The 143,706-nt window shown below is 45.6% G+C and overlaps 4 protein-coding genes across 21 annotated transcripts in view; 1 reads left to right on the top strand and 3 right to left on the bottom strand.

Annotated features, from left to right (window-relative positions):
* Positions 1 to 50,925: 50,925 nt before the first annotated feature.
* Positions 50,926 to 56,386, bottom strand: FASLG (Fas ligand). Its single transcript, XM_042029803.1, has 4 exons — positions 55,917 to 56,386; positions 55,530 to 55,575; positions 54,583 to 54,636; positions 50,926 to 54,181 (listed from the first exon to the last, which is right to left on the bottom strand). Exons 1-4 carry the CDS (start codon positions 56,304 to 56,306, stop codon positions 53,787 to 53,789), a joined length of 885 nt encoding a protein of 294 aa, XP_041885737.1. The 5' UTR covers positions 56,307 to 56,386; the 3' UTR covers positions 50,926 to 53,786.
* Positions 56,387 to 62,825: 6,439 nt separating this feature from the next.
* Positions 62,826 to 103,089, bottom strand: SUCO (SUN domain containing ossification factor). Of its 6 annotated transcripts, XM_042029780.1 has the most exons (25): positions 102,864 to 103,088; positions 100,336 to 100,694; positions 91,239 to 91,347; positions 88,874 to 88,975; positions 87,438 to 87,583; positions 84,097 to 84,237; positions 83,775 to 83,925; positions 82,719 to 82,839; positions 82,363 to 82,487; positions 81,819 to 81,886; positions 81,079 to 81,186; positions 79,994 to 80,099; positions 78,022 to 78,042; positions 77,732 to 77,787; positions 76,705 to 76,796; positions 76,184 to 76,249; positions 73,832 to 73,906; positions 73,241 to 73,337; positions 71,150 to 72,304; positions 70,233 to 70,320; positions 67,586 to 67,690; positions 66,490 to 66,644; positions 66,053 to 66,144; positions 64,912 to 64,967; positions 62,826 to 64,754 (listed from the first exon to the last, which is right to left on the bottom strand). In XM_042029780.1, exons 2-25 carry the CDS (start codon positions 100,374 to 100,376, stop codon positions 64,308 to 64,310), a joined length of 3,723 nt encoding a protein of 1,240 aa, XP_041885714.1. In that variant the 5' UTR covers positions 100,377 to 100,694; positions 102,864 to 103,088; the 3' UTR covers positions 62,826 to 64,307. The 6 variants fall into 6 exon arrangements, with proteins under 6 accessions (XP_041885714.1, XP_041885711.1, XP_041885710.1 ...); XM_042029777.1 differs by lacking the exon at positions 100,336 to 100,694 and having other exon boundaries at positions 66,062 to 66,144; positions 102,864 to 103,089; XM_042029776.1 differs by lacking the exon at positions 100,336 to 100,694 and having other exon boundaries at positions 73,241 to 73,334; positions 102,864 to 103,089.
* Positions 103,090 to 113,847: 10,758 nt separating this feature from the next.
* PIGC (phosphatidylinositol glycan anchor biosynthesis class C) lies at positions 113,848 to 114,925 on the top strand. Its single transcript, XM_042029804.1, has one exon. The coding sequence runs from the start codon at positions 113,936 to 113,938 to the stop codon at positions 114,812 to 114,814; it is 879 nt and encodes a 292-aa protein (XP_041885738.1). The 5' UTR covers positions 113,848 to 113,935; the 3' UTR covers positions 114,815 to 114,925.
* A 4,568-nt stretch (positions 114,926 to 119,493) lies between these two features.
* DNM3 (dynamin 3) overlaps positions 119,494 to 143,706 on the bottom strand; it is a 173,066-nt gene continuing 148,853 nt past the window's right edge. For 6 of the 13 annotated variants that reach the window (XM_042029782.1, XM_042029783.1, XM_042029784.1 and 3 more), the window contains 3 exons: positions 139,355 to 139,581; positions 138,527 to 138,760; positions 132,895 to 133,614 (listed from right to left, as the gene is read on the bottom strand). In XM_042029782.1, coding sequence (XP_041885716.1) covers positions 133,488 to 133,614; positions 138,527 to 138,760; positions 139,355 to 139,581 — 588 coding nt within the window. In that variant the 3' untranslated portion in view covers positions 132,895 to 133,487. Of the gene's footprint in view, positions 119,687 to 120,978; positions 125,410 to 131,265; positions 132,091 to 132,894; positions 133,615 to 138,526; positions 138,761 to 139,354; positions 139,582 to 143,706 lie in introns of those variants that run through there. The other 7 variants (XM_042029789.1, XM_042029790.1, XM_042029791.1 and 4 more) reach the window with 3 other exon arrangements.

The raw sequence follows: 143,706 nt of genomic DNA, 5'->3' as shown, positions 1-143,706 counted from the left end.
CTTGTTTTACAGAGCAACACTTCACCTACTAGAGGAATTATACAACAACTAGGCTTCAGGAGGCCTGAAAGAAAATTAAGTCCAGATAACTGTATGGCTCAATAGTTAGCACTTTTACAAGAAGGTGGAAACAGGAATAGAGAAATGACAGCACAGAAACAGATTGTGCAATGGTTATGTCAGCCCTCTGCTTCCAAATCTTACCCATCTGACCTTACCCATCTTTAACTTTCAAAGCAGAAATTTTGGAGTATTTACAAGGAAGCAGTGTCTCTTTCTGCCCATAAATGCTGTCTGGCCGGTTGGACTCATAACACACGCTCAAATCAACTTTTCTTTGCTCCTGCAGGCACACACCCAGGAATTCCTGCTCTCCCCAGACGTATTCAACATAAACAACCCACTTCTGCCTCAGCTATGCAGGCCTCACCCAGAGAAGCATGGTGGTCCTCCTTAGTCCATGGAGGAGGTGGGCTCAGTTTATATAAGGCTTTTCATTAACAAAATCTTACACAAGGCATCTGCCATGGTTTACTCTTCTGGGGAACTGGGTCATAAGCTCCAGTGCCCCTCACTGGTGTGACCTTCTCAGGCTCCCAATCAAAGGATTCCAAAGGTTAACCAGTTAGTCCCTCTCCAACCGTCCTAGAGAGGATCTCCTACAGCCACAGGCAAGCTATTTAAGCTGCCACAGGATTAGAATCCTTGTTTTCACCACTCATACCATCACAAGGTCATTCACATCCCTCCAGCAACATCTGTTGTCCAACAATAGTCAATAAAGCCCATTTCAACTAGACCACTTCCAAACAACAGAGAAATAAGAGGGATGGAATAAGTCCAAGGCCTACAGCTAGTTTCCCTTGGGATAATCCAAGACTGCTGCACTACCTCCTCTTCCTTTGTGCAGGGACATGTGGAGAAATAAGAGCGTACTTTTGGCAATATGAGTCAGCCCAGTAAAGTTCCTGCTGCCATTATGCTGTAGTTAAACTCCAAACCTCATATTTAAATGTGACCACAACAATGTCACACCATTCCTCCCAGCCCCTTCTTCCTGTAAAGTGAGAGCAGAGCTCAGGCCACCAGGGCCCTGTACTCCCCCATCCCTTAGGCTTCCCAGGGAAGCTCTCTCCCTGGACCAGGACAACAACAGGGCAGTATTGGCTGATCCTTCACAACTGGACAATGATCCCAGCTTTGACTGCTTATTATTTTTACCGCACAGGATCTGAAGGCTCTGGCCCAGACATCACAGAGACACAGATTTACAAGTCCTGTGCAGGATCACCTCCTAACAGAGGTTTGTTCACAGAGCATTAGGTTATAAAAGTCCACCACAGCTCTTTCCCATAAACCATGGGATCTATCACCCTGAGCAGCATTCCTCCCTTCCTCCAAGAGCCTGGGATCAGCTGTGAGCATGCTAAACTGCTTACAAAGGATTCCCATCTTGAGCTAAAATAGCCACAATTACCTCCAGAAGGACTGGTTTTACACTGCCTGAACCGTGCAGTTGAATTCTTCAGTCTAGTTCAAGGCTTATTTTTTTTCCCTCGCAGACTTATACATATTTGCTCCTGTCTACTTTAAGACATAGCTGCAGGCTGTGCCAGTAGATCCTCCGTGATGACAGTAGGGCACAAGCTGTTAGCATTAATCTTTGAACTGAAAATGCTCAACACTGACTGGGACAAGTTTTCAGTATTTGACTCCAGAGCTTCTGCTCACCTACTTGATCAGGCCACCAAATCAACAAACATTTGCAAAGTGGAGTCACTTCAGCAGGTATTTCTAGGTTGTTTACTGTTCCAAGAGGGGATCGTTCTTACCACACATCTGGTGGTTTCCTTTGATCCTGATACGTGATAGCCCTTTGGGAGCAACCCGGAATTGTCCTCCAACTTAATTCAGAACCTGATATGATCAAATGACACAAGACAATTCAAGCATTCAGATCCAAAAGAGGTTTGCCTCAGGCCTTTGGCTACAGCTGTAGAAGTGGCCATTTTATAGGATGATACCACATGGTCAACAGCCCTTTCTTTCTTGAGCATTGATTTTTGCAATGGCTGTAACCAACTGTTCTTCAGGTTAAGCAAAGGTGAGCCCCAAGGTCTATGCAATTACTTCCCTGCTCATTGTGTGCTCCTGAGAGTGGCCTCTGCTCTCCAATATTTAGGGCTAAAGCTTGGATACAAAGATACAGTGCAATGAATCTATTCTGCAAATGAATTGAGCTTGCAAAAAGGAAGATGTGCAAGCAAACCTTCACTTTTCCCTCAGCTCAGACTTTAGTCTTTTACTGTCAGCTTCAAAATTACTTCGACAACTGACAAAGAAGAGCTTTGCCCCAGACTTTGTCTCCACATTTGTGATTTTAGAATGAGGTTTGGATTAAGATATTTCAGTGTTCACTCCTACATACCCTTAGAATTTAATTGCAGAAGTATTTGCCTGATCCTCAGGGGACCAGTGTACTTTGCAATATGAGGGTTTCAGAATGAGGAGGGTGTCCTTTCGCCAACAACGAAGACAGACCAATCTGACATATTATTTCTCATTACAGATTTGCTTTGCCCAGATCATAGTTGTTTGTCTCAAAACATGACTTAGAAGCATTCAATCCAACTGACACATCTCAACTGAAATGCATCCTGACTTACTACATAAACCAGACTGAACCTATTTACTGCACTGACTTGAAGAGATAAGGTCTTACTGGCACTTCGTCAGATCCCCTGGGTGAACCCCCATTCCACCCTGCCAGCTCCACTGCCCCCTCTCAACCGGTCTGCACTGGGGACACAGAGAAGAGTGAGCAAAGAGTGACCTTCTGGACGCAACAGTGGTGCCTATTTTCCCCCTTCATCAAAGGCAACATTTGCCAAGGGACCTAGGACATCAGAGACACTCAGGAGAATTAACCAAGTGAGTGGTGGACTAGAAGTAACAAGACCACACAAGGTTTCATTGTGACCTCAGCACCAGCTCAGCTCAAAGTCATTTTGAAACTGCCCTATACCACAGTGGGAAACTCCTCAGGGTTGGCAGAGCAGCCTGGCCTGCCCTATTTGAGCAAGGCACTGCATTGCTTATATCTTAGGATCCAATGGTTTGAGAATCACCAGTGCATGTCAATCTTGCTTTTATCTCTTAGCTTTCCCCTCAGAACATAAATATGACAGGAAGATTGGGTGTGGGGTACAGCCAGTAACAGTGAAACTCAGATGCATGAAAGCAAACACTGTCGTGGTTCTGAGAGCTTTTCCTGAAAGGACAGCAGGGAAGACTGAAGGAGAGGCTGCTAAGGGGACCAAAAGCAGCATTGGGTACTCAGTCCAGGATGGATAGACACTGATAGGAAGAGGCTCACTTTGAAAGGCCAAGTCCTTGGTCTGCCCTGGCATTTTCATCACTGTGGTGGCTGGGCAGAAAGGGGTACTTTAAGCTACAACAAAGTGTACTTATAAACCTATTTTTATTTAGAATGTGCTCAGTTGCAAGTCAACTCCCATTGCTGTTTTGCCTGCTGAACATCACACCAGAGAAAGGATTTCCTCTCCCCTGCTCTCTGCCCTGCTTGCCCTGTAGCCGAGAAAAGTGACAGGTGAGGACATCTCTTTCATCTTTCCTTTTAGCCAAAGGGCAGAAGCAACGAGAAGTGCTGCTACCAGCAGTAAGGCACAGATTCCATGTCACCAATGTCAGTCTATAGGAAGAGACAGCAGCAGGTCAAACACAGTGAGGTACCAGCACAAAACCAGCAAGTTACAAAGACACCGGTGTTTGCCCCAGAGATATTGCCACACAAATGACAGGAAATGCATGCACTAAGGAAAGAGTGGGATAAGTAGGAGGAAGCAATAACTTGGAATGAAAAATCAGAAGTACATAACTCCTACACAGAAGTGGTTTGTGTCAAGCTAAAGTGAGGTTTTAAAGAGGGTATGTATAAACTACGAAGCTGGAGAAATAAGGGAAGTGAAGACAAAAAATCATTTTGCTCTTCCCATTAAGAGATTGTCTCCTTTTCTAGAAGTTTGACAGGGCAACAGAATGAAGGCAGTTTTTTCATGATCTTGGGGTTGGTTTCAAGAATAAGTATTTGCTCATTTAGAGTAGCTCTGCAAACCTCAGGCAGTATCACAGTGTGACTCTCAGGTGGAGAGTTTCATTAGTTCACAGAACTGGTACAGGTCCTGAGTGGGAGAAGAAAGGTTCAGTAATGGGAGTTTCCAAGGTTGGGGGATTTTTTTTCCTCTTCTGAGAATATATCTGAAGAGAAAGAGCTGTGGCCAGGGATGAAGGACTCCCACTCCTAAACCATACTAACCACATGTAACAACATGCAATTAATAGCTCATAAACAGAGAGGTGGGGCTGTCAATCTGCTCAAAGCATTCTCTTGCTTTCAAGGAAGAGGAAGGAAGATCAGCCATTTATCACCTGATACAGGAAAGGGAGGAAGGGTTTCCATCTGCATCCCTGTCTGCCACATTCCCTAGAGCTGTCTCCTCCCTCATCCTCACTGACACCTACCAGCAGTAAGAACATCCCAGATGAGAAAGCTTGGTAGCACCAGTAACCATGAAGCCTTCCCTGAAATCTAAAGCCACAACAGTATTCTGCTTTGCAGTCATGTGGCCATGTAAGAGTTGTCAGGTTCATCAGAGATAAAAAAGATGACCTCTCTGCAGGTTATGAAGTAAAACCAAATGTTGTTGTTCAGGGAAGGGAGGGATTGGTTATAAAACAGCCTGTACCTGATGCCATGACAATGGCCTTGATTTTACCTTTTCTTTTTATGTACCTTTTTATGTATTCTCAGCATTTTTAGCATACATACTTGTAATTCCTTAAGCCTGATATCTTAACACAGTCCTGTTATTATGCTAGGCCAGAAGACCAAACATCCTAAAAGCCTCACAGCTGGAGGCTGGAAAGCCTTACACTATCTTGAGAAACCAAGGTTCTCTCTAGAACATATTCTGTAAACTAGGATTAAACCCATCTGGAATACTTTAGAACAGGGAGATGTCACACCATTCATTTAAGCTTCTCATTGAGGAATCTTTGTCAAATAGACTAGTGTCAAATAGACTTTGTCAAACAAATTTGCTAATTAGCAAAGTCTATAAAATTGTATATGTGATATACCGTGTGTGTACATTTTGGCATATTCCACCTTGATGAATTGTTGCACCATAAAGATCCTTATTAAATACCGAGGTAAAAATCCTTTTATCCCTTGATTATGTCTGACTCTTAATTCTAGGACCAGACAAAAAGACATCAGAAAAAGACATCATAGCCATTTGGATGATGTGTCACCAGCTGAGAGTCCATGCAGATTTATAGTGCAGCAGTCACACATCCAACTTCAAAACAAACCATCAGATGGGGTAAAAGCACCACTGCCTCTCAACCTCTGTAGAAGGGACTTATCAATTCTTCTGGGATTTCCCTTGGAATCACCTTTGACTACAGCAAATGCTCTCACAGCATTTTCAAAAGTCATTGGTACTTATGAATATTTCAATTTTCACTTGTCTTGCTGAAGACTCCACAGTGAATCTGATTTTCTGAAGGTCCACCACTCAGCGAGCTCCATTTCAAGTCTTCTCACCTGAGCACTCATCATCAGGTATGGCTAAAAAGCCCTTCCTCTATCACTGCCATAAAGATGAGGTAATAGCACAGGCCCAGGGAAGACCAAGGCATGAGAAGGACAGCCCTAAACACTCACTAAATTCAGAGGCAACTTTTGCACATTTGCAGTTAAGCACAGATTAGCTGTCTCATTAAACTGGTGTGTTATCATCCAGTGCAATAAGAAATGTGCCCAAAAATGATCATGTCTTAGTCTTGCATTCTGCTTAACACAGCCACAATTTCTCCTCCTGTTGACTACCAATTTCATCTCATCTGAATTTTAATGCAGACAACAATACCAGCATTAAGAAGAGAAAATACTATGCTCTTTCCATCCCTCTGCAAGATAAAAAATACAGACAAGTGAAATTCCTTTGCTTAGCGGTGAAAACACTTCAATGAAGATTTGCCACACAGGGTAAAGCTCCTGCTATGCCATCAGCTGGACTGCATCGAGGCAGGAACCAGAACATCAGGTAGGTGCAGTGCCAAAGGAAGGTATTAGGAGCATGCTTTTCCTTTCTGTAGCTCATGGATTAGACCCATGGACATCACACGTATCTGTAGCATCCTCAGTGTGCTGGGGCTGGAGCTGGCCCCTTACCTAAACTGCAGACAGGAAAAGGAATGACTCAGCATCCGCTGCACAGGCAGAGTCATGGAAGGCCAGAAAATAACCACTGCACCTCTTTCAGAGCTGTGCATGAGAGCCCTGAGCCTCAGTGAACCCCAACCAACCCCAAAGAGAAAAATACTACAGCTTCCAAAACAAAGGAAGCTTGCCAGGAAAACTTAAGCACATCAGAATAAACCACAATCCCTCACTGTGATTCCCCCAGTCCAGATCCAGAGTAAGTTCTTTCTGCCCCAGGTTCACCACCACCAAAGAGTCCTCTGCTGCTGGAAAGGGGCACAGTATCACCAGTGACTATGCTGTAAAGGTTAAGCATGCAGTAAAACACTCATATTCCTCTTGCTAGGCTGCCCCAAAGTTCCCAGCTGTTTGCTACCTGTTAATAGTTACCAGCAATGAAGACTAACTCCAGGCTAAGAACAACAATAAGCGATCTCCCTGCAGAACAACTCAGCAGCTTCCCCAGTTTCCTTCCCTTTTCTCTACGGCAATTTGTGGTGGTCACTGACGAAAACGGTAATCTGGGGTAGATTAACCATGTGCTTGATTCACTCCAGGGACACATCTTGGTAACACACACAGAACTTTCTTCAACTGCTTCTTCTGCTCTCACAGTGAGCAATTGCCAAAATATTTCCCGTTGCCTTTTCATCTTCCAGCCAATGATCTAAAAATGCATTACAAGTTTTTAATAAGCCCCACAGCCCTGTCTGGTAGAATAAACAATTTTAACCCCCTAGAAACTGAAACAGAGGGAGGAAAAAAATCACTTGGACCAGACCTACTGCCAAAACTACAGGGAAACAGGCAGTAAGCAGAGCTTCATTTGTTTTAAGTCAGCAGCTTAACATGATCAGACTAACAGGCAGCACACACAGCCTCACCCACAGCTGCTGGCTTTGACCTGATACTCTCCTGTAGTGCAGAAACCACACAATTCCCTGCAGGTAAGAGGTGGGAACATTTCCATTTCCCAGTGCTGAAGCCTGCACTGCACACAGCATTCAACCCCCACAAGCTGCAAAGCCCGCTTCCCAGAGCTGTATAGGTATTTCCCTCAGGGACCCGGCACTACCTGTAGTTCAGTTACCAGATACTGCAGGCTGCCACACACACTGCAACTCTCATGGGCATGCTTGTCTGTCAATAAAAGGGTGGGTGATGATGACCTCTTTATACTACAACAAAATGTGAAGGGGGAAGAAGTGAAATATCTCCCTGATTCCAGCACTTGAAAACCTGTTGTCACTGGTTTCACTGTCAGGTGATGCTGTTCCCCGAAAAGGCTGCAAACCCAAGGTATGCTTTGCATTACCAGATGGGTCATGCTGCAGAGCTGATGCAGCTGCACTGATTCTCCTGCTGAATCACAGTATCCCACATCACAGCAGGAGAAATCCCCGCTGTTGGAGCAGGACACATAAGTCTGTTTGTCACAGAGGCAGCTGAAGGATGAGTGTTACAACCTGGGGCATAAATGGGGATTTCACACAGCCCTAAAGAAGAGAGTTCAGTAAGCAAATGGTTCAATTAGAAAGATTGCCCTGACAAAGGTCAAACATTACTGCCTCATATTTTTCTCCACTCCTTCCCTGTCCCTTTTTCCTCTCTCCCCACTTCATTCCTCTCCCATGTAACACCTCAGCTAACACAAGTCTAGCTAATGGGCAGATTAAAAACCATATTTGTTGCTATTTGCATTAGTAGATGGCAGTGACAGATTCTGGGTCAAATTGTAGCTGTTAAAACTGAAGGAAGAACTGGTCCAAGGTATAAGTAAGGATGCCCAAAAATAATGCCAAAATAATATGCAAAGTCAAAAGAAGGTAGTAGTTCTAAGTTGAGGAGTTTGTAGTTTAGGTAATACATTGCTACAGAAAAGATTCCTAACTATGTCTGTTTCAGTGTGTTAGGTTTGGCCAATCTGGACACGAGAAGAAGCTCTCACCTTGCTTAGATCAAATCCAGGACCAAATCAACCAAGTCTGCCCAGTGGCTCAGGGCAATGGAGACTCCCTGTCAATTGTAGCTGCCACATAACTGCTCTTACAATTTACCAGACTTGTTCATTCTTGACTGTGTGCAATGCCCTGCTGTTATAAGGAAATAAAGAGAAGGACAAGGATAAAAACTGACCATGGAGAAGAGGAAGGAGTCTGATGGAATGCTATCGGACACAGAACTTTTAAAGTTTTCTCTTTCCTATCGCCACATTAAAACCAAGTGCTGTGGTCACTACTGAAAACTGTAGAACAGCTGCTGTTAACAGTTCTGTTAATGTTTCACCAGTTTTGATAGCAGCTTCTGGGAAATCCTTGTGCTGATCCAAGGAACCACAAATACTGTGGCAAAGGCAGGGAATTCTGAAATGCAAACACTTGCTATTCAGCATTCACTCAGCCAGATGCATCTGTCCCCCATGTGCAGATCGGCAGGCTCCCCACACGCCACAGTAGGTGATCCATGAAAAACCCGCTTGTGACATTTGTAGGAATTTGAAATCTATCTCCTAAACACTGACTGCTAAACCAGAAGAAAGTCTGCCTATTTCTGGGTGCCCTGCTTGCTGTGGCTTCAGTTTGAAATTCACTCATAAATCATCTCACAAGGAAACACAAGACAACATATACTCCACTCAAGGCAAATGACAGATCATCTACCCCATAACTGAGCTTCAAGACAACATGAAGAATTGTCTTCTTGCTTAAGAGAGGAGAAAGTACCCAGTTTTCAGAATGACTGTAGATCATGTTCAGGCTGCCAGCATGGCCCCTGCCAAGTGCAAACCACAGCACTCAAAGGCATTGTGGTGAGGGATTCAAACAAGCAAGAGCTGCTCTGGTACTGCGCTGAGTGAGTGGCATCTGAAATGCACACAAAAAAACAAGAGGCCAAAACACACAGGCAGTGGGAATGCACAGATATGTGATGCTCCCAAACCATTAAGGCTGGTTGCTTGTGTGTTATTAGAAGAATTCTTTTAATTTACCATCAGATGAATTTGAAGCCATAACCTCAATTTACTTTGTATAACCACAGACTAATTAAGCCATAAAACTAGAGCTTAATGGAACAATTAACCAAAGCTTTTCCTCTAGAAAATATATTAAAATCACAACAAAGCTCATGTCTACTAATGAGGCTACTTGCCCTCATTATTAGCTGCTCTCTAATAAAACAATGTCTCCCAATCTCTTTTTCAAGCTATTTTTTTCTTAGATATTTTGATATTTAAGCTACTAAATTATTTTCTGAAAGAATGATAAAAGTTAAAAATCTGCATCTGGGAAAGGGTGCAAGAATTGGAAAAAGCTCATCCGACTGAGACCACGTTCTTTGGAGCTTTGCTGAACAAATGCATTCTGGATATTTTCTTTTTTCCTTTTCCCCCCACCCACTGTAATTCTCTGTCCAAACCAGGTGTCAAAACACCACAAAGGAGCAGTATTTGAGGCCTCCTCATATTTTTCATGAATCACCACTTCTCACCTAGTTTTTCCCTCCACCATGGTGAATATGGAGGTTCACTGATTTAATCACAGAATGAATTCTCCTCCTTAGAGCTACTACTCCAAGTATATGCTGGCAGCTCTAAAAATGTGAGAGAAACCTATTTCTACTAACAAATCATAGAAGCTAAATCAAAAGTAGGTAAAAGAAGGTTTACACATGATGGGGCAGGTTTGCTTCCAACTATTTTAAAATTTCTATTGGTCAGGCCAGAAGGGAATAAAGAATGATTTTCCGTTTGTTTGCTGACAAAAGACCAACATGAAGCCAAACCCCATAAAACTTTTAGATTTCAGGAAAGGCTCAGTTCCATAGGCAATTTATTTTTCATTTAATCCAAAGTAAATAATTCATGCCTGCTTTATTAAAATAGTCTCACCCCTGTAACCTTATCATAAGAAAGCTATTAGCAAATATTTGGGTTTATATTTAGAATACAACATATTTAGAAGATGACATTTGTGAAATGCCCTGGTACCAAAAAATATTGCAACATAGGTCTGCAATAATTTCCAAATACATCATAGCCAACATATTTTGTCTAAGATATGTCAAGCAGCATTAAGCAGAAATGACCAAAATGAGCAGTGATCATCATCACCATCCTTTCCAAATAAATTTTAAAAGTTCTTATCAATCCTGTATCAGAGAAAATTGTCTGGCTGTTGTGGGTGTCAGGGTTTCTCAACTCCTAAAAGTGGTGAAGTGGGGTGATCTTCTCCTAAAGCACAACAGGAAACATTTACTCTTATCTAGGCTAACTTGCAAAGCAGTTTTTCATTCTTTACATAAAATATGCAGAATAAGAGACACTTCCCATGAATGCACAACCCTTGGACAAGGATTGCTGCTCTCTGTGTGGAAAAGGACTAACTCAGGTGGGGGAAAAGTGTAAAATGTGTATAAATGGCAGAATAGATGCTACTTCTGCAGGCATCACAGAAAGCCAGAGAAAGTGGCAACCCCAGAATTATCAAATACAAGTAGGGAAAAGAGATTGCTTGATGGATAGAGGGAACTTCCATAAAGGATTCTCCTGTTTGTCAAAACTGCTCATTCAAGCAGCAGCACTTTGCACAGATTCAGGCAGGACAGGCTGAGCACTGGCCCAAGATGAAAAGCTCCTCATCTCTCAGCTGGGGGAATTCTGTGCTGCTGGGCAGAAGGAAGCACAGAGGTGATGTGAAAATCTGGAGGTAGGAGAAGGAAGATAGTTGGATATCGTGTCTAAGCCAGCTCCTAAAATCCTCTTTTTCTTTGGCATTCACATCAGGAAGAGCCTCATTTCAGAACCATGATCCTTACTTAGAAACTCTACTGCTTTGCTAATAAACTGGATAAAATAATAAAACACAGGGACTATTCTTGCCACTGGAACGCATTTCTCACAAGGTTACCTTTTTTAAAAAAATAAGAAAGACGTAAGTAGTTAGTTCCACTTAGGAAGTGAACAACAATAAGACTACATTAGAAAATTATTATTAGCAATACAAGATTCAGGAAATACCTAAATTAAGTTTGTCTTTGTCCCTTCAGTTTGGCTTTCCTTCACACACTCGTTGTATAACATCCAATTACCCGTAAAAATAGTGTTTTTCCCTAAGCATCATCATACACAGAACAGCCAAAAGATAATTTGCTGAGTGTTAGTTGTCATTTGTCACCTCCTCATTTTTCAATATACAACCCTGATCTTATTTAAACCCACTGACAACTTCCACTAATTTAAAACTATTTAAAACTTCTACTAAAAAGGAGTAATTATTCCTCTCTTCAGACAACTGGCTATAATTGTCACTATACAACAGCAGAGAACTTTGCAAGCACTGTGAGCTGTGGACAGACGTAAGAACAGGACAGAGCAGATGTGGCACAGCACTGACACAGGTGGTTTGCCCAAAAAAAGCCAGAGCATGATTTTCTGGGAAAGTCCTGACAGGAACAAGGATTAGGCTGCAGGAAGCTCCTGCCCAGCCGACCTCAAGGCAACGCAACCCCAAACAACCCTGTCACAATGCAAGAATTCAGGAACCCCCTGGCTGTGATCCCATCCCACAGCTCTGTCCTTCCTCTTAGCCTTTGAACAGGTCTGCTTTGGCACCTGCTATCCATAAAATCCAGGTAGGTCTGGACACAACTTCTTTGGTCTCAGTTTCCTGGGAAAGTGCTGCCTCAGGACAACTTACAGTATTAAGTTGTAGCACAGATAGTTGAGATGGTCCAAAGTTTTAAAAAACTGAAAACTTAAGTTTTCCAGGCTGAGCCCTCAGCTGTTTCATTAAAAAGAAACCATCTGCACCTCTACCTCTTTCCAAGAAGTCAAACCACTGGGGAAAAAACCCAGTGTCATTCCTACTTTCACCAAGAATTGACTCAAAACAAATGAGGATGGACACACCTCAGATTTGAAGCAATTCTCCTGCACTGTAGAATACTTCCCTCCTTCATGTTTCCTTCACAGAACCTGACAAAGATGCACAGTTTAAGCCCTGCCAGACATTTGACACAGAATCAGCTGATGATTTGTAAAATGAGTCAGCTGTGGAGAAAAAGCAATTTCTTCTTATCCTCTATCTCACAGCAAACACTATCTTCCCACAATCAACCCAGTATGGGAAGCAGGAGCTGTCAGAGAGATTATTCATTCCCCATTGCTACTAATTCCAAAAGACATTCCAAAGTCCTGACGAAGTCTTACACTCTTCCCTTGCCTTCAAGCTGATACACAGGCATCAAAACATACACAAAAATTAAATCAAGTAGTTCTCTGCACTCTGATGAAGAAAATGGATTTTCTTAATTAATCTCTGAGTGCCTGAGTAGTTTGTATCTGAACTTCAGCGCCCAGACAAGAGGATAGCTACAAAGATGCTACTACTACTGCTGACTTCCCACCTTTTAGGGCCCTATGATTCCCTCTTGGCAGTGTGAGGTCAGCAGCTGGACTCGATCTCAAAGATTTTTTCCGACCTAAATAATTCTGTGATCCCAAGAGATTCAGCTGCCCTGAGGATTGACCACTGATACCCTTTAGGGCTAAGCTAGCTATGCTTTCACTCTAAGTAAGCATCATCCAGGGTAGTTTTCAGAACCTAAAAACTGCTCAGTGATTTTAATTATCATCCCAAAGGCAGAAAGCATATATGCTTCATGACAAAAGTTAAACCACATTTATGCTGATTGAAAGCCACCGAAGGCAAATGGAACTTTATCAAAAAAAAATCTGCAATAGTTCACATGCACTGAAACCACCTCCACCTAGAAAACCAAGGCTCCCATCTGCAGAAATATTCTTTAATGATTCTGGCATACAGAATTCAGCCAGGGATCTCAGAGACAGATTCTGATCAAAAAGCTTGTTGAGAAGTCAATGAGCAGCAGCAAAAGCCACAAAAAGGTAGGTACAATTCTGCTGGACTATCACACTCAAAAAAACCCCCCCGAACTGTTTTCCCCACTTGATTCCATTTATTAGAGCAGAAAATTATTCCTATTAACACTCTTACAGCTATGACCGTTCAAGGACATCTTTACTGCCCCTGTCCCCTGAACTCCTTCCCACTCTCATTACTGCCCAGGGAACTGTAAGAGTAAGCACTGGGAAGCAGGATGACTGGGGAAGAACCCAGCGCCTGTTTGAGAGGACACTAGGGAACTTTTCCACAGCCTTTCAAGAAGTGTTTTGACCTTCCTGCTGAGGTATTCTAGCCCAGGGAGAAAGGGGAAGCTTAGTTTTCAAGTGCCTGTATCCTAACAGCCCACAGTATCATCATCCAACAACATCACACATTTTCAAGGCCCACATGTGGGTCTTTTAAACAAAGGCATTGACAAGAAGGACGCCCTGTGCAGCTGAGTAAATCCAGAGCTGTGCTGCAGAGGTCTCAGGTAAATCCCTCCAGCAGAATTTTTGATCTCAGCATCACCCACTTCATAGCCCAGATGAATTCTGCACACCCACAGGCTGTGGCATCACCCTGTGGGGAGGAGGCCTTCCTTTTACCCTGCCAGGGCTCCCTCACCCTCTGAACAAAGTGCACAGGGGAGTTCCAGTCTCCAAGACCCACGGTGAGCTCAGGCCCATAACGCATAGTGCAGTCCCAGCTGTGGTCCTCGGCTGCCAGCTCCAGAAACCCTGCTTGTCATACTCTGCAGATTACTCAGCAGCACATCACTGACACTCTTCTCAGGCACAGATCATACAACCATGGAAACAGAGCCAGGCCACAGCACGGGGGAAGGATGTTTTCCTCAATTCCCATCTCCTACTCCTCCATACAAATCAACAAATGGTCATGAAGTGCGTGAGAGGTGGGACAAGGTCTTTGATACAGACTGAAGATATTGACGCTCCTTGGAAGGGAACACACGTTTATTTCCCACAGGGTCCCTCCTTTCTTGTTACCACCATGATGTTGCTCAGTCCATGGTCTCCTAGAAGACACATACCTTGTCTTCAGGATGAGATTAAACAAGGCATGACTTCTAAATGCTTCAACAAAAAATCTCACACACAATACAAAACAGAGCTGACCCCAGCTGATGGATGCCAGCTTACACTGTGGCTGACTTCATCCTTCGGTGGAAGCCAAGATCTACAACTGCATCAACAAAAGAGAGGATTGGGCACAGATAGAAGTAGGATAAGCACGTGGTTCTCAGGTGTTACTGAGCAGGGAAAGGAGTCTGCCATCAGCTGGACCTCCACAAGCTCCTGGCTTACAACAAAATCTAAATTATAAGTCCCTGAAAAAATAAAGAATTATTTGAACTTATCACTATGACCCTAGGGCTGGTAGACATCTTCCTGCTCAGATGGGCTTGACTTCCTAAAACTCTAGCTCTAACCATTCCAAAGCAAACTTCCAACATTATCCTGGAGTGATGAGCTGTTCTGTCAATACACCCAGAGAGCTCCAATCCTGCTGTTCATCCTCAGAGCCTTCAACCAGCAGATTCCTCCTTCCACCTAAAGACAGACAAAGGTTTGTAGATACAAAAATGCTGCTAGCAAGGATTTTCTTGCTATTTTCTGAGTCCATGAGAGACTTTTCTCTCTCACAGAAGAGGCAGCAGAGTTCTGTAAACAATGAAATACCTGCAGCCTTGAAAAGTCTTGTTTATAGTACAGTAGAATAATATTTTGACAATGGAGGTTTCAGGATTGTAACGGGTTGGGTTTGTAACCGGGCAGAAACACCAACTTAATGTAGTGGTTTGGTCCAAAATACTCATTACTGCTTATCTTCTGTGAAATAAGAATTAGGAGAAACGCAAAGCAGGCGCCAAACTTGAAAGAATATAAAGAAGTTTATTAACAGACCTAAAAGAAGGAAAAAAAAAATTATACTATACCTTCAGAACTCTCCTCCTCCCCCCACCTTCCTCCCTTCTCCCACTGACAATGTAAAAAGACAACCCTTGAGATGTTCAGTTTATCACTTCCATAATAACCTTGTTCAGTCCATTTAGGAAGACGAGTCTCTCTTGTCCATGCTATGAAAACATTATCACAACGAGACAGCCGCCCAGGTTGGTTCTCTGCTCGCATGTGAGTCCCTTCCCATGACTTGCAGCTTTTCCTGCAACTGCTTTCGAGGGTCCACTCATGAAATTTTTGGGGTACAATTTTAAGGTTGAGTCATTCAGAAACAAAAACAGAGGCCCTTCTCCTTCTCTGGGAGCAAAGGGTCTTCCTCATCTTCATCTTTAGGACTATCTCTGGGAGCATCTCTAGGAACTGAGGTTTCTCCTTTCCCATTTGGAGCCAAAGTCCTCATCTGGCCCATCTCTCCCTGTCCAAACTTGTCATTAAATTACAGCTGCGTCAGCATCTGCCTATCTCAGCACAGGTGCTTTTGCTTACGAGTTGAACACTCCACCCCCCATGTCTTCATGAAATTACAACGGGTACTCTGATATAGCTTCACAACATAATTTCAGCTTTAAGCATCTCCTCTCTCTCTTCCCTCAGGTTTTCAGCTCTTCACAGCAATAAAAGGGTTAATCTCACCTTGGCCTTGCAGCTTTGCAGCTGGAATGTTGAATGTTTCTTATCGAAGTGGAGAGGGGGGAGAGCCAAGCCACAGCAAAGCAGTGGGGGGAGTTCCATGGCTGGAACAGGCCCATGGCTTCAGGAGGGCCTGGGCTGGGCCCACTGGCTCCCACACGGGCCCCGCAGCCACCTGTCCCAGCGCCGGAAACGGGAGAGAGAGCTTGAGGGGGAGCTTGTCTATTCTTAAGTGTGTATCACAGAGGCGGTCACAACTTTAAGTGGCTTAAAGAATTGTCCATATTCAAACTGGCCAGCTGATAGGTTCTATCAGGTCCCAGAGGAAGCTGTAAGCACCCCTTAGCAAGGACATCCCTTCCGGGACTGTGCTTGCTAACCTATGACAAGGATTTTAGCCAGTCACTCCAAGGGGTGGCTGATCCTTGTCCAATTAGACTATGATGAAAAAAGTCTATAAAAGAGTTTGTAAAATAATTAAATAAATCAATCTTGCTGCACAATTCCTGCCAGCTGGATCTTCTCTCCTCCTCCTCCCTATGGCTGTGGGACAGAGTGATATATCCTAGGGCCCAGGCCTGCGGTAATAAGGGTTTTTTGTTTCCCTACCATCTGTTGACCAGAGTCAGTGCAGACCACCCAGATAGTTCACGGAGAGGCTTTCAGCCACCCAGACTTTCTGTCAGGATCCAAGGAACTGGACAATATTATTCTATAAAAACATACCCCTCACAGGTTCTCTCTTCTAATTCTCTCATGATTAATGCAGGTTTAGGCCTGGAAAAATTCTCTCAGGGAACATTTTTCTTCAGGAAAAGCATAAAATGCTCAATTTTCCCTAGAAAAATCGCCAAATTTTTTTGCCTCATAATTTTTATTCTAGAAAGCCCAAGTGACACACTTCTGGTCAGGTTTTCCAAAACAGAAAAGTAACAGTTCCTTGAAGTGCTTTTATTCTAGGTCAATTTTCCATCCAGATACATCAACTGGACAGGCCTGGATGAAACACCAGGGCTGTCATCCAAGAGTTTCACTTGTTCATTTTTATGAGCAGAACAATGCTCCCACAATGCACCCCAGCCTCCTCTTCCGTAGCACTGATGTGAGACTTTACAGGAATTTCTCCAGAATGCAAATTCCCCCACACCACATTCTCTGGCATATACTGAAGCAAATTATGACAAAAAATTCCAGCTGGGAGATAACAACATAACATTTTTCTTGAGGATGAGGCAATTTTCAAGTAACCGTTGATATCCCACTTTCATAAATCATCCTGAGATTGTTTATCCTTAGTACAGGACAAAAATGGGTATCTTTAAACATGCACATTTTCCGTGGGAAGAGGGGAGATTTTTTTTTTCCCAATGTAACCTCTGCAGTACCCTCTGCCTCTGCAGTGTGATTCATACCCTCGTTCAGGGACAGACTGCATTCTCTGCTAAGCTGGAGGCACCAGCTGGTCCATCCTGTGAGGAAGCACAGTTTATCAACCCAATGCCTGTTCTTATGAATACAGTTATTAAAGAAGGCATTAATTTACCTTGGATGAGGAAAACAACAGAAGTGATCCATGCCTAGGAGACCAGAGCATCTCCCTTTATTTGAGCTTTGCCATCTCACCTGCTTTGCAAAAGGACTGTGCTTTTCTGTGACAAAACTTATTTGAAATTCAAAAATTATGAAAAGAAAATAAAATAGATCCTACTGTTCCAACGTTCTGCTTACATAAACTGTTCTGAAATGCTCCACCAGAAATTCAGGTAGCAGAGGAACGTGCCAAAAGTACCAACAGGCATCACACCTCAGCAGTGGAAGGATGACACACCAGAACTAAGGATAAAACTTCTTTTCAATGCCCACATTTAATAAAAGACTAGAAATATAAGACAGGAAAAGAGGAGAAATGAAGACAGAAATTACTCTTAAAGAACAACATCTGCATGTGCAGCAATAGACTATTGTAAATATTTGTGCTCGGCAACACTGATGAGAAGAACAAACTCATGAGAAATAACTGTTAGTACCTCCCTCCAGTCAGTAAGAGGCAATGCTTCTGAAATAGAAAATAAAACTGCAAAGATGTCAAGGTAGAGAAGAATCAGGCCACAAGGTGACAATGGGCAGAAGGGCACAAGTTTTGGCTGGCAGCTCTAGGATAATAACTCATGGTTTAACTTGATCTCAGCCACACTACTCCTCTCTCCAAGATAAACACATTCGAGAAAGTGATTTCAGAGGTGGCTGTTGCACCAGGAAATTGATCCTGAGGTAGGTAGAGCACATTGATCACACACTGATAAGGGCTTAGGCTTGTGTTTACTTCACAAGAGCTTCAAGGCCAATTTAATCTAAATTCTTTCATTCCTGAGATACTTCTCTCAGTATTTCATGGCTTCCAGTGGACATGCCCCTCATTCACATCAGAGCAAAAAGAACAATCAGGCTCACATAGTTTCTCTCAAGTTACCTTACTTTTCCCCCTCCTCTGGTCTAATGCCATCCATTTGCTCCCCAATACACACTGTGCCAACATGCATTTCCTACTTTAGACCAGAAACGTTTATACATACTACTCCTAAAGGCCATTTTGAATATGTGTTTACCCAACAGTCAGAGCAAAACAGTGACAATCATCATATTTCTCTAAAGCCAAGCTTAGGAGGATGAGGGACACTCCAGTCTTGAACAATTGCACAGAAAATGACCTCGTATGTGAGAGCAGTGCCAAAAGACAATCACTGATCACACAAAAAGCTGAGCTGGTGGCAGCACGCGAGTCCCATAAATAAACATTCTCATACATATAAAGGATGAAGATTTCTCAGCTCAATTCCTTAATTCAGCCCCACAAACTCCATTTGATAGCACTTTTATAGTGGAAGTGGGAAACAGAAGTCATCATGCAAGCATCCGAGTCAGCTGTTTTTTTACACAAAGTGTAAAAGTGTGTTTTGTGTGGTTTTTACACAGAATAATACCCAACTACAGAGTCAAAACATGAGAAAACCACTAATAAAAGGTCAGAGTCCCTCTGGAGTTAGTGAGCACACTGCTATGTCCTTCCAGAGAGACTTTATCACCAGCTTTCTTACTTGTAACTTGACAGCTACAGGTATACTAGTTTGGGTGGGAATGCTAGGTAACAAACTGAAGAGCAAAGATGATAAAATAGAAGCCTTTTTTCCCATATTGCAAATATCCAGTGTAGGGAAACTGGAAAGGACAGAAACAACACCTCAGCTCCCCAGATTTCAGTAGACAGGTGAGATGAACAAGGCAAGTCCTCATTCTGCCTTCTTCAATGTCATTGCAAAAATTATTTGTATGGCAAGAAGTAGATCTGTGCAAGCCACATCCATGAGCCACTTTCAGGGCTCTTGTTCAGATTTAGGAGGCAACATATCTTCTGCTAGCAAAGTCACACAATCCTCTGAAGAGTGTATAAAGCTACACAAAGCCCTCTACCCACTGTGTGATCATTTGGCTAAAGCCTAAGCAGCTTTCCTTCCCAACTATATTTTCTAGCCCTTGCAATTTAGAGATTTCAGCTTGGAATAAAACTTTTCATATCATGTGGAGCTTTCTTATCTTGCTCTGCTGCTCCATCCAGCTCTGTGAAAGCCAGAGACCCTGTAATGTGTGAGCAGTTTGTTGGTTGGAAGAACACACCCACTTTCACTATGGTTCCATTAGTCCAAGTGACACAAATCCATGTTGAGGGTGAAGAACTCCCAGAAACTACCTTCAAACCAGGCAGTGGAGTCAAACATCAAACACAAGTGAAGGACTGACTGAAGCACTCCTCTCGGGGTCCCTCCCCCGCCGTGTAGCCCTGGGAGAGGGGCCCTGAGGGCACAGACACGGGGTTTCCCTGCCCCTGCTCAGCCTCGTTCCCGTTGGTTGGTTTGTGTTCCCTGCGCGGGCAGGGACCCTCAGCCCGGACTGTGAGGGTTCCTCGGCAGAGCCCCGGCCGTGCGGCTGGGGAAATAAACATCTCTGAAACATCTACCAAGAATCTGTCCTTATATACTTCTTTCTACGGGCCTCCTGGTTTGATACATTGTGTTACAGAATCCCCGCTGTTACACACCCCAGCTTGGCATGCAAAACCCCAGCTGGGAATGGCAGATCCAAGCATCTCTCCCTGCACACCTGCTTTGCTGCATTGGAGACCTACGCTGTTGTCTCAGCCATCTCTCAGGTAGAGCATTCAGCTTCCTGCAGGACAGTCCCCTGGCAGGAAGGGGAGAGAAAGTGTATTTGCGAGCAGATCTTCACTGATGACCACTGTGTGTCTTTACATCCGTGCACAGGATCAGACAGTAAAGAGCAGTTGGAATGAGAAATCTCATTTACCTCATCTGCCTCTAGCAGCAGGAACCACCAAGTGCTTTAAATTATATCAGGATCCATTTCTTCGTGTTGTACAACACTGAAGAAATTAAATCCCCAGGTTAACCACAGATTCCTGAGACATCTTCAGCCCTTTCTTAGGAACCTCATGCAAGAAAATGACCATACTCTCCATAAGTCATAAGTATATGAAAATTACCAGAACACTGGATCTGTCTTCTGTGAGCAGCTGCAAATTCACAGCATAGGTCTGAGGGGAAAGGTCACAGGACCAAGGAACATCTACCACACCCAAAAAGGGCAGCTATTACCCCAAAGAGAGGAGGATATCATACAAACAGGGGAAATCTGGCTTCTCTTGTGGGTGAAACCACAAAAAACTATGTGAAGCTTTTCCTTCCTTCCTCTTCCTCTCATTCTGCCCACACACATCCTATGCAATCCAAGCATGACAGCAACAAACAAAACAACTGAGCATTACAAGGGGTCATCTCAGAAGAAATCTCTGCAAAACATTAGACATTAAGAAAGTTGCAGGCTGATTAGCAGGTAATTCCTATTAGCAGACAGCAGCTGATAACTGGTTTATTCTGAACACATGCTCAGCTTCCCTCAGTTGCTCTCCTACAAGATCCTCTGCGCTTCTGGATCTCAGGGTTCATGCTCCATGCTTGATGTCATCAAGGAGAATGGGGAGCAGGTTGGGACACCCAATTCCTTTTCCCTGAAGTCCTCAGTCTGTTAATGCACGTGCAAGACTGTTGGCTTGATTTTTCACTAAGATTTATAGGTAGAGCTTGTGTAACCCTTGCTAATGTTTCCCTGCTCACAGTACAAAGTGCCTGCAGAGGAAAAGAGGTACCAGCATATTGTGATTAAACACCTCCCAAGAAACCTAGACATCCCTTCAAAGCTGTCCACACAATGTCACTGACCAACACAGTGCTCTCAGTTTACACATGAACACACTCAGTGGCCCTCATCCAGGGTAGCTGGTCTGTCTAACCCAATAGCCTCTTTCTGATAGTGCTAAAAAGGGGTTTCCAGAAAGTATAAAAGGTGATGTTTGCACATATGGGATCCTGCTTTTTCTGCCCCAGCAAGCAAAATTTCCTGACTTCGTAGGATGAGAAATTTAAGTCAGTCACAGACCTACTTCCCACAAATGTCACTAACCCCCATGACCAGGTACATCTCTGGCCTCAAATATCCTGTAACAATTCACTGCATTTGGATTGGGTGTTATGAAAACACCACTTCCTCTGGCTTACCTGCAGCTGAATCATTTCACCGTGTGCCCCCCCCACTTGTGTTTCACTCACAATTGCTTGCAGCACATTTCAATTCTTTTTGGATAAATGCACCTCTCCTCAAAACTGCCTCTTTCTAAAGAAAGAAGCTTTGTGTGGTCACTTTGCATATGAAAGCTCACCACCCTAGCTGTCCATCTCTGCATTTCCTACCCCTCTGTGCTACAGTTTCTCAGGCTGGAACTGCCATCAGCATTGCAGATGTGGGCAATATGGATTTATGTTTCACTTTGCTCTAAATTCTCCCTGTTTGCCTTTTCTCCTCCCACTGAGAGCTGCAGTGAGGTTTTCAGCAAGACATACAATTCCAACAGCCTTCCAGAGAGGAAAGAACTAATTGCAATGTCAATTTACATGTGCCTATAGCAAGCCCTTATTTCCCACACACATTGCTTTGCAGTGATTGGTCATAAACTTCATTTGCCATATTCTCATCCAGTCACATGGATTTTGTCAAATCCTCTAGCACCCTCACTGTTAATGGGCAGACTGATGCAACTGCCTTTGTTTTGCAAATATTTGCGGGGTTTTGTGTTTTGTTACTCATTTCCAAGGAAAGTGTTTTGCTAGGAAAAACCCACATTTGTTAGTAGATAGCAGTGGTGGTAAATACTTTAAATAGTCTAAATCCTCACAAACTTATTTCATAACTGCACTATTACCAAATTCCTTTTCATTCCTATTTTCACATACCCTAAAGAGAAGCAAACAGTATCAACAGCTAATGAAGAAACGAACAATGAAACTATAATGAATAGTTACGAACCAAACCACAGCCCAGAGCTAACTCTAAAAGATTTCCACCTTCCCCTGAACTGCAAGGATGGGCCTGGGAAAAGCTTTCCACTGTTCCCCTGAGGTGTGGCACCTGTGTTCTTCTAGCCAGATTCCCAGGATTTTAAGCATCACACTCTGAAGGTTACTCCATGGCAAAACATCAGCCATGAGAACTGCAAAGTTTAATAACCACGCTCAGGAATCCAAGGACTCCACCAGCACCCAAAAAACCATGACAGGAAAGAGCTGGCCCAAGATACAGGCCACCAGCTTCCAACTATTCCTGATTAGAGAATACAACTTCCCTTTCCAGTGGTCTGACAGCAGATACAGCTTCTTGAGCCACATCTGGAAAGAGTCTCCCACCCCCAAGAATGGAAATAGTAGGGATACCATACTCTTTGCAATATCCCTGGGAGAAACAAGGTCTAAGCCTGCCCCAGCCAGAACCTCCTGGCATTCCAGCATACTGCATTTTTGCATTCCCCCACTGGTGTTCATGAGCTTCTGCTGTTAAGAAAGTCAAGGAGCAGCATATTAGGCACTGAGTTCACCCTCCTGCTTGTACCATGGTGGCAGCTGAAGCATCCTTTATCAGCTTCTGTGCAACTGGGGATCCCTGTTCCTAGAAAACCAGATATTCCTGGCTCATTTGTGAAGCTTCCTGCTCACAGATAAGCCACATTGATAAATACTGACTGTAGCCATCATCCTAAGCCTGGCAGGCTCCCTTGTGTGCTCCAAGTGAATCTGCAGCTGAATTGTAGTGTCTCGGTCAGCCTGGTGGGGTGGGGGACAGCACCGGCAGCATGTGGTGTCCCTTATCACAAGCAGCCAGGGACCAGGAAAGCTCACAATCCTGTTGGGGTCTGCTTTTTCACATGGCAGTGCCAGCACCATCCTCCCAAGGTCTCTGCAAATTGTTTGGATTCCAAATAAAAAGTGGAATCAGAAAGACCCTGGGGGTTTTCTCACCCACACAAAGTATTTCTGCACTGAGATGCCATGGGAAGAAATCCAAGCAGATAGAACCAGCAATGTGCAGGACTCTGAAATAACTCTGACACTGAGTCCAGGCATCTATTTCCCCATCACTGGTGAGCACAAGGCAGCAGGCTAGGCAAACAGCAAAGTTCACGTGTGCATGTTTAGGATGGGGGACAACTGGCAAGTCCAGAGCCTCAGTACAGCACTGTTGCAGTAGAACTTATCTGCAGGGTACTGGCAAATTAAAACAACAACAAGACAACTTTCTTCCGTGAGGAATTGCACATGGAAAGCAAATGCAACATCCGAGTTGTTAAAAAAAAAAAAAAGCATTCCTTTCCTGCCGAATCAGGAATTAGTTGGGAAATGCTACATAAACAGCAACGTGATCATCACAGTTATTTTTGGTATCAGCAAGAAATCAAGAGGATTGCAACTGTACAGAGGAAGATTAACGTGTTGCAGAAGGAAGTTAAAGTATAAATATTTAAACAGAGGCAGTAAATCTGTAAGGAGCTTCCTGCTTTGAAAGTAATTTGGCTCATCAGCTGAATTTGATTTAAAGGTGATGTGTGCTGGTTTTGGCAAAGGCATCAATGCTTTGCTTGTACTTACTATGATATTTCAAGACACTGCTTCTGGCTCAGTTCTGCCTGACTCGCAGCCCCAGATGGCCTTGAGGAACAGCAGCATAGTCAAGCACAACCACAATGGCAGCCCCGGCATTTCTGCTGGGCTGCCACAGAACAGATCACTGCAGGCAATATTTGTTCTTGCTACACAGGACATTGAAACCAAACTGCCTTAAGAGCCTAAGGTCCCTGTATCCTGAACCACCCCACCACTGCTAATCACAGAGGGGAAGTGCTGCCTACACAGAGCACAGGCTGGGGACAGGAAGATTGTCTCTGAGTGATCTGCAAAACTCAAGAGTTACACACACGCAAAAAATGAAGCAACTGGAAAACTCTGAGCCGTGCTGGAAACCCTGTGAGCAGAGCCAGAATGGTCCCTGCAGCTCCAAGCACCGTTCTCTGCTCAGCAGTTTTCAGGAGGAGCTGAAGCAGGGCAGCAGGGGGAGGCAGCCACAGCTGTGCTGTATGGGATGGAGGATCTGCCCCAAAGCCACCCAGGCAGGTGGCTGGGATGCATCCAGGCTGTGTCTGAGCCCAGCTCGAGAGGAGGAAGAGCGATAAAACAGCCTCTCACTGGAGTGGCACTAGCACCAGCCTGCCCTTCTGCTGGCAGCTTGATGGGGCCGTAGGTCTATGTCTGCAAAGGACACGAACAGCCTCTTGGCATTTACAGATAAATACAAGGAAGTAAAGATAATATCTCTATAGACAGAATATTTAATTTAATTTACAAACATAGAGTTAAAAATACAGATATATTGAAATAGCAGGTGGAGCTACTGCCCAGTTGGAGGCAGAGCTGCCAGGTCTCACATCCCTCAGAGGGTGCATAAGCACGTAGTGTGTCTCTCAGGAACAACTTTCAGGAAGCAAGTGTTTCCCACAAAATATCCCATGGCCTGGGAAACCAGAGTTAAGTTTTCCCTACCACCAACATGAACATCATGACCAAACTGATAAATGGCAGGAATTAACTGAAAAGTCATCTATTACTTGGGCAAGAAGTCAAGTATGCACTCAGAAGGTGGCCAGATCCTCTTTGCTTTGTGCAACAGCCAGAATTTCTGTTTGATGTCGCCACCATCAGTTTGGATGTCAGTCTGTGTATCTTACCCACTGGAAAACCCAGGTCAGCTGCAGCCCAGGAACATCTCCTGAGTCATTTCTTCCTGGCAGCAGGAGACACCTTCTTCTCAGTGCCACCAAGGGAGCACTTGATCCCATTGCCAGGGCTCCAGAGGCAGACTCAAGAAGCTTTGAACCACACTGGAAGATGATGTGCCAGCAAAGCAACAAACGGGACCACAAAGAGCTGATCAAGCTGGCCCTGCCAGTAATTATCCCTCTACAGCCAGAGCACAAGAGACAGACAAAATCTGCTAAAACTGCCCACGGTTCTTGTGTGAGGAAAACAAATACCAGTGCACACTCTGGAATGAATAATTCAAAATAAGCACACGGATTCTCTACATCAAAGTTGGGGACAAGGGTTGTCAACTTAGGCACAAAAATGACACAAAACCCATTGCAAAGCAGCAACACATTGATTTGCATGGAATGTTGTGGTAGAACCTACAGACATTTTTCAATTACTGTTTTTCTCCAAATTCACTCTCACATTTCTCTTCATAAGAAGGTAAGCTTTACTGTCCCTGTCTCCTAGGACATTGAGGGTATCAGATTTGTGTTGGATTTGCTGAGGTCCCAAGCAGCTGCCACAAGACAGGGCAGGTGAAGGAATTGCTCTTCTCCCAGGAGGAGACACAGAGGCACCTGAGCTCAGGGCTACAGCTCTCAGCACAAGATATAGGTTAAAATTATTCCCAGTGCCAAGTCAAGCTAAGATGGCCGTGAGAGGTTATGGTGGCATCCCTAAAAAGCCTTGCAGTTAGTCAGGTTCATCTATCCAAACCCTCAGTACTGCTGGCCCAAAATACCTCCAGAATCAGAACCACACAGCTGAAGCTGGCAGTCATTTCCATATAAATACCCATGTACATAAGCAAGTGCTGATAGTCTAAGTAGTCTTTCTTTTTGCCAGAAAAGAAACTATAGAAGGCTTACAGTAAATAAAGATGACGGTTTAATTGTCTTCTGATAAAGTCTAAGTTTCAGTATGCCTCTTGGTTTAATATTAAAATCACACCCAGTTCAATTTCTTTATCTGTAATAAGCTAGACCACATCATTAATATCAAGCCACAAGGAATTTATTAGCGGTGCTGTTTGAGCAGAGACTTGGTTTCATATCACGACAGTTTACCATGTTACATTGCCAATTTATCTGTAATTTGTCACTGTTTGACTGGCAGCTATGAAAAAAAAGCCTCTGCTTTGCTAAGCGAAACCCTGAGCAATTCATATTCTGTAGCTAAAGAAAGCTTGACCTGTTTAGACTTTACTGTAGAAAAATCAACCTTTTCTGACCCAAAGACTTTCCTGCACTCAATTTTCAGGAAACTAACAACAAACTCAGCTGGTTTACCAAGACTGACTCTCTAGTAAATCTGGATGATTTCACTGTCTGGATCAGGAAAACACAAGGTGCAACATGTACTTTGGCTTATAAACATTCTCCTGAAACAAAAACAAACACACACGCTATTAACCATTTCACCTTGGAGTCTGAATTTCACAGGAACTTAAACAAACAGACAGCTCCCTAAAAGGAGCTATCCCAGCACCTATTGGCTCAAAACTGTATCAAGAAAGGAGAGTCTTCATGGTGTTCCCATAAAAAGAAAAACAGCCTTAGTCAAAGTGAAATCCTAAACTTTCCAGTTGTTCTTTTAAAACCAGTGGCTTTAGGAGTAAGCTTGATATTTGACAGTTGCTACACACAGAGAGCTGCATTTAAAAATACAAGAGCTGCTCCTGATTTTACTCACATTGAGGGGGTTTAGAATAACTCTAATGAACTAAACCAAGTTACATCTCAGAAAGGAGGATGCAAGTGGGAAAAGAATAAAGCCCACAAAGAGACTTCTCCAAATGAGAATTTCTGTTTAAAAGCCATTTCTGTGTGACCTACCCAGCACTGAGTCACTAATACATGCCTGTACAGCTCCAGCCAAAATGCACCTCCTGTTGCTAAATCACAAACCCAGCTTGCTTCCTTCCAGCCCTGCTCAGATCAGCATTTTCCAGCCCCTCCAAACAATGGTACCACTTCAACACAAAGAGAAGCCAGGACTAGGCAGCCACTGCTTTGCCCTTCTATTAAAATCAAGAGCACAGATAAGGTGCTCCCAGACTGCTCCAGCAACTTCCCTTTCATCTTGCCTACTCATACGGGAAGCAAACCAAGGAAATGAGCCATGGAGAGCAGCCCAGAGTTCCCAGCTTTTCCAGGTGCATTTTACAGCCCAAACCACTATCAGCAAACAGAAAGGTGGGGACATCAGTCCTGCTTCAGCAGGACCCCCTAGCTCTGACCCAAGCTCTGTGCTGTTTCCAGAGGGTGGCCACAGTGGCACCACAGGGGACTGGAAAAGGCACCTATGGGAAATAAACTCAGCAGAAAGCAGCAACATGAGAAAGAGCCACTTCCAGGGAGTTTGGAGCAATTCTCATAACAAACAGAAAACACAAGGAATGATGATGATTTAAAAAAAATTAAAGTATGCTGGGTTTGCTAAGGGACAGCCTGCAACACATCAGCTTCGAAACAAGTACTTTGGGTTGCAAGCTTAATATCCACAGGGGAGGGTGAACAGTGCCCTAACCCCACATGACTGGAGAGGCAGGCCTGTACCGGCAGATCAGTGTATATCTGCTTCATGTAAGAGCAGTTACGATGACAGGGACACAGACCTTGTCTGGAGCGTGGCTGTGACAACATCAGTTCACAGCGGTTGTGGCTACACACCACTCCAGCTGTACATGGATGTCTTCCATGGGCTTATTTTCAACATGGTCTTGTGTAATAAATGCCCAGAACCTCAGACATCTCCATCATCATTCTTCACAACTGCACCATGCAGGGGACTAGGGCTGGCCACAACTTACCTGCTGGATCCTCACACTAAATTTGCCTTTTTCACAAGAAAATATTGATGGCTCGTAGTCATCCTGTGATCAGCCAGTACACGGACATCTTTCTCCTTCTCAGTATTTTCTAACTGATCAGGCTCCTGCTAAAGAGCAGTTTTTCATTATTAGTCACTGCTGAGTTTCAGCCCTTTTCTTCTACTCTGGTCTCAGCATTCCTGGTATGATATTCTAGCTCTTTTCCATGCTGAAGCTGTTTCCTAACTTCTGTCTGAAGCATATTTTAACCAGCACCAGGTTTTCGATCCAGGGGAATTAAGGAAAATAGTAGATAAGGTTGAGCCCTAAGGAGAACCCCTCACCTTATCTGATCAGCTGGTCAACTCACTGAGAGGGCCAGTCTTATATTCTTACAGTAAGGACATGCCTGGGAATGACTTCTCTGCTTTGGCAGATGGGAAAGACATGACATGGAGCCAAGGAAACCTCTGAATAAGCATTCCCAGGCCTCACCAACCTTCAAAAGATACCCAGGCCTCATCAACCTTCAAAATTATGTAGGAATACAGATGCTGTTCTGTAACTGAGACAGAAGGTAGAACTTTAAAGAGACTTCTTTGGATTTACTTCAGCATTTAGGCTGCACTTTCTTCACAGTCTTCTGAAAATGTTGCCAGATGCTCCCAAAGTCACATTTTTATCAAGATCAATTTTCTCTTCCCAGCTTCCCATCTGGTTTCAAAGCTACACAAAACACAGATGGAAGGTCACATGCATTCAGACTCAATCCACCCAATCACACCATGCAGGTTGATTAGGTTATGCTCAAACCAGTGATGCTGGGACCACCCTTGAGGGATTTTGCATCTGTTGATGCTGAAATGACCCACATGCCTTAGCCAAGCTCCCTTCTTTTTGTGTTGTGGTGGGGCACAGCAACTCCTACCCACTGGACGGGACAAAGGAAAGGTCTCCCTGGAGAGGTGGGAATGGCTACAGCACAAAAAGGCCACTTGGGCCTGGAACCCTAGCAGAGTTTCAGAGCTCTAGGCTACTGCTGCAGTCAAAAAGAAATGAAGTCCCATGGGCACAACCTTCCTGGGCTGGGAGAAGTGCAGCTGGGGAACACACTCATCTGCAGCCCTCACAGCAGGCCTCTCATTTTGACCAGGGACAGCCTGCCCTGCAACCAGCAGTTAAATTCGCTTCTCCTTAAAATTCACACTGTCTGGGCAGAACCAAGGCCCCTGCCATTGCCCATCCTGCAGCACTGGGACATTTTTCTCTGATGGCCAGCCCACTCCACCCTGAGAAAGCTGCTTCCTTTGTTACAAACTTAGTCAGGTATGACATGTGTACATAAGGGGTTTTCAAAGGGCAAGCAGACAGGTTAGGAGGGAATGTTTTCCTCTCTGCAGTGCAGGGTCACTGGGGCCTCGCTGAGCTCCCCAACCTCTTGAGATGGCAGTGGCAAGGCAAGAACACTGGTTTCAGTGGCGTCTGCAGGAGCCACCAGCCCATATAGGGACCATCAGCTGCCATAGCTGTTATGCCTGACAGGCTATTAATAGCACCCTAAAGTCACCTGAGACTGTGACTTCTTACCTCAAATATCACCTGTCCCCAAAAATATCTACAGCATCAGAAGCTCATGGTGCTCTCTGTTCTGCGCTGGAGCCTTCTTGATACCTCATCAAATATTGCTGGTTGGTTGCATGTAGAAAAGATAAAATGAAATGAGAAAAGCATGCAGGGGCCAAACTAACAGCCTGTCTGCCTGGCACTGCAGCTGGAGGCTAGAAAAATCCTTTAAATTCAGGCCATGCTGATGAACAGCCCCACATACTGCCACCCATACAGAGGCCACAGCTCTTAACTTCTAGGGTCTTTATCTGTCAGTGACAGGCAAGAAAAGCTGATGGGATGGCAACAAGTCACAGAAGAGGTGCCTCCCTACCACCTGCATGGATGAGGGGAAGGATTCTGGAAATGATCCTGAGAACCCATGTGGCACCAGCAACAGCAGAAGCTGTTAATTGGTGACAGGATTGCCACAGGGAATCTCAATCCATCCTTCAGCATCAAACATAGGGTGCAAACTCCATACTGAAGTCCTTCCTGTGCCTGCCAAAACAAAGCCTCTTGCGACTGAGTAAGAGATAAAGGTCACAGCAAAACCAGCGAGTTTCACAAAAAACAGATAATTCTAAAAGAAAAAAGGAAAGAGTTTTGTTCATTTCAGTGAATCTGAGTCAACTTTTCATCTATGTTTTTTGTGAAACTTCTCTGACTTTCGGTGACCTTTCTCAGACAGCTGCAGAGTGCTGCCAGCCTCTGATATTGGAAGTTAAATGCATTATTGCACAACACAAGGAAAGGAAATGGGCCAGGCCCTGGGAGATGGATTTGAACATTGCTCAGGCTTGTGCACCAGAGGTCTCAACCACCAAATCCATAGGGATGCAAACTCACTGCACTTCCAAATCAAATTTACCAACAGGAGCATAGGGCACCTATCTACAAGGCAAAAAGGCAAACAAAGACATTTCTGTTTCTAAGGGTCTCACAAGTGCTTGACACAACCAAAATATAAGAAAACATTGCAGAAAAACCTTGGCAAGCTGAGGAGTCTGGTTCCTGGATATGCTACAAAGATTTGGCTAATTTGCTTCGCATGGCATTTCATTACTCTCTTTAAAGAGGGCAGCAGAGGACTATGAACTCAATGGCAGGAGGAAAATACCACAGAAAAACATCACTTCCTTTCTGGAAAAGCTAAAGAGACCCTTCAGTTCAAGAGAATGCTCCCACTATTCCCTGGTTTGTTGCTTGTCTGTCAGGGTGGGATCAGAAGCCAGGTTTTAATGCTGTCATTACCTCCTCTCCAAGTGACAGTTTAATGGGAAATCTCTCAGAATCTTTATAAAGTAAAACATTCACCTTTCTAAAAAAAGTCTTTAATTGTATTCCTGTTTTCATAAGAAATCTCTTCTCAGATTGAGTCTTGATTCTGGGTGACTTCAACCACCAGTTTCTATTTCTCAACTCCAGCTGCACAAATTCCTTCTGTTTGTGCCTCTCACTGACCAATTTTTGTTTCCTTTGGTGCTATTTTGGAGCAGAGCTGCAATCCCCTTCTCATCTAGGGCACCCTCTTTCCTATCATCCTCCCACTACCACTCAAACACCCTGCACATCTACTACCACTGCCAAAACAACATCCTGTGTCTCTGGCTACTGTTCAACAGAGGAGTGAAGAACTTCCATTGCTGAATAATGGGGTCAGACCCTGCTGAAGGCTCCTCTTGGTGGTTCAGCTGGCTTTGCTAATTTGCTGCTGGAAACTCAGCAGCATTCAGGCAGAGGGGTGAAGATGCAGTTAAGGCAGCCCAAGAGACAGTCAGACAAACTACAAGTTAGTGTGAGTGTGCTGGGAGGACCCTGTTGTGCATCAGCTCCTGTTCTTAGGTACCTTCTTCTCTAATCGGCATCTTGCTTCATCAACTGTGACACATTTTTCATAATCATCCTGCTGAGTCAAGAGAGAGGCCACTCCTAGGCCTGTGTGACTCACGGTCCTTCTCTGCAGATGCACCAAACTCAGCTCCTTGTGGCGCCCACCTCCAGTCCAGCCCAGTATAACAGGACATACCATTTCTGAGTGAGATACCTCAGGGTTTGGACCAGCAACAGTGTGGTAGCTCCAAACTGCACCTGCACCCACTGGACCCAGGCTCTGACACAGCCATGCCTGACCTACAGTTTAGAGAAACCAGGGCTCCTGCAAACTTTACTTCCCACTGTTTGCTTTGCCATGTTTTAGCAGAAAAGGCACTGATGTTCACACCATGTTCCAATGGCAGCATTGTACGGCCCCTGTCACTGGTGTGTTATGGCTGGTTTGGCAGGTTGGGACACCAGTGTCTGCCTTTTGTTCACTTAATACACATTGAAAGGGCACCAGTAGAACAAACATCTTCAAAGCCCCCATACTGTAGTAGGTCAACACCAGGACTCTTCGAATCTTACAAAATTCAAGCTTTGCAGCAACTTGGCAATGAAGAGGTAGTAATTGGACAAGTGCGGAGTGAGACTGGCTACCATCTAGCCCTGGGGAGCTCCATCCCACACTGGAGGGTGGCTGGAGTCCACAGCAGCTCAGTGCAAGGGCTGTACCTGGCAGGGTGTCCCTGGGGCTGCACAGGAGTGCTCGGCTCCACAATGGGCTGCAGCAGCACCTGGAGGCCACATATCCACCCCTCAGGTCAGGCTGGAAGAAGTTAAGCCTCTCAGAGTCTCTCTAGGGTACTTACACAGATCATTTGAGCAAGGCTCACACCTGCCTGTGAAAGTGCACTCACTGGTGATTCAGAAAATCAAAAGCACAGGAGGGCCACATGAGCAATGTTACACGTAACCACAAACCACATCACAGCCAGCCAACCAGCTCATCTGGTGGGAGAAGCTACAGTTCTGAGCTTGCTTGAAGGATGCTCAGAGGAATGAAAGCATTTTTAGACACTGAAAGAACTCACTGAAGGGCAAGAGTAAATCCACCAGAGTGATTGAGAAATGGCTAGAATGGTTGTTGGTTCATAGGGAATTTCAGCTGGTTCTCCCTTAGAGCAAGACTCTTACAGGATGAAGAATAAGTTCCCAAGCTCGCCAATAAAAAGGTGTCAGCCACTGCCTTCAGATGGGAGCCCAACCAGACTTGCTCAGCACCACATTTCAGAAATGTCAGAGGCACTCAGTGCAGAACACTGGGTGTTGAAGGTTTTGACTCATTTCACTGGCATGGTTTGGGTTTTCAGACTCATGGCTGGCTCTAACCCTGCACTTTCACAGTGCTGTAAAATAAACCTTGTCAGGGCTGGGTGCTACCCCAAGCTTCAGGGGCAGTCATACAGCTGTGAACTTAGTTGGCAAGGCCTCACAAGGTCAGCTGGTGAGTGCAAATTCTCCCACCTCCAGCTCTTAATCTCACCTTAAATCCCCAAGAAGGATTTTTTCCCTTGTCATCAACATCTCCAAACAGAAGTCACCTCACCCACACATGGCAGAGCAAGACTGGGCTTACAGCAAGTCACTGTGATCTTGGGTGATCCCCTCCAGTCCTCTCCCAGCACCTCCAAAGAGAATGCCACCAGAGCAGAAATGAGGCCAGAGCACAAGAACAGGTCCCACCTGGCCACAACGTGCACCCTGCCAAGATTTGCTTGTTGGGGACAAACAGGCCAGAGGCAACTGCACAGCTGTGGAGGCAGCAGCCAAAATGATAGAACAAATATAACAAAACAAGGGGGGTGTTGAGATGGGACTCCCAGTCCAAAGATGGGAAATTAATGAATTGGAAACCAAGCAGAAGCCACAGCTGCAAGCAGCGACTGCAAACATTAATCAAGGATTGCAACCCCAGCCCCTGCTGCCGTCAAACCTGTACCCAATCACCATGGTACCAGCTTGCTCATTCAGTAGTTACTGGAAAACCTCCTCAGCTGGAAGACAGAAAAGACATCTCTGACAAGCCACAGAATACACTTATTTGCCCTCCTGGGCTCTGTTGTGCTCTTGGCTCTCCCTGTTTCCTCTCTGGGTTCTCTCTGCTCCTTCTGGCGAGGTCTCCTTCAGAAACTGGAAGTGCACCCAGCCAAGTGACGGGAAGCAAAATGGAGGCTAAGGTGCTGGACAAAGAGGTTTCTACAAGAAGAAAGCTCAAAAGGATAGAGGCAAATCAGAAAAAGGAGAGGGCACCTAGCAAAAGGATGGCAGGCTTCTGAACTCCCTGGTATGATGTGACACCTCTGCTCAGCAAGAAATAAATAATGGCTTACCCATCACACAGCCTTACTGGGGCACCCACCAATTCCCGTGGTGGAAGAGGCATGCTGTCCCAGAGCACCCACAAAACCAAAGGACTTTTCTACCTCTGCTGCTCTGAGGAGGCCTCAGTGTAGCAGCTCCCAGAGAAAGCAGCTGTGGTGCAGACTCAGTGCTAGTGTGATGCTCTGCCAGCAGCATCCTGCACAGAGATCCAGAGCTGAGCAAGCCTCACTTCCTGCCTTTCCAAAGGCTGCATCAAGCACTGGCTGGAGGCTTCCACTCCTCCAAGAGGCAACTTCTCTCATCTCCTGCTCACACAGTTATTCTGCATCCAGCTGCAATCTAGTCCTGCCATTTAGGAGACTGCAGAAAAAGGTGCCATTTTTCTGGCTCTTAGTTTTGGATACAGAAGGTGGTCTAGTACTTCCAGAAAGCACACAGTATTAACAATACATCTGTTTGGCTTGGGAGTAAATCCAGGGCTCAGAGATTTAAAAGCCTGACTATTATACAGTCTAATACATCAACCTGTAGAACTTTAAAGTTATGAAAAATATCTCTGTGTGACCAAGCTGCCAGAGGACACACATATCTATGCACAGGAGGCAACGTCTCAGTCTGGCCCAGCCCTGCTGCAGGGTAACCAGCTGAACCTTAGCCCTGCCTCCACTGGGCTCCCTACTCTGCTCCCAGCTGTGTCAGAAAGGCAAGCATTCAAAATTTATTTCCTAGGAAAGAAATACAGTCCATTCCCCTATACTTTCCCACATCAGCTGGCAAATGTATTTTCTGAATCCAAAATTAGGTGCAACAGTGAAGGGTGCACAGGAGCAAGCAGTGGTATCTCCCCCAAAGCATGGATTATTTGGTTTCCTCAAAGGGTACACATCAGAGGTTGTCCAATACCCTGATTCAGACAATTCATTTGGAAGTTTTCTGTCCAAACTTTAGTGAGAATGCCTTGCTAACTGGAATTAAACAAACAAAAAAAAAAAAACAAAAAGAGAGGATCGCCAAGAGACACGTGGTCTGCTCCATACTTTACAAACACTGGCCCTGACAAACACCACTGAGCAATACCCTAATAGGGCACAGACATCTCTAAGCAGGATCTTCCTGAAAGCCCAAGCTTCCTTCAAGAAAAGCCAGACAAATGTTCTTTTAAAGGTAAGGGCAGGAGACAGGGCCAGCTTTGCCCCGTTACTCCCTTTTCTCATGTCCACCCCCTGCTATGGCTCCGATGCCCCCATGCAATTCCTTAACTTCCTCTGGCTCATCCTCCAGCTGCAGCCCATTCTGGCTGCTTTACCCTGGGCTCTGTCAGCTGCTGCAGCGAGCAAGGGCCTAACAAACACCTCCCAGCTGTGTTCCTGGGAACTGGGGAGACACCCCACAGCTCTGACCATGTCCTGCTCCCAGCCAGAGAGAGCCTCCAGCCACACCCTGACCAGGTCCCTCCACTCAGGGACTTCATGCACGTTTGGTGTGGCACAAGGAGCACATTTAGTAGCTATCTTCCCATAGCTGCACCTCCCCTTAGCTCTGCTGAGGGGGGATCACCAGCCAGTTCCCCAGCCAGAAGTGCCCCTTGCACTGGGCCCATGATCCCCAGTCAGGAGACACAGTCCCTTTGCACATTGCCCTTTCCTACAACTCAGCACAGCCAGCACGAGAGGGACACACTAATCCTCCACTGTCACACTAAACTATTTTCTGCCTTGCACAATCCTTCTGCATTTTGCAGCTCGGGAACTCACACTTTGAGCTCTCCAAGTTCCCACGGGCCAGAGGCATAAAACACCCGATGTTCCATGCACTGAGGCTGCTTATCCCTCCACGAAGCAGCCTCCCTATTCTCTACAGCAAGGCTGAGCATCCTGAGCAGAGTGCTCCAGCCCGGGCTGGTGGAGCAGGAACAAGGGAGGGAGCAGTGTGCAGCAGAGTAGGAAGGGTCTCGGTGGATGAGGGGAGGTGTCAGCTAAACAGAGAGGGAGAAGATAGGATTTCTCCTGCCCTAGCTTAGGCTGCAGCAAAAGCAGCTTTCCCCAGGACTCCGTGAGGAAGCAGCCAGTAGGATCCTGCCTCAGGGGCAGGATCTCTCACCGCAGGTATAGCTGAGCTCTCTTCAGCAGGCTTGGAGGGCTCCCTGCTCTTTCACAGAGCTTCCCTGCCCTCTAGTGGGTTTAAAGGAATTGTGCGAGAGGGCAAGCACTGGGAGAGCCCCTTCCTTCTCCTCTACCTCCCAGCAGGCAGGAGGGCAGCTCCCCTCTGGCTCTGGCAGCACCCTCCCTTGCAGGAGCAAAGCAGAGCAAGCTGCTTTGGCAGGGAAACGCAGTTCTCTGGGTGGGACGTGGATGACATCCCACACTGGAGGATCTGGGGAGCAGAGACACACGCTGTGCTCCCAGTAGTGAAGGAATAGGGAGTAGGGCTCCTTCTCCCCACCTTGACCACTCTTTCCACTGCTCAGAGCAGTGCCTGTGCTCAGAGAGACAGAGCTGCTGTGGAGAGAACCACCTGAACCTGGAGCTTTGCATTTCCTCCTGTGGCCCAGAGACTTGGAAGGTTCCATGTGCACCTTAATGTCCATCTCAGGGACACTGCAAGCTGGGAAAGCACCTTGTTCCCTGTGAAAGCACAGCTGCACCAACCCCTCACAGCAGAGACTGAGCTGTGACGTGGAGGTGGTGTCAAGTCTGCAACTGGAAGAAGTCACTGCAGGCAAAAAGAAAAGTATCTTCTTCCATTAAACAAAGCAAGGTGCCTTGGCAAGGGACAGATTTCACTATGATACAGTGGCTCCTTGCTGCGAGTTCTGACCACAATGGCACATCCCACCAGAGCGCTGCGAGGTGGTGGCATTAACTTGGCCTCAGGCTCCTTCAAGCCACCTCCTGGCCATGCACCATCCCCTCTGTGCTGCAGGGCCTGCCTCTGACCCCGCTCCTTCACTGCCACCCTTCTGTGGTCTCCTCACGAGGCTGAAATTTACGAATCCGTGCTTCATTTTTGCTCTTAATAAGCCAACAGAATCGCAGCCCACAGCTGGGAGCGCTGCTTGTCACAGCCTGGTTTACACAGACATCTAGTGGCCTGTGCTCAAACTCCACCGGGGCCACCACGCAGCAGCACCAGCGCCACCATTTATCTGCACTGCCACAGCAAAACCAAGGCGTGTCCCCGTGTTGTGCTTTCACACACTCAGAACAACCCTGCATGACCCCAAGGAGCTGCAAGTTAAAAAATAAGGGAATTCCTCAAATCCCACCCCCGTCCTGCTCTGCTACCCCAGCACCTTTAGGGAGCCCATGCCACAAACCAAATGATTTCAGATCAACCCAGTGCTCTGGGCATTTTTGAGAGGTCAGTCCTTATGGCAAGAGAAAGGGAGAACAGTCTGTATGCACGTCTAATAAGTAAGTATTTATGCATCTCTCCACAGAAGAAAGACAACAGATGTCAGTGTTCTGATAACAATAATCTTGCCAACTCAAAATAAAAAGCACTGAGGAGTGACAGGAAACCCAGTAATGGCAGATTTCAGCAAGCACAGCCCCTCCAGAGTGATGGGACTGAAGACATCACTTAGTGATCCAGTGCACAGATCTCTGCTCTGCTCTTCCCTGTGTCCTGCAGAGATTTTCTCCAAGAACCAGAGCATGGGCCTGGACCCTGACAGCTTTAAAGAGTTGGTATTTCCCTCTGTGGCCTGAGGTACTTGAAGGGGTCCCAATACACACCTTACACCCATTTCACACGGAAACTGCTAGCTGAGAAAGCTGTGTCCTACAGGGCATGCCCCAGGCATCAACATGCTCAACCTTGTCCCACACCCCCAAGACTGTGACTTTTGGCAGTCATCCCCTGGTGGGATGAAGGTGCAGCACTGAATTCACGCAGAACAAGGCAGCTTTGAACATACTGAATACTGACACATCTTACTGAAAAGTAATATTCTCACCGCCCTGACAGATTCTTTGGAGTACCCAAACAGGCAGTTTCAGCCTTAATTTGTGTTTCTATGCCTCCACTTTGAAATGAGGATAGCCTGGCTCCCCCCGGCATACCCGACGCCAGCAAACTCAGTCTTATTTCAGAGTCATTTCCACACGGTGGGGGGAGCAGACAGGAATGACTGAGGGTTCACACCTGTTCACAGAGTTTACAATCAAACACCACGGATCACCAGCTGGATACCAGCACCAGGCCTCCAGGAGAGACAAGAGAAGCCCTGAACTCTGCCAAGCAAAGCAAGTCTCACGTGAAAAAAGCAAGAGCTCCGGTGTATTAGAACTGCCCTGGCAGCTGTGTGCACACCAGACTCTGAACCCACAAACTGCCTCGGTTTTCTGAAGTTATTTAGAGTGAATATAATCCCAAAATAGAGACAGCCTTCCCACCGCTCCTGCAGGCCCTGTTCCTCCCACCCTGCTCTGGATATCCCCATCAGGCTTTCCCCCAAGGCATCCTCGCCTTGTTCTGCACAGAAACACTGTGACTGTGTGTGACAGTGTGTTACAGCTCCCGCAGAGAAAGGGTTGGAATACAGAAAAGCCCTCAAAGGGCAGCCCAGCTCAAAGCAGGAAAGAGGAAAGCCACCTCCGGGAGGAATCCCCGCCGGCTCCGTGCAAAGGTGACCCAGCCTCGGTCTGCGGAGGACGAGCTCAGCTCTTTGATCTCCTGAGCACATTTGAATTTGAGGAGGTGGGGATGCCCCTGGAGCTGCTGCGAGCAGCATTTGGGAGGTGTCGGAGCACCTGTGAAGCTGAGGAGGCGCTGCTGTTATCAGCTACAGCGAGATGAGCTCTTGGTTTCCTGGAGGGGACAGCGTGAGTCACTCGGCTGTGGGAGGGTGGTTTCTTAACGCGCTCGCTGGAGCAGCCGAAATGTAAAACACGTGGGCAGGGTAAAAACAATGCAGATGCAAGTGATTACGGAGAGGCAGAATCACCGGGACGATAGTGTTTTTCCTACTTATCTGGCTATCTATGACACTGATGGCATCAGCACAGCACGCAGAAGTGCCTGCGCCTCTCTCTGCCCCTATGCCAGGACTGATAAACACAGTGCCATTATCACAGAGTTTGGGGTCCTTTGGTCTGCTCCAGTGCCTTGCTGCCCAGCCACCAGCATTTCCCGTTTCTCTCTGCTTGCCTGCCATCCAGGGAGCCCCCTTCTCTATGTTCCTCCAGAGAATTCACCCCTCCCCCCACCTTTGCAGCCCTCAGTCTAGGGCAGCATGATTCGTGCATTTTTCCTTACACCAGGTGCCACTTCGGGCACAGCAAGCAATGCCACACAGATGAGCTGCCTGCTTGCTGGAGGCAACATTCATTCCCCCGCACCCTTGGCACCAACAGCATTTTCACCAGGAGCAATGTTCACAGAATTACAAATTGACACAGTAAAAAAAAAAAAAAAAATCAGAAACATGGTGCAAAACCTCAGAAAAAAGCATCACAAGAATCTGCTGTTCTAACAGCAGAACTCCAGATAGAAGAAAGATTTTATACCTTTGCGGATGATTTTGCAACAGGTTTAATTTAAAAAGTCTCCCTTTACCAGCCAACATGGGAAAGTAAGCCACTAATGTGGTTTTCAAACAAGTCTTCTGTTCTCTTAGAAGTAAACATGATGTTGTTCCCCACACTTGGTGACAAACATACATCTCCTGGCAAAAGACCAAATGAGTAAGCCTGGCCAGTAGCAATGCTTTTGCCCAGGCAGGGAGTTTTTAGAGCAGGGCAACAGAGCATTGAAAAGAGAAATGGCATTTCTCCCACTTATTTTAAGTAAGTCCATTTCATACATGAAAAATAACAAAATACCACATCTCAGAAGTGGCAGAAACCACCTCAGCGCAGATGAGAGCATGAGGTATTACAGGATGGAGACAGTACTGCAAGGAATGAACCTTCCTCACTTAAAACCTTTCAAAAACCTTCCCAGGGACTTATGGGAAGAGGACTCCCACTGTCCAGGCTCAACAACCCTGGAAAAGCACATTTAACACAAGCACTGTGGCAGGAGAGCCTCACTCCAGGCACAGCTTAGAGGTCCCTGTCAAGAAGGTGCTCAGCCTTTGACATTCAAAGAAACCAAGGGGAGAATACAATAGTTAAAAAAAAAAAAAAAAAAAAATTCAAAGTAAGTGAAGGAGAGGGCTTTGCATTTCCATCCCCCACAGCTGATCAACAGACACACAGAGCTTCTCTGCCCTTTTGCAGCCCCACTGCAGAGAAGGGTAGGAGCACACTCAGCTGAGGCACAGCAGGGCAAGAAGGGGCACAGGGTGAGTTAAAAGACCTATTTATGCAGGGGCTGCTCACAAACAGTGCTGGAACACCACTGGACACCCGTTCCTTCTGAAGCCTGATTCTGTTCCATTGCCAGTGCAGGCTACAGAGCAGTTCTGGGCTGCTGCTAGACCCTGGGTCAGCACTGCACTTCAGTTCTACCTATTCAGCCCTCCTGCCTCCTCTCATCTCCCTCCACGGGGGCATGGAACGAATGTGGTGGTGGAAAAGAGATTATTTTCTTTTATGTCTAATGGAAATGCCTCCCTTGTACCTTATCTCCCCAGATCAGCTTTCACTTGTACTGCCTCTGATCAAACAGTGCTGAGGTGAATTGCATAGAGGTGTCCCCCAATACCACTGCTGGACCCAATATACACCAGGCACAGCACTCAACCCCACCCTGGAGCAGGAGTCCCTCCACACCATAGAGCCAGAGCCCCTCTCGCCCTTACCTCACACAGCAATGTCCACAGCCAGCTCCAGCCAGCTCCCGCACTGGCTCTGCTCCAGTCCGGCACATCTCAGGCTGGTCCCAGTGGTTTTGTGGCAGGAAAGCTGGGAATGCTCCCTGTTCCCAGTGGATTTATGGCAGGACAGCTGGGAATGCTCCCACTGAGGTGCCTGTGTTGGGGTGTAGCCTTGCACTTTCCTTTTAGTCCCTCTGGCCCATACACGCCAGGCAGCAGCCTGGGGGAGCGACTGTGCTCGGAGGTACAGAGAGGGAGCACAGCTCTCTCATCAGGTAAAATCATCAAGGGTGATTTCTTAGGTGTCTTCCTTTCTTGTAAACACTGTTTGATCCCTGTGTGACTGCTGGTGAGCCGAGTCTCACTCGCTGTCATGCGAGATTTAACGTTCATGTTTTGGTTTATGACTACAGAAAAATATCTTTTGTGACCACAGTCCTGAAAATCTTGTAGTTCCAAGGCCTGCAAATAGGGCAGTAGGGAGCTGCACAGTAGCCAAGGTCACCAAGGCACTGCTTTCACTGGTTTTGCAGCTGGGCAGCCTAGACAGATGCAGATTTTTTGAGCCAAAGCAATCCCTCTGAAGTCCAGGTATCAGCAACATAGGAGGAAAACAAAGCATTCCTTGTTGACTGGGATTCTTCTGCCTTTGGAGTTTGTCCAGCCTCTGTATCACCAGCTGTCCCAAAGAACCTCTGGAGATGTGGTTCCAAGCAGTTACACTGAGAACGTGATATCCACACAGCACTGCACCAGCTGCTGGGTGACACAAAAGGTCCCCATAGCCCCTGACCGCCCCCTGGCACTACCCAGAAGCAGATACTTGGTGCATTATTAAGACTCCAAGCCTCCTTTTGAAGCACTGTCTCAGCCACCAGAGATGAATCAGCACAAAGCCAGGCCACTTTCAGACACACACAGCAAACTCAAGCCTGTACACTGCCCTAGGCCCAGGCAGGAACATTAAGTTGCAGAGTTTAAAGCAGAAAGGCAGAAGAGCACACAGCCTTACTCACATTCAGAAAAGCACAACCACCCTGGCTCCCACTCACTTTACCCTACTTAAGTAATTTGCCCAATTAGCACAATTAACCTTTGCTGCACCTTGTTCTCCACACAGGTGTGGAGAATGCACAAATCAGAATTCCTCAGGCTAATTAACCACCAAGTGTTTCATTTTTCACTCAGCTTAGGCTGTTTTTCACCAGTGAATCTCAAGCCTTTTCTCTAGTAGGAGTAAAAGCTTTCTCTGTTTTTTCCCTAGAATGGTAATTGTGAGCTAGAATTTAACTTCTTCTCAGCAATTCCATATACACTACGACACTAAACTGCAAAAGGCAAAGGGAACGGGGGTTGTGGTCAATTCACCACACATTATCTCTGCTGTTTCTTCCTCCTCAGGGGTTGGGCTCATTGTACTCTTCCTCTGCTCCAGCGTGACATCCCTCCCATGGGAGACAGTCCTCCACCAATTTCTCTAACATGAGTCCTTCCCACAGGCTGCAGTTCTTCACAAGCTGCTCCAGCATTGCTCCCTTCCACAGGGTGTAGCCTTCCAGGAACAGACTGCTCCCACAGGGTCACAAATCCTGCCAGCAAACCAGTTCCAGCATGAGCTCCTCTCTCCACGGGCCTGCTCGAGGGCAGGCTTCCTGTAGGGTCACAGCCTCCTTGGGGCATCCACCTGCTCCAGCATGGGGTCCTTCACAAGCTGCAGGTGGATCCCTGCTCCTTCATGGACCTCCATGGGCTGCAGGTGGATCTCTGCTCCTTCGTGGACCTCCATGGGCTGCAGGGCCACAGCTGCCTCATCATGGTCTGCACTCTGCTCCAGCACCTGGAGCACCTCCTCCCCTCCCTTCCTCTCTAAGCTTGGTGTTTCTCACATAACCTCATTCCTCTCTTCTCCAGCTGCCAGTGTCCAGGTTTTTTCCCCTTCTTAAGCACATCATCCCAGAGGCACTACCACTGTCACTGGTGGGCTCAGCTTTGGCCACTGGCAAGTCCATCTTGGAGCTTGCTGGGATTGGCTCTATCAGACAGAGGAACTTTCTGACATCTTCTCACAGAAGCCGCCCCCTTAGCCCCCCTGCTACCAAAACCTTGCCATGCAAATCCAACAAACTCCTCTCACTTCTTCTCACTTTTCCTGCTTCCCTAAATAATGTACTCCTGTGACAGTTTTGTTAAAAATCCGTGACTTTTTTTGGGACAATTTTTTCCATGCTGAGCCATGAAGAGAGCAGTGACCCATCTCTTGGCAGGGACATCTCAGTTAAATGGGTTGTCAACAGCATAGGAAGAGCAATGGAAAGCTGAAAACCATCCAGGTGTTGAAGGATTTCTCTTCTGTGTGCTCAGGCCCTTTGCTTTCACATCAAAACTGAGCACTTTGCTGATGAGCCAACCTAAAACTTTCAATTTGATACACTTCATATCACACTCAGCCCACACTGGTCCCAAGAGATCTATGTGACAAATCCTCAAAAGAACTGGGAAAGCTCTAGTCCCTAAGTAGTTTAATATTACCTTGTTTGTCTAAAGCTCTTCAGGGATACAGCTGGAAGTAACATTACTGGGCCTACCTGGGGAATAGTCCCAGTAACATAATACTGGCAACAGCCACCTCCAACTTCTTTGAGCTCAGCAGATGCTTATTTGGATCATAATCTACTTTTGAGTCTCCTGGGGATTTTATTTTTAAGATTACTCCAAATTCAGTTTTCTACTTAACATTCTCAAAGCAGACCGGCTATGATTTTGCCCGAACCCACTTCAATACAGTTACATCTGGTACCTGCCTCCAGAAGTCACATATCAACAAGTCTGAAGATTTGCATGTGTAAAACAGGGGGTTCGTTTAAACAGTGCCCTTTAAACCTCCTTTCCTCAGCCTTCAAGGCCTCCATATATTTTATCACAGCACTGTGATGAACAGCAGTTCATAAGCTGCCATGACTTCAGATTCTTCCCTGCAGAGCTGTTTCCTGACAGTGCTCATCCAGCCATGACTGGGAGGTGCAGGATGCACAGCAGAGCAGACTTTCTCATCCCTGCTCCCCCTCAGAAAGCCCTTTGATGCTCCTCCATCAGGGAATTAAGGTTGTGACAATTCTTTGGAGCAGCAGTGCATCAACACCAACACCACCACCACCAGAAGCACACAACCCCCCCGCTGGCTGTCCTGTCCCTGTCCTCAGTAACCTCTGCTTCCTGCCCAAGGTGGCTTGGTTTCCTGTAGCTGCCTTTCCACCAAACAAAGAAGAAACATTTTCTGTTTGTATCTGCTGTCCTATTAAGCCCTGAGCTGTTTATCACCATTGCTACTGATTTTGTCCCTTCCAGGTGGCAGAGAGGTGTCATTGGGGACAGCCCAGCACAGGCACCTACAGCTGGAACAAGTTTGTCACCCCAAAGGTGTCTGGAATGGGAAGGAGCTGTTCGTCCCCTCCTGCACATCCTCTCCTCCTCCCTGGCTGCTGGAGAAGGGTTTCCCTGAGTGCAGACACTGCACAGAAGAGGGACAGTTCTAGCTGGGACCTGGCACTGAACCATAGGATAAGAAGGTGAGAAAGGCTCTCTGGAGAGTCCCTGTCCCGACTACTGTGCCAGGCAGGGCTAACAAGTAGAGCAGGGTGCTGGCATGTGTCAGCCCACCCTGTAGTTCCTGCCCCTGCCACCACCAAGCGTCATGGAAGCCTCTGATCATCACCTCCCACCCAGCACAGAGCAGCAAGGGCGGTCACCATGGCCCTGTAGGACAAATGGGAGCCCTCCAGAACGGGGAATACACTGGCCTGCAGCAGCACAGAGGGGAGCCCAGCCCATGGGTGCCAGGAGGCAGCGCTGGACACCCTCAGCACCATCCCTGGTTGCAGGGAATGGGCACTGCTGCAGGATCAGGCAGGCACCTTGCTCAACAGTGTGGAGGAAGGAGCTTCCAAAAGGTCCTCAGCTCAGCACAGGCCATGGAGCCAGGGCACCTGGGCCAGGGAAGACTCCACCAGCCTTCATGGAAGCATGAGCTTTGTCCCCCACCAGCCCTTAGCACCACCAGCTGTGACTCACCCGCCCCAGTGAAGAGTCGCTTGCAGAATGGAAATGTTGATGAATCACCTGGGCCCCCGCAGTCTCTAGGCTGTTTTGGAACCCCCCTGTGTCACAGTGCCACACTGCCCAGGCAGCTGAGGGGGATGGCACAAGGCCTCCTGGCAGCACTGCATGGCAGAGCCGAGGAGCACAGGCAGGACACAGGGACACTGGGTTAGATGAGCGTTAGTGGAGCACATGGCAGGCAGCTGGGACCTGTTCAGCTTTCCTTGGGCCACCCAAGAACCTGCTGGCAGACCTGTGTCTTCACTGAGCGTGGAGACCCCTGCCAACGACTGTCCAAACCCTGGGCCTCCCCTCAAGCCCCTGGCTCCAGCTCCTTGTTTCAGCCTCCTCATTTACTCCAGGGTGTGTGGCCACACCTTTGCCCTGCTCCCTTTCTGCTGAAAATGTAACTCACAAAGGGCACACGGAGAGTCAGTTCAGACCAGTGTCCCCAGAATACCAGGTACTGAAGGGGAACCTTTTGTATCATCACCATGTTCTCCCTCCTTGCTCTGAATTGTTCCTTACTAAAAAGAAGCTTTTCTCAGTTTCTATTCAGGCTTTCCTTTCCAGCCACTAGCACAGAAATTTAACTTTTGACAGACTTCAGACCACCACCCTCTCCTCAACATGCGCATAAGGACTTGGGTCGATGTATCTCCAGCAGCTCAGGTGGCTCCAGCCAAAGCCACAAAACAAACAGAAGTCCCCACATAAGTCCTCCAGGCCTTCAGGCTTTAAGCTTGATATTGGGGAACTTGCTAACATAGGAAATAAAAGCATTACATCAATTGCAAAACAATTACATTCAATTTCCTTGCAAATTTAAATACAGCGCAATTCAAGGGTCCTGCCTAAAGTGCTGACAGTTTTACCTGCCCTGGCTGGCTGCAGGTTGTATTATGAGTGGGTTTGCATCATTTAAGGGGGAAAATGCCTGTCTACAGACATAGATAGTACTTATTAATGAGTAACGAGTGTCACTTCCCACAAAGACTGTTTCCCACTGCTGGTCGTTTCTAACACCTCAGCCACACATCATCCACTGTACCAGCACAGCCCTGTCTCTTCTCCTCCACAGCCACTTCCAGCCCCTCCTGTGTGCCTCACCCTAACACCTTCCTTCTCACCTTTCTAGGGCATGGAGGGATGCACACCATAGCAGGGGAATGCATGAGGAGGGAAGAATGGCAAGGAGTTGTTTTATCAACCAGCTGCAGCCACAAGGGGAGAGGCAGAGGAGCTGGGAATGAAGGCATGAAGGGGGAAAAAAATGGGTGTGAGGTGTATGGAAGGTGTTGCTTTGTCTTTGTTTCTCACCATCCAAACTTCTTTGAATTGGCAATAAATTACTGTCCCCCAGCTGAGTCTGTTTTGGCAGTGAGGGTAACTGGTAAGTGCTCTATCCCAACCATGCATTTATCCCAACCATGAGCCTTTCCAACTTATTTTCTCACCTCTGTGCTGCTCAGGAGGGGGAGCGAGAGTGGCTGGGTGGCCAAGGGGGAGCTGATTGGGGTCAGCCCACCATAAGTACCCAGCATTGAAATTTCAAGCACAGAGAGTGTGTCCAGCTGGCAGGTGTCTCTTCTATAGCACACTCCCAGTGAGACTCTGAGTACCTCACACAAGGCTCAGCCCTGCTTGCCCCATTCAGCACACAGGGATGCTGAGAGGGAAAAGAAGCATTTCCATCTGTATCTCTGGCAGAAACATATTTGGAGCCCTGGCAGGGCCTTTGGAGACCAGGCAGTGGCCTGGGGAAGGAAGGATTCCCAACAGACACTGCCCAGCTGACCCAGCAGCTCCATGCAAGGCCGAGGGTTTACTGGAAGTCACCACGGAGCCTCACTGCCCAACTGCTCCCTTTTACATTCAGCAAGAGATCACAGAGATACTTCAGGTTCACATTTGTGTTCAATGTACTCTTGGAGACCACAGGAAATTGCACTTTTTAGAAGTAGACCTTCAGGGGAGGAGTAGCAGTTTTTTCCTCTTTTTTTTTCTTTTTTTTGTCACAGAGGAAATTAGAAGTAAAGAATGAGATGAGTAAAAAGCGGTTAAAGAAAGACTGAATTTCCGGACCAGTTACGTGATGAATTCTGCTAGCAGGTGATTCAATGGTTCTGCAAGAGGTTTTCACACCCTAAGAGCAAGAGCAAAGTGTTCAACAGTGGTACCAGCCTTACAGAGGGCACAAACCACTAGACAACAGTTGCAAGAAAACAAAGGAGAGCAGTTTGGTCACAAAAAAAGGTCAATCTTCCAAAGAAGGCTATACAAAGAAGCGACACTTGCCATCTAAGTGATGTTCCTGGAGAGTCAAGGGTTTAAGACAAAACCCATTTGTTTCTTTCATCTAAGGCACATCCTTCCTTCATATAACATCATTCTCTCTCTCTTGGTGTGCTGCTTTGGACCTGGCTGCGGGCTGGTGGAGGGGACAAGCTCACCCCTGTCACCATTTCCACACACACTTCTGGTGCTGGGCCTGACCCCGGCACAGGCACTGCGGGAAATCAGCCGGCTTCTCTTCGGTGCCTCATAAAGCTGGGGTTTACAGGCAATGAGCCGAAACACCGAGAAACGAAAGCCCTGCTACCAAGTGCCAATTTTAGGGTTTGGGTTTTTTTTCAAAGAATTCAGTGGTTATATGGCTGCTGGCAACTCTGCCTTCAGCCACAACGTTCCTAACAGCACTCTTGAGCATGGTAGCCTCGATGCCTGCCACCATGTCCCCATGTTCTCCTGCTTTGTCCCCTCAGTGTATCCTCCAGCTTCCTTCAAGCACCAGGGCTGGATTTTTCCTTACTTTTGTCTGCATGAAGATAAAGGATTGCAGAGGGGGGAACGATTTTGGCTGAAAGGCTGGTCAGGACTTTCAGGTAGAGTCCCATAGGAGAGAGGAATCAGCACCTGGAGGCAGAAGCTCCCAGCGCCACATATGGCCACCACCAGCCCACAGAAAAGAGTCTGGTGGCAACAGAAACCTGTGCAGGTGGTGCTCTGTTCCTTCCAGGGGTCCTGTGCACAGCACTGGCATTTCTCCAGTAGCACTGCAATTCTACCAGCTCTGGAACATGTTAAATCTGTGACTTGGAGAGCTCTGGACACATGGATGCACAGACTGGCAGATGGATCTCACCCTGTCTTGCTACTAAACACCCCCCTGTGCAGAATAAAATGCATATGATGACAAAATAAACTCTTCAAGGGCAGGGAGACAGGACCTCAGGATGGTTCAAACTGGATTAAGAAATTACCATCCCCTTCTTTCCATTGACAGCCTTATCTGTCACCTCCTCCAGCCCAGCAAGCAGGGTCTCCACAGGATGTGAGTGGGAAATTTCAAGCAAAATGTTCATTTCCTTTTGCTGCTTAAGGATAAACCAGTCAGCCAACCCACCCTCACTCAAACCAAGTGCAGCAACGGGATTTAACTACTGAATGTGCTGAGTTCCTCCCAGTCCTTCACTGCTGATATCAAGCAGGGAATTTGAGAAAATTGCATCCTCTTTGTGCATTTTTGATCCTCCGTGGTTTGGATTTCTCTTTCAGGACTGTAATGAAAGTTAAAGCTTGAATACCTGTTGTTCATACAGAAACCATATTAGGAGACAGAAATGTTCCTCTCTGGTGCCTTTTTCTCTGGCATACTTTGCCTCTGTGTTGACATAAACCTCACACTAGTGAGGAGAGAGAAACATCAGGAGAAATGCATGTCCCCAGCACAGAGCTGAGGCGAACATGCAGTCCAGTTCTGATAGTCATTCAGATGGCTCAAAAGGCCAGCTATTCCCCTGCCAGTGCAGGTTTCCAAGCTGAAGGCCCCAGGGAATTAGATGACCAGTTTCAGTCCCCAGGAATGACAATGGGGAACCAAAAGAATCCCCAACACAAAAGGAATCTGGACAGGGAGACTTTTTCAACTGTTGTTGAAGGAAACTGGTTGTGGAATATGGGGAAAAGAGAGAGAGATGTAAAATATCTATGATGGTTTGTAAGGGGGGAGAGAAGCTGATTCTCTCATAGAGAGGGCTGAGTTGTACAGACTGTGCTGAGGAATGAGGAGGCAGCTGAGGGAGAGGAAAGCATGTTGTGGTTTGATATTTCGCCTGGAGCTTTTAGTGCCTTTGCTACCCAGAGGAATGAGCAGCTTATTTTCAATAAAACCTGTGAGCCTCCAGAGCAGAAAGCCTGTGTGCCTGTTCGCACAGCTGCTGAGAGCTTGGCAGGGGCAGCCAGCCGGACCAGTGCCTATGGGTAGGATCCTAAAGCAGCATTGCTGGTCACACCACAGGCTGGGGACTCAGCATCTCTTCCCAGCCACCTGGCAGAGACACCCTTGCAGGCACTGCCAGCCACCTCCTGCACCACAGGCTGTAGTCCCACATCTCCTGGGACAGGTCATGTGCAGGGAGCAGAACACCTGGCTCTCCTCATTACCCCAAGAGATGAATCAGCAACAAGCCATCAAGCTTCTCTTCTTCTTTTCCCTTTTTTTTTAGTAAATAAAATCAACCAGAAATTCGCATGCAACTTGCAGCAAAATTACTCCTCTTTTACTCATCTCATCCTCTCCTCTGCCTTGAACCTCAGTCACTTAGTCACGCCTAAAATTACACTTCTGTAACCATGATGTAATACACCCATGTGTCAGAGCACTAGGGGAATAATAGCAGTATCTATGTTTACCCCTCTTCCTTTTTTCCTGTCTCTAACCACTAGACAATGCTCCTTCCCAATCTGGTAAAATTTGCCAGAGTCTGTGCAGCTCCCTGGGCTGGAAGAAGTGACCCCACACAAGAGATTGTAACAGAAACTCAGGGATCCCAAGGCTGGCTTCAGGTAAAAAAAAAAAAAAGAGGTAAAGGGAGATTTAAAAAATAAAAAAAAGAAAACAATAATCAGCCTCCAAAAAAGCAGCCAAAGCACCAATAAAACTTGTCAGATCCAATAGAAGGTTGCTGCCTGCACTCACAGGATTTGAGTGGCTTCAGACGTATCAATTCTTCCATTCTTACTCACGCTCTCTCTCCTCCCGGGAGGCTACAGAAACAGTCCCATCTCACACCTCTCACCAGTGCCAGCACCAGCTCTCTGCCTGAGCTGTGAGGTTTCCCAGCCAAGCTGTGTATCCAAGGAAGCCTGCCAAGAGTGAGTCCATGCTGTGGCTCCATTTCTTATCCCCACACCCTGATGCACCCACCAGGGATCAGCTGGGGATCGGCCACTGCTCCTTCTGCTTTTGCTTTACCTTTGCTGTGCGCTAGCCACCTTCCTCCCATCCTGAGTGGCCATGGACTGGGGAAGAGTCAGTATACATGGATGCAACAGGCAGTACTGGTGAGAGAGATGCTGGCCATAGCTGTGCAGGGAACATTCCTCCCTCCCTGACCAGGATTCCCTCTGCTTCCACTGCGCTTTTGCCGTGGAAGCAGCAATTGCCCTGCCCATACAGTCTGGTCTGTGATGCAGCCCCTTCTGCCACCTTGGTTACAGAACATCCTGAGGCTGCACAAGGTTTGCAAAGCACTGGCACCTGGTCTCCCTTTTCCTCCACCAAGGCATGTAAAAAGGATACAGCATCTAATACACATCAACCACAAAAGAGGCCATATCTCTGCCAAGCAGCTCTCTGAGCTTGGCCACAAAGCAGAATAAATATTTGCCATGCAGAACCCTGATTTGGCCAGCTGCACATCCAGACACATGGGCATCTTCTGGGGAGGGTTCAGCTGCCCACACTGTCTGTGTCCTGGGCAGTGGAAGCAGACCAGAGACTTCTTATCAGGAGATGATCTGGGCTTGTCACTTCTTGTCAGCCATGTTCTCTGCAGCGGGGGTGTCTCTGGAGCCCTGTTAAGTAGTGCTGAAACCCTGAGGCACCTCCACACTTGACCCAGGCTGCTCGGTCAGGAGAGAGGATGTCAGCTCAGACCACTGCAACCATGACCTGCAGGACAGAGAAAACCCAAACATCCACTGGGTCAGTCCTGCTGATGGACCTGGGATATCCTTTCTAGTGCAGAGACCCTTCCCTTGGTGGTGAGGGAACAAAAAACTTGGTAAGCTCAAATTAAATTTCAATAATTTATTTTTATTAAATAATTTTAAGTACAGTCCAAGAGCTATTAAAAATCACAGAATAGTTTGACTTAACGATAGCTCCAACCCCTGTTTATGGAAGGGACCCCTTCTGCTACACCAAGTTGCTCAAAGTACTGTCCAACCTGACCATGAACACTTCCAGGGATGTGGCATCCACAGCTTCTCTGGGCAACCTGACTCACCACCCTCTCAGGGAAGAATTTCTTCCCAATGTCCAATCTAAACCTACACTCTTTCAGTTTAAAGCCATTTCCCCTTTGTTCTGTCACTCCATGTTCTTGTCACAAATCCCTCTCCAGCTCTGTGGGAGCCCCTTGAGGCACTGGAAGGGGCTCTAAGGTTTCCCTGGAAACTTCTCCAGGATGAATAACCCCACCTCTCTCAGCCTGAGAGAGCCTAATGTCAGAATTTAATACTCATTGAGTATTTAATGGTAACAATTAGCAAAAATTTCTTTAAATAAATGCTAATTAGCTAGATAAGCAGATGACTTTAATAAAGTCGGTGTGGCACAAGCAGCCCATGAACTGACTCCATGCAGCTTGCAATTGTGTAATCCTGTCATGGCCTCACTTCCAATCTTTAGTCCGAGCCCACGAGCAGTGGCTTTGCTCTGGGCAGTTTAGAGGGATATTTGAGGAAGGGATCACCGAGCAGAACCGTGTCTCACTGGCAGCTGAGCCGCTGACTGCGCGTGGTCACAGCCGCTCTGACTCAGGAGCGAGTCTCAGAGCCGCAGCTTGATCCCGCAGGGATAAGCCAGCTCTGTTCACCTCAGGAGACTCAGCACTATTTTGTAACAAGACTGTCCACCCCACTGTGCCACTGCCTCCAAAACATGCAGGTCTGTGGTGCCTTTAGCATTTCAGATAAGGACAGATCTTGTCCCTTCCTGGTGCACAGTGAGTGCAAGTGCTCATCCTGCCCCAGAGCTGACTACAGCCACAGCCTGCATGAGTTACTGGGTGCTGACCTAGAGAAGTCTTTGGGATCGTTCCAGCCCTTCCAACACCATACTAGCAGACAGAGTAACTTCAGGGCAGGCTTCCTATGGGCACGGAATGCCCTGCTTCTCTCCAGGCTGCTTCCCGGTAAAGAAGGGAAGCACACGATGTGCTCGGCTAGTTTGGCTACAGAGACAGCTGCAAGCTTGCAGGCACATGTACATGCAGATTCCCACTCCCCACTTGGATGCCTCATCACTAGGAGAGCAACACAACACAAACAGCAATCAGAAGAGGACAGCAATTTCCAGCCTTTCCTGGAAGGGTCTGGGTCCAGCAGCTCCACCTCTATGCTGTGCAGTTTGCCCCTCTGATACGTGCAGGGGCAAAGGCAGTGAGAAAGAATCAGTCAAGCCATAAAGTCCCTAAGCTTCATCCTTTTGAGATACTTTCCATCCTGAGAAATGCAGTAGAAATATCAGCAATGGCTGCATGAACAGGGGCGCAGCTTTCCCTTCACACTGGCCACAGCAGTAGCCAGACCCCTGAGAAGATTCAAAGAAATAAACTTCTCTGAAGCAAACAGCACAAACTACAAGCCACAAGCACCAAGCTGAGAGCAGCACCATGGAAAAGGAAACAAATACTTCAGTCTGCTGAAGAGCCACACTCACTGACACCAACAGCAGAGCTGCAAGAAGGCAGGAGCCCAGGCAAAGGTGATGATGTACCACAGCTACAGCCTTTGTGTCCTGCCTGGTGGCAATGTGAGTGGCAGCCCCAGGGTTAGAACTCCATGGACCTGACACCAGGATGAACAAATAGGGTTTGGGGTTTTTTTTACACCATTTCTTTGCCCTTCAGACCACTCTGTGAGAAGGGCTTCTGGGGCCAGAGATCACACAGATGGTGCCTTTGGGGACAGCAGCATTTCTGCTCAGCCAAAAGCACCCCGATTCCACTCAAGCTCAAAACTGTGGTTTGAGCTCAGGTCCTTCCTGGTGGTCAAAGTGGGCTTGGGCTGCCTGGTCTGTGCTGCCCACACCATACCTCCCCCATCCCCAGATCCAGTTTTGATGCTGGAGCTCCAAAGCCTCATGGAAAGGACACTGGGCACTGCCAAGAAGGCAGCAAAGTGGGATGAGACTCCCAGATTTCTGCCACACTGCTGGAGAAGGAATGAGATGCTGACCCCTGATCACAGAGGCCTTGCAGTGCTTTGACCATGGCAGAAGCCTGTTGCACCAAATGAGGAGAGGACAGTACCATTCACTAGAAAAATATATATTTACCATCTGTGTTTTGCTCAGGAGAGAACATCTCATGACAAGGGGCCCAGCTGAAGTCATGCAATTGACAGGTGCCAGCATGTCACCACCTGCATCATGAAAGGGGTGGCAGACCAGACCTCCATGGAGGACCCTCATGTGCTGCAGGGGCAGGAGGAGGGGTTTGAGGTGCTGCTTTCACCTCAAGCCCCACTGCTCTGCACTGCTGTGTTGCTCAGATTACATCAGCAGAGCCTGTGGTCACCCCACCATCCCCACCACCACGGTGCGGTCAGGCTTCCACTTCTGGGACACCCCTCATGGCACTGCTGCTTCTGGCATGTTGGGATGAGTTAAATAAAGGGGTTGGGGAGCATTTTCTGGGATGGGAGTGGTCGATAACACAAAATGAGCACAGCACCTGTTCCAGCCCAGCTAGCCGGCAGTGCCTGTGGTACAGCAGTCACAGTGCTGGGCAGGGTGGCCAGCCGTGGCTCAGGGGGAGCAGTTGTTCACACTACTCATTCCCACTGTGGTGTCATGCCATGACTCAGGCACCTCCTTAACACCCACCCACCAGCTGTCCCCACCAGGGCCGTGACACCACGTGGAGCAGCAGGTCCCAGTATCTTCTCAGGTAGCAAGTAGTGAGTTCCAACAGGGTCTTCAGCACGCTATGTTTTGAGTTTGTCAGGGGTTTTTGTAAGGAGAATATGTGCAATTCTCTTCAGGCTGATGCAGTACAGTGCTTTCCAGGTGTCTGCTTTCAAGCCTTTACCAGTTGCTTGAACCCCCTCCTGCTGGGAAACTCAAACATGGTTTCTCAATGGGTTTTGTGGTGCCACTGTGCCCAGGCAGCACTCACCCCTCACATATCCGTGTGTGTGTGTGAAGGGGCTGCCAGCCATGCTCCATTTCAAAGCTTAAACAAGCCGAAGAAAGTCTTGGATTCCTCAAAATTAACCAGAGCGATTTTGGAGACGTTGACATGCAAACTGTCCATCTTCCTGAGCTTGAAGAGAGCCCCCAGGTAGCTGTTCCGGGCCCACATCCTCTGCCCTGTGCAGTAGTTGATGCCTTTGTCCTCCATGAGCACGAGGCTGCCCGGAGAGTTTGGGTTTCTCTTGTACACGACGTGGGACAGGACCTGGCTGTCACAGGCGCTGCTGCGGAAGAGGACATTGGAGTACACAAAGTACAGCCCAGGCTCGTTGATGACCAGCCCCCGGTTGTGGTACTGGACACCACTGGTGTAGGCATGGCCAGAGATGGGCTCCCACTCCAGAGGGAGGTCCCGCTGGGCTGGGTTCCCTGGAAGCCAAAACAAGACAAAAAGAAGGTGGTAAGTACATCCAGTTGAGTGTTTTTTCCTCAGGTCACACCCCATGTCACAACAAGGCAACCGTTCTCCGAGCCTTGTCTGCAGTGCGGAAAGTCCTTCCCGACCTCACACCTCACCAACACCAGCCCCCAGTGACAGCTCCTGTCCTCCACACCCCAAAGCCAAGCCAAAACCAGGCCTCACTGAGAAGCATAACTGAGGGGGAGGGTTTTATCTGTGGAGCAACACTCTACTGTCAGAGCAGATGTGTTACCCAAGGAAAATAGGAAAGCCTTGTGAGGTGGGCTCCGCCCAACTACAGCCATGCCACCCCCTCATCCCATCACACCTGCCCATTCCCCCCTGCTCCCACCTCCTGCTGCTCCCTCACCTGTTAGATGGGCTGCCTTCCTCGCTTCCTTTTGCAGTGACTGCTCCTTCTGCCCTGCACAAAGATAGGGAAGACATTGGCCACGTGCTCCATGGAAAAGTCAGCCCAGTGGGAGAGCTAGCCACAAAGCTGACACCTGAGATCCATCCCACCGGCCAGGCAGACCTTGTCCTCAGGAAGGCAGAGCACAGCTGGGAAAATCTGCCTTCCCTGGAGGGCTGAGTTCCCTTTGGAGAGATGGGCCAGTTCCAGTGACTCAGTATCTGGATCCCATCCCACTCCATCCTTCACTTTTCCTCAACATCTACTTCATGTTCTCTAATTTTGGAAGCAGCCTGTTCTTTTATCAAGCCAATTAAATTTTCCTCTCTGCTCCCCCTTCTCCTTTACACTATTTCCCTGTTTCTATTTATTTATCCAGCCCCCTCAAGAAATTCAGGGTTATTATTTATGTTCAGCTTTTGCTAAAGAAGCCTGTGATCAGAGCACTGAGCATCCAGTTCAAATGTCAGCTCCCCTTCCCCTAAAGGGGAAAATTTATTGATATAGGAGTTGATGAGAACCAGGACTGCCCTTTCCCAAGAATTTTGCTATTTCAAATTTGTTTTGATTCAGTATCAGAACAAATTTGAAAATAAATTAACTTTTCTAATAACCAAAATCCACCAGGGGGGAAAAAATAAAACTTTTCAGATCTAGAAAAAACTGTCAAGAGAGCTGAAAATTTCTTTCTGACTTGGCCGTTTTTTGTAAAGGGTATCCTCACTTATAACATTAACATGGAATGCAAAAGAGAAGCAATAGTTTGGAAGTTCAAAACACAACTTTTAAATTGGTCCACTCAAATTGAAACCCTGGGTTTTTTCCTAAATGAAATCTAGAAAAATTGGCAGGTTCTTGTGGGAAGTTTCAATTTCACTGGGTTCCTCCTCCAGGCACAGACTCACCCGTGAGTTTCTCTGAAGCTGGAGGGATGTGCTCAGCGCTGGCAGACTGTCAAAAGAGAAGAGGGACACTGGCTTAGACTGAGAGCAAGGACTGTCTTTGACAGTGGCTAATTCTGGATGCCCATGGGGAGCTGCGAAGTGCTAAGAAATACACAGGGAGAGACCTGGCAGCACTCAGCAACATAAAGAAATCCAGATAAATCAGTCACCGACCGAGCAGTCCCGTACAGGAACAAGCAACCCCCTTCCTCTGTCACAGCAGACACTGAAATGCCACCATCCTGCCCCTTGGGGAGCTCTGCACCACCTGAGCATCTCAGACACGATTCCAAGTGTTTCTTTTTCCCTGTTTCCCCAGGGACCTGTGACCAGCCAGGCAGACCTCACCTCTCTGAGTTCATCCAGTTCCTTCTCCAGGTGAAAAATCTTAAACATGCACAGCCCCACTCCAGTGAAGGCCACCAGGATCAGCAAGAACATCACGAGGAAGCCGACGCTTCTCCTTCCCCTGTTGTTCCGTGGCTTTCTCCTCCGGTCGGGTACCGGTGGTGGGAAAGGACCCACGGGGGGTGCCGGGGAGCAGGAAGCACCTGCATCAGCACAGCCGTCCACCCAAAAGATCTGGGGGTACACGTAGTTCAAGTTCTGCTGCATGGCCGGGAGCGGGATGGGCTGGACATGCCTGGTGCGCTCTTCCCTGTGGCACCCGAAACCTGCCGGGCTTGGCCCAGCCTGAGCCCTGGGGACAGCCCCAGCTTTGCCCTGGCACGGCTGCATCCCTGCAGCGGCGGACACCCAGCTCGGATGCTGCGACTCTGAGAGCCTCAAGCATCAAAAGCCTCACGCATCAACATCAAACCGCCTTCCGGCCCGGGCTGGCGGGTCACGACCCCCCCGCTCCTCCCACAGCTCCGTCTCGGGACACGCGGGGGCTGCGCTGCCGCCCGGGGCTCAGCAATCCAACACCCTGAACAGCATCCCCAAAGGATACGGGCGGCTGCTTTCCCACTGCCCGTCCTGGACCGCGAGCAGAGCGAAAGGAACGACAAACTCTCTGGCATCCTGCACCGCAAGGGAGAGACAGAGCTGAGGACTCCTGCCCACAGCAGGAGGATGAAGAACCAATCCCAAGTGGGATGCTAAGGAATCGCTTCGTTCCTTACCTGTCCGTTGTGCATCCCCCCCTTTCCTCGGCAGCTCCGCAGGGCATGGATCCCGGGGCACGGAACACAGGCGCTGTCCTGCCGTGATAAAAACCTCAGTGAGTAGAGGAAGCCACTGTGAGTGCTGCAGCCTGAGCAGAGCTGGCCCAGCATGAACAGCCCAGGCAGAGCCAGCTCAGGGGGCTGCCCTCCTCCCTTCCAAGGAAGAACCCAGAATCCAGACCGTGCTGCAAGGGCCAGCACTTTTAAGAGCTCATTACAATATCCTAATGAAGAGACACAGGGACATTTCCGTTTCTCAGTTTCCATTCCTCGTTTACTGCAGATTTCTAAGCAGTGACAGTGAGATTGACCCACAGATTTACAGGTGCACACAAGTGATTATAAACAATTTTTCTTGCATTTTACAGCCCCGTGTTGAAGTGTGTATTTGTATGGAGTGGTGTTAAAAAAGAAGGAAATGCTTAACACGAGCAAACTAGAGATTTGTCTCCTGTGGCTGAAGGAAGCAATCACAATATGCAGGCTTTGATCTTGAACATCAAAACTGGGATCTGAAAAGAGCACATTTGAACAACCTATGTACACTTGTTTCTCTGAAGCAAGGGCTCAGCTTTGCCTGCAACCATAGCAATAAATCAGACATGCTGACAAAGTCTTGCCTACACCACCAGACATCCCACTGCTTTTTGAAGACATTCACCAGCCCTTTGCTGCAGCAGTGCTCCACAGCAGGGGTTTCATCTGGCTCTTCCTCACACTTCTGGTTTTAAAAGAGACAAAGGCAACATAAATCCAACTCTAACAAGTTCAAGCTTGGTCATGCCTACCCTGGCTCAGTCATCCTCTCTGTATCCCAGAACGGCATTCCCCAGCCACCCAAGGACAGGTCCCCATCCACTCCCACAGCCGTTACAAGAGAGGGTCACACAATGGCTTTGCCCGGAGAGGATCCACTCCCAAGTTTTTCCCGACACTGTGTTTAATGCCAACAGCTTATTGAGGTGGGATTGAGGACACAGTAGCAGTTTCCCTTAAATGTCACAAGTGTTCTTACTTCTAACCCACTGCTTCCTATTATCACAAAGATGCTTTTTTAATGGGTGGGTGAGAGGGAAAGAAAAGGAAACCAACTGAAGCAATTTCAGCTGCACCTTCTCTTTTGGATGCCCAGATCAAGAGCCTGCTAATACCACATGTTGTGGCAAACCAAAGATTGGGGCTATTTTACCATCAAAAAATGCTTAGTGCACAACATGCTTTCAGGGACCTCTTCCTCTGCTGTCACGCTCCATTTTCCTGTCACCACCTGCAGACACCACCAAGATGACACACACTGACTGGAAGATGGTGTCAGGCAGAGCTATGTCTGCATAGCACATCAGGATCAGAGTCACAGGATGGCTGGGGTTGGAAGGGACCTGTGGAGATCCTCTGGTCCAAAAAAAAGCAGGTTCTGGTGACTGCAGGCTGTGTGTTCTGCTGGCTTCCTGCTGCTCAAGTGACACAGGATATTAACAGGGCTACTGAAATAATGGCAGGACAATTTGCTGTAGTCACATGAATTTTGCTAAAGGCCTAGAGTCAGAATTTAGACAAGGCTGAGCCCTCCTAAAATGTGGGACAAGGACAACTGGGCAGGAAAACAGGGCATAAGAAGGACAAAAGGGGTGACAGATTTGCCTCCACCACCCTATCCCGCTCTTGAACCAGTCTGTACACTCTGTTTCCAGCAGCCCTAATATGTCATTTGAACAGGAAGGAAGGAATATTTTCCAATGGAAACACCTTCCATAGCCCTTACCAGAGAATTGTTCCCCTTTGCCAAAACCAACAAAAACCATTACAGACTGAAAAAGAGGATTTGCTCAGAACACTCTCCATCCCCAATTCACCCTCTCCCAGAGAGGTGGGAGCTCTTACTAACAAGACACATAATTATGCTGAAGCTGATGGCAGAGAATCAGCCAGCAGCTAAGAATTTGTACCACCACGATTTAGGGACAAAAGGATGACCTGCCTGAAATACCCCAAAGAAAACAGGACTTGAATGATCCAGATCTAATACTTGGCAGAAAATAAAACCTGAAACTTAAAACAAATACTGAAGTGTGAACCTCTGTGTAGGAGAGGCTCTCACCATGTTTTGGACAGAGTCTCTCTGGAAGCAATTAACAAATCTTTCCTCTCACACTAATGATTAGTGGAAATGCTAAAAAGCAACTCTTGAAAGCCAACAGGGCTGCAGAAATTACACCCAAGAGCAGCTGAGAAAGTTGAGGATCATTCTCATTCAAAACCACAGGATTCAAAATAATGAGGACAGCGAATTCAATCAGAAGAAAACAAGGCAAGAAACAAAGACTGCAGATCGAGCTCTTTGGGTAGAAGACAATGAATAAGAAAGAAAACAAGTCTGCAACTGAGAGGCTCCTCAGCTGGACACAAGCTTCCAGCCCATGGGCTCCCATGAGAGCTCACATACAGCACTAGGCAGCTACAGACACTCCTGGAACTCACTTCACAAGTCTTTGTTCAGCTTCAGAGAGGCTCTGGAAGAAGTTGCAGTAACTGTTGGACAGAGAAGAGGTTCAAATCTGTCTGTTCAAGAACAGATTGGCAGGGAGGGATGGATGGTGTGTGGAAAACCTATAAAGAGAGGGATTATTTCCAACAGCAGAGAGCTCTTAAATCTCACAGAATAAAAAGCTTCCCAAGGAGTCACTAAATGTGACAGAGTTTGGAAGAGATGGATTTTCAACTGAACATTGGTATGGATACTTGTGAAAGCTGCCTCCAAAGGGAGAGGACATTCATCTGCTGAAGCCTGAGAGGGGTGTGGAAGGCAACAGAACTCACCCAGCATTTGCAGTTAGCACTGACATCTTCATGTTGTTTTCTTTCTTACATGTTTTTTAACAGTTTGGTCTCTCAAATGATGGTGATGCTTTTTATTTCCTCAACTGCTGTCCTTGCTAGGAGCATTTGCAGCACATGTAAATGCCATGTTTTGGTGCCATGGCGGGGACATTCAGATATTCACACTCAAGAACAGGTTTTAAAGTCTACGGTTAACAGCCCTGGCCTGGCATTACAGTGTTCAGTATGTCCCTCTTCCAGTGAGCAAAGTGCTCTGTCCTCTCCTCCACCATGATCACAACAAGCAGGCAGCAGCCCTGAATTCAGCAAAAGAGGGCTCTGTCCTGAGGTGAGAGAGAATCCAAGGAACCAAAGCAGCTGAGAAAAAGAAGAATACTTAAAATATTACTCTGCTGCTTTCATTTCTTTGGTGCCCATAGTAAGTGCAGGGAAATGACGTATAGTGGTTATGAGGTAATGGGATCTATTCTGAGAAACACAAGCAGGTCACTTCATACTGTACAACAGCTTAGTAAGGGGACAAAATGGAACAAGGTGCTGTGGTCACTCACAAGTTGTGAGGAAGATCAAGAGAAGGTGGAGGTGTTGAGTTCCTGTCCCCCCAACTGGCAGTTGAGGGGAGGACAGGACATTCACAAGCCCTTCTGCAGGGTCCATGCCCTGTCCCAGCCTCTCAGCACAAAGCCAGCCTTGGCCCTGGAAAACACCAGCTGGCTCTGCTGGTCAGGGGGCCTAGTTGGTACTTGACAACTTTATTTCTTCTTGGGAGCAGCCATTCTCAGCCCATTCAAGACAAAAACTCTGACTGTGTCATTACAACTCGCAGAAGCTTCAGTAGCTGCTTCCAGTTATTTTTCCGGGAAAAGAGAAATAGCAGACAGGGATTCGTGTTTGCTGCGAGTTTGCAGAGGGCCCCGCAGCTGGACGGAGGCTCCAACCACATCTAACAAGGGAGAAAAACAAGCCTCAAGGTGGCAAACGTTTCTTTTCCATCTCTAAGTCCACAAGGTGCAGAGAGTTCACTTCCTCTCCGTTGCCTTCCAAAAGCCGCCCTGCTGCTGTGGAGTTAATGGCAACTCTAATGGAAAGCAGCAGAATAAGGGCCAGTTGCAGCTCCCAGGCCCTGTGTCCAATATGAGACAGCAAGAAGGCAGCAGAAGGCTCCTTGGAACCTTCTTTCAAACTTACTCTGCTTAAATTAGAGAAAGGATAAGTAAGAAAAGATTGGTGAGTTTAGGTACCCTTTTCCAACCTAACCTTTTATCTGAGCAAGCTCTTGGAAGAGATTCTTGTTGCACTGTCACAAAGCCCAGCAACATCTCCAGCAGCACCTGCTGCTGTTCCACACTCAGGGTTTCCAGGAGATGAGCCACACAGGGCCTGCCTACAGCACTTTGTGGTCAGGGCTCTACACTTTAATTGTTCCAAATGAAGTGGAACATGTTTGTACCTAATTAAGCAAAACCTGCTAAGCTGTTCCATCTCGTGCTGTAACTCGGCAAAAGCAGAAGCCACACAACACTTTAGACTTGAGCTCTCTACTTACATCACCACGCAGATGGTAGAGTTTGCATATTTAAAAAAGCCTGGATTTCCACTCTGATGCTTAATATATATAACCTAAACACCTTACTTTGGCAAACACAGCCAGCAACTCACACAAGGTGTGTGTTTGCACCTATCCATCCTCACATGGAAACCTCTGCATTAAAGATTTTTTTGACCTTGGGCTCAGGACCTGCCTGGACTGAAGGACACCATCCTCACTCCAGCATACACACTGGCTTCTTTACACCAATGGCTGTCCAACCTTAGTATGCAATATTGTAAGATTGTCCCTCCATGTAAGTATCCACACCACACAGGAATTTGAGATGTATAAACTGTCTTCATTAGAAACTACTATCCCTACACAAAATCCATAACCAATTTAAGAGACTTGATTCTAAAAAATTCTAATTTTGAAAGCCAGATTGTGTGACATTAATAAAACTGCAAGTAGAAAATGACTCAAGACCCCACATGAAAGGAAAACATTAAGCAGTAATAACCTGATGATAAGAGAACTTTTTTTTTTAAAGTGGTTAGATCACTAAAAGCTTCCACCAGCAGCAGGTGGATTCAGTCTCCAGTCTCCTGCCAGAACACGTTCTCAAGTCTGCAAAAGCATAATTGGCCCTTGTAGGTTCCTTCAGATGTGTTATTCCCATGGCACACTTCCCACATGTTCATTACAGGACAAGCTTTATCACTGGTATTTTTCCACACAATGCATCAACTCCTTAGACCTAAGTCATGCCCAGTTTTTAAAATGTATAAAGAGAGCAGGGTATTAAGAGACCAGTTTAGAATGCATTTGGTTTCACATCTGGAATTGTTAACTTGGAAATCTAAACATGTGCTTAGGATTTCAACATGCAGTCTCATTTATCAGCATAGTGTAGATCTGAGAGTCTTTAGTTCACAGAGAGTCAACATGGGCTGTTTTAGAATTCAGTCACATCCAGCTTCAGGTGATTCTTACCAAAGAGAAAAGCCCAGTGGTTGCCTGGGCAATAAAAGTACACATTTCTTACACACGCTCCCCCCCAAAAACACCCAACACTCTCCTCCCTCAGCAAACTCCACATTCAATTATATTTTTAAATCACAGTGCTATGATGAAGCAGAGTCCTGAGACACTCAAGTGAGAACTCAGTGCTGGGGAAGTCTCCTCTGACCAGCAGATACTGGCCAGCCTGTGAATTTGGCATTTTGGCTGCACACAGTCCTGCTGTGCTTGATAGAAATAAGTTAGAGGGGGAGGGACCAGTAAGGGGCAAACTTGAAGCTGAAAACTCTGGTTTGAGATAATGACCTCTAACTTTCCTTTCACGGTCTTTTTTTATCCTTCACAAGCCTTAGCTCTGAGTACCAAGAGGTCACTTCATGCAGTCCTCCTCACAGAAAGCCACCACATGCAGGGATCCCCCAGGGCAAGGTATGAACTGACCCTGCTGGAAACCTTTCCAGCAGTGTCACAGGGCCACAGTTCCTGACCTTTCAGACAAAGCACCACTCAGCCTTCAGAATCCATTCCCCCACACTTTTCTTTTTCTAAACAGAATAACACATCCAGGCTGATAAGTTTATGAACTCCTTACTACAGCCCAAAGGATCCCAAGTCCTAGCCCTGGACTGAAATTTAAAGACTAGTCCTTCTCAAAGAACGTAACCCACAAGTTTCATTTTCAAAGAAAAAAATGCCAGTAAATGAAAGACAAAGTGTTCAGATTTATTTGGAAATTCACAGTTTCTAATGGCACTACAGCTCTGTAGTTACATACTCTTGCTCCACAACATTGGATGCTGCACTCTGGTGGTATGAATTATCTTCATCCAGGTTTGACACCCTTCTGAATTCATGTTCAACACGTCTGGTTCATGTGCTCTGACTGGCTAATTGTGCAGATCAACTCTTAAGAGTACATCACTTTAAAGTATTCATAAACTAACAAGAAAGCAGCAAAAAAACAAAGGCTTTAAATAAGTCACATGACGTACAATACCCAGGAAAGGCATTAGATCTATTAAAAAGGGTACCACTAAAAGTGCTCAATAAGTTAACTTATTTTGTACAATGTGAACCTGTAACACCTGTCGAAAAGAATAACCTTTTGTTCCACTCACTCAGAACCACACTCAACAGTTTAGCAACCACACATCCTATAGTATCCAAATATACAGTCACAGTCAAAATAAAAAACACTTGAGTATGAAATACCAACCATACCAACACTGCACATTGGTTAGCCAATACAAAAGCAAACGTTATGGAAACACCCACTGTGAACCAGCCCGACAGCTGCAGCTCCCAGGCTTTGCAAGCTCAACACAGCCACCAGAGCAGGCTCTGAGAATGCACCCTCACATTCTTCAGCTGAGCTTTCCCTGAGCTCAGCACAACAGTGAGCATTCCTCATCCACTTCCTCCAGAGAACTGCAGCAGGCCATGCAGGTGACAAATGCATTCCTCAGCCTCAGATTCCATCGCGCACAGGAAATCCTGAAGAGCCACCGTCACTGATTTCGCACATCAGACTAAGCTCCGATTGTGACTGAAGGTGCAAATAACACAGTTGCCATCCCTCATGAGAGATTTTCCTCAACAGAGTTTGCACAACAAGAATCTAGTCAGGCAAGTCCATCTATTGGTATTTTTACAGTATCCAGTCCACATTACTAAGTCCAGCTGAAGGCTGACACATGTCCCTTTACAGCACTGTAGTGTTGCATCTTCAAAAAAAGCTAGAGAAATTACAAAATAAATCAAATGACAAACAATTGTATCTCCCCTCTTCCAGTGGCATTATAAATAGACAAAAGGCACATAAATATGGGAAGGTGCAAGAAATAGGAACAAAGCTAAAGGAAGAGGATTAGGCTTTTATCCCTATTCCACCCAACAAACTGGGTTTCAAAAAATCTCTGCCCCAAGAACTGTGAAAAAAAACCTTTATAAAATGAACCCTGCCCTCCCTCCCCCCAAGCTGTTCTCATAGGAAATTATCAGCCTTGTAAAGCTGCAGCTTATAGCCAAGATTGACACAATCCCATCTATTTAAAAAGGCAGAAACCAAATTTCTGAATACTTTCCAATGAGTTGAGTTCTTCGTCTCCCACTATCCTTCCACAGAATACCACAGACTGTTCTCAAACGAACAAACACTCTCCTGTTTGACAAGTTCAGCTAGGTTTAGATGTGTCCAGAAACTGTTGTGACACCAAGTGTTCCCACTGTTATATCTTTGTTTCCTTTGATTATGTCATGCAGACTTGGCATTGACCCCGACTTAGTCTGTATTAGAGTGTTTATGAGCTTCCCTTGGTCTGAAACTTTCGACCGTCTTCGTTTTATAGCCCTCTTCTCAGTTTTTGTCTTTTGGGTCTGCCCGTTGCACAGACTCGTACACGCTGAAATGCCACAAAAATAGGACTCCTCAGACTGCGACGATGTTTCAGAGCTTCCTTCGGATGGAGGGCCCTTATAGGAAGAGTGATAAACCTCCCCAATGTTAGAGAAGTCCCTCTGGTTTGTGAAGGGCTTCCTTCCTTTGATCTCCCCGTTGGCTATTGGGTGCAGAGGCTCTGTTGCCGGCTTAATAGTCTCTGGTTTTTCACTTTTGTACTTGCAACGCTTCTTCTGAAACCACAAGTGAAAAAAGAAACAGTGAAGTTCTGGAAGTCAAGCAGAGCATCCAGGCCAAGCCTAGGAACCAGCAGGGAGAGCAGCTGAGATGTGCACCACCTGCCAGCAGGAACACCTCAGCCCCACTAGTTCCCTCCCCACAGCACAGTACCTTTTTCTCTGGGGAAAACTTCAGGGGCTCCACAATGTACAGATCCTCTGGATCCACTGTAAGAGAGGGAACACACACTTAGCAGTCCTGACACTGCCAGTTCTAGAGCAACACAATCCCAACTAAACAGCAGCACAACAAAATACTCCACTTATCAGGCACTTTTTTTCCCTCCCTCTGTTTTTAAGTTAAGGGGGACACAACACAAACACTGAAAGTAAAGTCAGCACACACAGAAATTCCCCTGTGCTGTCATGGCAGCTGTCAGTGACACACACAAACACTCGGCTTTCTGATAGATATGGCCATGGGAGAAGTACAGAGAACATCCTTTGGGGAAAAGGAGCAGGAGTCAGCAAAAGTTGAAGTCTAGGAAACCAAACTGCTACCAGTGTAACAGTGTTTCATGTGCAGCCTGCCCCTGACAACACAGATGTGCACTTGCCAACGAGGCAGATGTTCAGACTGACATGAGACCACAGCAGGGGAGAATTTGGGAAAAGTGTAGTTTTGAAAAAAAATAGTTGGTGTTCACTGCATCACATTCCCAACTCAAGTTTTAATGCAGTTTTATTCACAGTACAATAATCTGTGAGGCAAGTTTGCTGCAGCCTGAAGAGCTGTGTCAGCAGCATTCTTGGTAGTTACTATGATCTGCAACACTTGGTTTTGCACGACACTCCTAAGAAATCAAAATCAGTTGTCCCAAGTCTACTATGAATACTGAAAAGACCAGATCATTCCTCATACCTAAGCCAAGATAAATGGTCTAAATTTTCTTACTGCAGTTGCTAAATTTGAATCCTAAATACCTGCCAAGTTTAAAACATAGCTATCAGGACTTCCCACATCTGGCATTTACAAGAACAAAAAAAAAAAAAAAAGCTACTTTCTGCAAGCTTTGCAGACCTGAGTGCCTGCATTGACTGCTCCTAACCCCCAAAAAACATTTGCAGAGCAAAAAAAAAAACTGATGGCAAAAACCGCATTTAAGGTTTTAGCATAATTTAGCATAGTTCTGTGAGCAGTTGGTAACTTGTTCACAAACCACCTTGTCTTACAGAACACATACATGAACTACACACACATTGTGCAGCACTAAGAGCAACACCAGAGACCAGATGTATGATACAAATAATACCTTCTTTACCAGCTAGCTGAAAAGACTGTGATCTGACCAGTGGAAGGGAAGTTCTTCTTTTCAAATTCATATCATCATAGGAGGAAAAACACCTAGGAAATTCCAGAAAGCTTTTTAAACACATTTTTCTCGGGACTTTGTCATACACATTTCTCATTAAGAGGCATTCTTGGCAGAAAGACAGAACTATTTGCTGAGGCGCCCAAGAAAGCCTGGCAGATACAGTACTATGCTTGCAACAAGTTATCAAGGCATATTTGTTAACCATAGTAGCCCCAAAATGCTCCTAGGAGAGAGTTATGATCGATAGCTCTTTGCTATCAATTCTCAGTGTGCAGAAAGAAAACTCAGAATTAAAGCAGATGTGTCAGTACCAGCAGACTTAGGAAATAGAAAAAGCTGAAAGAATAATTAAGTTTTGAATATAAGTACCTTACCTTTTGGGGCTTGGGTAGTGATTGCTTTTGGGAATTTTTGAGAGGTAATCTTCACAGAACTGAGAAGGGCTCCTGCACCGCTGCACAAAAAGCACCAAGCCCAGAATGAGGCAGAGAACCAGCGAAATCACCAGGTAAGTCTGGCGATCAGAAACCTGCAGGGATTTGAGACAATCGTTGAAGACAGAACAACTCCATGATATTGCTATTCTTATGTTTTAAGCTTTAAAAGACAAATGCTATGTTCTCAACTCACTTTTCTTTAATTTCACTGAACTTGTTGACATTTGAGTAATTTTTCAGAGGTTTGATGCAGTCTATTGGCTGTGCAGCATTCAAGGAGTGAAGGCCAAATCCCATTAGCTGCTAACAGGACAAGATTTCCCTGTCTCCAGTACCAGCATAACTAGAGAAGCTGCCACTCCTTGCCAAGAGCATCCAAACCTCCCTGAAAGCAATACACTTCCCATAAGAAAACATGCTCAGAAAGTAACTTCTCTGGTTCACTGCTGACATGGATACAATACTATGGCAAATCTAAACTATGCTTTTTACCAGCTGACACTGCAGTACTTCACAGAATACAATTATAATCACTTGATTCAATGTTGTTTCACTAACCACAGCACTCATAAACAGGAGCTTAGCCAGTCAAGCATCAAAGGAGGAGTCTTACTAAGTGTGAGTTCAAGGAAGGTCTTTGGCAATAGGCACAAAATATAGAAGGTCATGTTTATGGTACTGCTTATTATTGAGATGCCAGGCAGGCAGAACATACACATTTGAGAAAAAACATTCCTATTATTGTTGCCAAGATTCCCCTAATCTCTAAAGATAACAATAGCCAGTGGGGAAAGGAGAAGGGTACCTTAGCTCAGACTACAATCACAGGGCCTAGTGGGTCTGCAGTAATTATTACCAATTTTGTTGTGCACAAGACAGCCCCAGTTATTCAAATTTGTAGCTAAAGTTGGCTGAAAGCAACACTACAGACAATTTAAAACCTTATTTGAGGACTCTGGTCTCTTCAAACAGAGATGTGTTTATGCATCTATTTCCTTTGAGTTCTCATGCCACACTGCTGAAGTGTGATTACCTCACGTTTTAGTTCCGCCACAGTCGCTGACAGGTTGGAAGCCAGCTGAGTCATGTTGGTGAGCTGTGCTTGCAACAGCTGGATTGCCTCTGTCTGACGCTGATCCTGTGGTGAACAGTCATAAGCATGCCATCAGTTGCCAGGTTCCCACTGTCTCATGCACTCATGGCTACCGAATTAGTGTTCTGTTTGACACAGCCAGGCACTCAGTAGCCACATGGCCTGTCCAGCGTTGTTTTCAACACAGTGTTCACGTAACATTTTCGTTTGTTAAGTAACATTTCCTAACGTTATGCCAGGTGCATTTCATTAGAGTGACTTCTGCTGTCCTCATCACAGGCAGAGTGAGCAGCCAGCTCCACAGTCACCGTCAGGAGGCCCCAGAAAACACATACAGCTGACCATGCAGAGCTCCAGTCTAAGGACTGATGTACAGCTGCTGTTCCAGGGCCAGGCAGCCAGTTAATGACAGGAGCCCAAACCAGCCAGGAACAACTCATTTGCAGCTAACAACTGCTCCCTGGGAAGAGCCCTAAGAGGACTCTAAATCCTATGAGAAGGGGAGACTAACCAAGAGGAGCACCTCAGACTGACCAGTGCTGATACTCTTCCAAAAAAACCCAAACCCAACCCAGAAAAGACAATACATGAAAGCTGCTATTTTCTTCATTGTTGATGGGTGAACAAACTACAGACCTAGGACTGCATTTCAGAAACTTTCAGATAATTTGAAAGATCAAGTCTGCTATGCCACTGTAGTGGGTTGAACCTGAGTTCAAGGTTTCTCACAATTTACAATTACATATTTACAATTTACATATTTAAACCACACGGAAAGGTGGGAATTCTTTTTGTTCCAGCTTGCCTGCTGGAAGGTAGGGGGCCTCAGAGCCTCCGGGCCCCACTGGGGCCCCTGCCCCCCCCCCTCCCTTTTCCCAACTCCGCAGCACGGACCCTGGGTTGCTGGGGGGGAACTATCCCAGAGCCACAGGCAGCTAAAACCAGCCATGGACTGCCACACAGCTAAACCCATCCAGCACGGCCTCTTGGGACCAGCGGGTCCTTATCCTCTCCTCTCCATGTGGAGCTGGCAGAGCCAATGGGAGCTGGCAGAGCCTCCTGTCTGCAGCCAGCACACTTCGTGCTGAACTGAAGATGACACCATGCAGCCAGCAGCACAAAGGGAACGAGGCTTTCTCCACCATAAAGCCTGAACAAGGACACTTTTCAACATGGTGGTTTCAGAGCCAGAGAGAAAGAGAAAGTGAGTTGTGCGATACAAAGCTGAACATGGCGACAGGAGAAAAGAGGGCAGTGCCACGATTCTCGTGCGTAGCTTAAAAAAACTTCTTACATGCTGTGGTAAGAAACTGTAATACCACAAATTGTTTGTCTCTTTGATCCATTTGAAGTAGATGGGGGGATGGAGAACTCATGTGTGGCCCATAAAGATTGTTAGGAGTGCCTATGCCAGGCTACATAGAAGCATTGAGAGGCTTTTAGAGACTTGTGGCAAAGAAAGCCTTTGTGTTCAGGTCAAAATAACTCATCCTTAAAAAGATTAATAACCCCGTGTGATAGCCTATGTTTGTCAGTGTGAAGGAACTGTGAGATTTTTCATGGAAGAGATGTTTTACACCACAGCAGATTGTTTCTTTCCGGGCGGGTCTGCTGTTGGTGGCAGTTTGGGAACCATGCGAAGCAGAAAAAAACCCCTTTTTTCCTTAAGCATAAGAAAGAGACTTATCAAGAACTGCAACACTGACTAAAATCCCATGTTCTGTTGTCCTTTGTGCGAGTTGGGTAAAGGGAAGAAAGTGCTGGAAAGGGGGGAAGAGGTTTGCTTTAATTTCTTGCTGTTTCTTTTTACTTTTAATTCTATTAGTAATAAAACTCTTTCTTTGTATTGCAGCCGTTTAAGTTTGAACCTGTTTTGCCTCGCAGCTCTCTAGTTTTCCTCAATATTTTCTTATTTTCCCCTTACGAAAAGAACAGATTTTGCGTGCTTGACACTTAGCTGCGTCAAACCACAACAGCCACATGCACAGCTGCTTTAGTGAATGTTTAGCACAGCAGTTACTGCTTTATTTCATAGCTGCTCAGGAAAGCCAGGATGGCAGAGCAGGGAAAAAACACATTTTAAAGAATGAATTAAAGCTTTTATTACATTACTACACCTTTAAATGCAAATTTGGCCTAAGCCATTACTGTACCCCTCTGCCTTTCTACAGGTTCAGTATCTTCAGCAGCAGAGGGAAATTGTCAATCCATAATTTAAATTAGTTTTGAAAAACCAACCAAGTTAAAAAATTTGTTTTGAGTGCAGTCACAACCAAGAAACAAGGGTTGGAACTGACCTGGATAACTTTTTCATTGACAAAGACATTGAAGAGTTTTAGCCATTACCAGCTGACAACTGATCTTTTCTTCAAGTACAAAATCAGAAAAAATAGCTTTATTCTAAAACAATGGGGAGCACATCTAAAAATCTTATTATGGAGAAAAATAGGGAACCATGGAACAGATGCTTTTAAAAGGCATATATAGAGCTCAACTGAAAGAGGATTTCTGCACCTCTGTGCAACTTTCCATTAAAAGTAAGCCTTCCTAATTAGGAAAAGACTTAAGTACTCCAAACAAACCATACCTGCTCTTCTGCTATTCTTGAGGTGTTCTGAAGTTTTATTATTGTTTTATTGAAAGCCTTCTGCATTTCTTCCATTTGTTTTCGGTACCTAAAACAGAAAGTGTTTAAGGCTGAAATACTAGTGCACAAAACTCCTCAGCTTAGACTTGTCTTCAGAAAACATAACTATGCCAGCAAAAAACCTTCCCTTTGCCCAAAGAGCTTTATTTAAACATCAAGTGGTATCTGCTTTTAAATCTCACAAATAGAAAAGATGTGTCTTTTTCTATGGTTGTGGGGTGTTTTTCCCTCTCCCCCCCCCCCCCCAAAGTTATGGTCAAATCTATTTCAACACATTCAAGCTTAGTGCCAATTTACTGAATTCACTTTGCGCAGTAAATATAACTGTGAGCCCCCTCCTTGGAACCATTTCTGAAATGGGTACATTTCCCCACTCGCCTGTGGCTAAGGAACACCACAGATAAACACTAATACACAGATACATCCTTCACAAAAAGCTCTTGGTTCCCTCTCCACAGTCACTTATGCAACCAGAGTTATTACAGATAACAGGGTACTTTAAGTGGAAACAATTAAATTTAAAAGGCATTGTAGGTCTGTGACATTCAGTTCAACAGTAACAGAAGGATGTGCCTTTTGTAGAATAAATTATGGGCAGGATTAGTGCCTACATCCTGACAAGACTTTATCCTTTTAAAAAACCCACAGCAATATTCCTCAAAATAAATTAAACGGGATTGTATCTGAAATACAAAGAGGGAAGCCCTGTCTCACATAGAGTAACTCCAACAGCCACCTAGGCCTGGGTCCTTTTCTCAGTTTTCCATAGAGCTTTACACTCTGATCTACACTCTGCCCAGCTTTCCCCTGTACTATTTTTCATAGGCTGGACTCCTACCAATCATTCTCAGACTCACCTCTGACTGAGTTCTTCCAAGTAGCGGCTGCTGAGGGACATGTTGACTTCCAGGGCCTTGATGCGATTGTTCAGGCGCATGAAGACTGACTCCTTTTGATTGGATCCATGAACAAGGTTCCCATTGGCATAGCCCAGGTCTGTGGAATTCTGCAGCTCAGCATAGAAATCTGTAGCTGTTCTCTGAGGTCCCCCCGAGACCGGAATCGCCATCAAAGCTTCTTCAGCTGCCTGATCGTCCTCCTTTGTCTCAGCAGATACTGGAGACTCGACAGGAGGCAAAACAGGTTTCTGCACTTCTGGAACGCTCTCCTTTCCTTCCACAGCATCGCTGGCTACTATGCCCACTGTGCTTTCAGGCTGCAGAACAGTCTCTGTAGGCTTTGAAATCACTGGAGTAGCAACAGTCTCTCTTGTGCTCATCTCCTTTACCTCAGTGGCCACACTGGTCTCAGGGCTTTCTTCTACAACTGAGCTCTCAGCCTTTTCTGTTTCAATGCTGAGCTCACGCACATCCACCTGGGGAGTTGCCCTTGGTGCTACCTGGCCTGAGTCTTCTTTTGCAGGCTCCAACACCATGTCTGTTGTGGGGGATGGCTTAACTCGAGAAGTAACTTCCAGGAGGAGGGACTGAGAGACAGTTTGAGGATGGCTTGGCTCCAGCTCAATGGACTCTGTGGTCTCATTACTGATCTCCTCATGGACTGCACTGAAGTCAACTGCAACAACAGACCCAGGGGGTTTCTCAGCTTTGCTGTCCAACTGCTCAGGCAGAGGCTCCCCTACTGCTGTCTGGGTAGATTCAGTCAGAGCTGGCTGTGGCTGCTGCACATCCACAGGGTAACGTGGCCTTTCCTCACCTCCAGTTTTACTGTGCTGCCGATGCATGGCTGCTGCAACTGAGCACCACTTAAACAGGTACTCTGAGAAGGTGGAAATACAGCACACTGCTGCCATGTCACAGCAGTACTTCTCTGTCTCCAGTTCAAACCATGCCAATGCTTCCTCTTCCTGGTCATCACTGGACAGCAAAGTTACTGTGGACTGGCTTGTATCTTCTTCATACTCTTGCACTAGCTGAACAATTGGGCTTTCTTTAGTCAAATCCACCATTAACTGCTCTTTCTCTATCTGTGGAATATCAGTTGTAACAAGTCTAGAACAGAAGAGTTAAAGTTGAGGTGTTAGTTCAACAGTTTTACATCCTTGCTCTAGAAGACTGTGAAAATAAGATCTTTCAGAAAATTAGCAAAGCTTAGTCCAGTGACCAAAGGCCAGTCTGGAGACCAAAATCCTGCAAGATAGTATTTTTTCTGGTGATTTTCATTCCCAATAGGCAAACACATTATTTCAACCCCTGCCGCTTAAACAGCAAGCCTTCTCAATTAGATATTGCCCCTTCCCTCACCCCTGAAAACTGTCACCAGTTCAAATACCATTTCTTACACAGCAAGCGTCTTACTCTGATGATGCAATCTTCAAATGCAACAATCACAATGTTCCCATTGACCTTCCTCAGTCTCACAGCAAGAGTGATAGAAAACCATAAAAACACTAAATACAGCAGAACTCATGTGTTAACATTTAAGAGGTAGAGTCTTGGCCCTAAGCAGCCAAATTATCAGCAATTGTAATCAACTGAAAAACAATAGAAAATCTATATAGAACTTCTCTTCTCAACCTCAATCTGTACATTTGTATACATATTTTCATTAAGGAAAGTCTACTGAAGTATAAGCTTCTAAACCAGAATTTTGTCAATATAATTTAACTGAAGTTTCAGCAATACAATTTACATTCCTAATTAGTGTCCCTTGCAGAAGACCACAAAAGTGGCATTAAGCAGTATTAAGTCAGTTTCTGTGCCAAAATAAAACATGTCATAATGGAAATAGCTATAATAAACAGTAACTACAACAAATTTCTCTGGTTAGTGCAATTACCATACTTACAGATTTTACCAAATACTTGCCTTTTCATTTGTTTAAGTCTGCATGCCATACCTGAGCATTCTACTACCAAAGACTGCAGACTGGCACACGTTAGTCTCTGCTTGGAGCACATTACAAAAACACCAAGAGCAATCACTTACTCTGGTGAAGGAACAGGTGTTGGTTCAGGCAGTCTTGGTGCAGCTGTTGAAGTTGCAGGGGTGACAGTGACATTTTCAGACACACTTTTGTTCCCTGCTGCAGGAAGGAGGAAAATGTGAACACAGAAATTCAAGAACCATCTTTGTTTTCAACATATTCTGAGGTTTAGGTTTATTATTGGGGGGGTTATTATTAACTGCACTACCAAATTAATTGTAGATGTCATCCAAAGTTATTTACATGAAAATGCTACTGAGTTTATGAATGTGATGTTGTGGACAGTCTCAAAACACTTCCAGAAAGCAGCAGCAAGTTAGGACTTTACAACTTAACTTGGGTGAAACAGAGAGCAAAGATCTCCAAATAAAGCTGAACAAGCATATGTGTCATCTTTGTATGGGTTTTTTTCTCAGCAAATTCAGCATCTTTGTTCCACTTTTCACAGTCACTAGGTTCTATGGCACTAATCAGGTGTGCCACAACAGGTGAAAAAAAGTCATTTAAACATAGACCATCCAACTCCTCACCAAAAAAAACTTAAAGACATGAAAACTTTCCAGAATGCTTTTCATCTAAAAAAACTACACTACCTTCAGTTTCAGATGACTCTTCAGTTTTGGCTCCAAGCATATTAGCAGCAATGTTCACCATACTTAGGATAGCATCTAAAAGAGACAACAACGACTCAACAAGAGTACTTTCAGAGGGCCCAGAGATCACCAGCACTGAGAAATCTGCTCTTTTGCAATACTTGCTCGAAACAAATCAGTGTAAGGACATAAAAATATCTGGTCATTCCATTACACTGGAGGCAGCTGTTTCTTTTAAAGGTAAGTGTACAAGCTAGAAACCTCTATTTGAAAACCTGTATCAACAACATCCACATACCTGGCTTATGCATATATTTATTTTAAGGACCTGTTAAGTAGAACAGTTCCTCTCCCCTCTGAATTCACAGAAGTAAATTCCAAGAGGGCCTGCTCTACATCAGCACAGATATTAAATACAGCTACTCTTTGGTCTTGATACTGAAAACAAACATAATTGCCAGGCTTATTTAGAAGGTGAGAATTGGGTAAAGAGCACCATATTGTAAACACACAGAAGCTGGCTTGATTTTGCTCATTTCTCTCCCACCCACCAACATATAGCAGTGTATGTCACATGGCCAAGGTCATAATGTGAAAGAGGCATTTTAGTAGTAATGACAAATTCCTTGGGCTCCAGGAAGTTGTGTTCAAAACTTTGATTCTGCCTTTGATGCCTCCAGAGCATGTCAGAAACTGCATTCCTGATTCATGTTATTTATCTGGGTTTGTATTCTGTGAAAAGTCGTAATAGTCAAAAGATGCTAAACTTGAGCTATGCATGGTTTCTTACTATTGATGGAGAAGCAGAAAATGAGGGAGAATACGGAGTTGGTGGAGAAGCTTTACAATCTGGGAGAATGGCAGGAGAAAGAACAGTGAGCCACCCTCCAAGGTTAAGATTCGTGGAAGACTGCAGAATGCTTCTTATGAGATTAAAAGTCTGAGAACCCCTCCCTCAGAGGACCCTCTTCCTCACTCTACATTTAAGATGCAAAATGGAAGTCTGTCACATTTGTCTATGTACATATTAAAAAACCACAAAAAACCAACACCCAAAAACTCTCCTCCTTCCAAAAGAGGACTGACCACCCTGACAGAGGAAAGGTCTCAATAACAAAATCCACCAGCCAGAACTAAATAATGGTCACTGCAATGTTTCAGTGCATTAGAGAGACAGCTGAGCACCATCATCAACAGATGCTTCAAATCTTTTAATCTTAGCTTTAGTAGTCTAAAAAATTAAATGAAAAGTTACTGCATTGTTGAAACAGTGAATATAAACCTGTAATACTGCCCTTGCTGACAGATCATGTGAATATGCATCATCAAGATAGCTCGAAAATAGAAAGTCTGAAAGTCACAAATAAGAGATAAGCAGTGTCAGGGAAGAATTTACTGCTTTATCTCATCTGTGAAGAAGCCCACATTTAGAAATAAACTGCTTTTTCCACTATCTAGTTCCCTTTTGAAAACTGTTCTAAGCTGTGAATGTTACTAGCCATGACCTTATTCTCAGGAGACAACAATGTTCTAGAAAAAAGTATGAAAGATTTCTGTAGCTCTGATCCACTACAGGATGAAAGTAAAGCCTGACTCCAAACAGCATTAACTGAGTGCAAATCTACACTGCAATAACAAATCTTCATTAGCTGGGACAGAAGGAAGAATTGTACAGTGCAAGAGCTCTTTAGAAAATGGTGTGTGGATGTGACAGTAGCCTGAATAATTCAGGAGTGAAGAAGATCATTAAAACTGAATATTCAAGCATTCTTAGCCAAACAAACCCTACACCTGGAGGTTTTCCAATGGGAAAAGCAAGAAGAGACAGTCAAGAACCTTTAGTGCTCTCAAAAAACCACACAGCCCTCATGAAGAACATAAATTACAACATTTACGTAAAGCCTTCTCAGAAATAGTATTCTCCATCCTTCCCTCCCCCCCTAAAGTTGTACAAAGTAAATCTTTGTATTGCCTCCTGTAAGTTAAGCACTTTAATTAAATACAGATTTCCAAGTTCCAAATAACTAAGGTTCGACAACACTTTAGTCCTGGCCATTTACAGCCCTGTGCAACTTTCACATTCTCTTCAGTACACAGAATCCTTAAGTACAGAAAACAAGTTGCCACAAAATAGATATCCTTACAAATTGAAAATTCATTTTTAGAACCCTAAGAATGATCCCCCAGCTTCAAATTTTTAATTATTCCTATGGAACTAAACAAGAATCACAATAAATTGTTTCAGCAGAATATGAAAGTTGTAGATGTTGCATGACAAAATGATATTCCAATTTCAGTTAGCACATCTTGTTTTAAGCACAGCAACAACTTTTTCTAATAAATCATACTCACTTGTAGCAGAACCAAGAAGATTTTTTGAAGATTTTTCTTCCCCTGTGTTGTAATCCAACAGATAATCTATGTATAAAAATAGAACAACTTGTGACTATTAAAAATTTAATGTGTCATGGGCAAAGAATATAAACCTCAAGATTTAACATATAATTCAATGATGTGGATTTGACAGCATAGAAATAAAACCACAGAGGACAGATTACAAACTGAAATGGACACTAAGAATAGATCTGTTTTGTGTGAGCTTCTCTATTTTAGTAATCCTTAACTACTGTCAGCACATGAAGAGATTGTCTATTCTGCCAAGTAAAACAAACGTATTATTATAATCCACATAGCTACATCAAACACATTGTTTAAAACTTAAAGGGATTGTTGGAAAAGCCCAGAAATACTGAGATACTGTCAACAAGCAAATTCAGAAGTCAAATCTTCTATCATATGCAGGAAGTGATGAGCCACCAAAACCAGCACAAGAGCTGTCTGAATGGCTAAAAATGCACGAAATATTTGCTTACCATAATCTTCATCAAACAGTTCCTGTCGTTCAGACTGATACTGAGAATCAGCTATTTCTTCATACTCTTCAACCATGCTAGTACCAAATACTCTATGATAAAAGTTTTAAAATAAAAGCCTATTATTAGTAATCATGGGACATAATTGATAAGCAGTATATACCTTTATATAACAAATAAATTAGAGATACAGTAGGTGCAGTCAGTTAACTAGAATCAAGCAGCAGGGATGTTTATTTTCTCTAAGTTGTATCTACGAAGTCCCCTGCAGAACTGAAACAAGATCCTGTTTTTCATCCTAATTCCAAAGAGTCTTTTTTCTTCCTTTTAAACTCATACCTAGACTTCCTTGTCTTTAGCTTTCCATGAGCTTACACCTCCTCTTCAGCTTCACTTTTGACTTGCTTTAGGAATATCTATTCAGAACTACCTCACTTTGCATACCATATTCTCTTTGACCTATTCTGCCAAAATTAAATCAAAATAATCCAATTTAAAGCAGTCTTGTGAACTAAAAATATGGTTTGACTTCTAACACTAGAGACCTCCCAGGTTCAAAACCCGTTTTTTAGGAGCAGTACAGAGGGTGATGATTCTCTGAATTACAAATTCACAGGTGTTTCTACTCAGACATTCCAAGCATTACTGACTGCATGCACCTGTGGCACCAAGCAACACAGCACTCACCACACCTGCTCTTTTTAGTTCACCACTTGCTCCCCGTTTTGCTTGGTCAGCCTGGAAATGCTCATGTCCTGCTGTAAAGTTGCTCAAGGCTCCTGTTTCCTCCCCTCCCCCCCCAATATAAACTATTCCTTACATACTGGAGAAGCAAATAAAAAGACTCAAAGCTTCTTTAAACAGATGTGAAAGACACTACACAGAAGGCAAGTCAGGCAACTACTTCAATTCACAATACTTACAAATAATTGCAATTGAAAATTGGAATTGCTGCCCAACTATTATGAAAACACACTAATCCTCATTGCAAGGAGGTAGAAAGACTAAGCAAAACACAAAGTATTACCTTATAAGACTTAAAGGACAAAAATGTTCTGATCCAAAGTGTGATATCAACTCCACCTAAAGAATAAAAGGTATTTAAAATAAAACCTCAAAGACTCACAGAGTCAAGAGTTCACTTAACATATACATTCAATCTTGAAATTGCAAGTTTTGTTTACTCAAGGGAGTTGCAGATTGCCCACAGCAGAAGAAACCAAAGATTTACTCTTGCCATGCATTAAAGAGCTGAGCCGCAGCAGAGAACACCCCCAGCCCCATGCATCCATCACTCCAAAAGAAGAGGTTGCTAACCTTTATGTACTTGATGAACATCTGAAGCGAGAGAAAGGAAATAAAAAAAAAAAAAAGTAGATGTCAGTACAAAGGCTGAACACATGCCACAGGCAACTACAGAGTCCTGCTGGGTTTAATTCAGTACTATAAATGCCTAAGATGACAAGCTGTGAAGGATTAAGTTGTAATACTACTTCATCTGCCTTGGGTAGCAAGATTTCATTTAGCCCTTGTACCTTGCAGATTGAAGGTAACATGCAACAAGTGTTTTATTAGGGAATTTAAGTTATTCAATTTTTCAGGACAGCATGATTGCAGATAGAATACTGAAGTGTGTTAAAGGTACTAAGTGTATTTTTCCCCTTAAAGAGCATAGATTACAGAAAGTGACTCAAAAGGAGAAACAAACCCATGTAGCATGCACTCTATATGTACTGCCGCTGCTTCAACTCAGTACAAAATACTTCAATTTAGAGAAGCACAACTGCAAGAAATAGAGCAGCTGATGACAGACTTGAAAGCTTCAGTCATCTGTGTCTTTCTAGTGCAACCTTGACTACACACTGGTATTTACTTAATCTGAATTAATTGCAAGTGTAGAACACATTAATTAAACCACTATGTAGACACTATCACTGAAGCACTGGAGTAATCTGCAAGTGAGACCAAGACAAATATTCCCATAAAATCACGTTTACAAAAAATTCCACCGTTTTTGATACAAGTTCAGTAAACTACTTCAAAAAATTTTACTTTTTGAAAACGTTTTAGACTCCTTCTGTAGACTAGACATACTCAGAACTTGTTTACTTTTTGTACTATAAAGTGAAAACATTACAAGAACAAACCTTTGGAAATTTTACCATGCTGTATTATTCAAGGCAGAGCACTGTATCCACCAAGGGACTAAGTGCTGCAGCATCTACTGGAATTCTGGAACTTCAGTGACAATGGCAGCTACCTTAAGGCATTAATTCAGCCAGAAAACAGAATTAAAAATAAATGAAATCTCTATTCTGTGACTCATGCAGAATTTCTGGGTAGAGAGGTTAGACAATTATCATTCATAGCTACTTCTTCATAAAAGCACAAAGCATAATTAAGGAGCACAAACTAGTTTTTTTTTTTTTTGGCAATACCATAGTTGGAAGGTAACACATCACTGAAGAAGACCTAAAAGGTCTGTATTTTATTTGAATTCAAACCTTCGCTACAATCCAAAATTTTCACAAAAGCTTTTATCCAAGTTCACGCACCACATTAATTATTTATGGAGTTTTTTTCCCTTTGAGTCTCCCAAGTAAAGATAGTTTAATGCAAACTGTTTTGAAGGTGGAGGTATCATGGCAATGCTCCAGTAGCAGTGAGCATAAATAATTTGCCAGAGTCAGAGTTATGACTGAATAACTGCAAAACTGCACTTGGAGTCTATAATGAGAACCAAGGTTCAACCACTTACACTTTCAGATTCACTCAAGTGTACAGTACAACACAGTAAAAAATACCAAGAAATATGCATATCCTGATTTTGCTCCAGAGAGTGAGTGTGCAGTGTGTGTGTGTGTATATATATATATATCTATCTAGATAGATAGATACAGATATGTGTATATATGTAAAGCAGGTACAGCCAAGCAACAAAATAGGTCAAGATTCTTCTGATCTTACATTCAGGGGACAGTTGGTTAAGTCAAATAGAACAGAACATTGTCTAGATTTTTCTTAATTCAGGTGTCAACTAAGTATGTACTTGGACGCAAGGGGCTTCCCAAGATCCTCTCAATTACCAAAGTGAGGAAGGTAATAGGCTCATTACCGTGACAAGAATTTAGTACACAGACAACCCCAGTTGGGGCCACTAATTAACCAAGGGCAATTAATGGTAAGGTAGGCTTTGATAACACATTTCTCTGGATGCTGTTATACAGGGGAAGCCCAGCAAACCCTTCCTTCCCTGAGGAGCATGGATGCTTTTGCAGTATTAAGTTACCTTAACATATTTTGCATACATCTGTTCATCCAGAGGAAAGCTCTGGACATTTCTCTCATCTCTGGCATGGAAAGTACCTAATTTAATCCATTTGTTTGTTGGATACCTAGAAAGGAAACAATGGAGTCAGGTAATGAAATGCAGGAACTCACTGTTTACAGGTATTTGCCAAAGTTTCCCCTAATGCCTTTCCAGAGAAGAAATACATTCTGTTCTTTCCAGCTGCAAGATAGCAGCAACGTTCCCAACACAAAACATCAGCAGAACCTCCTCACACACTTACAGCAATGTGCAAGCTCTTGAAGCACAAAACCCCAGACTTGATCCAATTACTGAAATTCAGCCAGTCTACAATGAAGCCACCCCAGGTAAGAACACAACACATGACAGGTTGTATTACTGTAAGCAAGCAGTAGAAAACTGAGCAAAGCAGAGGTAGAACTACACAACAGACCAAGTGTTGGAAGTCTAACCCTACATGCTTTAGGCACCCAAGAAGAAAGGGATTTTTTCTGAAGCACTGTGAATGTCTGCTCATTCACAGACCAGAATTATCTGTTCACTGCAGAAAGCAGTGGGGGCACAACACTGCCTAAATCATCATAAAGCCACCCTCTAAGCAGCCATCTGGCCAATCTGTAGCACTCTTACCCCCTTCCAATTTCTCAATAGTATACTGCTCTTGTTTCTTTTAAAATAATTTGTGTATTTTTGAACAGAGTTCAGCATTGAAGACAGCTCAAACCATGTGAAAATGGTCTGAATGACAAGGGAGGAGACAGCCCAAATCCTCAGCAGCATTTTATTAAGGCATTTTATAATCTGCCATCCACTATCCAGCTACTGTATAAATTCTGCTCCTTCACTGCTACTTGTCAACAAATTTTTCCTTTTCATTCTTAAGGCAGCAAAGGAAAAAACTGCTAGCAACTGACAATATACACAAAACAAAGAAAATTCGTGTGACTTCACACTACATTACACTTTGCATAATAACAAGCATACACAGCCCATGCTTAATAAAGCCTTGCATCTAGTAATCATTTCATTTTTTTCATTCAGAAGGATGAGTTTAGATTACATACCTGTCACTAATTGACACCAGAAAGTCTTTAGGAGTGGAAGAGAATAATTCATGATTTGCAATGTCAAACTGCTTTACTTGGACTGGTTCACAGAGCTCAACAACAAACCTTAAAGACAAAAGAAAATATTTTAAGAAAAGACTTCTCCTTCTGCAGTTACAATCTTCAGCCCTTTACCTCATTACCACATCCTCCACTGGGTATAAGGAGGACACTACAAAAATGCTGTACCATAAGAATCACTGGTGGTGCTTTCCTGAACTTTAGTCACTCTAGGTAGCACCTGCAGCTACAAGAGCTTCATCCATTTTCTACTCAAAGGCACTAAGTCACAGAGCTAAAAACCAAGGACAGCAAACATAATTTAAATCACATCTGAAGTACCAATTAATATATGGTAAATTCTGTTCACCTGTCCTACAATTAGTTGACAGTCAGAGAAAGAAATCAAAAATCTTTATTTGAATGCCCAAGTGCTTTATCTGCCATGATAATTATGCAAAATTTTCACATATTAAGGTAAATAAAAATATCACCTTAATATTAGTTCTCAATACAAGAGCTACATTTCTACGGGAGACATAATAAAACATCTTGTGCTAATTCTGTCAAAGTTCCTCACACACTCATTCCAAGCAGCAACACACCAAGGTCAAGTCAGTCCCACAGGACACATTCAGTCCCACAGCAGCGGAAAACTGTAATCACGCCTGTCATAAAAGTGAACCTCAGGAACCTACCAGATTTTAGTACTGCAAGGATTGAGCATATAAAGGTCCATGTTTTCCATCAAAATAGCTGAAGTGCTCTGTATAAAGAAAAAAATTAGTATTTTAAATGGCATGGTAGATACCAACAACACCAAGGATTTTTCCCCTCTTTCCAAAAATAAGTTTGAAAATAGGTTTTTAGACTAGTATCAAGTTTCACAACATTCTAAGCAAGATAATATCCAGGACATCATATGCCATACTACTTTGGGGCAAACACAGATTATTTACTACGGTGAGCTCTTTGAACAACTGAACAAAGTTGTATTAATTTCTGTAGGAAGTAGACTCTGCTCCCATTTTCTGATTTCACTTAAAGACATCAAGTTCTCTATAGCAATCCCTCTTAAAAAAGGCACAGATCACTGTTTATGTCCTATTTTGATAAATTAAAATCCCAATAAACCCAAACGTAGAATAACAACTTCACAAATCAGTGTTAAGTGTACTTTGTGCTACTTGTTGCATAACAGTACACTAACATAATGCACAATAATAATTAGTAAATGCTTACCTTTGCCTCTGGATTTGCTGCCAGAATTTTGGCACCACACTCTACAGACGCATAGTTATTCCTGTTTTTCTGGACCTTTTTAGTGGAATGCTGCCCACCAACAGCAGAAGGGTGCATTGACTGACCTAGGAACAAGAAAATACTGCTCCTATAACAAACCATACAAACAAACAGTATTTTCACTGTCAGGAACTTCTGCTCACTGCTTTTATATAATGAAGGCTATTAATTTTGTAGTTCTAGCAGAAAAATGAAGTTCCAGGCTGCATTCCAAATTGAGACAGTCTCACTATTCAGCTCTAGTACAAGATGACAGTGGTCTGTATTTAGTCCAAACTAATGAATCCTGAACTTACTCTTTTCTTTCTCCACTTCCATGACTTTCTTCTTCCATTCATCAAATGTTGGAATGTCTCCAGGGTCCTTTGGAGTTATTACTGATGTAGGGTCAATTTCTCCTGTCTTCTTAAAGTCTTTCTGCAGAAGAAACAACCACCAATTGTGAATATTTTTCAGGACCAACAATGAAAACAAAGATGAACTTCAAAAAACAAAGCATGCTCTGATCAAGTCAAGGGCAGACACATCATTTGCACCCGTGTTAACAACTTAGAGCCAATGTAAGCAAGATTATAAGCCAGAAAAAACATGCGATGATTTTCTCTCAGAATTACAGATTATTCCACTGAAATACTGGCAATTTTTGCAGCTAAGCTAATACATTTTAAATAAAATGTAAGCCTTCTGTCTCCAACACCTGCATTTTCTTCCCAATTTTTGCTTTTCCTCTTCCTAATGAAGAAAGTTTTCCCTGTAGCAAAAATCTTTAAACATGAATGCTTGTCATGACAGAATTCCAGAGGTTCCCTGGAACTTCTGAACATCTCAAAAACAGCAGAACGATTAAACATTAAAGAAACCATGTTTAAGTATCTCAGAAATAATGTTTTGGACTTGCCTGGCAAAGCAAAACCCCTGTCAACTAAACTGTATGTTATTCTATTTCATTAACTTCTCTTTTGTACAAACACATTTTCAGCACACCACCAGATGAGTGAAAAATTTTTGGTAGATATTTCAAGGGTAGAGGTTATTTTGTAGACAATATTTTAAAGGTAGTTGCCAAATGACAGTTTAAACATGATCCTAAAATAGCAAAAACTGGTATTGCCATGGCCTTAGTCATTGTATCTAAAAAATACAAGCTTTAGGAAGCACCTCACAATCAGAGCATGAAAAAAGTCATATAGTTAAGCATGTAAGGCCTGACTAGCTACATATCCCACTTTAACAAGGGCCAAGTAGTACTTCTGGGACAGAATAAAACCACACCACTTTTTTTCTCAGTGGTGATAACCTAAAGAAGCGCTTTAGGCTCCTGTATGTACTGAGGGGATACCAGCACTGCTTACCTCTCTTTTTAAGTTCTCCGAAGCATTCAGAGCAGATTTTTGCTCATCCGCCCCCTTTTCAGCTGCTGAAACTTTTGACTCAAACTCAGATTTTGTCTTCTTGCCCTTGCCATGTGAAGATGATATGTTCTCTATATGTTGGCCTGCAAGGCTGAAAGTTTAGAGTATCAGGATCTATAACATGATCAGCCACATGCAATTAAACACACACAAATATGTAGATTAAGCAAGCACATGCAAATGTTTGTTGCAAAGCCAGCACAGAAAAGAACAACTACCTTTAAAGTATTCAGAGTCACACACAACCTGCTTGGATACTCACCTCTCTGGTGGACTGACAAAAGAGGAAGGCTCACTCTGAGGGTCAGCCTCAAGTGTCCCACCAATATCACAGTCAGGTTCTGACTGCTCAGCTTCACTAGAGCTGACTACAGGGATATCAGCATGGGAATTCTCTATTGCACTGAAGGGAAACAAACAACATGCTTTTTTAGCCTTCTGATAATACAAGTAACCCTGAAAATCAACCACAAAGATATTTGAAAGTTTTAATAAAGTAAGAGTCTCACAGAAATAATTAAGAAAAATGAAGTATGCTGTACTTGTGGTATTGCATTCTCAGTTGTACCCATGAAAGAACAGAATTTCTTTTTCCAGCCTGTTTGTTCCAGAAAGGAACTCAAAACAGGCTTCTCATCTCCCTGAACTCTCATCTAACATCTTATCAAACACTGCAATGGATAATTCTTCCCATAATCACTACAAACTAACAACAGGTTCACAGTTACCTGGCTGCCAGCAATTTTCTTTTCCCTTTCAAAAAAGGAAACAAGCACAAGACTGAGCTCCCTCACTAAAAGCTTCTCATGTTCCCAAGTCAAGAGGCAGCAGTCAGAACAGAACTTGGCTAAAACTAGAGGAGAATAGGGCAATAAAAACAGAGCCAGACAGACTTCCTTTCTACTAGATTTATTTCTTTTTTTGCTAGTGTAATTAAAAATCAGGTAACCCAGCAGACCATTATCCAAGCTGTACCAACAGCCCAAACCAGCTCACCTGCCCACTGCTTTACGTCCTCTCTCCCAGAAAGGCTGAGCACACCTCATCAGACAAATCCTGAGGCACAAACCAAACAGAAAGCCTCCCATATGCTCTTTAAGAATGATGGAATGGGTGGGGAGAAGAAGACAGACAGATGGAAGATGGAAGTATCTTTCAATTGATAACTTCTGACTGTCCTCTCTTCTCCAGCAGAGGGATGACTTTCAGGCTGATCCAGGCTACAGCGAGATCTAAGTAAAAGCTTTACTCCGCCTTCTAAATTTCAACATAAACTTTCCTTAATGTAAGCAGCAAACTAGGTTAATCCGATATCATGACAGAGCTGCCAAAACACAAACAGCATGTCAGCCACTTAAAAGGGGATCTTTTTGGTTCTCTGACTGCTGCAATTATCAACAGAAGCAGCTGCAACCAACCCAGGGAGACAATTTTAGTACCTTTCATATGATAAATTACCTGTGGTATAAAACAAAAAACTCATAGGTATTCAAGACTTTTCGCTATGTAGCAAAATCTAACAAACATGAATACAAGAATTTATTAGCTATAAACAGGGAGTACTTTCCCTGAATGCCCCAAAATGCCTCCATCTGAGATGCAGAGTGTTTGGGTGAGCATGCAACTCTCTATTGACTAAATAAGGCTGACCACTACACTTAAAACTGCAAAGCTCCACATATTCTCCATTTCAGTGGGTAGATGACAGTATGAACAATTATCAAATGAATAAAATATGGGAGAAGAATGAACTTAAAAATTCCTTCCTCTCAGGGTGTACCTGACTGGCCTCAAGTAACTAATTTTGGCAGAAGGTGAGTCTTAAAAGCTGTAGTGCTCCCTCTCCTTTGGGTACCTTGATTTGCCTTAATTTTTAAAACGCATTATTAAGCTCACTTTGCACAGCAGGTTCTTCACTTCCAGACAGAAAGAACTCAGATTATTTTTCAGTAATTTTTCCTCAGATTAGATTTAGGTAGAGAAGTTACACTCAGTGCTGTTCTAAAAAAGGATTCATTACAAAGTAAAACTTGTTTGGAATAAAAGTACTTTTAAAATATTTTGACTAAGAGGTTCTGCTCTTTTAGGCCAGTAACACCTGAGAGAGCTGGACTTTGTTACACTGCCAGGAATCAACATCTAAACCAGGAAAAAGATAAATGCCTGAAGATAACAAATGCAACCATGTTTTTTTAAAGATCTTGTTTAAATATGGAGCTGGACCACAGATGGTTTGGATATTAATCTGTACAGTAAGAGACCACCTATGACTATTGAAAGCTGAACTGCAGTTTGAAATAATGTATAAACATGCTTCTCTGCTACACCAGTTCCGCCCTTTCTTCCTGTAAATGGCACTGGTGTCACAACACCACTGCCCAGCATTCACTCATCCGTCAGGTGCTCCAAACCAAGTTTCTATTTTCATTCATTTCATAGTTCAAGTCTTCAGAGTTCACTACTCCAGTATTGCCCAGCTATGACAGCCAGACAATTTCCAACAATTACCAGACACCAGCTGAATGTTTCAAGGAAAATAACATCCTGTCTCCTTCTAAGATGTGACAATAGTAGAGCTTACAACACAGTACACAAACAAATCAGTGTAGTAGTCAACAAAGCTATAAAAAGAACAGGCTGAAGCAACATTCCAGTTTTGCTTTATAAAAACTGCAAATTTTGGAAGACTTCCAATTAAAGACACTGATGAAGTATCAAAATGTGTTTAAGTGTTAGCCCTGGCAGACTAGGCAAGATCAGCCAGCAAACAAAATTTCCGTACCTTTTCTATGGTAAAGAAATTAAATTTGGTAAAGCAGAAAGACTGAACTCTTAAAAAACCCAAAATACCCACCAAAGACAAGTCTACTTCATTTTCAATGTGTTGAATTTTTATCTAATAAAATACTCCATCTTTATCAGCAGTCAGAACAACATAACTTCCCGTAGCACATCAAAAAGCCCAATAGAACATTGTGAAAATCCTTGCAAGTATGCACACACAAATTTCCACACTAGTTCCCATTTGATAGCACAATGTCCCACAAGAGAAGGGAAACAAAATGAAGTACATGGACTCCAGAGAGCTGCCTGTAGCAGAGGTAGCTCTGCAATACACTAAGTATTGACTTGACTGCATTTGTATGAGAATTTGCTATTTTGTCACAAGTCTCTTACTACCAGAAGTTGAAACTCTCCGCAGATAAAACTCTGCAGAGTTCTTCCTTAACTGAAAGCAGAGGCCATTGCTGAAGCAGCCTCAATGCTTGTTGACACAGATGTGAAAGCACATTTGTGAAGGGTAGAAATCCTAATGGTAAAGCCCTGAGGGCTTTTATAGTACAGATTATCTAAGCATGTTGGCTTCTTTTCAAAGCAGCAGCTTAGAAACCGATCATGGCAATAGTATTCCACTTCATGAAAGCATGCAACTGTTTATCCACACACTCGGTAAATGATGGCACACTCCATTAGCACTGACACCATAAACCAGCAAAACAATTGTGCAGAGCAGTCCCATCTTATCCCTACTAAACATTTTAACAAGAGCAGAGTAAACTATATTCTCTCAAAGTCCAGAACAACAAAATTGAAAGAGCTTACTCAGGCTGTGAGACTGGAGGTATCTCTGAGGTAGGTGAACTGGAAGTGTTTTCAGTGCTTGGAACTATGCTGGAGGAAGCTTCATTTACATCTGCTGAAGGTGGACTCACAACTTCAGGATGGCTTGTTTCACTTATTTCTGTTGTCTGTAAAAACATTCCAGGTGAATATACATTTTTCAACACCTGAGTAATAAGAGCATCCATACAATAACATCTAGTATGGAGTTCTAACAGTTCAGTAGTTCAGATTTCTGTCAGAAATTAATTTTGTTTCTTCCAAGACCAAGGTGGCATTCTGTGCTACTCTGGGATAGTTGCAATACTCTTCTGTAGTCTGACATAATAATGTAAAAATATTAATTGGAGCAGGCCTGTGCAACAGCTTCCTTAATGATGCATTCCTATAGAGACTGCCATGAGAAAACCAGCTTGAATATTGCAGCAATCGAAAGAAACAGTTCTATTTGCATGCCCCATTACAATAAAATGTACTATTTTCATCCTAAGCTAAATTTCAGAGAAGGCTTTCAATTTCATCACTCCAATGGAAGTCCAAAATTATTTAAAGCCTATTCCATGCTGTAAGTGAACAAGGAGATAAATCATTTTTCACTTTCAAATGTTTAGTAGTCTTGAGACTTATTTGTTCTAGGTCTTCAGTTTTCATAAGCACATTCAAAATAAGGCTTTGTAAATCTGAAAGCATACATAACCACTGAAACAGGTCAGATTAAATCCTGCAGCAAAAGGAAATACTATTGTACAAAAGTCTCTTGTCAATAGCTAGATTACTCCAAGTCATCTAACTAAACATGAAGAGGTCTGGAAGATTTAACAAAATTAAACACCCAAACCATGAAATAAATATTCTGAAGTATGTCTGTCCTATGTATGTTGTCTTGTAATCTACAAAATAAAAATATGTAATCAAATAAATCATCTTTAACAGTGGGCTTTGTAATATTTAACACCAAGCACTGACTTAACAGTATCAATGGCACAGAGCTGAAATTCAACCCTTTTCCCATTTTAACAAAGGAAATGAAACTGATAGCAGTCATGAAGGATCAAAGCTAAAATGGACTGCTATAATCACCAAGTCTGATCTATATAAAAAGACCTCAGAGAAAAGACTTTTATGTTTATTTATAAATAGACATCCATACCTACAACATCCAATTTTAATTTACCTTGGAAAGTTTTTAGTCAGTACCTACAGATACTAAATTACTCATTATTTATGCACATGGGAAACGCAGGGTCTGTTAGCTCACACATTCTCTCTTTTACTGGAAACAAGTCTGACAGCAACCCTGTGTACAGGTGAAATGTGATAGATGGTTACTATGAACTTTAGATAACCAAAATGAAAGACTGAAATCCAAGAAGCATTTGAAGACTATATGAAGACAGTGAACGAAATAAAAGCCTTGCCTGGTCAGATTTTGTCAAGTCATTGAGTAGCTCTTCCATAGAGTAACTCCGCGTACTTGAGTCTGCATGCTCAGGCTCCAGTCTGGGATCAGCCTCTTCCCCCTAGGATATTAAAGGTAAAACAACAGTAAGTCTGCAGTCACACAGGCCTTCTATGCTCAGCCAGAGGAGCTGCCTCTGGGACACAATGAATAACAGCACTTCTTCCACCATCAAAACATCAAGAAACTAAGCTACATTAATCTTCAGAACCATTACCCACCTGTGTTAAAAATCTTATCTGCACAAAGACTACAGCAAGTTAAAACAATTCAGTTAAATCTTTCCTGAAAAGATCATTTTAGCATTGTCTTCAATAATTCTGTTTGTTTGCTAAGGGAAGTTCATCATTCTGCTATGACTTCCCATGTTGACAAATCCTACCTCAATCTTCTTGCTGACCAAAAGAGGAGAGAAAAAAAAAAGAATCTAAGATGACTTGCATCAGACAACCATTAGAAAATAACACGTGGCATATTTCAGTTGTAGCAGTCTTATCAGGAGAACTACAGTAATTACACAAATCTGCCAGAACCTTTTAAAGCAACCTGCTCTTCTACAACTAAAACTTCACCAACAAGTGCAGTGAATTCACAAAATAAAAAATATCAACACTTGAGGGGAAAAGTTTTAAACCCATCAGACTAAAACTAGCAAGCATTTACACTTGCCCTTCAAGCTTTTTAAAGTTGTGACTACAAAATATGCAACTACAAAAGTTGCTTTTGAGCAATACTTTAAAACACAGCAAGAAATGCAGTAGAAATTTACACCCACCTTGTTTTATAAGGGCTATCTAAAACCCCGTGGCCAAATACTGCCAGTGTACAGATCCAAAGCAGGCTGCTGTGCTATACAACACTACATGATATTAACTTGATAGCATTAAGGTATGCACTGAAGATCAGGAGCTACAAATCTGAGCTGACAAACCTTAGAGACAACTAAGCAACATCTTACCCCAAATATTAGCTCACATCCAAGTCCCTAAGATGAAATAGCATCAATGGCTGGGAGAGACAACTGATCTAAGGCAAACTGATCAAGGGCTGCAGAACTGCTCTTTTTGAGCAGGACAGCTCCAGCAGCCTAATTACAAGTAATAGACACTTGCTTAAGATTTCTCATATGCCCAAGAGGTGTTCTTTAATGAGTAAAAACAACAGTCTAACATATTAGTTTTCACATCTTTGGCTTTAAGTTCAGAAATCTGCTTAACAATGCAGCCACATTAATAGAATGCAAAGAAGAATGTTGCAGAGTAGGAAATCACACACCAGTGGCTTCCCAGTCTCAAAGCTTACTTAATCTTTCCAGTATTATTGCATCAGACATTAAATTCAAGCATAACTTTTTTGCAGGCAGCCAGAATAGGACTGAGTGCTATTTGGCTGTACAAGCTGGCAAAAAATACAGCTACCCTAGTTGTTAAAATGCTTAAGTAACCTACAATACTTAAAAGTGATTTTTTATGGCCAGGAAGCTCTCCACTTGAGTCAGCTAGAATGCTCAACACAAAATTTCCAAGTTTGGTGTGGCATATAAAAGCTTTTTTGGAATGAGGACCGTGATTAACACTACTACAGACTTCTGGAGGAAATAGGAACACCAACATATCAATACTACCCACATTTAGAATAGGACTGATTCTGTACCTGGGTAAATAAATAAATGAAATTACCATGACTTTCTGACTCAACAGCTTGGGAACTCACTACGCAATGCAATATGCGGAAACTTGTAATGAGTTAATCAGGGTGGGACAATTACACTCAACCTAAAGTGCTGAGTAAAGTAAAAATGAAAGGGACCACATTTATTACACCTTTCATAAACATATTTTAGCCTTATTAATTTTTATTGAACAGAAGGAATACAAAGCAATAAATACTGACTTAAACCAATCAATCTTAAATCTTCTATTTAGGATAGCAATCATCTGTACACTGTTTTTAATACAACATAGATGGAACTGGCATAATGGGGCCTAGACTTACCCAGCCCATCACCTCCTATTTTGAGCTCTACAGAGCCACCCACTTTCCCTGATGCCCACTTCTAACATCTGGCCCCTAAATAAAAAAAGAAAAACCAAGCCACTAGTAACTTTACTATTGATTCCTTCTCTTGCCCCAAACTATCCACCTGAATTGTTGCATAACTGCAACAAATGAAGCAAAGGAAAACAAAAACTTGGGAAGATATCACAACCCACAGAACAACTGACTACATTAAACATTCTGGCCAAGAAGACCCTATGAAGAATCTTATTTTAAAATTTAATATCAAGTCAGACTGAGTAATTAACATGATGTACGCAGCATACCTTTTCCTGGACATTTTCATCCTCACTGGGCAGGGCACAAGCATCACCTGAAGCATATTGCACTGCTGATGAAAGACTGTCTTTACAAAAGACATTCCAAACAGGAAGCCTACAAACAAACAAACAAACAAAAAAAAAACTCTTTATTTAAAATGAAATTTTAGAATTCCCTTAGCATTGTCTCCCTCAATCTTCTTCAGCTGTTCCCATGAGGCATCTAAAAAATACACATGTACAGGTCATGGATATTCATTCATACAATCCATCTGAAGATTCACTTCAAGCAGTTAGCAACAGAAAACACTACAAATTTACTACTTACAAAAGAAAAAAGTATCACCAAACTAGATGCCAGTGTCACCACATCAATAAGTGAAAGCTGATACAAATTAGTTTAGTTACTGCAAGTAAGGAACAATTTGAATCAACTACATCCTTTGACACATAGCAATGAGACATTTTTACCAATAATTATTACTACGCAAAAACTTAAGCCACAGACTAAAAAGCTAAATCTCCTTATTCCCCTGTACAAAGCCTACCTGAGAAGATTTTGTATAGTCAACATCATCAAGCACATTTAAGAAAATTAAGAGAAAATAAGTACATTAAAAAATGTACATTGTTACACTAATAAGTACCATGCAAAGCCTCTGAGAATTGTTTGTAATTTTTTTTCAACAGCTTTGGTTGTCAGTAGAAATGGATTTATTTCTGCAAAAAAGCAGCCACTGCCTATACAAACACTTGTACCAGAACAGCATCTTTTCTTTCTTATCATACAGGGTGTCTTCACATCCTAGGGAACATCTGCACAGTGAACCATTAGGCTTGGAGGCCCAAAAGTTTTCACACTGATTTCAACTAAGTCCAGCAGAACATTAAACTAACGAGCTTTTACGGAGTCTTCAACAATTCTGGAACACCAGTAAACACAAACATTTTCCATTCATGAAATACCGTTTACATAACAATCAGGTGATCAGAATGACCTCCTGTGAGCCCACACAAACATCATCCTGTACCCTGAAAAAAGAGCCACATTCTCCTCAGAGGGGAGAGAGGTCTATAGCATGGAAAAATCTGGATCCAGCAACCTTCTGAAAACAGTTTTGAGAAATAAAACAGCCTTAACATTAATCATAACAGTAAGATTATTAGTACATCATGATTCACTTACACAACTGGGATCACTATTGCTTGGAATCTGAATTACCAGCTTTCTTAAAAACTTGAATATCAACTTTATTGGGAAGTCCATGCAGTGTAAACTCTTCCACTAAGAAGGAACCCATGCAACAACAGACCACAGACAAGTACTAAAAATTTTTTTGTAAGTTTCATGCATATATATATCTATCTATATCTATCTGCAGGGACTGTCAGCAGGCATCAGCCACTCTAGGACTCTCACCATAGAAGAGACAGTGGACAAGGAAGTTGTGGGATCTGACATACTATTACGGAGATGAGCAAATAAGGTGCTCCACCTGTGTGTCTCAGCCCCAAAGCACCACAATAATTTCTCTTATCTTTGAGGTAGCACTTTTCTTCTATACTAAATGAAAGCCTTCAAGTCAGGCAGAAGCAGCTGCAGTTACTGGAAAATAAAGAACTGAATATAAGGTATGAAAAGAGTAATAACACATATTGTAGCAGGTACAAAGTCTCATATCTCAGTTGAGAATTATTAGGCATATGCTTCTCACACATCTTAAATTCCCATCCCATCATGTAATTACTCGCTTGTATTGAGTTTTCCATCAAACCTCTGTCACCCTATGCACAAGATGCTCATTTCAGAGCATGAATGGTTACCAGACTTCTATGGCCTTACTACCTAGCTCTCACTTGGAAAAATTAGTTACACAAATACTTCAAGTCATTTATACTTCTGAAAAGGGGTTTCAATCATTTAATGATGAAATTCTCACGCTCTTAATTCCAGCACCTCTGGTCTCTCCTTACAGATGTAAGGACTCCCTGATTCTTCACAAAAACACACCAGAAATATCAAAAATTATCGAGCATACTGTAGCTCATCCCTCTCCTTCATGCCACAGGCACACACATTTGTTTCATATTTTGCTTCCACTCTGGGGGGCATTTTGGGCAAGCTGTACAGAACAAGAGTAACTCCTTCAGAGCAGAAGAAAAGATTGCAATGGCTGCAAACCAGCATTTTAAAACACAAGGTCTAGCCTCACAAATGCATTAACAACTGCTTTAGCACAAAAAGCACAGAAGGCATGTATTTCTTGCCTTAATATACTGAGAGAGCTCATGCAAGAAATCAGGCTTTACTAGGGCAAAACACAGTTTTTAGAAGAATGCAGTTTGGCAGCTCAGATTTAAGCTACTCTGACATAATCTGTGTCCAATGTCTTATTTGCTTATTTTCTTAAATTCTTCTTGGTCTAATTCCCAACTCCAACATGATGCCTCAAGTCTCCCAAAAGGCCTCCAAGCTAGGGAGGGGACTGAGAACTCATTTTGTGTGTGTGCATGCACCCACAGGAAAACCTGATCCCCACTGCAGCAGAGCATGCAGCTTGCAGGATGTATCACTCAACTACTGCCAGCAAACTCTGACAGAGCACTAAGAACACAAACCCACAGAATGCCAGGCCATGTGAGACCAGCCAGTCTGGGAGAAATCAAATTAATAACCTTATCAAGACCACCAGCAGTATGTTTTTCTTCTGACTTTTAACATTTTGCATATTAATTCAGCAGGCTTCTTTAGCTGGAAGATAGACCACATAATGAAAATAAATTGCCAAATGGCACAGCACCTCTGTTAACCATTAAAAAAAGAATCAACAGAAATGAGAATCTAAGTGTTAATTTACAGAGAGCAAAATTCCCCTTGCGTTTAATGAAGTGTGCATCCAGTGAAAGCACAGCAGCTTCTGCATCTGTTAATCTATCTTTCCCTTTCCTGTGACCCAGGAGTATTATTTTAATGCTGACTCAGAACCAAGCAGACCTAATTCCCAAACAGTGCTGTAGATCAGTCACTAGAGATACTGTCTCAGGTACAAGGTAGATCTTCTAATGAAGAGGTTGTTCCTAACAGGTAACCCACAGTTGCTGACTTACATGGATACAGAAGTTTCCAATTGTTCCATTTTTGTAAGTATGACTCAAACCACCACCTGCTATTAAATCTCATCAAGAACAAAGGAACTTACGCATGACTCTTTGTCCTATCATTAATGCAGTTTAAAAGCTATTTTCTCTAATACACTACAAACTTTCCAGCTTAATGTGCACAAACCCAAAAGCAAACGCTATAAGCTCAGACAAAGGAGCAGGGGTGGGTGGAGGAATCTTTACTTTTCTCAGGGCAGGCTCATGCTGTGGTTGCCCACTGAAGCAGAAATGCTGCTCACCCCTATCTGAATGGTTCACTACACTCATTGCTATACAAATTGGCCATGGCTGGCTGATGGCTGTTCTGCTTTTGGAAAGGAACGCACTGAAATTCAAAAGTGCAGGTGGTTTTGAAATTGCAGGGCAGGTTTCATGTGAAGGACCATCCACTTCTGATTTGGCTGAAACTCTTTAAGTAACTGTAAAGGAGGCACAGAAAGCTATCAGAGATAGTGAAGCTATGGATACCTGTTCTGACAGGCATAAAAATCAAGTAGAAAACAAACAACTGGTAAGAAAAATTAATCATACAACCTACAGCTAAAAAAAAAAATATCCAAAATATGAAGGTAAGAGGAGTTTTTATACCATTTGATCTTCCCAGAGAGAAACAGCTTAGCCTTTCCTTTCCAAAGACTTCATACAACACTGACACACAGCTTCAGTCCTCTAAATTATTAATTTCATAAATTTTCCCCAAACAAGACCTATTTCTGGACACTGGAGAGTGAAGCAGTTCAGAACAGTTTACATTTGACACCTGCAAGACAGAGGAATTTTAAGCAAAGGGAAAATAAAAGGAATTTATCACCAGTGTACCAATTCCAAGCCCTCCCTGCAGGCACAGGGAACAGTCTCCCTCCAAGGTAACCACTGACATATCTCAGAGGGTTGTATTACCAACAGGTGCAGATGTGCCAGTGTCCAACAGCTAAGAGGGAGAATGAAGATGTCACCATGCCTGCCACGTGACAATTCCCTACTCAAAATATTCACTGATCAGTTCAGATAAGCCTGTGCAAGAGGAGGGGTTTGGGCCAGGGGTAGAGAGCCAGCAGAGCAGGCCTGTGAGCAGGGAAGAGGCACCTGTTTGTTGAAGACCATCTTCTTCATTACGGAGTAATTGACTTCAGATTAATGAGGTTTAAATAATAAAAGCTGTGAAAGGGCAAGGAAGGTAGCAAAATACCTTTTGCCTTGAACAAGTCCTACAGGTCTGCGACTGCTTTCACCAGCTAAATGTCAAAGAAAAAAGACTCTGCAGGAATGAGAGCAGATCCACAGCTCAGCAGATCCACAACCAAACTCTCCAGTCAGCAGGAACCTGCCTTGCAGCCACTAGCAACACTGGAAAAACAGCAAAGGCAGGGAATCCTCCCTCTCTCCCCCAGCAACTTAATGGAATCAATCTTTCTCTCCCAACAGTTCAGCCAGGGGGACTTGTATTTAAAAGGGCCTGTGGAATAGAGTAAATGTCATAGAAAATGAAGAGCAGGACATTATTTCAACCAGTCACAGGAGGAAAGCCACTCGCAAGACACTGAACTGCTGCAGCACAACCTCCCCAGACACAACACTCATTTCTGCATATGAAGTGCAAATACATCTTGATAAATGCAAAGAAGAACCATTCATCTTTTTCAATACAAGTTAAAAAAAGACCAAAAAAACCCAAAGCAAAAAACACCATTCATTTAAAGAGCCATTTATTACCACAGAAGAGCAGCATGTGTTAACTAAGATAATTTTGAAAGTTATGACAGACTTTTAAGGGAAAAAAAAGCTGAAAACTAAAACTACAGATCTAGACTAAGCAAGGATGTTGCCAGCCAGGCACTGGTATCACCTCATTTCCTACCACTAGCTTGATTCACATGCTTACAAAACCAAATAAAAACGTCTGAAATTGGAGCTTTTTTTCTGCATATCCTTTACCACTCCGTGGTATTTTGCAATTAAGTTTTTAATAGCTTGCCCACACTTTGCAAAGAATGTACTCTCCAAACAGTTATTTCACTTTTTCAGAGGAGCCAAACACAAAGATACTTCTGACAATACTGAATTTCATAGCTTCAGACAATGAGATTCCAACCATTGGTTTAAAATAAGGCTTTCAGCATTTTAAATGCCATTAGCATGCAAAGCCTGCAAAAGGAGGTTCCAGGAGCACCAGATACTTCATCAGATTTAACTGATTTACTGCCTGAAGGGGTAGTCCTGCATCCCCCCCCTTTAGCCCATGGGAATCTGCACTCTCTGCTCTGATCTGGAGATTGTGGATACATTCCAGTAAGTCCAGGGGGGGAAAGGAAGAAAGTCAGCCTTGAGCCAAGGTATGCTCAGATATCAAATTCAAGAAGACATTAATGCAGTTTAAGGGGAGGGAGGGAGAACACACTATTTGTTTATGACTGTCTACTGTTGTCCCAAGTTAGACAACGGAAACCAACTCCATTCCTTGCTTAAAGTGCTCCCAGCATTCCTCCCATCCTCTCCTGGAAAAGGCTGCTGAGGTAAAAGCACCCTCACAGGACTCTGCGACCCTAATAGACACACAACAACCTACATTAAATGCATGTTCCAATGTAGCACTGAAACAAACACAAACCTCTTCTTTCTTGAAAGGAGTATCCAGGTGCCCTATTTCAGGCACTTAAAGCAGGGCAGAAGTCATAACCCCCAAAAGGTGTCCCTCTGGAAGTGCTCAAAGGAACAGGCAGTTCCTAGTGTTTCTTGGAAACAGATTTCTGCAATACTGAGTGAAGACTGCAGCTTATGAGAAGCTCCCTGCATTCTCAAACTCTAGTTATTTTCTCTGATGCAAGAGTTTGGGGAAGAGCACACATTCCAGAAAAAAGCCACCATAAAACCTGCTACCAACCACAAAGACTACAGGAAAACAACAGAACAGCCACACAACTGAGTAAATTTTAAGGCTTTTAGAGTGTGTAGTTACACACCTTTCAATACTTCCTTCATTGCTTAAATTCATACGCTTGTCTACACAGGCATAGCAACAGCAGTCTCAGAACCAGCAGCTGCTCTGCACCAACTCCTCATGCTAAAAACCCACCCTAAGTGCAACACAGCTTAACAGTGCCAAGGAGGGGAATGTTATTGTAAGTTTAGCAACATGAACTTCACCACAGATCGTTGTAAAGCTACTATCACCTGCCTCCCAGTTATTGTATAATATCTTTTTAATAGGCTTTTCATCTATGAGAGATTTCAGCAGTATCTTGGTTGCCATTTCAAAACCAAGCCAAGCCATTGCCATTCCTTTGTGCACCTGAGTTAATTTTTGAACTGCTGGAACCTTTTACTAATATTCCAATCCAGTTTGTCATTCACATCAACATTTTCACTCACCCAAGCTTTGGGATGAGTCTGTATGTTTTACCAGTTCTGTATTGCCACCAAGAATTACAAGGGAAGATTTTAGATTTAGCAAGTTCTAGGTTACCCTGTTCTTGGTTAAATTTTTTCACGCACAAAAATAACGCCCTCTCCAGGCAGAGGGCTGCAGTACCTCCAGAGTTAACTAAAAGACACTGTGTGTCCTCCCCTTGAAAGAAGCACGGAACTTCCCAAAAGCTGGATTAGTAATGAGAACTAAAGACATGAAAATAACTACTCTGTACAAGACTCACAGCAAGAACATCAAAGTTAAAAAGAACTAATAGCAGGTTAGAGAAAGACATTTCAGAAAGAGTTCAAATAAAGTGCTCAAGGGAAGCACATTTCAGGCAACAGGCAGGGTCTTCTACACCAACACAGCAACCTCTGGCAACCTCCTGATGGGGAAGAGGCCACTTTAGTACACCATTTGCATAACAAACAAACAAACTTGAAGTTTCTAGGACAAATCTTTTAGAAGATACTGCATGAAAGCAGTTCACTGATTTTCAAATAATTTTAGAAGGTAAATATTCAATAATTGATTGAGCCAAGCAGTTGTTTTGCGTAAGACACCAGAGCCCCTGCTTGCATACACCACCTTCAACTTGAGCAAGCTGTAAGCTGGGCAGATTCAATTTTCATTTTTAGGAGCCCAAGAGTTCCAGTGCCGCTTTTGTCCCAACCTTAATCACAGAGCAAAGACACTTCCAAACAAGGTACTCCATACCTAGGAACATACTTTCCATTCTGCAGTCAGACGCCTGGAACAACAGTTCTGATTATAATAATGCCCAAATAATTTCATTTCTTCCTGCTATAAAATGCACACACACAGTGTTTATTTTAGTATCAATCTCTGAAGGGATTTACATACACATGAGGAGAATCACCAGATAAAATTGTGAGCCCCACTACAAGCAAGTTACACTTGCAGCCCCATCAGATCATTAGGGCACTGTGCTGAAAAGAAGACTTCAATGGTAAGAGGCACATTACACTGGAACACAAACCTCTCACTCCCCAGCTCTACCACTCACACCTTTCTGCTATTAACAGATGCGAGCTCTAGGTTTAAGCAAAAGTCAATAATGAGGCAAGTAAACGCTCCATTAGTAAAGTGTGATTTGCACAGCTGTCACCTGTGCAGCAGGAGCACACAATAAACCCCCGTGATGTTATCACAGTGCCAGTCCAGCACTGTTTTTCAGAGCTCCTCTTGCATTACAGCTTTCAACAAGCACACCTTCAAAACTGGACAAGACTGAAAATGGAAACCCAAACTAGAAATATTTTCTCTCATTAAAATTCACATGAATCTACACATTAATAGGTGGGAATAAAAACCAGTATCCCTTTCCACTGTACTTGTGCCTTGTACAGGCTTCATTCCTGGCTGTGCCACTGACCCAATCCGACCTTTACAAAGGGTACATTCTCATGGCGGATTTCAGAGTCAGAGCTCCTAGGCCAGAGGTTTGCTATCAAAACCAGCACATCTTGCTACTAAATCACTTTGACACAAAGCATTTCCTGATGCAGGATACTCACACAGTAACAACTAAAGGATCCTGAAGTGCACATGCACTTATCCCCATCTTCCTTTTACTCACAGCTGTAAACCCAAGTATCAGAGTTAATAGAACCTAAGTAGGTCGGGATATGGCAATGAACTTTCTGGGATATAAAGACAAATTACTGTATGCACGATTTCCTTATTAAACTCACAACTAACACTTTGGAAGTGCAGCTTATGGCAGGCAAAAGCTGATGTCAGAATAATTAATACAGGTTACTCTTCAAACAGCTGTAACAGCTGGTTTCACTTCAGATAGTACCGATATCCTACAAGCATCTAAATCTACTCACTTACTCAGCTCTGGATATTGTCAAACTACAAAGCACTCCAAGTTTTAAACGTATTTTTTATATTATGATCATCCACACAAAGGGATTAACTGAAGCATTAAGAAGAACTCTGTGAATTCAGGACAACAGGAGTCATTTGTCACACACAGTTGAAGCTCCAAACTGCACAGATGCCTATTATTTTTAGAGCACTACATTCCTAAGCCATACCTCCATCAAAAGCATTTCCCTAAAGCCATGCAGCCATCCTGCTCTTCTGAAACTTGGAACAATCTTGTTGGCTCAGGTCTGTCAGAGCTGTGTCTGTTCCAACTTCGGAAAGCCTCAAGTACTGATAACTCTGACCCTGCATTCCCAAAGAGCATCACATCCCCTTTATTGAAAAGGCTAACAAATCCCTACTCAAGCTTCTGCACTTTTCTACATCTCCTAATGCACAGTCACATTTTTAATATACAGGGTGACATCTTCTGGCTAAAGTGTCTAATCAATTATTTCCTCCCACCACTTGACTTTTACCAACCAGTACTTTCCCACTGAACCAACTTCCTTAGGTGAGCTTGAAAAATACATGATGAGAGATTTTAAAAATTCCTATTTTAAGCTTAGTTTCAAACAAAGAGGCAACATCTATCCAGAAATAAAATAAAGCCCACGCCAAAAAAAAAAAACCCACACCAAAAAATAAGATAAGGGAGTCCAAACATCTTCACGCATTTTGGTTCAACATTCCCTCAGCCATATCTGATTGGCAGAGCTAGAAGTGGCTCCTGGGCTAAGCCAAAATCTTTTTTTTTAGTGCCTTCTGTCTAACTTCAGCCCAGTCTGTTGTAACTAGCTTTTGACTTTCCCTCAGAGGGTGTCTTGATTGAAGGAGACATAGCTTTTCTTCTTCATCAGAAGCAGAACAATCATTGTCCATTATTCTGTCTTCATTATTCCAGTAGCATGTTCTTTCAGCAGCTGTTTTGTCTAGTGGTTTTTTTCCCTGCCTTTTGGGGTTCCATTTGATCATCTGTTGACCACCAGTTTCATCTGTAAAGAGAAATGTCCCTCCTGCTAGAACTAAGTCTTTTGAAAGTTACATTTCAAAACAACTAAATTTAAAAAGCCGCCATTTATAACACAAATCTTTCCATTTGCTATTTTAAGTTTCTTAAATGCTTAAGTGAACAAAACTGCTGATTTTCTTTACAGTAAAAAGTTAAATAAACTCACAATTTATCAACATATATAGTCCACCAACAATGCAGGAACCGACAGACTTCAAGACTTTCTAATCACAACCCTGACATGACTACTGAAATTAAAACAGGTCCCAAAGCCATCCTGAAGACAGAAGTTTTCAAACTCTCATGTGAATTCATATGAGCACAGCGGACTAGGAAACTGGAGTTGCATCCCTCAATATTTAAATAATCCACTGGCTCCTAATCAAAACCAGCCAGTGAGCCAGCTGAACACACAGTGTGAACCCTTATTTTTTAAGTTGTAAAAGGTTTGAGATACTCCAGTCCAAACTCTGAGATCAGTTAAGACACTGCTTGAAAGAGCAATCCCTTTTGAAGAGTAAGACAAAAAAAGCTCCATTTTCTCCTAACCACACCAAAGAGGAACACAGAAGTTGTCAGAGATTTACAAAACAAATACATTATTCCAACAAGATAGTTAAACATGACAGCCCTTCATTAACATGGACTAGATGCCCGAACTTTTTCACAAAATCAAGTTCTGTTGAAACAGCAGGCGAAGAACACAGCAATGAAAAAATCAACCTGACCACCTATTGATCATTAAGCTGAGAACCTCTTCCACTAACAAATTACCTGCAGGCAGGAACAGATTATCAGCCCTCACGACACTCCAATCAAGAAACAAAAACTGTTTTCCTAACAGGAATCCTAGCCATACAACTAAAACCTTCTGCCTTTTCAGAAGAAACTTAGCTGTTCAAGGAGCAAAAGCAAAGCTGTCTGGAGACAGTTCACGAGGCTCACAGCTCACCTGATCAAACCCACCAGGCCAGGAGCTTTTTTTGTTTTAAATTTTGCTAAATGTAAACTCAGCAACCGAGTTTCCAAGCACTTTTTAGATTCACTTTTGTCTCCAAAACCCAAAAATGTGATGACACAAAGCAAATCTGCTTCAGGACTGTTCACACACAGTAACACAAGCGTCAGCACCAGATTTGCAACTGATTGTGTAGATACAGATGCCTGGGCTCCCTCGCTTCATCAAACTGTGAGACAAGCCAGAACTTCAAGATGATTTCTTTTTTTAAGTAGAACAATCTACAGGAACTGTACTATAGTAATACAGCAGACTCTGGCTGTTCCATTTGCAGTTTGCTGTTCAAGCTGGCTATCAGTTCTCAAACAGTGAATCACCAAGTTCAAAGAGGGCCAAGGTTTAAGGAGGTTGGAACTTAACATACAGAAATATATTCTACTAATATTTGTATTCTGGTAAATGTCATCTCTTAAGGAAGTTTGAAAGCAAAGCAAACAGGAGATGCTGGAACAAAGTACGGTTGAGATAATCACTATAAAAAACACTATCAAAGGCATAATCAATGAAAAAGTAAGATTTACTGGGTCTAATTTAACGCTACTCCCGACAGACTCAGAAGAAGGGTTTCAAGAGTGAGGCACCGCGATCTTCCAGAGAATAATGCAAGAGCTCAGCCTGAAACCGGAAAGGCAAGGATGCCTCCGGTAAAAGCACAGAGAAGCAACAACACACACGTAACTTTGAACCCCGGTGTGTGCGTTCAACCCTCACCTGACACCGCCGGGTGACTACTGCCGCTCCCGGCAGCGGGAATCGCCCTCCCGAAAGCTGTCACCTTCCGTACGGGAATACCGCATGCTGGCCAGCACGAGCACACATCCCGGTCCACCCGAAACGAAGCACCGTCCCTTCCTAGGCTTCCCAGGGAGGTCGTGGGGTTTTCTCTCTCTGGAGGCACTCAAAACCCGCCTGGACACGCTCCTGTGTCACCTGCCCCAAGTGACCCTGCCTGGGCTGGAATGGATCATCTCCAGAACTCCCTTCCAACCCTAAGGATTCTGTGACTCCCCAGGGCCCCATTCCCACCTCCCGACCCCCGGCTCTCCGCATCCCGCCCAGGGAGAGCTCCCCACCGCGGCAGCGGGCGCGGCCCGGGGTCTCCAGCGGCGCTGGGGCTGAGAGGCCGGCACTCACCAGAGCAGAACGCAGAGCAGGAGGCAGGAGCCCAGCGCCAGGGGCCGGCAGGGCGGCTCCCTCATCGTCTCCCCCGTCTACCTGGCGCGGCCGGGGCGAGGCGGCGCATCCTCCTCCGGGGCAGTGGGAGCGGCGGCGCCGGGACGCGCGGCGGGAAGCGCTGAGGGGGAACAGCCGTTGCTGCGCACAGCCCCTCCCCGCGCGCGCGCGCGGCCGTTACTACCCGCCGGGCCGGGCCCCCGCCCCGCCCCTTTTACCGTGTCACGCGCTGAGCTGGAAGGATGCGCGTCACACGCTCCGCGCCGCCAGCCAATGGCCTTAGCGCCCCTCGGGTGGCCCCGCCCCCCGGCCCCGCCGACTGGGCAGCGGGCTCGTCTTTCCCCGCCCCTCCAAGGACCCAGCTCTGTGAGGTGTCTCGGGCAAATAAGCCGTTAAAGGGAAATTGCCGTAGTGATAAACGACGGCTGGCGGCCAAACCACCACCGGCGGCGAGGCACCCGAGGAGCGTCGCTGCCTAGGTTTCCAGGGACATTTCAAGCACCGGCACTCCCACATGACAGCTCTTAATTATTTTTTTATTTTGATCAGGCTTCTCTAGAGGCTGCCGAGAGCTGAAGCCCGCAGAGGTAAAGCCGCGCGGGGGAGGCCGGGAGTTGTAGTTCTGGGCCGGACGGGACGCAGCGCCCGTCTCCGGCCGCCATTTTACGGGCGCCTCGAGGGGTCTGTGAGGGGCAGCGGGGCTCGGCTTCACCCCCTGCTCGTGGGCACACCCGAAATGTGTCAGCGCACGTTTATATCCATTGTGGGAGCAGAGGCCGAGCACAGCCAGGCGCTAGCAGGGAGTGCTGCTGGGAGACGCTCAGGGAATACAAGCCAGGTAGCGTCTGTGGGCAATGTGGGACAGAAGAGGGGAGCCTCCCCTGACACTGGAGTGGTAGAAAAGCACCAGCTGTCACCAAAACACGAGGCATTTTGTGGATAACCAGCCCAAATCTGCCCATCTGCAGCGTTGGTCTTTACACTGAGCCAGAAAAACTTTCGTTGCGGCTCACTCCTGCCAAAAACATACTCGGGGATCGGGGTTCCCAATGACGGGAAGCGCGAGGGGAGCCAGGGCAGCAAGGCCCGGCACAGGGAGCCCTGGAAGGCGAAGGTGGATGAGTCACGAGGATGCCACGCTGGAAACGTGCACATGTCAGGACTCTGAACGAGGAAGGACAGCTCAGGCTGCAGGGAGGGTGTGAATCACGGCAGTCTCGGCAGCAGCAGGTCACAGCTGCTGTTTTCCCCAGAGCAGCTCCAGCCCCATGACCCGGCCCTTACAGAGCTGCGGGGTGGCATGAGTGGAGTCAGCCCACTGCAGGTGAATGTTCCCAGCCAGCAATGGAAACCTCTGGAAAGTCTTTCTGTATGATCTTTTCCTGATTTTTCACCCTGTAACTTTGTGCCTTTGTTAACACCTGGCATCCTCTGCCCTTCTGAGAGCTCCACATGCCACAGACAGCAGCCAATGCATGGAGAAGGGATAAGGGAGACTCTCCAGCTTTGTGCCCCATCTCTGACAGACTGGAGTTTAAAACACCCTCCCAGCAAACCAGAGGTCATCCTGTGGCAGAAACAGCCTGTCCTGTAGTGCCTGAGGAGGGGGCTATTGCAGAAGGATCCCGGGTGGATCCCTGCTGTGTTTGTTTGGAAAATGGAGGAATAACAGCACAGAAGGCAAGCAAGGACCCAGGGTGCAAAGCAACACCTGCTGGCCCACACTTAATCCCAAACTGTTGGGGTTGGAAGGGAGCTCTGGAGATCATCCAGTCCAACCCCCCTGCCCAGGCAGGGTCACCTGGAGCAAGTGACACAGGACCACATCCAGGTGGGAGAGAGAGAGGGAGAATCCATGACCTCCCTGGCCAGACTGTTCCAGTGCTCTGCCACCCTCAGAGGAAAGAAGTTCTTCCTCTTGTTGAGATGGTCTAGTTTATGGCCTTTGCTCCTCATCCTGTCACTGGGCAGCACGGAAAAGACCTGGCACCATCCTTTTGACACCCATCTTTGAGATATTTTTACGCATTAATGAGAAGCCTGGCTTGGAGCTGCTGGGAGAGGCCGTGACTCGTTAGGGAATTCCTGTGCGAGTCACCGGTAAGTTTTGGAAGAAACCCGTGGAATTGAACAGGACCCTGTAGCAGAGGAAAACACGCTACAGGCTGTGCTAGTGTGTAAGTAAACCACAGTACGGATTATGGGGAGATGGAAGTGTCCAGGAGGGCGGCTCTGGCAGCGGCTGTGCCTCGCGTCCCCGGAGCCAGTGCCCGCTGGGGGCTCTCCCAGCGGGTCCGTGTGACCAGGGACACTCCTCTGTGCTGGCCACAGGAGCTGCCCCAGCGCCGGGAAACTCCCTAGGTGTGGGTGCAGCGGCGTTGGTCCCACCCGCTGCTGTTTGAACCAGGTCCGGGAGTGCCTCTTCCCCGCCGGGGCTGGGGGGTGCCTCGGGGCATTTCCCCATCCCCCCAGCCTTGGCCACAAAGCACGTGTTGGGGGTGGCCAGGACCAGAGCATCCATCCGTGAAGCACTGGAAATTCAAACAACTGCTTATCTGGCTGCTGGAAGAGCTGGTAAATATTCATTAACCCATTGCTGAGCACTGCCAGCCAGAGCTCTTGGCCTCAGCTCTGCCCCAGGCTGAGCCTGTCTCTGGTGTCAGCCTCTCTTGTGCTCCCGGGACAGGAATTCCTGCAGCATCCTCGAGGACTGGAGAAGGCTGTGAAGTCACAGTGGCTCAGCCCATGGGGCTGCTCCTTCCTGGCACAGATCCCACATGCACTGTGATCCCATTAACAACTGGGGAGTAACCACAGCTTAGACCAAACACAGCCAAAGAGCTGCCATGGAGGACACATCATTTCAGGGGAAGCTTCACAGTGCTGGGATCCTGGCGAAAAAGCCCCTTTGAGTCAGTCCCGTCAGGTATGAGCATCCCCCAGAAGAGCCTGGATCAGCCAGGCGGGGTCTAGATGTCCCCACCTTTGCCATACCCACAAACCAGTGCTTGCTAAGCTTGTTTCTCAGCCATTGATAAGATGAGCAATATGAGTAAAAAAATTACAGATTACCCAATCTCCCAAATGGAGCCCCTAACTAACCCAAAACCCAATGGACCATGGGGTTACCAGGGAGCAGATATTTGCATGGGATTCTCAAAAAGTGCTGCACATCTGTAGCAGGGTTTTTTTTGCTTGCTCTTGGCCAAATTCCTCATGGAAAACCCCAAGCCGAGGTGATCTGGGGCAGTTTCCATGAAGTTCTGGGGCTGAATTTGAGCCACCACTCACCCTGTGTCCCCAGGGCAGGGAACATCACTCTGCTGGCCAGGAATAAAACCTGGGTTGTGGTGCTTGGCACCCCGAGTAGGGAAAGCTGGAGGTGGCCACCCACAGGACACCTTCTGAGCAGGAGGAAAGAGGAGGTGCTGCTGTTTTACCTGCACAGCAATGGGACTCATCCATTGCACTCTAACACTCCAACAGGCCTGGCTGTAGAGTTATCTCCCAGAGATTTGGGCATTTTGGGACTGACTTCTGGAGAGACACCTGATGCTGGGGTACACCCTGGGCCTTTGCCTTTCAGCACTTTCCAGCATTTGTTTGCTGCAGTGGCAAAGCCTTCTCTCCCATTCATCCCTATCTGCTCTTTACAAAGGCTTCTTGTTTTCCCAAGTGTTGCCTTTTTTTTTTTTTTTTTTTTACATGTGATTTAATTCACACAAACTCCTTCCTTTTCTGACTATTGATCTTGGCTCCTTACTGGTTAAAATAAAGTAAATCTTTCATAAGCAGATTCTGACAACGCAACTTTTGTTCCTTCCAGACACAATTTCCTGTTTAATTTCCTGCCTGTTTCTTACTTGGTAAAGGAAAAGCTGTAAATTGCAAAATTGGTTCAGAGACCTTCCTCTGACTTCAGATGAAGCGTTAACCATTTGCAGGAGAGAATCCAGCAAACCAGCATAAAACTTGTTAAAAAATCCTCAGTTTCTTTTACTTCTTCTGCAATTGACACCAAAAGGAAAGGTGTGCCAAAAATAAAGGTTGGAAAAATTTACCTTAGAAAATCAAACAGGAGCAGCTCTGCCTCCAGCTGAGCTGGTAATTGCTCTTTCATCACTCAGCAAACTGTCTGTGACACATGGGCTGTGCCTCTGCGGTCCCAAATGTGGGCATCCCCCTGCATGGATGCTGATTCCTACTTCCACACTCCTTTAAATCCCAAGAGATGCCGAGATGACCTCGGTCACAGTGACCGGCTGATCCAACGACAGATTCCTGCAGGCGGGGTCACCGGAGCGCTCTGTGCACGGAGCCTCGTTAGGGTTAATTAACCTCGTTAGGGTTAATTAACATGGGCTGGCGCCGGGCAGCTCTTGGCAGGCAGGGACACAGTGACACCCGACTGGGGCTGCGTGGCCTGGTACAGGAGAGCCACTGCTCAGATCTCCAGCCAGCAGCCCTGACCCTGCCTGAAAGAGCCTCTGAAATCTGGCACAGGTGGCACAGTGCCACGGCTCCCAAAAGCTCCAGGACCACCTGTGACAGCCCCTCGGGCAGCTCTTGGGGGGCACAGCTGGGTCCAGGTCTCCTCCACCTGGCTCTGAGCCCCCTCTTTAGTGGCTCAAAACCTGGAAGTCAAAACTTCATGTAAGATGAAGAAAATGAATTGAAGTGGGAATGTCACTTTTTAAAACATTTGTATTTCGATTTCTCATTTCACGTGGCTTCATTTAAATTTTAACTTTGCCTAGAAATAGGAGATAAAATGATTCCTCCAGTGGAGATGCCCAGGCAGGGTACAGCAGGAAGCTGCAGCATCTCCTGGCCCTGTTTCAGAACCACAGAGCCTCTGCATGATGGCAAACACACTTTCCTACAGCCAGTGATTGGGAATGGATGGAAAATGGCTTCCTGGAGAAGGGACCCACCTTATCCTAGCCTGGCTGGCAGGTGTTCCAGGCACAACCTTCAGCAGCACTTGGCTCAGTGCTGTGACAGCAGTGCAGAGCCTACTGTGTGCTGGAGAAGACAAACATGGTCAGCCACTGGAGAGCTTCTCTTGGCATCTGATGGGGCTGATGGAATGGGGAAAGTCCAAAGGCTGATGACAGCTGAGACACAGAGAATCAAAATTAATCCTTGATCACATGATGGAAATGTGGTGTGGAACCAGGGGCTTGCAGGGGGGTGAACCACGGTGGGTGCTTCCCAACAGCTGCTGTCTGAGCTCCCCTGGGAAAAGAAAAACCAAATTTTACTGCAGAAACCGAGAAACAGCAAAATTCATTATGAAGGTGTAAAGTTTTTTTTAGCCTTTATTTCTAGGAGAACAGTGTGGGTTAAAGCTTCCCCTTTTCACCCTCTCACCCTGGGTTGAGAGGAGGGGCTGGGAAAGCACCTGGTGCAGCCTGGGGCTGGTTTCCTCTATGGCCATGTGCAAATCAAGGCCACAGTGGGGGATGTCACAGGCGCCTGGTCCAGCAGGTCAGTGCATCCGTGGCTTTCTCAACACAAACCCAAACCTGAGACCCACCCCCACACATCCCTGGGGCTGGAGGGCGGTCAGAGCCCTGGGCAGCAGTGCCAAGAACACGGGAGGCTGGCACAGCCCACACAGGAGCATCAGCACCTCGGCTAGATACAAGTGGTGGGGATGAGGGACCCAAAGGGCTGACCAGGCACACACAGGGAATGCCACAGGCTCAGCTGCTTCCCTTCCCCTTCCCGTTCTTGCCGACTACTAAAATAAACTAAATTCCCACCTGGCTGCATCCCCTCCTTGCCAGATATTTAAAAATAGGGAGAGGGGTAGGGGGTGGCTGGTAGCAGGAATGTCACTCCTCAGGGACTCACATGCTCACAGGGGAATAGGCACGTCCCACAGCGCCCAGCCAGGCACCCCCTCCCTGCGCTTTGGGGCAAGACGAGCTCGTGTTGCAGGGAGCACTGTCACACAAGCACTGCATGTGTAAAACACTCCTCAGCCCCGACATCGCACTGCTCTTACGGAGCATGTGGGCTCCTGCTTGGAGGCTCCAGGTGGATGCTCATGGGAAGAGGGCAGGGAGGGCTCCTGGCGTGGATATCTCCTGGGAAATCGCCGTGTTTCCGGGCTGAAGCGATGCTGTATTTGAACAACGGCTTCTTCTTTACTAGGCAAAAAGGAAGGTGAGCACACAGGAGGAGGATCCTCTCGCAGCGTACCAGGGTAAAACACTGAGTGGCAACCTCCAAATTTTTCCCCAACTACACGTCTTGTAAAAGCCAACAGTGTTTGCATACGTGGTTTCATCCAGTATTCCCCTCCCCATCTGTAGACCAAAAATATCCCCTGGGCAGACTGTAGAAACCTTTTTAGGAAACTCTGGGTCCCTTCACGCTTCTCACTGTGTCCCAGAGGTGCAAGGGGAGGGAAGTGGCTGCTGTAGGAGGCTCAGGATGGGGGAAGAGCTGGCACTGGGAAGTTGGCGTGTGGCTCCAGCCACCACCACCCTGGGGGGACGTTGCTTTTACCCTCTGGGCAGTTGGGTTTTTCAGTGTTTTGCCACCTGCAGCTCTTGATGCCTTTTCACCAGCCGTGGAAGAGTTTGGGTCAGCACTTCACATCCCATCGCTATGCTTCAAATTTAGGGCTAAACAAAGAGGAACAGAGTGAGAAATCACTTGGCAAAGCTTTGTTTTGGAGCCCCAGCCCTGCTCTGCCAGGTCTTGGAGACACCCATGTGGACTATAAGACCCTTCTTGTTCCCAAATCTCAGTTTTCACCTTCCAGCTTCCATGACAACCCATGCTCAGGTCCCATGGGCAGGTTTTATTATTTTATCCCCACGGTCTGGTTTCCTCCCTGCATCTCTGTGTCAGGGATGTGCCACATATGGCTGAAGGTTGAGCTGAGCTTACCTGAGCAGCTGAAGTTTGTACTCACCCCATCCTGGAGCACCTTGCAACTGGCAGAGTGCATTGCTGATGTCATTTTTGGCTGTAGTTTCCTAGGGATTTTCTTTTTTTAAAGCAGATTAAAAACCAAAAATATCTTTACTAGGTGACAGCTTGACCCTCATGAAGTTCCCCTAGAAAACAGGTCCTGCTGACCCACTGCCCTGGAGCTGGCCAGGCCCTGGGCTGGGCTGGCTTGACCCTCTTTCCAGAGCCCAGTTGGGTGGTGAGGAGGGTGTTTTGCCAAAGGGCTGCAGCGATCCATGCTGACCATCAGGGAATGCCAGGAGCGAGGGAGGTCAGTTTCACAGCCGCCCATGTGCTGTGTGTTCCAGAGGTCACATCCCTGCAAGCATGTGCCTTTCCACATCACACCTCCCCTGACTCACATCCTCAACCAGTTCCACAGCAGCCTTCCCATCTTTCTCCCCCTGCAACAGGCTCAGCATATCCCAAACCTCGCCCTGGCAGACGCCAGTCTGGTGTGGGCTTTTCAGACCCAATCCCAATTTCCTGGACTGCTCTGCCCGGCTCTGAGCAGGGTTTCTCCAGCAGCCTTGGTACCTCCTCAGCTCAGGTCAGGAAATCTGACCTGCACACAGGGAAGGGAGATGCCTGGAGAGCTGGAGCAGCACCGGACTCCTCCATGTCCAGGTACTGCGGGGCTCCCAGGGCAACCAGCCCTCTGTCTGCCCCAGGATTCCCCCACAGGGCTCAGCCCAGCTGCAAGGCACAGGGCTGGTGTCATCCCAGTCCATGCTGGGGACTGAATCCAAACAATCCTTAAATAGGTGGTTGCAGGAGAGCAGACACAGCCTGTGTCATGGGGCCTTTTAAGGTAGGAGACGGTCTCTGGACATGGAAAAACACAGCAGCTGGAGTTGCGCCAACCTCCCCCCCCTCCCTGAAAAACATTCCTGCGGAGGGAGGGTTTGGCTCCAGGGTCAAAGGGGAAGGCTGGGGGATGGCTTGGCAGAGAAACGAGGCCCAAGAGTCCATAGCTGTGCTGTGTCATTACTATGGGGTGACACAGAGGGATGCAGGGGAAGAGCCCTGGCTGAGGTGCAGGATCCATCCTTCATCCATGCAGCCTCAGGCCAGCTCAGACCCTTAGCAGAGTGTGCTGTTTAGTTATTTTGAAGCTTATCTCTGGAGCACAAGTGATGGTCCCATCCCGAGGGGAATCACACACCTGGAGGCAGCCCCAAGCCAGTGGCGGGGGTGCAGTGCCTGTGATACTTTGATATTCAAATATCTCCAGTGGAGGTTTAGATCAATCCCAGCTATTCCAGTCCCAGCCTATCACCTTTTCTAGCTTTCCTTCCAAACAAATGTTTGTATTCAAACATTCAGAGCTGGAAGACACTAAACAAATCTGCAGTGGGGTCCCTTTGCAAAGGGCAGGGCAGAGCCAAGCCTCAGCATACCCAGAGTTTGTAGTGCTATGGCATCCAGCTCCTCATTCCTGCATTTCAGCAGAGGGGCTCAAAGCACTCACCATCCTACAGCCTCTCCAGAGGCCAGTGGCACTTGGGGACACCAAATTGTGAGGTGAGGGAGGTCTTGTGGTACAGAACCCAGAGTGGGAATTTAGATGCTCACAAAGGACTTTTGCATTCTTGACCTTAGCTCTTGCTTATCCCTGCCAGGAGCGCTCCCAGGAGGGTGAGGGATGACTCCACAGCGCTCCTGTGAGCAGCAGGGCAGGCCAGTGACAGTGACGTGGCAGGTCCCGTGGTGGGTCCCACGGGGACAGTTGTGCAGGCAGGAGAGTCACTGCCCAGCAGCAAAGTCTGGGCCACCTGGGCAGCGCTGAGCTGCCCTTTGCACTGTGGGCGGTGCGATCATACGTGGCAGAGCACATGCTGTCCCCTCCCAGGGACACAATGCCAGCACAGCAGTGGCAGCTGCTTCTCCCCAGACCCTGCTGGGGTCTCCCAAGCACCAGGTGGGTGCCAGGCCCTGTGGGTCTTGGCACTGGGCTGGCACTGCCAAGGGTGCAGAGCTAGTGCCAGAGTGATCCCCTTGTCCAGGTGGGCACCCCGTGGGGGGCTCCAGCTGCTGTGCTGGCATCTCCTAGAGGGGTTTTGCTTTGCTGCCACCACAGCTTGCATCACCCAGCATGGCTCAGGAGTGCTGTGGGTCACTGACCAACCCCAGTCTCCCCCTTCTCCCTGCCTCCAAAGGGCACTTTGCTGGCTCACAGCAGAGGAGATTTCAAGGGGCACAAGAAGTACCCCTCACCTCTATTCTCTCCACTCCACAGGGGTTTCTATGTGGACCTGATCACGTGGAAGCAGTCTCATGCCCCAGCCCAGCCTGCTCTTCTTGGTCCCCAAAGCATTACAGATGTGCACAAGAGCCCAGGGCCAGGTCAAACCAAACCTGCTGTCACCACTCACAGCGAGAGCACAGCCCATGTCCATGGCAGGTGGCAGTCCTCTTCTGTGGTGGTCATGGCACTTCTCAGAGCAACAGGAGCGGCATACTGCCCTCCCAGCTTTCCTCTTGCATGCCCCAGCTTTACTCCATGACTTTGGGAGAATGACATTTCATTCAAAATCTCAAGTTCCCAGGCCCTGGCCACCAAGGCAATGCCAGCAATCACAGGAGCTGGCAGCACTCCCTGTCCCTGTGGGCACTGGCTTGTGCACATGGAAGCACATGCATGGCTCTGTGCAAAGTATGGGGCTGGGGGCTTTTAGGGAGGGCGGCTAAAACTGAGTCCAGCTCCATCCTGGCTTGGAGCCTGCTGGCATCGCCCCTTGGCATGGGGTACCTGCTCAGGGTGAGCAGCTGCTCCTGCCCTGCTAAGCAAGTGCAGTGATATGGGGCTGGGAGGTGGCACTTTTTAGATGTCACTGTGGTGTGGCTCAGCCTGAGGGCCCCCCACAAAGGCACACCAGCAGTGTGGGCGTTACCTGCTGCTCTGCACGTATCTGAATGAGGTGGGATCTGTTTGGAGAGTCTCCAGTGGCAGGCACTGGGGTGAAAACAACCAACAGTTCTTTTGCCTGCTGCCGCTGTGACAGGAGGGCCATGAATGCCCCTTCCCGCAGCACAAACAGGGCACTGTTTGGGGCTGCTTTGCCCTGGGCCAAGGCCTCTCGGGTGAGGCCAAAGTAAGCAGCTCCTCAACAGCAAGAACCTCTCCAGGGCTGGGAAGGCTCTCACCTAAGCACAAGCAGACTTAGGGAAAATACCTCTGGCCTCTGTGAAACCTCCCCATGTCCTTTAATATGCCCCTCTCCCCTTGCTGCACACGCTGAGCCCTTTGCTGTGGAGATGGGCACCACAGGAGGTGCATGTCCCTGCAGAGCTGCACCTCTCCAGCCCTGCTTTCCTCCTGCTCCACTCTCGAGCAGGGCAGGACTGAGCTGTGAGCAGGCAGGAGCTGCAGGGGAAGTGCACCCTGTACTCATAGCATCACACCCACATTCCTGGCCTGGTTGCTGGAGCCTGGTTTGGCCAGAAAAGCAAGTGCCTCGCTGGACCGGGACAGGGAGTGGGGGCTTGCAGCATGGGACGGGGTCATGCTCCCAGCAGCAAGGCTGGGCACGCACCGGGCTATCCAACCAAGCACAAAGAGGACCTGGCTAAATCCCATCGACCGGCTGTGCCCTTCTCGGCGGCTGCATTTGGGCTGCAGGGGGACAGCCCTTCGCCACGGTGCCGGAACCATGGCAGAAGCATCCCTCCTTCCCGCCGGGCCGGCCGGTTTGTGGGGCCAGGCAGAAGCGAGTCAGCCCCCAGCACGCACTGGCAGCAGCCTGTGTGTAGGTCAAGGACTTGTGGCTCTCGGGATGAGCAGATCCCAGCATGGAGCCGGGGTGTCCCCCGAACCGACCCCCAGAAGCTGCTGAAGCTCACACGGAGCGGGGAGCGCAGCCCGGGGCAGGGGTGTCCCCTCTCAGGCGTGGCGGTGCCCGGCACTGGGACCCGGCCCCCGCCCGGGGCTCCCGGCGCGTGTCCCGCGGCTCCGGCCGGGAGGTGGCGGCCGCGAGCGCCCCGGCGTCCCTTGCGCCACCTCCGGCACCGGCGGAGGTGCGGCCGCGCCGGGGCTGCGGAGCCCCCTCGCCCGCCCCGGGGCGATGAAGCCGGTCCCCGGGCGGCGGTGGCAGAAGGTGCTGTACGAGCGACAGCCTTTCCCCGATAACTACGTGGACCACCGGTTCCTGGAGGAGCTGCGGAAGAACGTGCACGCCCGGCAGTACCGGTACCAGGCCGTCGTCTTCCAGTCGGGAGCGGTGGTGCAGCAGCTGTGCAGCGTCTGCGTCTTCGTGCTCACCTGGTGGTACATGGACGCCGGGATGCTGAGCCCGCAGGGCCTTTTCGGGGCGGCCCTGGTGTCCTCCCTGCTCGGCTACGTCCTGTTTGATGCCGTGGACGGCGGGGCCGGGCGCTGGGCGAGCGGGCGGACGCGCTGGGCTGACCTCAAGAGTACGCTGGTGTTCGCCGCCTTCACCTACGGCTTCTCGCCGGTGCTGAAGACGCTGACCGAGTCCATCAGCACGGACACCATCTACGCCATGTCGGCCCTCATGCTTCTGGGTCACCTCATCTTCTTCGACTACGGCGCCAATGCTGCCATTGTGTCCAGCACACTGTCCCTCAACATGGCCATCTTCGCCTCGGTGTGCCTGGCCTCACGCCTGCCTCGCTCCCTGCATGCCTTCGTCATGGTCACCTTCGCCATGCAGATCTTCGCCCTGTGGCCCATGCTGCAGAAGAAGCTGAAGGCCCGGACGCCCCGGTGCTACGTGGGGGTGACGGTGCTCTTTGCGCTGGCAGCGCTGGCGGGGCTGGCCACGGTCTCCAGCGTGGGCGCCGTGCTCTTCGCCTCCCTGCTGCTCGCCATCTCCTGCCTCTGCCCCTACTGCCTCATCCGCCTCCAGCTGCTCAAGGACAACATCCACGGGCCGTGGGACGAGGCTGAAATCAAGGAGGATCTCTCAAGGTTCCTCATGTAGGCCTGGGCCAGGGGGACCCTCTGCTGTGAGCAGTGCAAAGGTCCTGGCTGGGGGACAGCCCTGTGAGGGAGGACACCTGACCCAATAAAGTCTCTCACACAGCAACAAGGACCACTTCTGTGTTCCCCTCAGTACCCGTTTCCAGGCATGACGTGCGTGGGTTTGGTGAAGGAAGGAGCTGAGTGAGCCCTGCAGTGCAGGAGTGCAGGCAGGCGGGGAGGTGTCTGCTCTGGCCTTGCATTTGCAGCTCAGGGTACAGGTGCTGAGCCACTTGGAAATGCACATCTGGCTCAGCTATGCCCTACGGCAATGCCCACGGAGTCCTCAGCCCCAGGATCCTCAGTGTGTGCTGGGGAGTGCCAGCACTTCCCGGGGAGGGGCAGCATGTGGGTACTGATGGACCTGCAGGGCCGAACGTGAGGGCACCTGGGCCGGGGGCAGAGACCTGCTCACCTACACCCCTGCAGTTTATGGTGCCAGAATAGCCTCACACCCCTGCCAGACAACACATTACCTTAAATCCTTTAGGACGTGACATGAGAGGGCATCACGCCTTCCTCTCGTCTCTAACTCCTTTCCAGAGGCAGCTCTGGCCTTGCTGCAGGGCCAGACCCCGAGCCAGAGGTATGGAGTTCAGCACAGTCCCCCATGGGTGCACACCCACCTGCTGGGGAGATGCCAGGCTGCGGGGCCAGCGGCAGGGCCCGTGGAGGTGCCCTCCGACACGATCTGTCCGGTGTCGGTCTGTCCGGCACCGCTCACACCACAACAGAGGGCGCTCCCGGCAAACAAGTCCCGCTGGAGGCCTGGCCAGGACAGCCAGCCCTGGTGCCTGGACGGCCTGCCCGGCGCTTTCCCTTTCCCTGTTCCCATCCCTCGGCAACCCCAGCCCTGCTCCGGCCAGCCCGGGGAGGAACGCCCTCCAGAGCCGGCACCACAAGAGGGAAGGGATGCCCACACCTGCCCCAGCCCCATCTCACAGGGCTGCACTTGGCATCACTCGGGTGTTAATGAAACTTTTCTCTTCTGGAAAAGCTGCAGGAGTGCATCTTTCTGCTCGATTTTCCCCACCCCCTGAAAGCAGGCGCTTTTCACGTGCTCCTTGGGCTTTCTCGGAAATGAGCAACCCCCGGCGGAGTCCCCAACACCTCCAGTGCTTTGTAACTGCTCTTGCCAAGTGTTAAATGTTGCTGCTGTCGTCCTGGTAACGACTACTCATTTTGCCTTTAATTAAAACTTGTAGGAGTTTGGAGCCCGTGCTCAGGTCTCGCAGGGAGCACAGAGTAGCCAGATGCTCAGAGTCGACATTTTTTAGCTCTGCAGAAAGGAGACTGTTTTTTCACAGGGAGGTTTCCCAGAAAGCTGCTCAGTGACCAGAATGTCCCATCTGACACTGAGCTAATGCCAGTGTAACGCTGTCATCCCAAGCAGATTCACAGAGCCCACTGGTACAGGGGCAAGGGTGGAATGTAAATCAAAAATAAATCAAATCTCATCTGCTTGGCCCCTATCTATCACAGCAGAGGCTACAAGAAAGCAGAGTTTCTGTTGCACTCACTCCTCCACAGAGAAATATTTCCCCCAAAAATATTTTTCCCAAATTCACACTGTCAAACCCAGCTCTGGGTTAGGAAAACTGCAAGCATTGACCACTCAAACATTTCAGGTGGTGGAGATGGGCACAGGCTGCCACCATCCCCTCAGCTGGAGCAGGGACCTGTGCAGATCCAGGGACTTTGACTGATGGCAGCAGGCTCCATCCACCCAGCTCCAGGTGGATGCAGACTGTGTTCCATCCTGCTGCAGGCAGCCTCAGCCCTGCCTACAGCCCCAGACCTCTCTGCTCTGCCCAGCTCCTTCCCTTCATTTCCTTAGAATCCCAGTCAGAATTCTAGGAGTAGATTACAACAGCCTCAGTCCTTGCCCAGAGAGCCTCTGGGGAAAAGCTTAGCCCTCCTCTCACTTGCCCACAAAGATACCCTGCCCATCCTAACCTGGGACAAGAAAACAGAAGTCCAGAGCCTGGATGCACAAAGGGACCTTGGAAGAAGGAAGAATGCCAAAAGGAGCCAGGGAGAGGAGAGGAGGAGACACAAACAGCAGGCAGGGTTTCCCTAGGACTTCCCTGACCTTCTCCTGAGGACATGTGCTCTGCAATGTTGTTGCTATTTAAGCTGCTGTATAAATGGCCATTATTAGTATGTCTGCATGCCTGAGGTCAGCATATCCTCTACAGAACAGGATTTTGCCATAACTCAACACCTATCCAGTAAAGCTGGATGCCCTTTGGACATTTGCTACCTGAAGAAACCCGCACAGAGACCCAAGAAATGGGTCCTTGGCTGATGATGCAACAAACACTTCATCGACCAACCCTAAGGAATTAAATGTTCTTTTGCATAGCATATTTCTTTCCCTTAAGGTCCAGTCCACTGAGATCAGTCCTTCAATGGGACATTTTCTTTTGATTTGAAGCTGGCCAAATGTGAGTAGTTGCAGAGTGGCTGGGGATAAGCCTTGCTCCTGGGGGAGCTGCTGACACGTGCCGGCTGGAATCTCCATCTCCTGCCTCTGCTGCAGGGAAAGGCCAGTGTCAGCCACCCACACCATGCTGTTGGGGCCATGGCCCTTCCCATGTGGGAGACTGGATCTGGGAAGCCTGCAAAGAACAAAGCTTGAGTCTTTGATCAGGAAACCAAAATAGGATTTTGTTCCTAACCCGTCCACTGAAGAGCAGTCTTGGACACAATGTTACTGGTGCAGCACTGTGGTCCTTCTCTACCTGGCCACAGAGTGAACACCAGGGCAGGCTGGAAACAGCACAGATGAGGTTAAACAGCTTCTTCCAAAAGTCACCCCGTGAACTGATGCTAAAGAACGTGCCAGGGCTTCCCAGCAAACCAGCTCCTATGCCTTTCTACTTAAGAGATTTTAGAAATGGCTACCGTAAACCCATGAAATTTGGAGTCCTATTTTCAACAATATTTTTTACCAAATATTTCATAAGAAGGAAAAGGTTTGTGTGGAGGATTTACCACCATAAAATGCCCCAAGAAACCAGTTTGTGCCTCCCAGCCTAATGCATGGAGGCCAGTAGGCAGCTGGGAGCTCAGCAACAGCTCCTGGGTGCTGTGGGCCAAGCCACTGAGCTAAAATATCATCCACCTTTTATCTTTGTTGGTGCCAAGCTGTACCACAGAGGGATTGCGGGGAGAGCTTCCCACAGCGCAGAACAGATTTTTGAACAACCTGGAAAAGAAGCAGCAGCTTGTAAAATTCAGCCTGTCCCCCTTCCCTTGTACCTGAGGCATAGACAGAGCCTCCTCAAGTGCTCACCAGGTACAAACACGTAGCAGCTTCTGTAGTCATCCTGAAAGCACACAATTGCTGAACTCTGCTGAGGTGTTTCTGCCTCAGCACCTGATGGCGATGGGTTCCACAGGTAAAAGGTACAGCCAAGCCTCAGCTACTCCATTCTTGGGACAGTTGTTTTCCTGGAATTGTAGGTCTCCATTTCTCCCTATCTCAGGGTGCTGGGAAGCACCTTGCCCAGTTCCAGCAATTCCTAATTTAGCACACACAGTTCAAAGGTATAGCAGGCTTTAGGTTGTTTCCCCACTTTTTGCTACACAGTTGCTGTTTTCTCTCTTCTACTCTACCAAAAGACAAAGTCTAAGTGAGAAGAAAGAAAAATCTCTCTTACAGCTCTCTGGGTTTGTATCCTCTTGTATTTTGAGCAAACTTGGTGTCTGATATTTACCAGCTCCCTGGATATTTGAGAGGTCAGCAGGAACTGAATCAGCTGCAACAAGAGGAATTGCCCAAATTCAGCAAAGATGCATCAGACCGGGCTTGAAAACAAGCACAGGCTGGGTGTCGTCAGGCCCCTTCTCCTCACACAAAGTGATCTCCTCTCCTCCCCTGCCCCCATCCCGAGCGTGAGCACGGCTGCAGCTCCCTCTTACCATCACCTCCCTACTACCCAGAAACATCTTGTTTGGGCCCCTGAAACACCAGGCTTGAGTCCAGCGCCAAGTGGTACCTCCTGACTTACCTGCGTGGTTTGTGAGATACCCCCTTTGCTTTCCTGTGAGGAAAAATAGTCAGTTAAACCCATCAGTTTCCCCCTTTTTTAGACTGACTCTTCATAGCCTTCACTGGCACACAAAACAAGCACATCATCTAAATTCCAGATTTTATCTTTCCCATAGGGATGGACACATTTGGAATCCCAGAGGTAGCTACTTACAGCTGTTTGTGCTCAGATGCTCCAATGAGGTTGGCTCGCAAGGAATTTAGAGGTTTAGCTTGAAGAAAATGGTCAGAGCAGCTGCAATTTATTTATAATTGTGCAGATTAATCAGTCTAGAGAGAGTTTCAAGAGACTACTGCAATCTTCTCCTTCGAATTTCCGCTCAGCCAGGTGCTGCTGCTGGTGCACTGGACATGTTTTGGAACTCTGCTGGCTGTTCTTCCTGCTAATGCTAAGCCAAAGCCATTTACATCGAGCAGTCCTGGTGGTTAATGAATTCAGAAGCAGTGCTGGAATCCCAGCAGAATTACACCACAACCTTGGAGGGTGGGAGCCTCCACAGAGCCCAGGTAATTTCTTCCACAGGGTAAGAATATCTTCATTTGAGGAGTGAGTAGACCCTTCAACAGAAACACAGGACACACTCTTTTTGTAGTCAGAATTTTATTTTCTTTACATCCAGGCTTATCATTGAAATCTGAAAATAAAATCTTTCATTTACAAATAGGCTAGTGCAAATTAAAGGTAATTTTGGATTTAAAAAAAAAAAGACACTGCATGTAACACAAAAGAAATGTGCGTGTTAGGATGATCTTCCTGGAACAGCTGGTGGAGGTCGCCTAGGAAAAAACCAAAAAATAACCCAAAAATCACAGGGAGAGGGGGAGATTTAAAACAAAAGGCCAAGATACAATAAAATGACTCATACACAAAATTATCTTAATAAAATGGGTTAAGAGAAAAAGGCACAGAACATGCATATTAAGGAAAAGAGCAAGAGCAAGATTAGAATCAGCTGGCTCTCAGCAGAGCCTGGCTTTCATCCTCACCGCCTCCCTTCTGACTTGCCAGTGCCAGAGAACCAGAACAATCCCATCCCAGGTGTCCAGGTCGCTGGTCACAGGCTTTCTAATTTTCTTGAAGCAAATTATACTCTCTGGAAGAGCTTTTCCCCAGGCAGCCTTAAAATTCTCACCACTATCTGCTTCAAACACTGTTCTTGGAGTGGATCTTTTGTGAGATTCTGATGAAATGAGGAATGATCAAACAAGAGGACCTGTGGGGTGGATTGGGGTGTCTGAAGGGGACATTTCTGGGATTAAAAACATAGCTGGAGAGCCCCGTGGCAGTGAGGGCCCAGTGCAGAGGAGCAGCTGCTCCTCCTGGTACCCAGCACAGAGCACTCAGCTCTACCTGACCAACATGCCTGGAACCAGGCTCATCTGGGGTACGTGACATGCTCTAGCCAGAGGGGACACGTGGGACACTGCTGTTCCCTGAGGGGGAGTGCACACACTGCCTCAGCCACGGCCATTAATGACTATTAACGAAATCTCCAAATGTTACAGAATACAACGGGCATGTTCCTGCTGTGCTCATCCCACCTTTTGCTTCCTCCTTTCCCAAAACCTAAGGACCCACTTAGCAACTGTGGTGTTCCCACAGGAAGCTGTTGTGCTCCTTGTGCCATACAGACCATCTCCAAGCACGGATTGCAGCTACTTGGCTCATCCTGATCTGAAGGAGGAACTGAGTAATCAAGACATCTGCGCATTCGTACACAACCACTTTGGGGGAAATCCCTTTCAGGCACATTTTAACTCCAGCTCCTGCTCTGGAGGACTCAGTCCCTGAAACTCCCCAAAACATGCTTTCCTCAGCAATGAAGAGAATCCCAGGTACTGCTTGTAAAACGTTCATCCATTTCCCAGGAAAACATCTCCAAGGCCCTTGTAGGGGAACAGGCTGAATGCTTCCCAACAGGTTACATCTCCCCTACAATGACATCTCCAGTGATCTCAATGCAACAGCACCTCCAATAAATCCTCCCTGCAGTCCCCACCGAGGCAATGTGGAATGCTGAGATGATGGTGCAAGAGACAGAATACACCACTCATACACATCCAGAAAGTAATAATAAAAGCCCATCAAGAATTATAGTTTATTTCAGGTTCAGAAATGCAGCATAACATTTTTACAGCAGGTGTATGTGATGCTCAGTAATGACCACAGTTTCGGGAATCCACTCACTGTGCTCAAAGGTCAACCAGGAACCATTTACAGATTACGAAACCAAAGGCAGATGTTTTGGCTCACACGAAGTAGGGCATTAACACACAGAGCAAAAAAAATCAGAAAGAAATTAAGCGTTTGCTTCTTACAAAAAAGAAGTCATCGTTTACCCATCCTGGAAAAGTAAAGAGACAGCAGTAAAGCAAACGGCCGGCAAGACGGGACAAATCATAGATCAAGCAAGAGTGGAGGACTGTCTGGACGGGAGGAGCCATCAGCATCAGCTCGCCTGCAGACAAAGCAAGAGGAAAGACAGGCAGAGTAACATTCATTTACACAAGGGAGCTGTTCTGCAAGAGCCTGGGAGGAGGGGCAGTGCCACAGCGGCAGGAGCTGTGACAGAAGTGCACCGAGAGGCTCCCCGGTGGCACAGGGACAGAGTAGGTCTGCTCTCAATTCAGGAGGTTTGGGCTATTTTAAGACAGAAGGACAGAACTAGCCAGGAATCTCAATATGCTGTACACATCATGGTTAGTGTAGCTGTCTGGAACAGAGAGGATAATATTTTCTACGTTATACTTTAACACGAAATGCCATAACCTATAATGTATCTTCTTTAATATAATAAGTAATCTACTTTTAGGAGGCTTACTTAGAAAGTGCAACAAGATCAGCAATAAAATAAACACACATTAACTATGTACATAATCCTTTTTGTTGAACATACAATCTTTTTAAGCCTAGCACAAGATCCCTTGAGATCCAAGGCCGAGAGCTATTCACGGCACACGCAAGCTCTTCAGCTGATGGTCAGCGGGGTGAGGTGGAACATGTTCTCTAGGCAGAGACCCAGGCCCAGCCTAAATGCAGTACTAGATAAGCACCCTCCTGAAACTTAGCAACTACATCACCCAGATTTTTATGTACCTCACGTAAGATCACAAACACCGGTGTTGCTTCATTATTGCTCCACTACGCCCTGGCTATCTGAGCTGTGCCAGAGGAATCAGAGAAAGGCAGAGCAACCTGCACTTCTCAGATATGGAGGTCAGGCTTGGCCCATCCCACATAAGGGGGTCTGCAGAGGTTGTCAGTCCCTCTTAGCAGATCCACAGGGTGCTTGTCCTGCCTTCGGGCATGGAGTGATTTTTGCTGCCAAGGCTGCTCCTCCGAGAACAAGGGACAGGATTGACGGGACTTGCCAGCACCAGAAGTGAGCAGGACAAACAAACCCGTTCCGGGCACTGTACAGCAGAAGGAAGTGGGCCAAGGTTGGAGGACAGTACTTACTCAATTGGATGTGGCAATTTCTTAGGAAGCACTTAAATGTTTTTCCTAGAAACAGTTCTATGTGGTTTATTCTGACAAGTGTATACGCAAGAAGAGGTGAAATCATCAAACCCTGGATTCGTGTTCACTGTTATTTATTAACCTGCACACCTAAAAGCGTTGCATTTAGGGCACAGGGTCAGATTTAGATGAGATCTGAATGAGGATGCAGAGGAAGGAGGGCTGTGCAGCTGTGTCCTGCACCCTCAGCATCAAGCACAGAACCAGATGGTGCTGACGCCTTGCTGCCGCCTCCTCCTCCTCTTTTGGGTAAATCCACCCTTGAGAGCTTTATTTACAATTCAGGATTACTGCTGAGAAATAGTTTCTTGGGGGGCAGAGTTAAGGACAGTGCTGAATTGTGCCACCTACTTCCTTATGCTTGGCAGAAACAGTCATCAAAGTAAATGAGGGAGTCTCAAGCAGAGAGGATTTAAATCATGTTTTTAGGCCAGGATCTATGTCATCTGATTAAGGCTCCGAACTTACCAGCATTACCCTCGTGTCCCATGCAGCCACACTGGTCTGAATCACCTCCAGGAGGTGACGCTCTTCTCACAGAACAAAGGACAACTGAGCCGAGGCTTTGGGTATGGTGGATAAACTCAGACTGTGGCCTTGCAATATCATAGAATGGATTGGGTTGGAAGGTACCTCGGAGCTCATCTTGTTCCAAGCCCCCTGCCATGAGCAGGGACACCTTCCACTAGACCAAGTTGCTGAAAGACCCATCCAACCTGGTCTTCTATCACCAAGTGAATTTTAGAATTTGGGGTTAAAGTGATTTCTGTGGCTGAGGCATTAAACCTGGCTTTCAATCAGCAGGCAGCTGCCAGTCAGTAACAGTTCTGATAAACTATAGATAGGTGTGCTGGCCATGGACTACTATGGCTGTTTACAAAAATTATATCCAACAGATGCATTGCAGGTTACAGCAGAGAGCACTAAGCAGTGGAAAGCTGTGTAGAAGACAAGACGAATCATCAAAATATGGGGGGGGGGGAGGTTTGGTAGTAAAAATTAGTATGACCGTAGTGGTGTTTGCAACCTTTTTTTCCCCTGAAAGCTGATTCTGTGCACTTGGCGTTGGAGATGTGGGCCTGTTCCCCAAACAAGCACCAGCCACTTAAGCAGTCTGCTGAGATCAACAAGATGCCAGTGTTCTGAAAACTCCATCTTCACTGTGCATCACATGTGACCTCTAGACTCCCCAGGCATGTGTCACAAGTATGAGGTTGACAGGAAATTAAAGTTAAGCTAACATACAAATCATGATGCTTTCCCAAGCTCGTCTTTCTTCTGCAAGCTGAAACATGATTTGCTGCACTGGTGAGCACAGCTAATCAGCAGCCTGGGAATACTTAATAGGCTAAATCCCCATTTGTTGTGGCTCTTTGATTGGATTCTTCCTAACCATGGGGCTACAGCATACTGGAGCCCTACAAGCAGTCTCAATAAATACATTTATTAGACTGATTATACTGGGGGCCTTTGAAACCACCAATTGCTTTGCTAGGGATCTGTAACCATAATTGTAATAGCAGCAATTCATATTTTCTGAAGGAACAAGGCCAAATTCCTCTCTAGTTTCATTCTGTTAACTCAGTAAGTTCTAAGCTTTAAGGGTGACACTGACCCTAAGTGTTTAAAGTGAAGTAATGCAGTTAAGACAAAAGGTTTTTATAATGCATTAATTTATAATGTGCAAAACAAGAGGCAGAGAGGACCTCTGCAAGTGAGCAGCTGCTAAAATAATCCAGGATGCACAGCTGAGCACTTCCAAGAACCTAGCTGGATAGAAGCAACAGTAAACCAAGGTGTGCATGTAATGCAAAGAGAAAATCTTTACATAGTGGGCACAGGGGAACTTCATCAACTGGCATGTGAAAATATCACAAATACCTCACATCCAAACCAGACCCTTGGGAAGCTCAGCTGCCAGTCTAGGCTGGAGCTCTGTGAACTGGCTCACATGGTGGCCAGAGGAGTGGGAGCCCATGCTCAGCTTTCCATGTATCTGTATCTCTATGTCCTTCTGTGTCACAAAAGGACCAAAAGCAGTGCTCAGTTCCCTGGATCCTGCCACACAGCACATTTCCATGCACTCACCCCCCTCCAGGGCTTCCCAGGAGCGCAGTAGGAGCAGGAGTGTGAGCAAGCACTGGCAGAGGGCAAAGGGAGCTGGCACATGCTGCTCTGTCACACACCAGCCCTTCAAACCACCCTCTCCCATCCTGGCTGCAGGGTGAGAAGGCTCCACACCAAGCCCTGCAAGCTGGGGCACCCCAGCCTGCTCCTCACCAACCCAACACAGTTGGCATGTCAGCTGTGAGGGTGCAAATAAAGCAAAACATGCCTTGTCCCACACACACCCTGCTTGTTTAACATTCCTTAAAACTAAACTTTGGATAAAGAGAATTTATAGGAGAAGCAAGCCCCTTGCAAAAGAGACCTGGAAGTGTGGGGCTTTCAGAAGAGCTTGGTAAGAAACCACATGGCTTTTCTTTGCCCAGTTTAGCCATTACAAGGGAAAATAGAAAACCTGAAGGGTATAAATAAAATAAAAGCAAGATTCCATTCAGGTAAGAGGAAAAAAAAGCAGCAGATCAAATCAATACGTGCACAAACACACACAAAGTCAAGCCCTCTATTTGCTGTAGAGGACTGTGAGCACAGTTGCCTGGGTGGAGATATGTGTCAGTACGTTAGCTAACATCAATTATTGCAAAAGGAAAAGTCAAGGCAGCACAGACCTTCCCCAGACATTTAAGACCTCATAAACAATGCAGAATGGACAGAGTATATCAGTAAAATTGGTTACTTGCCTATAGATGTCCATACATGCGACTATACATTGGTTACTGTGACAGTTACCAAGCAATTTGTTTCCACATATTTGGTTAACAATGAATGACATGCCAGAAACTCCGTTTAGTCTAACAGGGATGAATCTAACGGACGGATTACAGTGGGCCGAGTAGGTGAAGGGGGCGGTCTTCGACTGGAGAGAGAGAGAGAAGAAACAGTAAGCACAAACACTGAGCACAAACCTGGCATCTCTGGCTGTTGTTACATGGACATGCACATGCTCATACACACAACAATCCTGTTTCCACGTACACTGAAGCAAGACACCTCTTAAGCATCCACAGTAAGGAAGGAGGCAATGGGTTTGCCATGTGCCTACCATGCCTTACCGCTCTCACCCATCGCTGTCCACAGCCTGGGGGTTCTCCACACAGTTACCCTCTTGAGCCACGCAAACCATCGGGGACGATTGTTATTCTCCATTTTTAGGGGTCAGTCCCAGCCTGGACAGCCACACAGCAGTCTTACAGGCACATTTCAGAGCAGGCGACAGGACTTGGGAAAACAGCTTACAACAACTTCAGGTCCGCTTTGCAGAAGCAGGAAAACCTGCAGCTTCTTGCATACCTGGGCAAACTGTAGCCCTATCAATGTGCCTGAATTTGAGGCACATTTTGAGACTTTATATCAATGCCCAGTTACGAAAATGCCAGTCATGGCTAGAGCTTCTGGATTCATTAATTTACCACTAATGCATTTTTCTGACAACTTCAGGAAGTGCTACAGAGTCACAGATTTTTTGGGAAGACTTAGGTGCCTTCATTCCATTTTCCTGTGTACTGCATTTTAATTTGGACTGTGTCATCCTCTGATAAGAGACCCCAGTGCAAGAGTTAGCAGTAGTGTGATCTCCAAGCACGTTCCACCTGCAGTCCAGGCTGGCACCTACCCCTCCCTCCCTTCATCCAAGGATGACACACCAACTCTGCTGAAGTTGTAGACAGAGTCCCTCTGGTAGCTGTGTAACACTTTACCTTTTTGTGTGCAGCTAAGGTCCACATCAGTGCTGTGTGGAGGTAATTCCATCAGTTTAGTTACAGAGAATATTTTGTTGATGCTGCTTTCCACCTGGGATAAAACATCCCACTGCCAAGCAAGGCCCATGCAGATTCTGAGCTGACAATTGGCCTCCAGTGCCTGCACCAGCTCACACAGTCCTGCCTGGCACTGCTGTGTGTTGTATAAACAGCCCTGAGAGACTGTTCCTCCAAGCTGGCCTGCTCCCTTAGCCAGCTGTGCAGCACTCTCCAGCAGTGTTCTGTTGCTGCAGTTATCCCAATCCATGTCTTACACAGTGTTTTCACTCCCACTTTCTTTAGCGGGAAGTACCAGCTCTCTCTCTATTTCTTAACCCAGCCCAGATTACCAGGAGAGCTCATGGCTGAACCCAGGCTCTAAGCAAGGTGGGAGCTGAGGTTCTCTGATTCCCATCAGCTCCAGCAGAGCTCATTAATGGTCCAAACAAACTGTGCAGCCCTTCCTAACCCGTCCTCCACCTGTGCAAGTAGGGACAGTTCTGGCTCTGAAGAGGCTTGCAAAGGAAATGCGTCTCATTCTGCTAAAGCTAAACTGAAGATGAAAATAATGTAACAATATGTTAATTTTCTTTGAACTGGAACAAAATATGTGAGACAAATTTACACTTGACAAAAAAAAAATCTCGTTTGTCTCAAAGTGCATCTTGTGCGACAATACTCTCTTTTGGTGAAGAAATGAGAATTTTAATCCCTACCATGCAACAAATACAAAATATGCCAACTAAAGCATTCAAGTAAATCAACAAGCTAAAAAAAAATAGGCAAAATATAATTTCTTCATGGTGTATTTTTCTTACAGGAAAAATGTTACTGTGTTAACTATTGTTTCTTGTCTTGCTCCAGTGTAGGTCTTTTGGACCCATTTCCAAAATTTGTAGTTTCATAAAGAACCACTTCTAAGGCTCTGCATTTCTGCTGGGTTGCATTAAATTATTCCTTTGTTGAAATGCCTCACATTGCATTGTTTAGCGCTTACTGAAAACATCGTATCATATGTATACAATTTACAAACAAGGGAAAATGCATACAGCTGCCTTCATATCAAATTTAAAAGATGCTAGCCCAAACATGCATTTTAATACCAGGTTAAATGCAGCCCACTGGATTCAAATAATGCAATTTAGCCAAATTGCTATTTAACACAGCAGCATCAGAAACTGGAGAGCACAGTGGGAGGATTTCCTGGATATAATCAGTCACACCAAACCTGAACCAAAATCAGGCCTGAGCACCATTTCCTCCTCGAACCAGAGATATTATTGCACACTGACCGCTATTTTGAATTTCCATTCAAGCCCAGTGCAGACCTGAACAGAAAAATTTCCCATTAGCTCTTTCCCACTCCAGAGTACCAAGCACTTCAAGGAGAAGCCGATACCCCCAAGGGGACCCTCTGATGAGGAGCTGCTGCCGAGCCACAACAGCCTGCTTCTCCCTGTGACACTGCTCAAGAGTCAGGTCTGCTCAGGGAGGGGACCCTTCAGCGATGCTCTGTCCCAACTGTGGATACTCCCAGCAGTATCTGGGATGCTCCGATACAAGCACTTGTGTGTGTCTTCCCAATGGGCATGGGCAGAAATGTCCATGAGGAATGGGCTTAGCCCTCCTTAGTTCCAGCCCCTCAAGGGCTCTGCCTGCTTACCATGCACTTCCAGCTCCTTAACCCTCCACACCACGACCTGGGGAGCAGGACCTCCGCCTGTAGAGCACAGGTGCCCTCTAGAGGAGTGGCAGATGTTTGGGAAAGGCAGCACTTGGGAAAAGACCTGCAGTAGCACCATTACCTCCAGCCCTGCTGCTGACAGTCTCCTGAGCTATCTGCAATTCCCTGTGCCAGCAATGGAGGAAGGGGGACTGTGTTCCCAAGGCCCTGGGCAGAGCACAGGGGGTTCAGCTTGGGGGAGAGACCTGACCTTCCTTAGCCACTGGCACAAAGGATTAACTGGCACGAGCTGGAACTCAAGTCCACGTGAAGGAAAGAATAAACCCTGAATTTGCCTGTCTTAGATTTCGCTGTCAGGGTGACAAGTCATTCTGCGACCATTTCTACACTGGGCGTAGGATCCAGACCTTTTTTCTCCCCTTGACAAGAATCTCAACCCCAAAGACAGGAGGAGAGGCCAAGCCCCCTCCCTGGCTCCTTTACGCCCGGAGTGGTGGCTGGGAGCCCACAGAGAGGTGCAGGAGCCTGGGCCACCTTGAGACAACAAAGCCAGCAGCCAACTCCAGGGCAGTTCCACAAAGCGCAGCTCTGAGGGAAGCCGAGCGTGGTTTCGGCCCCATCGCACCCCGAGCAAAGGTTACCCACGGGAGCGCTGCCAGCCCCTCCGAACGCCGAGGAACCCGGCCTGCAGAGCGGCAGGGGGAGCTCCAGCCTGCCCGGGGACCGGGCGAGGGAAAACCGGGGAAAAACAACCTCCCCCGCATCCCTGCCCCGCGCTAGCTGCCATCTCAGTGAGTAAATACGTGACTAAGCCCAATTAAATGTTTAGTCTGAGGCCAGCAGATGATAGCGGCGCAGACGGCGCGGGCTGAGGTTCTGCGCGTTATCGGCGCGGCTCCCACAGCCCGGGCAGCGCTCGCCGTGCGGAGCTGCTCCCGGCCCCGAGAGGCGGCTCCTGCTGCAGAGAAAGCTCCTTAGAAAAATGTCACTGCTGCGGGAAATCCTTTTGCTCATTGTCGCCAACATTTCAGCTGGGTTTTCGAGTTTTGGGGCCGTGTCCCGCTGCCTGGCCCGTTTAACTCAGTCTGTTGTCTTGGGGTTTTTTGGGGGTTGTTGTTATTTGTTTTGCTGCCTTTTTTTTTTTTTTTTTTTTTAAAAAAAGGAAACTGTTTGTAAAAGTTAGTGCTAAAGGGGCAGGAGATCATAGGTCCCCCCCGGGGTTGAGTAAACGAGTCTGCAAAAAGAATCAGTTCTTCTAACTAGCACACATTAAGCAGACATAAAGAATTTACCAATGAAAATTGTGGACTAAGTATGTATTTAATAACTCCCTGATGTTGCTCCAGAGACTCCTCCTTTGAAGAGCTCAGTGGGGTTTTGAATGAAGGGGAGCTCTTATCCCCGTGCAAAAACTTTTTTAAAAAAAGGAAAAGTTTTTATATTTATTTTTAACCTAAGCAGCACCCCCCATGTTTCCAGTTTTAAAAGAACTCCTAAAAGCTTTAGCTAGGCAAATACAGAGCAAAAGAAACTAAATAAAGCAAGTCTAGACGAAAAATTCGATCAGAAACATATGGGAGTTCTTTGAGCCTTTGCCTTTTGAGAAGTCCTATCGCTCCCCACACGGAGTGCACAAAATGTGCTTTCAGTAAAGCATGGCTGTAATTACCATGGGAGGCCCCGCTCGAAGATGGCTTCTCACAGCACAGCCAGAGGACTTCTAAATAAAAGGCTTTCATTTCCACTTATATTTGACATTCTTGCTTCCTTGTGACCACCAGAGAACACTTGTGGAAGGCATGTACAGAGCTATATTTTACAATACATCCTATAGATCTGAAGCTGTGAACAGAAGTCCGTTATTCTCTCCCTATTCCATCATCTTGGTTTCCCTATAACACAGCCCTCTCAGAGCACCCTGATATGTGACATCGTCTTTGTAGAATTTAACAAGAAAATACTTAAAATCTCTAAGCAGCTTTAAGACTGACTGCAGGCAAATTTGTTTTAGGTGGCAGAACAAACCTGGATGTGAGGCATAGAGGATAAAAGAGTGACTTACTGCAGGTGAGGAATAAATCTGGTTTCCTGTTAGGGTGATTATTTAGACAGACGAATTAGCTTGGTCTTGAGATAGTTATAATGCTTTGATTGATTTTATTTTTATACTGTTTCTCTGGTTTTCTCTGTTTCAGTAAGATCCTGAGAGACCTACACCCTCTACTCTTTCTGGTTCTTGTATCAACTTAACTTTTATTATGGTATCTCTTGACCTCCATAAGCCTCAAGATTTGGAGGACAATCCAAACCAGAAGTGAAACTACCAGATCCATCGTGGTTGAAAAACAGGGCAAGACATGGTTTGTAGACCTAATTAGTCTTCAATCTGTGCATGCTTAAACTCTTTCTGTCCTACAGCAGATGCAGCATGGCTACTGCAGAGTCTCCCAAACATCAAATTGGGAGCAAGTATCTGGGGTGGAAGTGGGAAAGGCAAGGGGAGGAAAGGCACTTGATCCTAGTGACACAGGTCATAACAAAGCAGGAAAAACGAAAAGGATGATGACATTAGGAGGAGTAAAGCAGGAATCACGGACAAAGATCAGGAGGAGATGATGATTGCGAGGGAAATGAGAAACCGCACTCGGTGATGAAAGGAAAAAAATAGCTGGGTAATATCTGCCTGAGATGGTCCCTTTTCGCAGTGTAATGATCCGAGAGAGTGAAAATTTCTCAGATTTGTTTCTGTACTGGAAAATGTCATTTTGTTAAACACAAAGTGTCTGTAGTAAGCATTGCCCACAGGATCACTGTCATCGGACAAATCGAGAAGGGAAGCCCTCAGGCACAGAGCACAGCTTTTGAGGGTGCCTGGTAGTTCTGAGCAGTTTTCCAGCTGAACTCATGTCAGCCTCTACAAATGCACAGAGGGCATGCTGAGACTGTACTGCCAGGGACTGCCTCGGCCATCCTTACAGCTGAACCCCAAAACTGCAGATGACCCACCTGCACAAAGCTCTCTCAGTGGAAGAATTTTTTTGTTCACTGTAAGCAAGTTAAGGTTATTAGATTATGCTGTTTTATCAGATATCTATTTAAGTGAAAGAAACAAAAAAATAAGAGTGAATGGGAAGAATGTGTCCTTCCACTGGCCACCACTACACTGCAGCAATATAAATCTCCATTAATTCAAAGGCTTACACTGTTTGAAAGCACTAGGGTTAGTGGTTCCACTGTGTGTGATTTAACTTAATACAGATACTCCTTTCAGAGGCAAAGTAGTCCAAAATATGATGTTCCAGCAGAATAATTTATTATCTACAACTCGAGCTCCATTTTCTATATGACCATCATAAATTAACATCCGTCACACACACATACAAATATATTGTATGTTTATGTGAACACTGCATTTTCAAATTAGTCATTTCAGGGAATTAATGTGTCATATGAAAAGCTCAGCTTGAATAAACACAAAATTAATTCAACAGAGTGACCAAGACAGACTATTATTCTTAAGAAACTGTGTGTTCTTGTTTGCCCTTCAGCAGGGAACATGTCAAGTAAGCAAGTGTGCAACACATCTGTGGAAGACTGTCCTCTGTCCTGACCTTTCAGAAACCTTAGGTCAGGATGGTCCAGAGGGTCAAAACTACCCGTGAAGAAGAGAAAGTTAGGAGTGCTGAGTGATAACATTCAGAATGCTGTTCTGTCCACAGAAGATGACACAAAATCAGCATGAAGAACGCCTGATCTTTTCACAGTAGCTCAAGACTTGTGCACTGCTCTGTGTGTAGCTGCACTGTTTGGCATCAAGGTGAATCATGTACCCCACTTTTGAACACCACATCTACTTCTGCCTTCTCTGTTCTTCCTTCCTACTCAGCTTTGACCTTCCTCTGCCCATTTGCCTCTCTCCTCTTTACTTACCTTGGTGCAAGAAGGGGAGCAAATGTCCTGGTTGTCACCTCCAGCTGGAGTTGCACCTCTTCTTGTCCATGATGCCAACTAATGGGATTACCAGTGTCACTTGTTAATGGAGCGCCCTCATTCACTACAGATCCAATACAGCTCGCAGGGGACAGGAGAGTTTCAAGACAGCCTTTCAAGATGCCTGCAGGTGCAGGAAGTTCAAATCATCACTCCTTCTCTCTGTTTACTCTCAGATGTTTTCTCTTCTAGCATAAGGCAGGCTAGAAATGCTCTGCTATTTGCCCACTCTTTACACAAGGCAGAAATTCCCTGCTCAACACTGTAGCTCTAATCCTGCAGTGCCTTCATGGAAGCTGTTATTAAACTATTCCATTATGAAACTAAGTCATTTCTTGGGACAAAACACATATTCGGGTTCCTGTATTTTTGTCAAACAACTGCTGTTGTTTGATTCTACTTTCTTTTTCCAAGTAGAGAGATGTTAAAAATAAAACCACTTCCTTCTGCTAACAGTATCTTGAGAGAGAAAATGCTAAGGAAGAAAAAAAAAACCCAAACCAAACCCAAATTTTTGCTGAAATTTATTCAGTGCATCAGCTGACACTCTACTATCTTTGAGGACTGCACTTGCAACATCATCTTTATTCCAGAATCACTTCTTTTGATGCTTTTCAGGTTCCTTGCTTTTCTGTCTTCCTCCCTCTTGCATCTCTGCATCTTTTTTACTTACCCTTTCCCATCACATAGGTCCAGACTACACTAAGAGTAATGAAATCCATTTCTCTGCCTGATCCTCTTTGCTGAACTTTTAAAGTGACTTGGAACAATCCCAATTGAATGCCATCTCATTTTAAAAACAATTTTATGTTGAATGAGGCAGGAGCAAGTAGCTCAGGAACAATACTCAAGATAATTACAACTACCTGAGATGCAAGAAATAAGATCAAACCTAAACCCTATGTAGAACAAGTGATTCTTCAGATACTTTTGTTCAACTGCCATAGTGTACTCTCCATCAGAAAATTCCTAAGCCACTGAAGATATGGACAGTCTGCCTGTGGCTGATGAAAGGAGATGCTGAGAGAAGTTAAGAGTCAGTGGCAGCAGACATGGTACGTAGGCTGTAATGTCCGGCATCCCATGAACTTTGTTTTCCTCAATCTTCAGCACAGTCAGCTGGAGGAGAGGTGTATAAAGGAAGGCAGGAACAAAATCCTACTGCCAGTCTAAAAGAAAGCCATCCTTGTAGGGGCAGCAATCACTGCAGCTCCTGGAGCAGAAGTGAAGACCCTCCTGTATCTCTCATGGCATTACCGTTCAGGCAGCTGAAGAATCAGTTCTGTGCAAATGCCATTCCAAATTTCTCATAAGATCAGTATTGCAGAATTACAATGAAACCACAAGACTTGCTGTAATGTGACATTTTACATGTTTTTACAACCTGCTGTGACCTGCTTTCTGGCCAAGCCCTCCAATACTTCTCCTCATGCAATGCTCCTTCTTGCAGTGCTTCTGTTGTCCCTATTCATTGCAGGGGCGTTGGACTAGATGACCTTTAAAGGTCCCTTTCAAATCAAACTATTCTGTGATTCTGTTCCTTGATTGAAGCTGCAAGATGAGCCCAGGTTTGCACCTGGCAGTTTGACTGCCCCAAGCCGTGTAGCTCTTGTTTCTGATGGGTGTCACAGGCACTGCCACCAGGCTGCTGTTAAGAAAGATTGCCAAATATTGCATTCTATGGCTTGAAAATGGTCTGAAAAATTTTAAAAGACAGAAATGCAAGGTGACAGATTTACAAAGGTGGCAGGGAAGGGAAGGGATAAGTTGGAAAGAAACCAAGACAAGATGGTGAGAAGGAAAGGAAGGAATACATGGGGAAGAGAGACAAATGTACCAGGGAGGAAACCAAGTGAAAGGAGGAGGTGAAGCAAACAGGATGGTCAAGAAAGGAACAGAGAGGGTAAGGCTGAGAAAAAAGGGAAAATAGTGAAAAAGGAGCCAGTGGAGGATGGGAAAATGCAGAGCTTCTTTCTAAGAGATAAGAGAAAATAAATGGAGTCTGCTGCTGCTTGAGGCAGCCAGCAGCAGAAGTAACATATTACTGGGTGTGCATTTAAACGAGAAATGTACATTAGACTGGTAACAAATTACGCAGGGCTGTCTTCCCTCTGGGCAGAAATCACAGACAGAATAACTGATACTCTCATAAGTCTTGTGATTTTGGGGTCCTTGGACAGGCCAAGTTGGAAACATACTGACTACAGAAGGGCAGCATTCCCCCCTGTGAGGGGCTCTGGCTTTGCCCGTGTAGCTGTATATTCTTTTGATCACAGACATGAGATACAGAATTAAGTTCAATTATTCTTGGGCTTTCTTTTCTCCTCAGGTTCAGCAGGATTTTGAAATCTGTCCATGTAACACTTTCGTCTCTTTGCTTGCATGAAACAATCCTAATTGTAGACTATACTTTTTGAATGTAACTTTTGCCAAAGATCCTCCAAAGAGGACACATGGATGCTGGACAGAGAGCTGTGCTCTCCTGCGTGGGTGTTCAGATTAAGATCATCCAAGTCAGCATGCAAACACTCTAAGGTGGGCACTCACTCATCCTGCCAGAAGAATTTGGTGCAATGGCTATTTGATTACAATTTATATTCCATTAAAAAATACAGTAGTAAGCTTTTAAGGCTGCAAGGTCAAACTTTAAGGAGAAAGAAGATTCCCAGGCTCAGGCAGGATAACTCTTCTGGCCTTATATGCCTACGCACTATGATAGATTTTATTCAGAGGATCATGTGCAATTTTTGCATGGAATCCCCTTACTGTTCAATGCACAGGGTTAGACATTTCATTAAATCTTTTCAAAGAACTCTAATCCATAAAAATCCATTACAGAAAACTTAGTGAATGGTTGATATTTGGCAATCAAAGAGTTGAGTGTGAGCCTGTGGGCGGGGAGACATCAGGCAGTAATGCTTTCTGCAGTGCTCCTGACTTTGTCTGAAAATTTCTAACTGCAGTTACTGTCAAGTAAAAGTACCTTTTTGTGCCAGTTTGGCAGAAATATGTAATGATGGCTTACAATGTAGATTAGCTACCAACACAGCAGGTCATGGAATTAGCCTTGGTGGCATAACAAAGGGGAGCTGCAGGGCTACCACCAGCCCTTCCCTGCTGGCTGGCTGGCTGTGAGTTGAAGTAAATTGTAGGGACAGTATGTGAGCAGCACAACATGAATTCTCTCCCCACTACTTGCCTCACATGTAAAGACCAGCCCCAGCCCCTGGAGACCAGCCCCAGCATGCCTGGAGGTGACACACGTGCTCCAGGGTTTCACATCCTGTGGGGTCACATTTGTTTCAGTGACAAAGTGAGTAACCATCTCCAGTGCTTTGTTGGGAAAGCCTTCATGAATCCACAGTAGCACTGCAGAGCCCGACACAGGGAGAAAAGGGGAGCACCCTCCCACCCCCACAAACGCCATGGGCTCTGCTGCCAGGAGAAAAAAACATTTCCAATTCAATTGTTTTCCTTGTGGCAAAGCTGAGATTCCCATTCAGGACATTTAAAAGCTATAAATCAAAGCATCTACAGTAGAACTTAAATTGGTCAAGATCAGGCTTTCCACACAGGCAGGCAGACTCACATCATGGTAAGCTGAAGTGGTTCTAGTGCCTGCTTAAAGCTGTCTTACCAAAGCAAGCACACAGCTGCATTTTCTTTCAAAATACTACTGCAGCCTTTTAAGAGAGAGGGGGAATAATCCAGATTCTGGCAGGGGGAATATTTCACAAATCATATATGCTTTGGCATCGAGCCCTTAAAGCCAGGGGCCTTTACTCACAGGCTGTGCTGGGAGAGATCCACCCACCTCAAGTGGGATTAATTAAAAGAGGCATGTATCATGCAAATAGTTTCTGTTTCCTTACAGAAATATTCAGAGCACATAACCCAAACCAGCTTTAGAATCAGAGCGAAGCAGCGAAGAAAATTATTTCCTGCTCTCCTAACTCTTTTCCTTTCCCTGTACATTAAGGGAGGAACAGTGAGAAAATGCCAAGAGCTCACAACTTCTGTACAATTCCTTTGATTAAATGCTAATAAAATAGAAGAAAAAAATTGTGTTTTCAAAGATGGGTTTTATCTCATTATAAGGTGCCAAATTTTCCACACCAAATGTGTGCTAATCTGCTCATTGGACAAAGAGTCCAAGTTTTATCCCTGAAAATGATCTTTTTGTCTTGAAGCAGAACAGGAGAAAATGGAAATCCTGTATTTCTTCAGCACGTCAGGATTTTCAGCTCCATGTGAAAGTGATAGGGGCTGCAACAGAAAGTTCCTCTGGAAAGTAACTTTAAAAATACTACTTTCTTCTCAGGAAGCTAAACTATTTCCCTAGATAAGAGAGATCCCAACACTTCAAGGAATCACTGCAGAAAATGGTGGTGGAACAGTCAGAGCACAGAGCCCCAGTTCAAAAACAAGTCACGGAAAAAGCTCAAGTTTCCACAAGAACTCTTCCTCAAAACTCTTTTTCTCCCCTTTTAATTTCTCAGACCTGTTTTCTGAGTCAATTTCCTATGATCCTGCAAAGGCTGTTATTAAAACCAGACCAAGCGTAGCTGAAATTCCAGGGCTCAAAAGAAACATTTAATAGGCGCAGGAGCTGGCCACACTGTCCCCCTCAGGTGATTTCCGCTGCAGCCCCTTCCCTGGGATTTCCTCCCTCGCAGTTTAGTCAGCAGGAGAAACCTGAAGTTTCAGCAGAATGGCAAACCTTTCCTTCATTCTTTAGCAGCTGAGATTTTTTATGTCTGAGGCTTTCATAGCTCTAAAAAAGAGAACTAGGATCCAGTCCAGAAGATGTGTATTGCAGATTATTTTTTCCACAAAAATGTCAGGCAGTCGCACATTCAATTCTGTATCCAGCTACAGTATTTTAAAATCACTGACCTCCTTTATCTGCCACTGCTTTTCATACCACCAGTGGCAGTCCCGAACGGAGTTGTTCCCAGCCTACTTACCCACGTGTCTTTTGAGTGCTAGAAAATTCCTTTCTGGTCTCCATCCCACCTATCACTTTGGCATGAAAAAGATGATCATCAGACATGCTCTTGGCAAGCCACCTCAGGAAAGCAGTGTCCATGCACAACCACAGGCGGGCAGGGTAAAGGAGACATGCTGGTTTGCAGGGCGAGGGGAGAGGAGCCATGGTTCTCTCTGGCAGCACAGCTAGCAAAACACTGCACCTCATCCCTGGATCTCAGCTCTGATTTGTCCTCTGATGGCACAGAGGAAACAGCAGGGCCAGTGCCCCTTGGCTCAGCCCCAGGCTCTCACCAAGGGGATGATCCTTGGGCTTCTTCCCTTCCAGCGCAAAGTTTAGAAAGGCAATTCCAGGTTTCCCCCCAACGGTCCCTACTGCAAGCTACAGGATATCCACTCAGGTGAAAGAGTGTTTCATGGTTGGGCACTGATGCAACAACACCCTTTTCATAGCAAATATATAAGAATACTTCATTTCTTTGATAGACCTCATTTATTTATGCTTTCTATTATGAAGGGTAATTATATTAGAAACACTGAGCCTCAAATTTAAGTTACTGACAACTACGACAGATCTCACATATTTAAAAGAAAGTTCTCCTCCAAAGCTTCTCTTCTCAATTACCATTTTTAAAATTGAAAATGTGCACATTTTATTTTTGTTCCTATTTAACTGGCTCTTTTTTTTCCCAAACTGTGAGTACTTTCAATGTAACAGTTAATTTATCAAAAATGGAGAAACCCCTTTGTTCCAGCATTGCCTTATCTGCCCACGCCTCTCATAATTTAGAAAGTTTATGAATCCCTCCAAATCAGAGGCTTTAATATATATATATGTAAGTGATTATGTGTATTACATCATTGTGAAAATAAACATTAAGGACATTTTATTCATATAACTTATATAAAAAAGCAGTTAATGCATAGAAAATTATACAATATGCAAAGCTACTTTAAAAGGTCCTGATAAATGCAAAGCCCTGGAAAGGAAAGGAAACAATGCACTGAAGATAATCTTGTTCCTTAACTAATTGCCTCATACCATATGATCTACTCTGTTAGACAGCTATGGACTGTTTTTAAATGGCTGTACATTACTGGCTTAGCAGGACAAGAATCAGACTCCTACCAGTTTGTTCCACTGGTTCTACAAGAATTGCTCTCATTCTCTCCCAGAAGAGCCCTTACTTCCTCTGGTGAGGATTCAGAATGGCAGAAGTGAGGAGCTCTACCCCTGCCCCTCTTCTGGTGGGGGTAGGTGACCTCTCTCTCTCTGAGCCCCTGTGTGGTACAACACAACCAGAACTGGGGTTCATAATGTAAGCAAATCAGTGTCTTCCAACTGACTGACTAGAATGTTTTAAAATTAAAAAATCTTCCTATCTTTCCAAACAGGGTATGTGCTAAAATTGGTTCCATAAAACACCTTTGGCTCTGCAGGGAATGTCCAGTTTTGCTTTGCGACAAGACTTTCTTAACAACAGCGCTTGACTTCCCTCCACAGTGCAGAGTCTGTCTGTTATGCCAGAGGGAGAGAACCATGCCACCACCAGGAATACCAAACTTCTTACCTTGGGACACTGGGAGGAGCCCGGCTTGGCCGAGAGGGAACCTGGGGAGGTCCTCCATGGGCTTCACCACTGGGAAACGGAGGCAGTGCTCCTGGGCGGAAAGGGACTGGGGGAGCCCCTGACTGAGGGCCTGGAGATGGGATTGCAGGAGCGGGTCCTCGGCCCGATAAAGGTCTGGTTGGGGGATTGTTTAATGTAGGTCTCCTCGGAGTTGAAGGACTTGGAGGAGGTGATCTAGTGAAATACCAGAGATTTTAGAAGTTCAGTAAGGTGGGGCTTTGGGTTTTGGGTTTTGTTTGATGTATTTTATTTTACTTCAAACAAAAGTTAAAACTTAGGACATGTTTTTTCTTGGCATTTTCCTTTGCTGTCAATTTCAGAGGATTATACAATTAAGTCTCACATGTTTGCCACTGACAACATACAAGCAAAGAGGTAAATATAATGTATTTTATTAAAGTCCTAATAATGTTTTGTTAAGTGACATTTCTAGGACATGGAGCCTGCAATGCTGAATTATTATACCAGCTTGCAAAAGGAGGCCAAGTGGATACACAACTGGGGTGACAGAGGCAGCTACTATTTGAAGCATCTGACAAGCTGTAAGTCCACTGGATGGTTTTTGCAAGGCAAATATCCTGTCTGGTGCTCACATAAACATATCCACAAAATATGTATATATGGGAAAATGTTTTGATTTTCCTCACAGATGTCATTAAAGACCTGGAGGAGCATCTTCCCAAAAAGACAGGCAGGGAGGGAGCTCCTGATGCTGACTACATCTGCCTGTCCTGAATTTCATGGTAATCCAGATTTGAGGCTCCTCACCTGCGTGCCTGCTGAAGCCACGAGTCATCTACAGGAGGGGGAGCAGGGGTTGAGACAGTGCTTGTGCTGATGTCCCCAATGATGGCCAGGGCCTCCTTCAGGGCCTGGTACATGCGGAGGGTCTCGTCCCGCCGCTGCGCCTGCTCAGCCGACTCCTCCATCAGAGTGTTTTGGTCCTCAGAAGAATACAAGTGAGCCAGGAGCTCTGCGTTGATAAATTCTTTTACCTATTTAATCAGACAAAAACAAAAAAAAAAAAAAAAAAAAAAAATCCAAACCACCAAAGAAATAAACAAAAATCTCTACAGAAAATACAACACTGAACAAATTCAGGGGGAGATCTATGGAAGCAGGAGACTTAATCAGTTTTTCTTACTACCTTACACCGGTTCTAGTGGTCATGCAATTCTACATCTCTGAGGTGACACCTCTGCTTACAGTTCATTTCAAACAGGCTTCCCAACAGCTCCCAGGAGCCAGCTGGCATTTTGGGCCATTTCTAAATGGCTGAATGGGAAGTAAATGGCAGTACCATCAGATATAAATTCCTCATGGAGTGGGAATTTTCAGGCTTTATGACATACCTGTCAATTATTTTCTTAGCAACAATTTACCCTACTGTAGACAGTGTCTTTCATTTCCAGCAAGTCTGTCAGATTCTGAATAACCCATCCACACACATTCAAACTGAAGGGAGAAGTCTCCAAGTAATCTAATTTACTATATTGATTTCCTGCTATGCCTGCCCTGGTTATGGAAACCTGGGCCACATTAACAGACATAAAAAGCGAGAGGTACTCTGATTAAATAAGACTGTGGTAAATAGACCAACTGCTGACCTACTAAATCCTTGCATTTGAGACTTTCGTTGCTGTTCTGATCTATTTCTCATCTGGCGCTTTGCTCCAAAAAGCTTTTTTGAGCTGGAGATACTGACCATAATACATTCCCAGGATTCTGATTACATAAACCTGAGCTCCATTTGCACATGGGTTTCTGCTGGTTTTGTGATTTAAACCCTGACAGTGAGACTAAGGCAATGTTTGTGTTCAGACAAGGTCAGTGAGAGCAGTCAGACAGGACATACATGGGACCCTTTCTGGTCACCAGCAACGAGAAGACAGCCAGGACAGACCTCACAGGGAAACAAAACCATATTGCCTGGGCTTGGCTGTCATTTCCCATTCACGTATGACAGGAGATGCACAAATTCTTAGCAAAGCCTGCAAAAATTTTCCATGAGCTTCATGCTGTTTTCCAGTAGATGGTACTGATCAAGAGCCAGAGTACACTACTTTCCTTATGATTGCCAAAAAACTCCACATTAAAAACAGATATCATAGTTAAACAGCATCACATTCTGCTCAATGAAATGAGCATTTTAATGGCATCACTTCAAAAAAAAGAAGTTCTAAAATTAGATTAAGGCCAGAGCTGATTGTAAAAGCATTGTTAAACCACAAATATCTGTTTGAAAAAAATCAGCCTGTGACAATTATCATGAGAGGTCTGTCACTGGCAGGGGATTTGAATAAATCCCTGAACTAGTCTGGAAAGGGAAGATTGCTGTTTTAAGGATGGTTCTTGGATCAGCCTCCTGCCCTCCTGTGCAGTACTAAACAGAGGAAGATCTTCCACAAGAGCCACTTTCTCCAGCTTGGAAATGGAAGGGAAAATGATGCTTACTCACACGATTGTTCCTTTTGGGAAAGCAGACTCACACAAATAATTAAAACATTTTCCTTCACAGACATCAGGCCTGCAGTCAAAGCTGAACTGTAGCAAGCATCCAAAAGGCCAGTGCCCCAAACTTGCCCTGTCACTCTGAAATGGGGTAAGGTGGGCTTGGAACCTCATCAGCAGGACGACAACACATGTCACTGCCTCAAATGCAGTGACAACCCATTCCTTTACCTTCATTTGGGCAGTAATGAGTCCTTTGGAGTTTTTCCACTTGGCTGAGATCACTATCAGCACCGTTTATGGAGCATACACTGACTACTCTTAAGACCACCTCTCTTGTATAATCCAGGATACCAAGGCACCATGAAATACAAATTTGTATATGTGTGTTTTGTTTGGCCATTTTGAATTGGTAATGGTAACTCAATGCAGTTCTGTGTGGTAAGTGTATTTTCTTTTAAGGTAATCAACATCCACCCTAGGGGAAGAACAAGGGATGCACTTGGAATACAATAATCTAGGCTTAGGCCCCAAAATATGCTCAGGGACAGCATCTAATTATTTTCTGTACACTGAGTTTGAATCTGATACTTTCGTTGAATTGTAAGTACTTGTTAACAGGCCCACAAAGTGGAAAGGAAGTTCTAGGAAAACTTGGGAGGTTGCAATTGTCATGGAAACAAATTCCTTGGGATCGATTTGTTTCCAGAGTTTTGGAGGCAACATGATGGGGCAGCAGAAAATACAGAATATGCTCATTAAGGGGGAAGGAGAGTGTTTTCACTTAACTCCTGGTGGATGGGTTGGACTTCTGAACACTCCAAGGAACACACACACTAAACAGGACCCACCTTCCATCACAGCTCCACTCCTTTCCAGATCTTTGTACAACCTTTTGGCAGGACTCAGCACTCTTAATTTGACCATTTCTTTCTCTTTTTAATAGCCCTGGTTTTTTAAAATTGCTGTTTTAGCTATTGTTTTCAATGTGGTAATTTGCCGCCTATGCTGTACAGAAATAAATTCATTAATGCTTGTAAGTGTCACTCTTCACAGTTCTTTAAAATGTTTTGATTCTTTGCCACAAATTTAAATTCTAGGATGGAGGTGTAGACCTTAGCTCACTAGGAAGCCCAAATGCAGCTTGGGAGTATGACGTCAACTGAAAGGTAGCTGATATTTGAAGTGTGTGGTTTCTGTGTACCACGGCCAGCCAGCATGGCAGGCTTTATCAATGTCACTAGCAGCTGATGAGATTGAAAGTACAAAATCTTACAGTAATCTACTTCTGAGGGACGCACACACTTCAGAGACCCCTAAATGATTCCATATGAAGAGGTGAGTGGCAGAAAATTTAATGTAAGCTTTCAAGCAACTGCTCACTGAGCTCTGCTGTTTATGAAATGAAAGCTAAACCCCAGCCTTTCTAAGGGCACTGGAGATAGGCTAAGTCAAAGCAGCAAGTTGCTAGCAGTGATCTGGAAAGAGCAGTGAGAACACACACTCAACTTAGGAAGTCTAGAGCATGGCTGATATCTAGAAAAAAGGGCAGTTCCATTGTTCCCATGTTTTTTTGGAAAAACTCACCCATAACTAGAGCGTTACTTAGATCCTACCTCCCCTAAACCCAAAGACATTAATGAAAAATCTCTTGCCCTCATGCAAAAATTCTGCTCATATTAAATGTACCAGGAAATCCCACTGAAATTTCCTGTCCAACCACCTAACTCTTAAGTGCAACACAAATTCCATAGGGCTAATGAAATCCATCAGATGAAGGCTTGAGGTGGCTCTGAGTCAAAAGTAAATGCTACCTTCTAATCACATCTGCCTCACAGCATAATGCACTTGTAAAGACTGATTGGTTTGATGACCTCTCAGAAACGGTGCTGTTCAGAACTAGCAGGAGCTGTGCTCTCCATTAGTAATTTATATGGCACCAGTGGCTCTAATATTAAGCTTAGTTTTCAACAAGGTCCATTCAGAACTCTGCCAGGATGTGAAGGCTGAGATCCCACTGCAGTGGAAAAACAACAGTATCTCAAAGTCATTTTTTTTGCCAAATAATCTTCAGATCTAAGAAAGACACACACAGTAAATCAACCAACCAATCTGCTTATCTAAACAACAGTGTCCAAGGCTTCTAGATTTGTTCCTTGAAAATGGTAACCTGCAAATATAAAAAAACCCAGACAAAATAAGAACTGCTTTATGAATCCATGACAAAGGCCTGCACATTGAAAATCAAGGAAGCACCACTCTGCTCTGTTGCTCTCACAGGCTGCCCAGGTGGAGCTCTGTTGGGGTCTCCCCCCCTGCCATGGAGCCCTGGGAGAGGGGCGCTGGGGGGGGAGACACGGGGTTTCCCTGCCCTGGTCAGTCTTATTTCCCATTGGTTGGTTTGTGTTCCCCGGTGTGGCCAAGGACCCGCGGGTCCCGTGACTGCGGAGTTCCTGAGCTGAGCCCCGGCCATGCGGCTGGAGAAATAAACACCTCTGAAACATCTACCACGAATCTGTCCATATATACTTCGGTTTCCACGGGACTCCTGGTTTGAAATATACTTGTTGCAGTAATCCCCGCTGTAACAGAGCTCCCAATTCCTTTTCCTATTATATCAAAAGCAAGACATCAAATAAAAACCAAAACAAAACCATCCCCACGTTGAT

This window comes from Corvus kubaryi, unplaced genomic scaffold (assembly GCF_017639235.1).
Source record: "Corvus kubaryi isolate FWS band 111438036 unplaced genomic scaffold, C.kubaryi_AGA036_p1.0 37334, whole genome shotgun sequence".
Lineage (NCBI taxonomy): Eukaryota > Metazoa > Chordata > Aves > Passeriformes > Corvidae > Corvus > Corvus kubaryi.
The sequence above is the reverse complement of the archived record's forward strand: the minus strand, read 5'-3'. Positions and strand labels throughout refer to the sequence as shown.

Bases quoted from the DNA above. Each gene is read 5' to 3' on its own strand.
- SUCO (XM_042029774.1), bottom strand. From the start codon at position 102,928: ATGAGGGAGCCGCCCTGCCGGCCCCTGGCGCTGGGCTCCTGCCTCCTG. The intron at 80,100-81,078 runs GTATGTAATCTA...TTTCCTTTCTAG, and splicing joins CTGGTGTCAATTAGTGACAG to GTATCCAACAAACAAATGGA. The intron at 66,645-67,585 runs GTAATCACACTT...AAATCCCTGCAG, and splicing joins TGGCGGAACTAAAACGTGAG to GTTTCTGATCGCCAGACTTA.
- FASLG (XM_042029803.1), bottom strand. From the start codon at position 56,306: ATGCAGCCGTGCCAGGGCAAAGCTGGGGCTGTCCCCAGGGCTCAGGCT. The intron at 54,637-55,529 runs GTGAGTCTGTGC...ATCTTTGTGCAG, and splicing joins AGCTTCAGAGAAACTCACGG to GGCAGAAGGAGCAGTCACTG. The intron at 54,182-54,582 runs GTGAGGGAGCAG...TTTGGCTTCCAG, and splicing joins GAAGGCAGCCCATCTAACAG to GGAACCCAGCCCAGCGGGAC.
- PIGC (XM_042029804.1), top strand. From the start codon at position 113,936: ATGAAGCCGGTCCCCGGGCGGCGGTGGCAGAAGGTGCTGTACGAGCGA.